We start from the raw sequence: 144,179 nt of genomic DNA, 5'->3' as shown, positions 1-144,179 counted from the left end.
GGCAGTTTGTGATCGTTAAATGCAGCGTAATTTGATTTTCCAGCCCACTCATCCAGACTGTTTGTCGAATTTTGCTGTGGCAGTTTGTGATAGTTAAATGCAGCGTAATTTGATTTTCCAGCCCATTCATCCAGACTGTTTGTCGAATTTTGCTGTGGCAGTTTGTGATAGTCAAATGCAGCGTAATTTGATTTTCCAGCCCACTCATCCAGACTGTTTGTCGAATTTTGCTGTGGCAGTTTGTGATAGTCAAATGCAGCGTAATTTGATTTTCCAGCCCACTCATCCAGACTATTTTCCAGCCCACTCGTCCAGACTGTTTGTCGAAGTTTGCTGTGGCAGTTTGTGATAGTTAAATGCAGCGTAATTTGATTTTCCAGCCCATTCATCCAGACTGTTTGTCGAAGTTTGCTGTGGCAGTTTGTGATAGTCAAATGCAGCGTAATTTGATTTTCCAGCCCACTCATCCAGACTGTTTGTCGAATTTTGCTGTGGCAGTTTGTGATAGTCAAATGCAGCGTAATTTGATTTTCCAGCCCACTCATCCAGACTGTTTGTCGAATTTTGCTGTGGCAGTTTGTGATAGTTAAATGCAGCGTAATTTGATTTTCCAGCCCACTCATCCAGACTGTTTGTCGAAGTTTGCTGTGGCAGTTTGTGATAGTCAAATGCAGCGTAATTTGATTTTCCAGCCCACTCATCCAGACTGTTTGTCGAATTTTGCTGTGGCAGTTTGTGATAGTTACATGCAGCGTAATTTGATTTTCCAGCCCACTCATCCAGACTGTTTGTCGAATTTTGCTGTGGCAGTTTGTGATAGTTAAATGCAGCGTAATTTGATTTTCCAGCCCACTCATCCAGACTGTTTGTCGAATTTTGCTGTGGCAGTTTGTGATAGTTAAATGCAGCGTAATTTGATTTTCCAGCCCATTCATCCAGACTGTTTGTCGAAGTTTGCTGTGGCAGTTTGTGATAGTCAAATGCAGCGTAATTTGATTTTCCAGCCCACTCATCCAGACTGTTTGTCGAATTTTGTTGTGGCAGTTTGTGATAGTTAAATGCAGCGTAATTTGATTTTCCAGCCCATTCATCCAGACTGTTTGTCGAAGTTTGCTGTGGCAGTTTGTGATAGTCAAATGCAGCGTAATTTGATTTTCCAGCCCACTCATCCAGACTGTTTGTCGAATTTTGTTGTGGCAGTTTGTGATAGTTAAATGCAGCGTAATTTGATTTTCCAGCCCACTCATCCAGACTGTTTGTCGAATTTTGCTGTGGCAGTTTGTGATAGTTAAATGCAGCGTAATTTGATTTTCCAGCCCACTCATCCAGACTGTTTGTCGAATTTTGTTGTGGCAGTTTGTGATAGGTGAATGCAGCGTAATTTGATTTTCCAGCCCACTCATCCAGACTGTTTGTCGAATTTTGCTGTGGCAGTTTGTGATAGTTAAAGGTAGCGTAATTTGATTTTCCAGCCCACTCATCCAGACTGTTTGTCGAATTTTGCTGTGGCAGTTTGTGATAGTTAAATGCAGCGTAATTTGATTTTCCAGCCCACTCATCCAGACTGTTTGTCGAATTTTGTTGTGGCAGTTTGTGACTGAGGATCATAAATTTTATAAATCTTGAAATTGTCGGAAAATCTGAGTACTACAAATTCTGCTTCGTCCTATGAAGTTTCCATACCATGTGATCTCTGAAAAGTCTAGCGTGTCACAGCTGTGTCGTGAAACACCTGTTTTCCTAGCATGTGTCATAAGAAGTAATACATTTTTATAAAAAATTCGACCGATAAAGACGAATTTCAGACATTAAGTTCTATTTTTGGCAGAAAACTCACTTCCATTTTACATCATTATTATGTCAGAAACGGAATGAAACTCGATTTGAAATTGTTGTTTCATCTTAAAGACTTCAAATCGTCTTTGGGTAGCGCCCAAACTTTCTTGTCTTCTGTTCTCCCGGTTATTGGATCAGCAGAGATCCCTGGAATTCGAGCTACTACTACTACGTTGATTCTTCTGACTACCAGCTTTGGAGATCATATGGTACTGTGCCTAACAGGCCAGACGCTAGATTCGTCATTGTGTAATGCTGTATCTCACCGCGGTGATAAGTAATTTGTAGCAGTATCATTCGTACATGATTTCTTACACCACTGTGTTCCACCACAGCTGGCATAAGAAGTGTGAATCGTTTGCTCTGAGAAGACCCTCCGTTGATGGAAGGATCTGTTTCGGTAAAGCTAGTGTCGCTCGATGCTTACTGTGAAGTGATGTCAGAATGACGTGTCTTCCATAAAACTCAGTTCGAACCTGAAACACAACAGCATTCTACAAATAAAGAACTTTGGAGACTCTATATTGGATTTCGTCGTATTTCTTTGTCTTGTGTTATAACTTGCATGTCATGTCAGTATGCCATTTCAAGACAACGCCACATTGAATAGTTATCACAAACATGACTCTCTTACTACGATTTGTTATAATTAAATGTCAGATAATGATACGACGGCGGCGAAAACGTTCAGGAGACCATAACATGGAAAAATACTGTTGTTAAAAGTTGTATGTGTGTAATAGTCAGAGATGTGGAGCTACAGAGTCACTAGGAGTCTGTTCATCTCCTGTTATAGTCAAACATTTTATTATACATCTTTGCATTTGTAAAAGAGTCTCGGGCTTTCTAATCAATGTAAAAGAAGTATTTTCTACAATTTTCTATGTTATTTACACATAAGAGCATTCTCTCTCAGGAGTGAGTTTGTTCGACTTTGTGGCTTCGACATTTATAATCTAGTTTATCATAAATATTTAGCTGTTTATTTCCGAATATGTCGCCCTTTCCCGTGAATGTGGTTAAGCAGGAACCTAAGAGCGCAGCAATGCTATTTAGGAACCTAAACGCACAGCTTAAATTGCTGCAAGTAAAACAAACAGTAATGACAATTATATTCTTACTTGTCACAAATATCAAGCGCTTTTTTAAGAGTATGTTCCGATTTCAGAGGATCTACTCGCACGTCTCACTTTCGTAAAATCCATGTGGCCACGATATTCGAAAGCAGTCAAATGTTCAAATGTGTGTGAATTCCTAAGGGACCAAACTGACATGGCGCCTCTAACCACGCGCCTCGAAAGCAGCCGAAATAATTGCTGGACAAGCACAAGTCGTTTTGAAGTTAGTTTCCAGTAAGCTTCGAGAGAAACTAGCTTCTCCTGTGTATGACTTCAGACCCATGTTCAATTGTTTCTGATAGCTACCAATCTTGCCGCCCAATATTTTGTGCAGAGAATACTTTCATTGAACGTATCAATAAATGTAAACCATTTCAAACTCAGTTACATATAACAATTCTGTGATCCATTCAAAATTCAATTACATATAATAGTTCTGTGATCTTTAATACTGCGTGCTGTGTGTGCTTTCATTGAAGAGTAATAGGCACACTGAATACATTGTCTGCTAGCTACAGTTAACTAAATGTTTCGCATATATTTACGTCAGAATGTATTCGAAAACCAATTTTGATTCTTTAAAATATAGGGAAAGACTTCACTTTGCCTGTGTTTACTAACTTTTTCATTTTAATTTTTCCTTGTTCCTTGTTTCTTTTTTCTCGTTTTTTTCTTTCGGGCAAGTCCTCAGTTGCCCCGCCCTAATTATGCGTCTGGAACACACATATCTTTGTTCCAGATACAAGCTACCAGAATAAAGTACAACAGGGATTCTGTAGGATATCACATTACACAGCGCGCAGCAATGTTCCACTTGACAAAAAAAATCGCTCTCTCTCTCTCTCTCTCTCTCTCTCTCTAACAAACACAACAGTGCTGTCACCCTAATCGAGTCCTCATTTCAACTTGCCTAACTGTTACGATCAGCATACTTTTGTTCTAGACATTCGTGTGAAAATCCATGTGCAGAGGCTACTAGAGCACACAGTAAGATTGGTTACATACATGTAGAGTTAGCTTCCTCTCTATGTATTTGGCACCTGTGTGGCGTCACGAACTCAGCTGCATGACTTTTTGCATTATATCTGATCACATTTATTATTTTATACTTTACCATTTTGAGAGCTGTCGTTCTTACTGCTTCTTCTAATCTTACTCATTTTCCCTCACTTTCTATTCTGTTTCTTGCAATTACCAAATCATTCATAAAGGCTGCATGTTGAGAAAAGGAAGGAAATAGGCAGTGTCTTTTCAAAGGAACCATCGTGGCAGTCACTTTATCCAACAGAGGAAATTAAGAAAAAACTGAATCAAAATTGCGAAACGTAGATATGGATACCACCCCTCCCAACTGCGATTACTTCATGCTAATCACTGCGTCATCTCGTTTGGTATAAAAAATGGTTCAAATGGCTCTGAGCACTATGGGACTTAACATCTCAGGTCATCAGTCCCCTAGAACTTAGAACTACTTAAGCCTAACTAAGAACATCACACACATCCATGCCCGAGGCAGGATTCGAACCTGCGATCGTAGCGGTCGCGCGGTTCCAGACTGAAGCGTCTAGAACCGCTCAGCCACCAGCGGCCGGCTCGTTTGGTATATTCAAGGAGATTTGAATAAGGGAAGATCGCACTACCTATGCCGAGCACAGCCATCAACTGAAGCCAGGTCACCGTGCTGCTGAGACCATGAAGTGAGTCTCGGTTAAAGTAGGCTTCTGTGAAACACTTAGCCTCATAGCTTTCATACGTCTAATTGGCAGTCATTTTTGTGCATGTATTTTGATTCTGTATGAAGTATCATTGCAGTGTAGTAATGAATACACACCTACAACCAAAAGTTATGAACACACCAATATGGCGGCAGTGGCTTCACTTCTTCGACTTAAGGGCATATTCCCTTATTCTAACCTCCACTGGTACATTAAATTTGGAGAAGACAATAGAGTATACTTTATGGAGATGACACAGTGGTATGCAATGAGACTGCATTGTTCGAAAAGTAATGTGGTATGCTCGAAAACCAGCATATGATCAACACTAAACATAAAGATGGGCAACAGACCATCAAATTACTCAGATACCAGTACAGCTCGTAGTAAAAGGCTCTAAGACAGATCGGCCCAAAAAAAAGTACGGTACTGAAATATATTTTTCAGTAATGTATTACACAATTTAAATTATCAGAAAGCATTACAAATATTATCCACACTGATTTAAATACCGATAGTTAATTTTTTTAGAACTGTTGTTATCAAGCAATGTTTTTGAAACAGTCGGACTTAAAACTGCGCCTTTAACGTCCAGTTTGGAGGCGTAAGGCTATGGAGCACAGTAGAGGTGGGCCAAACGGTTATTCTGGAGTAACCGTTATCACAGTTCCAGTTATTCTTTGATAACCGTTATCGTTAACCGTTATTAATAACTGCCAAGTTATTTTTCGCTAGCGAATACCGATAACTCCGACAGTTAAATAACGACATAGTTGGAATCCATCAGTTTAGTTATCAGTATAACTGCGAGTAGTGTGAAATAGCAGGAATGTCGTATGAATCGTGTCATAACCTTAGCTTATTAACTCTGGGTAAATTTTAGTTGATGTTAGAACGATTATTAGTGTTTCATATTATATGTTTGTAGGTTATCGGTCGCTATTAGAAATATTATCTTCGCAGCTGCGACAGAAAGTACGCGGAACTTCGCCAAAGCACTGTTTAAGTAAAATGTTAACAACGTGAATTTTTAAGTATGAAGTAATATGTAGACTGAGTACTGTAGGTTAAATTCGAAGCTTAATTTCTTGTGCTGCTCACATAATAGAATAAAGTGTACAGCCTTATAATACAACAAAAAATATACGTAATGTGACAGATTCGTTTACTTCTGTGCTGTAAAAGCTAGTCCTATTGGGGAAAGTGTGAGTACGCTAATCCAAGTTTTATGTCAGATTTGCAAACTGCTCGATTTCTCCAGCGACAGCATGTTTATAACATATGAAGAAATGCAGATCGAAAAGGTTGACAGTGTTACATTTCTGGGACTACAACTCGATAATAAATTCAGTTGGGAAGGGCGTACCACATTTTTTCATTCTGTTATTTCATAAGGGAGCATATTCTGTGGGAACTTATCAAACGTAGCAAAAGTTTTCGCATGTAAAAGTGTGTAATAAAAATCGTTTGTGGTATCAATTCAAGAACATCATGTAGGAACCTGTTCAAGGAACTTTGTACTCTAACCACTGCTTCCTAATATATTTATTCCTTTATGAAATTTGTTACAAGTATTTCCAACCAATAGCTTAATACATAATATCAGTACTAGAAATGGGAACAGCAATCTACATAAAGACCTAAAATTACTTACCTTGGTCCAAAAGGGGTCCAATATTCAGGAACATGCATTTTCAATAAACTGCCAGCAAGTCAGCAACCATTAAAAACTTGGTTTCAGATAAGGCACGGTTTACAGTGTGTTTGAAAGACTATTTGATACAGAAGTGTCTGATTCCACCCGTCATCAATATGCCGGAAATGGCTATTTTAAGTGTGTCTATGACGTCACTACATACACATGGCAACAAACACGAAGATACATATAAATAATACAATAACATTTCCCACCAAAAATACAATCAAACCAATGGGACAACTGCGGGAAGTTGGGGGTTTTAGGGTGAGGACAAGCTAGTAAAAAAAACACACCATGATCCCAAAACACAAAATGAAGAACAAAAAGAAAAAAAAATTACAGCATTCTGCTACACCAACAAAAATCTGCAGGAATCGGACACTTCCCTTGAACAATATAGGTCAACTATAGGTGAACACACCAATACCCACAACTAAAAGCATGAAAATTGGAATCAGACATTTCCTTTGACCTATATAGGTCAACCTCAGATGACGATACTAAAACATCAACACACACAACTATGAAAATGGGAATCGGTCATTTCCGGTGACCTATATAGGTCCACCACAGCTACTGATGCCAAAAAAACCAACACCTACAACTGTGAAAAATAAAACCACAATCCCAAAAGTCCACAAATCAATCATCCCTACATAAATTAAATCACATTCAATACATCATAAATACACAAAACATCACAGCTAGAAAAAAAAAATTTAATTACCACCAGCAAATTCCGGCACTGCAACCTAGATCGACAGCCCCCCCCCCCCCTCCCGCCACACACACACACACACACAAACCAACTCATAAACACCGTGCCGTAATGACATTCACACACCACAACACCTTTACGTCGAAGCAGACGGGTGGAATCAGACACTTCCATCGACCCCTCCTTCTACTCTGTAGATGAATATCGTAACAGAGACTGATAGACCAGCTTAGGTAAAAATTCTGCTATATTTCAGTTTTGACAGCACTTGGTTGCAACAGTCAAGATCGGGTATTCTGTGTACGATAAATTTATTAAAAGTACGTAACTGTGTTTTATTCTGTCAGTGTATCAATTCTGTAAATATTAGCAGTTACTGTGATATATTCACATATTTTGACAATCTCCTGACAAATGATGAGGATAATAATTATTATATTCCACTGTATTATGTTATACTTTCTGACATGTTATTTGTCATTCGCGATGGCCAGCGGCTATTTCCGTAGCAGTACGAAAATATTTGTTCGCTCCAGTTACTATCCTCTCTGGAAATATCACCTGGAACTACGACCTTTAACTGGAGTCACTGAGTCAGGAACGTCTAGACACACAGTTATTCCGTTACCAGCTTCCAGGTTATCTGTGGTGGTAGCCCGATAACTACCAGAGAACTAGAACTACGAGTCAATAACGATAACTGCCAGAGGAGAATACCGGTCTCTGACAGTTATTTCCATAGTCGCTCGAATTCCTAAGTAACTTTCCTTCTACTACCCGTCCAAGCTAAATTAACACGTAAGGCGGTGGCTTAAGGGAACGACCGTACTTGTTAATGCCTGTACTGCAGCTCCTATCAGCCACGGCTCGGACATTAACTTTATTTAATTGTTTATGCTAAAAGTAACGAAGGCCCACGAAATAGTACACAGTTCTTATCAACAGATGGCGCGCAGTCTCACAGTTATTCCCATGGTCTATAGAACGCCTTCCAAATGCGCAGTACGATCTTCGGTCAACAGATGGCGCGAGGCACTGTTGACACTAAACAGTTATTGAAATAACTGCCAGAATCAGAGGAACGGTTATCGCAGTAACCGTTACTTCTCAGTAACCGGTTATTTCTATCAGTTACGTTATTTTTTGCCACCTCTAGAGCACAGCTAGTTGAGCCTGTAGTGTAGACATAGATAGAGATACTCCGGATGGAATGAAGCAGACTGTAAATATCAAATATTTACACTATATATTGTGTAAATTCACAGTATTAATACAACAGGTTAAGTTAATGTATTTAATGTATTTATGCCACTCCAAGAACTGACAGAATATCCCATAAACTCTTTTTGTTCCTACCATTGGTAGTTCTATCTTCTGTACTGCAGGCATGCTAAGTTTGTAAATGCCTCGCTGGACTGTAATAGAACGCCGTAAGATATGTATTGGCATCTAGCATGAGCTACACAGACATTAGATGAAACCTCAAAGTGACAAATGTGTTGTTACATCCAGGCTTGCCAGCGGCACTACCTTGATAAAGTGTTAGTTGTAAGTTTTTTTTTTTTTTTTTACCGTATGTGTATTCTGAAGGTTTTGTAATGTATGCGTTGGACAGAACTGCTAAAAACACATATTTTGTGATATACAGCAACTGAAAGGGACAAAAGACATCAAACACTGGATTCGTTCACAACTGTTAAATATTCAAGATTATCCACGAGGGACAGTTTAAGATGAAACAGCCTAGCATCACGGGATACATACACCGAACTGAAGTTCATTGACAGAGATATACGATGTCCATTTCGTCCACAAAGGGTATCGCCTGCAAAACTATTGTGCAACTCATTACTGAGCGTTGTTCAGGTTGCTTAACAACTTTCATTAACGGAAGAAATAGGGGAAATTTGTGGGATAAATGCGCATTTCGTCACTAGTGTGCTTAGTCAGCGCCAGAGAATCATGTAAATGGTGAACAATATACAGCTGTAAGACATTGTGCACTCGTTAAGGGCTTGCTATTACGAGAGGTACTCATAAAGTTTTAATTACCATCTCGAAAAAATAGAGCTACATCATTTATTTTTGTTTGTTTCAGGTAGGGAATATACCTTCATTTCTGGTGCATAATGAAATCCTTCCGCCTCGGTATCATGGTGCGCTCCTACAGGAGCCAAAAATTGTCAACCCATTAGACTAGATTAGATCACATTAGATTCAGTTTTCGTTCCATAGACTCAAAAATGAGGTGATTCTCGTGGGTGTGTAACATGTCAGAAGGTATAACATAAAACATTGGAATATAATACTTACCAACCTGTTCATTCGTCAGGAGAACATCAAAATAGGTGTGTGGAGCCTCTGTCGTGAAGCGCCATGTCTTTAAACTGATGTTCTTTGACTTTACTTTTAGTTCACTTTCTCTGTCTTGCTGCACACCTCATTTGACAACTTCTCTTGTATTCTATTTGTTCAGTGTTAAAATAAATGTTCATTTGACTGCAAAAGTGTGTTATTGCGGTTCTGCACCACATAATACCCACAGTGGTGACCCCGGTATCGTCATGGTGTGTTCGAGAATAATTTTGTACTTCTTTTCATCATTAACGAACTTCCTGGGCCAGTCAACATTATCCTTGGAACAATGATTCCACCATTGTCGTTTTGTGCCATGGTCTCGCACCCTATTAACTATGCTTGCATTTTTACTAGTGTTCCCAATGTACATTTGGTTAAAAGTGAACAATTTCCTGGCCCCGGGCATGCCAGTGGCCACTTAACCATTACCAGCCCAACATGGCCACTGTCAAATGCTACTAGGCAGCAACGTCTACACTGCTCACACAGATCTTCGCCTCCCTGTACTGCATAAACAGGTGTTACGCGGCAGATTTTCTAAGATGGCTGCGTTTCAAAATGACAACCCTAAGACTTGGTTCACATTGGTGGATCATTTACTGGATATTCTCAGGATTTCTGATGACGACACACGTTTTGTCTGCCTGGTGAGCCACCTCCATGCTCATCCAGTCCTCATTAGTGATCTGCTCCTCTCACCAACCACCTCGCCCAAGTATTTAACGGCAAAAACATTACTCACTGAACGCCTTTCTCGCTCTCCAGCAGAGGGTATCCACCACATCATTCATGACGAACACCTCGATGACCATTCAACTACGCAGCTTTGGCGGCGCCTTTATGCATTAATTGATGACCAAGCTCTACCAGATGCCATGCTGTGGGCCTTGCAGATGGTCAACCTACAACTTCACCTACTATCTCACGTAGCAGACCCTTTCAATGTTCATCTACGCATGGCCGATCAGGCCCATGGAATCATTCGTCACTGACACTGTCTGTCATGGACAACATTGCCTAACCTTTGGTTCCATGCCCTGCCATTAGGGGTCAGCGCGTGCACCTCAGCAGCTCGGCGACCTGCCAGGATCTGCCTCCTGGCGGCCTACAGGAGGTACTGCCTGCGAGCTCCTGACAGCAGTTGACCTCGCCTGAGCAGCAGCCTGAGCGGTCTCAGTCAATGATACAGTCAGCTACATCCCCCGCCCTCTCTGCACCACCTTGCCTCCAGACTCACCCGCTATGCTGGTACGATGCAACATACGGGGACACCGCTCACAACTGTCTCACGCCCTATGCATACCCAAACGATTCCGGAGGGTGCGTTTAGGCGCCACGTCCTGCCATGATCGTTGACGGCACCTACCTTCCGATGCCGCACTGCTTGCTCCAGTGGCGTGATGCCTCTACATCATGGACCTATCATCGGTCATGTGCTTTCTCATCGATGCCAGCGCCAATGTCAGCGTTATCCCAGCCAAGTGGTAAACATGCTTTCTCCTGCTAACCTTGCTTTGATAGCCACAAATCACTCTCCTATCGCAGTGCTTGGCTCCATCAAGATGTCGCCTCACCTGTCACCAGTTGCTACCTTTCCTTGGAACTTCCATGTCGCCAACCTTAGTGATCCTTTGATTGGGTTGGACTTTCTACACCACTACAAACTTTTGCCAGACCTGCAGGCCGCATCGCTCAGCCACGTGTCTTGTTCTACCGTTCTGTGCTCGAATGAATGCACAACTCCGCTCTCTGCCTCCTTGGCTACGCTTTCCACTTGTCCATCTGAGCTTGAAGGTATTACTGCACGCCTCTTCGACTTGGCAGAAGTCCACATGCAGATCGATGGGCTCCACACACATAACGAGGAGTTGTGCACTTGCATTACTGCTACCACGGCTGATTTGGTTCACATATGAAGTACTATTCACTGTCTGTCTACAGAGCCAATTCTTTAGGATTTGTCATCCACTTCTACTGCATCTTCATTCTGCATCACTCCTAGGTCGAGCTCACCTTCCCCTGCTGCCTGTTCCACACTGTCGCAGTTGAATCTACAGGATGTGCATGTTCCCACTCTGTGGGATCCCTCACATTGCGTGGTTGCTGCGTCATGCCCTCCATCATTCTCTGCCTCCATCGCCCGGCCCACGTCACTCCAGCCCAGCATCGACGCACATGTTCTCACTTCGTGGGATCCCTTGCATCACGTGGCTGCTGCACCACACCCTCAGTCATCTTCCGCCACCAATGCTCCGCCTGGCAAGGTGAGTGAACTGCCATCATTCATCCCCCCTCCTGACTCCTTCCCCCTCCCCCACCTGCCTCCCTTCACTGGTTTCAGCAATCAGCAACGGCACTCACCACAGAATCCGCACCACCTGTACATCATAATGCTCACTGTCTTAATGCTTGCAAATTGCTGCGAGTGAAAGAAACTGTTAAGGTTTATTGACTTTGCGTGTGATCCAACCATCAGACAGCAACTGGTCCTCACTTATCCACCTTGTACCTAAGAAGGACGGCTCACTACACATGTGCGGGGACTACAGGTCCCTTAATACTAGGACAATAATCCATAACTATCCCATCCCTCATACCCAGGATTTCACTCAGTTATTGCATGGCTTGTAGTTCTTCTCTGTCTTCAAAGGCATACCATCAAATTCCCATGCACACAACTGATATTCCAAAGATGGCCATCATCACACCCTCCAATCTATTTCATTACTCTTACATGCCTTATGGCTTGAAAAATGCTGTGGAGACCTGGCAACACTTCATTGATTCAATTTTCCTACCTCTGCCTTTCGCTTTTCCCTGTTTGGACGATATATTTATTCCTTCCTCATCTGCCGAGGAACACAAATTTCATCTTGACGCAGTTTGTACGACTCTTGTGACCAACAGTGTGATTATCAATGACGACAATTCCCAACTCTGCTTGGCATCAGTTACATTCCTTGGTCATACGGTCTCAGCCAACAGCCTCCGACCAAAGGATTCTCATGTCGAAACCATTCTCGCACTGCCTCTTCCTGAGGATTACACGCAACTCTGGCACTTTTTGGTTATGGTAAGCTCTTATCGACGCCATATCCCCCGGGCTGCCTCTGTCCTGTAGCCCCTTACCAACGCCCTCTCCAGTAAAAATACCAAGGAGAATCAAAAGTTGGACTAGTCTCAGCACATGCTCGATGCTTTCTATAATCTGAAATCGGCCTTCGTGAAAGCAGTCACACTCGCTCATCTCGACCCCCGGGCCAGTATTTCTATCACTACCAATGCTAGAGAGTCAGCTGTGGGTGCTGTCATGCAACAGCACACTGTTGACTCCAAGCAGCCACACCGTTTCCTTTCGAAAAAACAACCAGCAGTCAGTCTAAATGGTCGGCCTTAAACTGCGAGCTTCTTGCGGTTTATGAGGCAGACAACCACCTCAGGAGCGACATGGAGGTGCATCCTTTCACTGTCTATTCGGACCATAAACCCCTCATTGATGCAATACGCAACCTGGCGAAGGATCTACCACTGCGCTTCTTCCGACACATGGACTTGCCAACATTCTTCGGACGCTTGTTACATCCACGGTGCGGGAAATGTTGTAGCTGACTATCTGTCTCGTATCTCGGTGATCTCTGCACCCTTGAACCTAGATGAACTGGCGCGACTTCAGACTGAGGACGTGGACATCCAGCAACTGGTTTCAGACGAGTCTTCGCTCACAATCAATCCTCTTACCCTGCATGGGTCGTCGACCTCTGTCTTCTGCGACGTCTCTACTGGCTCCCCCAACCCCTTGGTGCCATCTGCTGTTTGGCGAGGGATCTTTGACGCTTTACACAATCGGACCCACCCCGCGACGTGGGCAATGACAAGACTAATGACTGAACGTTTCATCGGGCCAGGTGTGCGCCATGATTGCCGCTCCTGGGGACATGTGTGTGTTCCTTGCAGATCTAGTAAAGTGGGTAGACATGCGCAACCTCCTTTACGACAGTTCAACATCCTCAAGGGCTGCCTGCAGCATGAGCGCATTGACGTGGTTGGTCCTCTTCCCCCTCCCAAGGGGTACAAATAGATTTTGTCTGTGATCGACTGCATTTCAAGTGGTTCCTCTGGTTGCCATTACTGCAGAGACTATAGCTCGCGCTTTCTTATCAGCGTGGGTGGCGAGATTTGACCCCTTTCACTTACTACGGACCAGGGAAGACAATTCGAGTCCTTGCTTTTCACTCGACTGTGCAAGCTGTGCAGAGTAGCAAAATTTCACATGACGGCCTATGATCTGCAGGCAGCTTGGTTGAGCAATGGCACAGAACCCTTAAAGCTGCACTCGTGTGCCATGGTGGGCTTTGATCTGAAGCTCTTCCTTGGGTCTTACTTGGCATCCGCTCAGCCCACAAGGAAGACCTGAATGCTTTGATGGCAGAGGTTTAACATGGAGAACCTCTTGTCTTGCCAGCTGCAGCTGAATTTGTCGAGGACACCACCAACTGACGCAACTGACCTTTCGGCCCTCATAGAATGAGTGCGTGCACATGTCGCTCACCTTCGCCCACCCCTGCCTCGCACTCATTCCACGCCACCAGTGTTTATACACAAAGACCTGGCATCATGTGAATTCATCATACTACGAGACGACTGTGTACGGGTGGCCCTGCAACCACCATACTCCGGTCCACACTGCATCTTACGTCACCATGTTAATACCTTCATGATACCACTCAATGGACGATGGACTATGGTAGCAGTGCACCAATTAAAACTTGTGTGGTCCATTTCTGAGGCGCATTCCACCATCCCCAGCTCGCCTACCTTTGCCAGCACCTCGCCCACTGACGCTGCCGATGCTGCCTCCAATGACTCCACACCACCTGCGCAGCTGTCCAATGTAGCTTCTGAGGTGCCCACTTCAAGCACGAGACGCCACCTTCATCCACCGCACTGGCTCGAGGATTTTGTTTTGACATGAGCTACCTTTGCCCCATGTTCTGCACTGCTGCAGGAGGAGGGGGAGGGGGGAGGGGGAGGCCATGACGCCTCTGGCGTGAATGGTCATGTCTTTGAACCAATGTTCTTTTACTTTACTTTTAGTTCACTTTGTCTCTGTCTTGCTGTGTGCCACGTTTGACAGCTTCTCTTGTATTCGCTTTGTTCAATGTTAAAATAAATGTTCATTCGACTGCCAAAGTGTGTTATTAGAGTTCTATGCTATGTAATACCCACAGGTGAATACATTACAATTAACTGGAACTGCTAATATTTTCAGAATTAGTACACTGTCAGAATGAAGCATAGTTATGTACTTTCAATAAATTTATCATACACAAAATACGTATTCTTGACTGTTGCGACCATTTGCTGTCAAAACTGAAATCTAACAGACATTTTTACTTTAGCTGGTCTAACAGTCCCTGTAAAGATATTGATCTATAGAGCAGAAGGATTGCCTATCAAAATGTCTTACAAACTCTGTTTAAACTGTGCTTTATCTGAAACCAAGTTTTTAATAATTGCTGGCAATTTGTTAAAAATGTGTGTTCCTGAAAATTGAACCCCTTTTTGGGACCAAGGTAACTGGTTTTAGGTCTTTATGTAGACTGTTCTTATTCCTAGTATTGATACTATATATTGAGCTATTGACTGGAAACAGATATGTTACTTTCAACAAACTTCATTAAGGAATAATTATACTGAGAAGCAGTGGTTAGAATGCAAAGTTACTTCAACAGGTTTCTCTATGATGTTCTTGAATTTACACTATAAATCATTCTCAGTACATGCTTTTGCATGTTAAAATCTTTCGTTTGCATTGATGAGCTACCCCAGAATATGATCCCATATGACACAGTAGAATGAAAGCAAGCAATGTATGCAAGTTTTTTTATATTTATATCTCCTACATCTGACACCATTCTCACTACAAGTGCAGATTGTTTAGATGATTCAGCAATTCTGTGGTATGCCCTTAACAACTGAATTCAATATGGAGTTGTAATCGCAGAAATTTAACACTGTCATCCTCTTTGATCTGAATGTCTTCATAGGTTATACACATAATGGAAGGAAATCTCTTACAGGTTCTGAACTGCATATAGTGTGTCTTTTCAAGGTTTAATGATAGTGAATTAGCTTTAATCCATTAATTAGTGTCAGTGAAAATTTGATTAGCAGCCATTTCTAAATCTATACTCACTGCAGTGGAGTAACACATTTAACATTAACATATTAATAAAAGGAAAACCTGGGTGCATCCTAGGTGGGATTGATGGAGGACATCAAAAAAGTGCAAAGAAGGGCAGCTCATTTCGTGCTATCGTGCAATAGGGGTGAGAGTGTCACTGATGTGACATGCAAGCTGGGGTGGTAGTTACAGAAACAAAGGCAGTTTTCTTTGTGGCGAGATCTATTTGCGAAGTTTCAGTCACCAACTTTTTCTTCTGAATGCAAAAATATTTTGTTGACACCCACCTACGTACGGAGAAATGATCATCATAATAAAATAAGAGAAGTCAGAGCTTGAATGGAAAGATTTAGGTGTTCCTTTTTCCCACGTGCCATTTGAGACTGAAATGACAGAGAAGTAGTATGAAAATGGTTCGATGAACCCTCTGCCAGGCACTTAAGTGTGAATTGCAGAGTAACCATGTAGATGTAGATGTAGATGTAGATGTGTAGAACTAGAGAGTCTAAAGAATAAACTACTGCTGTTAAAAGGCCTAAGCAAAGTTAATAATTTTGATGAAAGTAAGATGCTGCAAAAAATTACCAAAAAACTGCACTAGAAAAAGTTATAGTTGGCTAAAGAAAGATCCAACACTAATTTCATAAAAACCAGTTAAAACCAATGCAGAGGAGGCTGGTCAGTAATTAATAATATTAAAGATGTAGTCAAAAATAGTGATAACACAGTTCCAATAACAGCAGATACACTCAACCAATGCTTTGGAAGCTGTGCAGAGGATATCAAAAAGTTAATAATAAAATCTAATGAAAGATGGATGGATTATCTTAAGAACACAAAACTAAATCATGATCAGGATGTGCTTTCATTAGGCAGTTTTAGGGAGATAAACTAAATGGAAGTTGAAATTTTTAAAGATTTGGAAAATTCATATAGTACAGGTATTTTTTTATGTCAAGTAATGTACTGAAAGAAATAATGTATTACATTGTAGCTCTATTAACATACTTAACAAGCTTATGTCTTACAGAGGGTGTTTTCCTGATCCCCCCAAATTACCAAGGTGACTCCAGTCTTTACGGAAGGAACCTGCGAACTACAAGCCAGTTTCACTAATCCCAGTATTAGTTAAAGTTCTTGAATGGATCATTATAAACAAATGTATGATTACCTAGAACTGAACAAGATGAGATGTATGTCACAGTTTGGTTACAGGAAAGAAAGATCAAGTATGTAAACTTTGGAACTATTACTTAGAGATATTTTATAAGCATTTGAGGACCATGCTCATATAAAGATAACCTTCTGTGATCTGAATAAGGTCTTTGGTTGTGTTGACCAGCATGTTTTGCTCTCCAAACTAGAATGCTACAGAACTTGTGGCAGAAGCCTAAAACTAAAGAAGTCATACTTCAATAAAAGAAAGCAGATGGTGGCTTCAGCAGGTCAGTTATCAAATAAACTTAAGGTTCAATGTGGAGTGCCACAGGAATCAAAATTAAGACCTTTTCTATTCCTGGTACAAATAAATGACTTACTGGATAATAAAAATGTAAAAACATATATGTATGCAGATGATATTACTTTTTGTCTGTAAATTATGTATTCGAAGACCTTTCCAAGCAATTAATTTGGTGAAAGGAAGTGCGGCATCCTGGTTCAGTGCAAATTGTTTACTATTAAATGTAAATAAGACACAGAATGTGTGTTTCAGTCAATCAAGGACTGCAAAAATAAAAAATAAATGTAAAATTTTCAAGCAGTATACTTGACTACAAACTAACATGGAGCACCTGTGTAGAAGAAGTACCAGTAGCAGGTTATCAAGACTAATATAATTGCTGAAAAGACTGATGTCATGTGTCACCTTTGAATATATAAGGACAGTGAATTTCACTTTTTTCAGTCTGTTTTCGGATACAGATACAGATTAATACTATGGGTAAATAGCAAAATATAAATGAAATTCTTGTAAATCATAAGAAATTAAGAGCAGGTAGCACAACTCTTTGCAAGCCTTTGTTCACTAAGTATAAGATTTTAACTGTAATTAATTTATATATTCTATAAAGTGTTCTATAAAGTGTTAATTAGATACTCACTTAATGACCAAATTTAAGTGTAACAAATCAAAGACATGATTATGATACAAGAATGAGTATTACTCTGCTCTTACCAAAAAAACAGAATAGCAAAAACAAAAAATAGTCATACATGCATGGCAGTCAAAATATATAACACACTGTGTAAACAAGTAACAAGCATACTAATCAAATCACTAAAGGAAGAACTGCACAGTTGGAAAACCCATTCAGTCTTTAGAAGAATTTTTAGAAATGCCAAATACAACAATGAAATAATGTCAAAATGCATTTTGTAATATTAATAAGTAAATGTGCTGGGGTCATTTTCTGCATGTACAAATGCTGAATGACTAATAAAGAATCTGAATCTGTATCAAGCAGTAACTCATTTTCTGTATTTAAATGGGAACAATGATGTTACAATACACTCTGAATTGGTGGAAGTGCACACCAATAATGAACCATTATCTGACACTGATTGAAGAACCAGGAATCACAAGAGAAGTGGAACCCTTGGTATTGAAACACTGGTATATCACAATCAACATGAAGTAATAATATGAAAATAAGTTATGGATCAATCACAAACTTGTTACATGACTTTTGGACATGATACTGTTCATATGCATTCAAAAAGTGTGCCGAATTGAGATATCAGCAAAAATGTTCCAGGCCAATCCAGATGACTTCTATAGCTGCCTAATCACCATGGACAGGTGCTACATGTGTCACTATAACCCCAAGACAGAGTAGCAAAGCAAGCTGTGGAAACATACAGAGTGATCACTGCTGAAAATGGTGAAGACCAAAATGTTATTGAACAAGGTTATGAGTATTTTTTTGGGCTGGGATGGTGTGGTACTAACAAATTATACCCAGAAGGGCCAAAGTACCAGAGTAGTGTAGTATGACAGTCTGCCAATTAGGTTCTGGAGGGGACTATCAAAATGTAGCATCAGGGGATTTAATAGAATGGGGTGTTTTTGTGCTATGGCAACACAGTACTTCATTCTCCACAGGACAGACTCACACATTTTGCTTCTTTGAGCTGCTAAATTTGGCAAATCCCCTCAAACTGCCCTGACATGGTACCCAGTGACGTCATCCTTTTCCCTGATAGAGAAACTATTCATAACAAGAATTTCCAGGATGACAACGTGGGCTCCTGAACATCTAAAATATAGACTTCAATAATCAAAGTTTTTTTTTCAAGTCATCTATCATTTGGAAAAATGGGATGAACTGAAGCCTACAATAGTGCTTCATCTGCTCCTAAAGTGCCTATTACCTTTCCACCTAACCTAGGCCTTGGGCTATGTTGAACATCAGTATGTCTCCACAGTTAAGATTTTATAATCACAGTATTTGGCTTCACCAACTGACAACAAACTTGTCACCATTCAACATAACCTATACCTTGGGGTATGCTACAGATAAATCTGTCACCACAACCTACATTCCAAATAAAAGTGAAGACAGAAAAAATAATTGCCCATGTTCTGATCTTCTCCTGCTTGTACATGCATGATGTCACAGGCCACAAAATTATTATGTCACTAGATGAAGCTGACATATGGCATGTGTAGGTTCAGATCAGTCCACCAATCGTCACTATTAACAAGTTTGAGTTGCTGGCTTCCACTGAATCTATAATAGAATCAGTGCAAAAAAATTACCTGTTGAGGAACTTAATGTTTCCCATGTAAGGGTGAAATCAAGTACAGAAGAGTAAGCATCTGTTCACTGTTTGAATGTCTGATATAGATTTGAGAACTATAGTTTCCCTCTAAACAGCTCAAGAGTGCACTACACATCAGAGTAGCTACCCATGGAGCTGAATGTACATGGGATGCATACAAGGGTCATTTTTTGATAAGGTGACTCTCCAGTCAGTCCAGATAATTAAGCCCTTGAAGAGTTCAAAGTATTAGTATAAGATCCAAAGAAATGCTACCAGATCATAGCAATCAATTGGTGAAGTATTCACAACTAAGTGCTAAAATTTAAGCATTTCTCACAATCCATTGAGCTTACTCAATGTGAAGTAAAGAAAGCTGGCTAAAAACCAAAGATGGTAGTAATGAAATTTTTTGGGGTGAACCAAAAAGTACATCAAAAGTATATGCTGATGATAATTGGAGATAATATATTCATCAGATTATGACAAGAAACTCAAATCCACTGAGGCAGATACTGAACGTTGAATGCCAGATCATTTGGGAAACCTTCATTATCAAGTGGGTAAGGGGGGAGGGGGGGGGAGGAGGGGAGAGGAAATGAATTTTACAACCGGGTTCTTCTATTGGCCATCAAACACACCTTCAAATGTAACTTCAAATTTAAGTAGAAATCTCAGCTCACTAACACATTTGTTACCCAACTGTGCTGTCAGCATTGGAGGAGACTTAAACCATTCAACAATTAATTGGGATAGTTCTAGTTCTGTAAGTGGTAGGAGTGAGAAAACCTGTAAAATAGTATTCATTGCTTTCTCTGAAAATTACTTAGACCAGATAATTTGTAAGCCCGCTCTTTATGGAAAGATGTTAGAACTAATGTTAACAAATACACTTAACCTCTTTGATTAATTCCACAATGAAACTGGTGTCAGTGATCATTAGGCAGGCATGATTACCAAAGTACAAAGGGCAGCTAAAACAAGTAGCAAGATTTACATGTGATGGTAGTGTCTTATCTCTTAGAGGAATTCAAAATACTTAGAGCTGAGCAGGAGTATTTAGAGAGACTGTGGCTTAAGTGCAGGAGAATAGTTGACCAATCACTGGATAGATATGTGCTTAGTATAACAGTTCATGATGGATGAACTCTCCATAGTGTATAGCTTCTGTAAAGAAAGTTCTAAGGAAAGAGTGACTATTGTACAATAAATGTACAACAAAGCATAGCACTATAAATATAGATACATTAAATTAAATGTGTCTGATTATCAAAAGTGTAATGCACGCAGCCTTCAACAACCGCCATAGAATAAACTTACAGAAAGATCTCTGAAGAAATTCTGTCCATGTGCACATGCGATCAGTGGCACCAAAGCTAAAATTCAGACACTTGTGGACAACACAGACTGTTGCCACTGATACCATAGCAAAAACAGAATGGTTGAAACAACTTTCTAGTCATCATTTACTGTGGAAGATCGAGAACTGGCATACTTTCTTTCCCTCATCACTGCAAAAAGAGCGATATATGCTATCAGATCAAAAGTATCCAGACACTTATTAGTGCACATTAATATGGGGTGTTACATCCTTCTACTTTACATCAGCTTGAACTCAGTTGGGGTCAATTTCAATGTTGTGTCTGAATGTTTGTGGAAGAACAGTAGCTCATGCTTCTTCAACAGTTGAAACCAGGGACAGTAGTGATGTTGGGCAGTGGGATCTGGAGTGAAGTTGATGTTATAACTCATCCCCAAGCTGCTCCACTGGTTTCAGTCAGAACTCTCATCAGGGAGTCCATATAAGGAATGTTATTGTCCACAAACCATTGCCTCAAAGATGCTACTTTATGGCATAGTGATTTGTCATGCTGATACAGTGATCACCTCCAAACCGTTTCTCCACTGTATGCAGTACACAGTTCTGTAAAATGTGTTTTTTTCTTTCCAAATTTAGGGTATTATTAAGTGCAATAACCATAACAATATCCCCATACCATTACATTACCTCCTTTGTACTTCCTTATTGGTACTAAAGCTGATGGCAGATAGCATTCTCCAGATATGCACCAAACACAAACCTTTCCATCGGATTGCCACAGGGTATAATGTGATTCATCACTACAAAAAAACCTGTTTCCAGTCATCCACTGTCTAATGGTGTTGTTCTTCATACCACCTCAAGCTCACTTAACACTGACTACAGAAATGTGTGGCTCATGAGGAGCTGCTCAATCATTTTACCCCATTCTTTTTACCTTCCTACACACAGTCATTGTGCTAGCTGGGTTGCTGATAGCTCTTTGGTACTAGTAAGTGATTCCTTCTGCTGATTTCATGTGATTTTTTTACAAGCTCCCTCCATAATGCTCGACAGTCTCTGTTCATCAGTACAAAGAAAGCATGTGTGCCTCCATATGTGTGCTGGGGTTCTCATCCATATTGTGGAGGAGGCCCTGCTTGTGGCTCTCATGCAAGCAGGATGCAGTCATCTGCAAGTTGTGGCTCGCATTGGCACCACTGATGTCTGTCACGTGTTCATCCTCAGTTATCACAGGAGGTGGCTGGTGGAAGTGACGAAGACCGCTGGCTTCACACGTGGGATGCAAGCAGAGCATACAGTTTGCAGCATCATTCCTAGAACTTATTGAGGTCCGTAGATTTGGAAATGAGTGGTTGGTTCAATCTGAGGCTTCATCAATTCTGTGATGCTCTTGGCTGCAGATTTCTAGACCTGTATTGTGGGGTCAAGTATTGCAGCACTCCCCTTGATAGGTCAGGCATGCACCACACCAAGGAAGCAGCTACTTGGGTAACAGAGTACTTGTGGAGTGCACACAGCTGTTTTTCAGGCTAGGCCATAGTTTGAGGGCCTCTGATGAACACTTACCAGTCAATATGCAGAGAGAGAGAAAGCAGATCATGTACAAAATAGAAATACTTTGACTGTCAAAATGTTAGCACTAAACTGTCAAAGTATTTGTAACAAAGTTCTTCAACTTACTGCCATCCAGAAAAGTTGTCACCCTCAAATTATTCTCAAAACAGAGAGCTGGCTGAAATCTGTAGCAGAAAGCTCCGAAATATTTAGTGAAGCATAGAACATACCTCAAAAATTAAGGTGTGACATAAAGTCACATAGGAGGCTAGTGACCATTGTAGTAAATATGCATAGATGTAGTTAAACTGGCTAGGTCACATAAAAAGTCATGCAGCAGATGAAGAATGACTTCATTGATCAGAAAATATGCATGATGTGTTTTGGAATTATTTCCATCTTCACAAACCCAAGTATGAAAGTATATCAAAAAGACAGATTAGGCACCAAAAGAGAGGCAGTTTCATTGCTGTCGACACAAATATTGAGCCTATCAAGATCGGAACTGAGCCTGACTTTGATGTTATCTGGCCACCAGTAGCAGGCATAGATGAACTCAAGTTAATTATTGGATGTTTTTACCAGTTACCTGATTCAATCATAACAGTTGTAGAACCTATCGATAAAAGTCTACTCTCACTACAGTGGAAATATCCAGATTATGCAATATTAGTTGGAGGCAACTTTAATCTATCAAGAATAGACTGGGACATCTATGGATTCACTAGAGGTGGTACAGACAAACAGCACTATGAAGAAATCTAAGAGGTAAAGCAAACAAACAGCTTTTAGCATCCCACTCAGACATGAATGGACATCATTTGGTTCCAATACCACAGACATAGAGGAACTATGTGGCCTCCCACATGACATCCTGAATACCTTCAAAAAAGACAGTCAGTGGACACATTTCTGTCTTCCAGAAAGTGTTTGACTCAGTACCACAACAATGCTGATTAACAAAAGTAAGGTTAAATTTGGTATCAAATAAAATTTAAAACCTGATTAAGAATTTATTGGTTAGGATCATTTGTCTTGAATGGAGGGTCAGCGACTGGTAAACAGCAACTTCAGTCTAACCCCTGGTGAAAATTTAATATTTGTGTAATATATTAATGACCTGGCAGACTGCAGTAACCTAAGACATTTTACAAATGATACAGTTATCTATAATGGAAAATCCAAGATATTGTTACAGTTATCTATAATGAAGCTATACCTAAAACAAGCTGCACAAATATTGTCATATCACGAGAAAATTTCAGAATGGTTCAGATATTGGTAACATACTTTAAATGATCAGAAATATAAAATTTTGCACGCCACAAAATGCACTTTGTGTCATATGATAAGAATATCAGTGAGTCACAACCATAACCGGTCATCTCACACAGAGTGTAACAATTTGAGGGGTGTGAAATTTCATTTTCACATAGGCTTGACCATATGCAGAGCTGATGGCTGACTTCCATTCATTGATAGGATACTGGGAGAATGCAATCAGTCTACGAAGGAAACTGTTCACAAATGACTCAAGTTACTGATCCTAGAATATTGCTAAAGCATGTGGGATCATACAAAACAGGACTAAAATAGAATAGACATGTAAAAAGCAGGGAAACACAAAAAGTCAAAGGTATGTGTGGTTTGCAGGAGAGTATTATGGAATGCTGGAAAACTGGAATTGCCAAACACTTGTAGATAGGAGTCAACAATCACACCAGAACCTGCTTACAGAGTTTCAAGAATAGTGTTAGCCCAGGAATTTAGGAATATACTAAAGCCTCCCACCCTACTCACAAATACACATATTCTCATAGCAACTAATTCCAGAACACACATACCCGCATAGCAACTAATTCCAGAACACACACAGGTAGTTAGGCAGTCATTCTTCCTGCATTCTGTTAGTGAATGAATTGGGCAAAACCCTGATATGTGATACATTAAGAAATACCTTGAGTGGTTTCTAAATTATATAGATGTAGATGCAGCAATGAGTATTAAACTTTAACATAGACAACTTACACCTTACAGCAACGGCTGAAATTCATAGAAACTGTTAAAAATATTGATTGACAATCTCAGTGCATACTTTACAGCAGGAACCTCTTGTCTCATTGTTGCACCCATTGTTTCCACTTACAGCAGTTATGGCATCTGACTGAATGTGTGGCAATCATCACAAACAACTTCTATAAGTATGCAGTAAACAGGGCTGCTCTTATTACAGCGATGTCAATGTCTACCAAAAGAAAATATTCAGAAGAGTGTATATTACAACCTATTATGAAGTACCAGTCTTATCTCTTTGTATTAGAAGGATATTGAAAACTGCATAGGGCAGCCACAATTAAACATTATCTACTTCACAGAGAATGCATTTTATTAAGGTGATATTGTGGCGCGAGTCCTGCAGTAAAGATGACACTAACCTCGCAGTTGCACCTAATGTTCTCCAAAGCACCCATGCTATAGTGGACACCTAGTGACAAAGTATGTCTTTCCCCCAATCACAGTCTGCCTATTGTGGCTTCAACCTGGAATTCCCATCCACTTGTGAGACAAGCATTCTTCAGCATGCACTAGTGCTGAACAGTCAATGCAGCATCAGTTTGATACTCCTCTTTTTGTTTGTGAACCAGAACTTTTGCTTGTGAAGATGTGCTTTCATTTGCAAACAAACGCTTTCAGTTATGTTCCCCAAAGAACTCATGTCATAGTAGGCTCTCCTTACAGGAGTGTCTTTCCCCCCACTACTGTAATCTTCCTACCCTGTCTTTCATCCATAAGTGCTGTCAATGTGTGAGGGAAGCATTCTTCAGTGTCAACAGTCATTGTAGCATGTGCAAAAGTGCTCCTCTTTTCATTTGTGAACCAGACCTTTTGTTTTTGCACCAGTGCTTTCTGCTGAGTCAGCTTCGTGCATAGGGCAGATAGCTTGCAAGCATCATAGCTTCCTGAGCAAGACCACTCACAGTTCAGTAGTTTAGGCTCATCCACTGCATGCTCTTTAACTTTACTGAGTTACTTTGAAGATTTGTCTTCCAATTTCTGAAGACTATTAGTTCCAGATGCAGCAATGCACATAAACAACATGTACATTACACTGTTTTGTTCCAGTGCCGGTCATCCACATGGACTATCCCATTCAGTTTTCAGACAGTTTTGGATATTCTTTCATTTGTGATATGCATTGTGTAGTGAAACACTTAAAAGTGCTACCAGCATTACCACAATATCATTTTCAGTAACATGAAGAAGAACAAGTTTAAAGTCTGTTTAAAGGTTCCTTTGAGTTGTAAACTCAGATTTTGTGAATTATTTCCCTGCTTGTCAGAGATTGATCAAATTAGCTCATTTAGTTTTTTACATGGTCATTCCTTCATGAAAAACTTATTGCAACCTACAAAAAGTAAATCCTTGATCTTAGACATACGGCAAAATGTTTCATAAGAGAGTGTATGATACCTGAGACTATTTAAATGACAGTTTTGGTATTATGACATTGTTCTACCTAAATCCTAGACATTGGAGTTAAAAGCTTGGTGTTCAAGATATACATTGTATAAGGAGAAGTTATAGCTCTCCCATGAGATAAAGCTCTGTTGGTGAAACTGCACAACTTTATCACACATTTAATTTAGTACTTATCAAGAAAGGTTGATAGTGAATAATCTTCCTTCACTTTTGCTCAAAATTGAATGAATTGGGACTGACAAAACTGTAACAGTCTTATTCCACAGTGAACATGTAATCAGAATAACTTTGACTGCTCGAGGTAGGGACATTTTCAAAACTTCGATTTTATGAATACTAGCAGGTACCGTATTTACTCGAATCTAAGCCGCACTTTTTTCTGGTTTTTGTAATCCAAAAAACCGCCTGCGGCTTAGAATCGAGTGTAAAGCAAGCGGAAATTCTGAAAAAAGTTGGTGGGTGCCGCCACAACTTACTTCTGCCGTCGAATATATGTAGCGCTACACGGGCATGCTTTGTTGGCACAAAGATAAATACTGGCGCCAAAACCTCTGCGTCAGTAAATAAATTAAAAAAAAAAGGTGGAAGACGAGCTATTTTCTCCGCTCCCGAGTTTCGGCCACTACATTTTCATACATTATCCGACGAAGTAAATATAAATTCCGTATTGTTCATCTTCGAATGTAGCAGCATTTCAGTGTACTACGAAAATCCGACTGGCAAGAATGTTTAGTATGTTTGTCAATATGGCCAACTCTAAGGTCCTGAATTGTTTCCTATCTGTGAAAAGAGATGGTTGCTAAGAGGAACTTTTATAAATTGTAAATCACATGCAGTATTCTCGTCACCATAAGAATAATACGCATATAAACATTTTGCCATGTATTGTTTCATGTTTGCTGCTATTTCATTTAAATCCTGTCTGCCTAATAAACTACGAAACTAGAACAGCAAACGCGGATGAATATACGTATCATGTCATGTTTATATTCGTATTATTCTTATGCCTAATAGTGATACAGTCAGAAATGAAGCACGGCAATTGACAAGATTTTGAAATCTAAGATGACTCTAATTTCTGTGTAGAATGTAATGTATTAAAGAGGCGCCTGCAAACGGAGAAAAATTTTCGCTAAACTCTCGTTCAGAATATCTTCTATCTATTATTTGGTTCTTGTTGATCATTATCAAAGAAAGCAGCAGTGTAAGTAACAACAAAAAGCAGTTTCTTGCCATTGTTTCGCTAATGAGACGATTCCTCTCTCTCTCTCTCTCTCTATTTTTTTTTTTTTTTTAAAGCGGCGGAAGCGCGCTGAGACGATTCCTCATATATATATATATATATATATATATATATATATATATTTTTTTTTTTTTTTTTTTTTTTTTTTTTTTTTTTTTTTTTTTTTGAAGCGGCGGAAGCGCGCACAAAAGCAAGCCACGCCGCAAGCGGAGACAGGCCGTAAACACGCACTATCAGAATGCGACAAACAATACATGACGCAGTACAGTAATGCATTTTCAGCTTAGAGTGACGTAAACACCTATAACAAAGAAAACTGCGCAATCAATTCAAATCAGACGAAGCACGTGGAAAAGGAAGGGTGCCAGTATAAATACGGACGGAACGCCTGACGCATAACAATGGCTACCTGGTAAAGCTTAACTGCAAAGCTTACGACTCGAACCAAACTACTGTAGCTGTATCGTCATTCATTCGACCCAAATTGTGTCTCATATTACAATGGACCAACTTTGTTTCGATTTGGAGATGCGGCCTATAATTTTTCTCTCCCCTTGAATTTCGAGTCTCAAATTTCAGGTGCGGCTTAGATTCGGGAAATTTTTTTTTCCTTTATTTCGAGTCTCATTTTTAAGGTGCGGCTTAGATTTGAGTGCGGCTTAGATTCGAGTAAATACGGTATATAGGCAAGGCAGTATCCACATCTGGTGTACTTTTCTGAACTTTTAGCTGCTATGTAAACTGAACTGCACACTGAGCCCTTTGTGTTGTGATTCATCCATTTTATATGAGAATATCCATAACTAACGCATCCAGAGTGAAAATCGTTGCGCACTGTTCTTCTGTTACCTAACAAAAGTCTGGCATGCCACCCACTGAACAAGTCTGGAATTTTGTTTTTTAGTTGCAGGAGCTTAGTGGCTAAGTGATAAAATGTCAGACTGTGGATCTAAAGATATCAGGTTTGATCCAGACTTAAGTTTTGTGTCTCACTTATCCCTTCTTTCACCTCTTTCAATATGTATTGATGTGAAACATGACAAGTTGTACTGTAGTACAGAGTCAACATTAAACTGTAAGTACACTATAGTTGTCTAGGTATGTCTGTTCAAAGATCAGAGGAAGGCAACAACATATCATTTACAGCTGGACCATGCCTAGTAAAGTATTGCACATGATGTTCAAACCAGTCTCTGGATTGATGACAAGTTTACTTGAGTGGCTAACTTCAAGTCTCACCCAACAGCACACACAGCTAAATTTGAGACTCAAAATATGTCACATGAGAATTATCCTTCCTCAGAAACACATTCTTATTTTTGATGTGGTGAAATGATTTGCAGATAGGCCCTAGTCTTACTAAACCATAAGGTGATTTCATTAGATATTTATTTATAGTATATAATTGGTTTACTGCTCTGTAAATTCATTCATTCCTTTTTATTAGTTTAGCTTTCATATTATTGTCACTCAGTCCATTGCATTTGGTTCTTCCATAGTGCTGAAAATTTCTCAGTGTCATACTTACAAAATGACAATGAATTAGTTTCATTCTGTGTGAGGGTGTGAGAGTATGTGTGTGTAGGTGTGGCAGCGAGGAGGGGGGGAGGGAGGGGGAGAAGGCAGGCATACACTCATATGTGTCTTCCTAGCCACCACTCAACATCTACTCTGCATGATGATGGGTTGTCTTTGCTCATTCCATCCTGTGTAACCAGAAGTTTTTCATTGTCTCACTAAAGAGGTAAATATAACCACATTATAATCTTTATTACAAAATACCATAGAAGACTCCTTACATATGTGGAATTGATCATTGACACACTAACAAATATTCACATAATATATGAAAAAAAGTATTTATAAAAATATCACAGTTAGGCAGCATAAGGGGCCTGGTAAATGAAGACAAAAAAATAAGTCTGTAATGCTGTAGAATTTGTTTGAAACGAAGAGTTAAGACTTTCTTCATTATTTTATTAGCTCTTTCTTCTCCATCAGAATTCATCATGGAAAGGATAATATTTTGAATGTTTTGCCCTGCAGGAGAAAGAAATTGTCATGAGTTAATAACCACTTACTGCTTAGTGTACATCATCATAATCCAGTTGCACTAATGCAGAGGGGTCAGCATGGAATCATATGGTAAAACTAAATTTTTACAGTAATCCCTTGCTGTTGGTACAGCTATTAGAAAAACCAGAAAACAAGGAATAGCCACATCATGTAGTAGAATGTTTTCTTTTTTCTTTAAGGAAAATTGTGTATTGGTAGGAAGAGAAAGTGCTGGTGCCAGTCATAGATTAGAACAGTGCTATCATATGACGTAAAATGAGTGACAACACTTGTATTGTTGGTTGCTCAGGAATGTGAGGTTACATATGAAAAATAATATTCATTCTGAAAGGAATGACAGTCAAAATTTTATAGGTCTGAAAGTGTTAAAGTTACTTGTTTACACTGTTGAGCATGAAGCAAGTCATCCAAAATGTTGTCCATCCAAGAAACGTAAGTGGTTGTAATGGTCGTAAATAAAAGCAATTCTGTATGAGTTGTGTTATTCCCTCATATATCAAAAGGAGTAACTAGTCATGTGCATATGGTGCTTGGTACATAATTTTTCATATTATAGTTAAAATATGAAGATAGGTCACTCACAAAATTTATATCTCCTACATACCAGATATTCTCCAAATATCTGAACAGCAAGACTATTCCGCAATAGTTTTCCTCAGATGTAGAAAACACCTCATGCATCATATCAGCTCCTACTTTCAAAGTTTCCACTGAAAAGAATAAGAGAGAAAAATCTTTCCCTCAAGGGGAACATCCAGCACACATTCTAGAAGAATGTCTGTCCCTGAAGCCTTTCCTGGTTTCAGGTTGTGAAGGATGTTATACTTGAATAGTATGCTGCAAAGAAAGCTTCCACAGTGGAGGAGCTACATTTCACTACATTTTAGCAGAGTTTAGTTATCTCAAGATGAGTTGGCTGTCAGTGAGTAGGATTGCATTGTCTCGGGTTTGCAGGTTCCCTCTTAACTCCTGACACTGGCACATGTTCAAGCTGTGTGGAGCCCTTACACAGTAATGAAGGAGTTACATGGGTAATCAGTTCCCTGGCTCATTGCTGATACCACTTGTCCTTAATTTCCCTTATTACAGTGTGACATTTGCTCTTCAGGTCTTGGAAATGTTCCTTATAACTTCAGAGGATGGGTTTTGGGTGAGGTACAGATAGACATCACTTATAGGCAGTGATAAGGCTTAAAATTTCTTCATTATTTTTATCAAACCAGTCCTGTCATTTTCTCTTTGTGGAATGAATGGTTTCTTCCTTGTGGCTATTCAATGATGTTTTGCATTGTGACCCACTATAGCTTTAATTCTCTTGTGATGACTGGGTGATGAGTCAAATTGTCTCAAATATTGGTCTGATTTTCTGTCACAATGACTGCATTTCAAAGCTGTTATGTGTCATATTTCTTTCTACAGATGTTTATTAAATGGTCAAAAGGTATTTGGTCAATGTAAACCTAAGTCAACTGAAAAGAAGTTTGCAATCTGTCCAACAATCATCAAAGTTTGTTATTGTATTTGTGATGAGGACATAGCTTACTGTGTTGTTTACATGATAGCACAACCAATAAAATGACAGTGTCTGCAGCATGGTAGCATCCATGTAGTCTTGAAGTATTCTGATAAATGGAATCACTGTTAGTGTTGAGCAGCTCAAACTCTACTCACACTCAAAAATAGCAATCTGTTGTCATAGCAGTTTCCCACTTCCTGTTTGTCTACGATATTCTCTCACATCTGATCTTCTTTCCCCATTCTAATATTAAAATCACAAAGTAATAAGAATTTATCTCCAAAGAGCATCTTGTTGAAAACAAGTAGGTGTACACACAATTTTTCGGATGTCCACCACAATTTAACATGGGGGCATATGAGGAAATGAGTGTGTGGCATATCAGAAAGATGATGATTTAAGTTGTTACGCTGGACTTAAATTTGACTTCTGATTATTAGTCTACATTTTCTAAGTTGTTTTCCATGTGGGGTGGGCAAGCAGTGCTCCTAAAGAGGCTAGCCAGTATCCAAATGCAGGACTGAAACCCTTGACCTTCAAGAGGATGTACTTATTTGTTTTTGCACATCCAGGCATGTGGGGTATTAGCACCCCACCTTCTACAATAATTTATAATTTCTTTAGGAATCAGTTACATATTTATATATTTATGTTTATATGATTCATTACAGATATACATCTTTTATGGCTAATTGTGTCCCCCTCAGGATATATATATATTTAGACACACACACACACACACACACACACACACACACACACACACACACACACACACAGGCTGGTTTTTTATGCCATTTGGAAAGATTCTCTTTTCCTAAGAAAACCTCAGTTTCTGAATTTCTTGCTTCCTCACTCCCACTTTCGTCTTCCCTTTCAGAGTTAGTAGATAAAGTGAAAATGGCACACCTATTCAAAATTGTAAAGGAAATGGGAGGGAAAAGGAAGGTCCAGCAAACAAACACCTAGAGCTGCCATACCGTAGAGCTCTGCGGTGCGCTACAGCACTACAAAATTCTGCAATGCGGTCCCAAATACCCCAGTACACCCACTCAAAGATTAATAGCCATGGGTCTAAAGGAGACAACAATTACATATATGCCACCAAAACCCCAGGCCAAAAACTGAAACTTTCTGTTTCACTCAGCACATATCTCTGTCACCCTTGTACCATTTCCATTGAAATGCCAAGAAAAAGAAAAAAAAAATGAAGCGAAGGAAGACAGAAAGAAACAGAAGAAGAAAGTGACATAGATTTGACTCTTTTTTAAGGTGATCACAACTCTCAGGAAATGACACACACTGTGATATTGGAACTATTTACTGCACCCCAAGTAGCATGGAATAGCCAGTATCAAGTGCCAAAACAGCAATTGACTGCCATAGACTTGAGAATACTTTTGTTATTCCTTCATTGCCAGTTCATCTGACAGGGCCTTGCCATTGGTAACCAAGTAAAGCTAGTGTTTTCTCCTCCATTTACATGACAACTGGACACTTGGAAATGACTTTGCCTCAGTTGATCCACAACTGCTTATTTGGCTCAGTCTGATTTGCAGTTCTCCTGAATATCTACACGATGTCACCTATTAGGCACTTGGAAAAACCTCAGTAGAGTTGAAGTCACCACCAGAGTGTCTCACATAGATTTATGCCTAGCATTTACTTAATTCAGAACTGCATCCCCAAGCAAACTAACTGGGCATGCAGGCTGTTATATGCAAGAACAGCTCAAAATCGAAATCCTGAGGAGTGTAATATGCAACTGTGAGTGGTATGCTGCTGCAGTGATCAATGACAAAGTAGATGAAAGTATAAGACTGCAAGGAAATAGAATGTGAGTTGTGAGGAATAATTCAATCAGAAGCCTGATGATTCAATACCTAATCTTTAAAATAAAATTTTATACATTCTGTTCCAATTTCTCAAATGTCAACATCTCTTCTTATCTGGAAATTATGTGATGGGTTATCAACAGTTAGTTGAACCTGTTGAAAGCCATTAATGACTTATACACATGCAAATGTTTGCCACATTTTAGTCTAGATGTAATCACTTGGATTTCACTTAAGAAAAATTATTTTTTTGTTTGAAATAAAATGTTAGCATTCTCCACAAAGTGCAGAATGTAGTAATTATAGACATATAGTTCATTTCTAATTAACCTGAATTCATGGGGCAGACTTACTGAGCATGTGGGAAAACCCTGTAGTTTTTGTTCAGTTTACTGATGTCTGTTACATCATCATTACTGAGCTCAAAGTCAAAGATATGGATATTTTCCTCAATCCTCTTCCTGGTGAAGGACTTTGGAATTGGTACAGTTCCTAGCTGAAACTGCAAAAAAATACAGAATTAAATATTTACCAACCTATTTTATGGTACTATGAACTAGTATTAAATTCAATTAGTGTTACATTATTCCTACTGTAGAGACCAAGAAATATTGATTGGAAGCTCGTATGCACCAGAGATGAAAAAAGATCACAGTATGTTATTTCTCACACTATTATCAACTAATTTCCTTCTACTTTTATTCCATAACAGCTCAAATAAAGAGCACATTAGTTAAGTTCACTTACTACCCTTCATCTGTTCACCTTTTATTTCATCTCCATTGACTTGTTTGTAAAATATTGATAATGTCATTACAGATTTGATTAACATAAATATGTAAATGCCAATCATAGACATTAGTTGATGCTATTAAAAGAAACAGCAAAGAGAAAATAACTGAAGAGAAATTCATGTTTGGCACTCAGAAAACAACAGAAGAAAATTAGAAGACATTTTGGCACAGTGCACTTAGTCAGCAATATGTGTGATGCAGCTGTAAAATTACATTAGCTGTTTAGGCTTTAATATTTCTTTTACAGAATGGTCTATCAGTACTTGGAGGAACACAGACATGTTAGAAACTGAAATACACAGTACTAATGTTCCACAATAATATTCGTTTTATAGTTTGTTGTGAACTAGCATCCAGCTTCCTGGGCCGTCATAAGACAAGACTAAATGGGTAAATCATAAATTATCAGTGAAAATTTATAACTGTTCAAAGATTGTTTTTTCCAAAGATATGTGACCTTTTGTAACTTTATATTGGTAAATGAACTGCTATCAGACTGAAATTCACAAATAAATTATAAAAAGTAATTCTTAGATTATTTTATACTCAAATATTAAAAAATATAATAATGTACAGGCCAAAAATAGTACACATATGAGTACTGGCACAGACTGGTATGTTATATGTACAAAATAAGTGGTGAATGTGATGAACAGACAAAAATAGATGGATAGATTTTGGAAGAGGGGGGGAGGGGGGGGGGGAGTCAGTGGAATGTGAGTGGGGAACATTCATACTATTTATGATAAGGATATTGCCTTAGAGTGAGAAACACATTAACTGGCTGCTGCTGCTTTAGCAAGGATGAATAATGGGACTGTAATTGGCCATTAAGGATTAAATTAAAAGAAATAACCAAATAAATTGTGTAAAGTAATGGTTATAGTCCTATCCCAATTGATAACATACTTGTTAGAGGGAAGGGAGAGAAGATAATAGTACTTCTGTGCACTCTTCAGAGGGCACTAAATCATTCTTACAACAAATAGGGCCCCATGTTAAATGTACATAAGACATCACACATACTTGCCAGCAAACTAAAATCTAGGAAATATAATCAGTTTTTTATATTAGTAACACTGTTGCCAACATTCAACAGTCAAAGTAAGATTACACCTTCAGAGTAGACTGGAATTTATAAAATTTGCTATAATTTTTGTGGCAAATTATATGTTGCTCAGCAAGGGAGTGCTATACAGGGTGATTCAAAAAGAAAGAACAGATGTCAATTGTTTCTTACTTACAAGCTATAAAAGATAGAAACACATTGCTCATGTCACTTGTTAGAGGAAGGTTCAAAGTTTTGACACAGCTGTGTTGTTGTTTGTTTGTAGCAACATAGATTGAAAGAGGTGGACAACAAGATCTTGTCCATTGCTTTTGGCCTCCCAGATCATCAGACCTCACACATAGTGATTTTTCTTTATCCCAGCTATGGCAGCTACTCTTCAAGGGCTGAGAAATTGAATTGTTGAAGCTGTTGATTAGATAACAGGAACCTGTTGATTCAAGAGTGGAATGAAATGGACTGCTATTTCAATGTTTCTCAAGCTATGAATGGTGCTCATGCTGAGTACATGGAGTAGAGTCTGCGTGAATGTAAAACTTTGAATCTCCTTCTTTCCAGTGACATATGTAACATGTTTCTATTTTTCATAGTTTGCCTGGAATAAACAACTGAAATTTGTTCTTTCTTTTCAATAATTCTGTAACTATGAGGCTAACTGAACATGAAAAGAGTTGGAGACTGAAAAAGAAAAATTCCATGTTTGCTGAACATGCTCTGAATGAACAGCATTCTTCTGATATTAAATGTAATGTTTCCATAGAGGAACTTTTATTTATTTATTTATTTTATTTTGATCCAACATCAACTGATTACAAAAAGAAAGGTTTTCTTGTTCCAGTCTTCTGGATAAGTCAGAGCCTTACTTATTAGAGTTACATATTATTGGCTGGCACTTTTATCTACACAACTTTTTCTAAATTTATTTGAGAGAACAGAGTTGCATATATGGACTGTACATGAAAAAAATTTGTTATTGCCATACTTAAAATTAAGGAATCTACAGTTTGTGACACAGTATTCATATCTGACATTCAAATATTTACAGTTTGTAACACAGTCTAAGATCTGAGATTACATATATTTTTAGATAGATGGTCTTCCATCTTACGAGTGTACTAAATCTAAAAACTCATCTATTGAATATACAGGATTGTTTAGGAGCCACAATTTTAATTTCATTTTTAGTTTTGTAATGGGCAATATGGAGATATTAGGATGGAAGCAATTCAGTAGTTTTATGCCTGCATAGTGAGGGCTTTTCTCATAAAGTGTTGTTCTATGAGAGATGATGTGGGGTCTCTCTCTACCTCTAGTGCTGTGATCGTGTATTTCTTTATTAAGTGTTTTGTTACTGTTTACTGCCATAATGATTAAATACTGACATCTGGCTATCAGTGAACACCAGTCACAGAATCCTGGCTAAATCCATAATAATTAAATTCACTTCCATCATTCACACTCACAGCACAGATCACAGCAGCAGCCAGTTAATGTTTTTCTCACCATACAATAATGTGCTTGATGTAAATATTATAACTGTCCTCCAACCACATTTTGTTGAGTGATTTCTCTCTCTCTCTCCCAAACTCCCACCCTGCCTTTGTTGCCTGTTTAGCATGATCACCATTTATTTTGTCCATATAACATAGTAGTAGATCAGAGATTAGACTAGATTAGTACTTGTTCCATAGATCATGAGTATGACACTTCGTAATGATGTGGAACGTGTCAGGTTAATAAAAGGTGTCTATACAAGATATTACATAACTTTTTTTTGGAAGGGGTTGGGGAAATTACCCACTTACTATATTAAAAAATTCATCCAATGACTAGGAGTAGCCATTAAGAAATTCTTTTAATTTCCTCTTAAATGCAATATGGCTATCTGTCAGACTTTTGATGCTAGTAGGTAAGTGACTAAAGACTTTTGTGGCTGCATAATTTACCCCATTCTGAGCCAAAGTTAGATTTAACCTTGAGTAATGAAGATCATCCTTTCTCGTAGTGTTGTAGCCCTGTACACTGCTATTACTTTTGAATTCGTTTGGATTGTTAATAACAAATTTCATAAGTGAATATATATATTGTGAGGCTACAGTAAAGATCTCTAGCTCTTAAAATAAATGTGTGCAGGATGATCTTGGATGAGCTCCACCAATTATTCTGATTACACGCTTTTGTGCAATGAGCACTCTTTTACTCAGTCATGAGTTACCCCAGAATATGATGCTATAAGAAAGCAGAGAATGAAAATAGGTGTGGTAAGCTAATTTATTGAGATGTATATTGCCAAAATTTGCAATGACCCTAATAGCATAAGTAGCTGAACTCAAACGTTTCAGCAAATCCTCAGTGTGTTTGTTCCAGTTCAACCCCTCATCATTGCACACACCTATAAATTTCAAATATTCTACATTAGCTAACGATTTCTGATCGAAGTCTATATTTATTAATGGTGTCATTCCATTTGCTGTGTGGAAATGTATATACTGTGTTTTGTCAAAGTTTAATGAGAGCCCATTTGCAGAGAACCACTTAATGATTTTCTGAAAAACATCATTTACAATTTCACCAGTTAATTCTTGTCTGTTGGGTGTGATAGCTGTGCCAGTACTTACTTGAGTACCATTTTTGGCTTGTACATTCTTGTACTTTTAATCTTTGAGCGTAAAGTAGTTTAATATTTATTTGTGCAGGATTTCTTTGTAAATTTCATTACACATGTGTTTTTTTATATAAACATACAGTCATAATATGTAACACAGCTTTGGAGAAACAACCTTTGTTCAGCTTCAAAATCTCACTATTGTTTGGACTACCATTTTTTAGTCTTCTGTTATCTGATGATGGACCAGAAAGCCAAAAACCAGTTAACAAACAATAAAATAAATATTATTTCAGAAAATAAATACTATGTAACTTAGTTTTCAACTTTCATATTTTCTCACATCAAGATAAGAGTGAGACATACGTTATAAACAATCTTTGATGTCTCATTACCAAAGTCCCCAAATGGTTCCCTATCATAGTGCTTGGACATGAAGGGAATATTACCTACCAGTCCACCCTGTAAAGTAATGATACATGTAACTGCCACATACGACTCATCAATAGTGTTACATATTTAATAAATTTTCTTGACTTTCTTATATTCTTTTACTCCGTCTTCCTATTTTAACTTTACTTGATGAAATTCTCCTCACACATTTCACCAAATACTTGAGGTGTAGAGTCACTGAAAGGCAGGTAAACAAAACAGATAACTTTGACAAACATCTGTATGACTCCAGTGTCCCAGCTGACTATGTTGTGGTAGCATTGCAGCTCGAATGGGGGAATGGGTGAGGGGAGAGAGAAGGTGGGACCTGGGAGGGGGTTTCATGAAGGGTGGCTAACAGCTGGGAGGGAGAGATGGCAAGTGCAGTGAATAGGATTGGTGCACTGGTAAGCTTGTTCTGGCTGCCAGCAGTGGAAATTAGGTGCAGCAGATGATGACATGAAAAAGTGGATTGCTAGGAAGAAATAGAATAGAGGAAGATGGGGACTGTAGAGCTATTGGTGTGAGTGCAGGGTGAGTGTAATTAAGGTCATGGGACAAGAGTGGAAGCATGTGTGGGGCAGGAGTTAGCAGAGATTGCGGCCAGGAGCATTATGAGACTGATGGATGTTTTGTAGCGACAGTTCCTATTCAAAGAAGTTGGTGTGGCAGACAGAGATTCAAAAGACTAAAGTCATGAAGCAGCTATTGAAGTCGAATGTGTTCTACTCAGCAATGTGTTCTACCACTGGATGATCCACTTTGCTCTTGGGCACAGTTTGACACTGGACAGTCATTTGGGCAGGCTGCTACTTGGTGATCATTGCCACGTTAAATGCTGTGGACTAAGACTGATATATGACAGAAGTAAGATGGCAGGTAGTATGAAAATTAGGCATGTGGCTCCACAAAGAAATGTATTTTAGCATTGAAAGATACAGTGTGCTAATCGTAAACACACAATTCCAAATCTGAATGAACATATGTCCAGTTTACAGTTTATTATCAGTGTACTAAAGATGGATATCACAAAACTGCAAAAAGAAATTAGTGAACTGAACTCTTCAAAACTGTGTCATGATAATTTGACTCTGACAGAGTAGTGGATGGAAGTAAAGTTAAAAAGATGCAAACAGAAAATTGAAAATCTAAAAAACTGTGAAAGGAAGATAAAGATCCTTCAAAGTCAGAGTGTGATAGTGTTGTGACCAAATCAAGTGAAACAGGTGTAAACACTAAAACAATTGCAAAGTGTGAAGTGAAGAATTCTGCTCAATGGAAAACTGTAGACACAGACAAGATGTCACAACGATATGGTAAACCTACAGAAATGGCTATTCATCTGGACAGTCATGCATGCAATCTTGCAGAAATCTTACAAATTGATTTCAATGTGAAAGCATGTGAATATGTTAAACCTGATGTCCACATGCATGAAGTTACGAAAAACATCAAGCAGGACAGTTCAGATAGCAAAAATGGAAATATTGTTTTGTTTAGGGGTGCAAATGATATTTACAGAAATGAACTGTTGATTGCAATCCATAATCTAAAGCAGTTTCCGCACTATGCAAGTAATAAAATCGTTATTGTAGCAAGAATACCACACAGACATGATCTCATGTCTATTTCCTGTGTTAATTCTGAAATTAAAAAGGCAAACAGGCTGTTTCACAAGATCTGTAACATGTGCACAAATGCCCATTTTCTTAGGGTGGACTTTCTGCGAAGGTGTAATAATACTAAACATGGATTGCATGTGAAAAGAAGTGGCAAAAAATTACTCAGCGAAAAAATCAGCCAACCATTAGAAAAATACAGCTGGCAAGAAAACAGTCTGTACAAACCTGCCATCCCAGTAAGGTAACCAAAGAGCAATGGTATAGAAAAAGCAACCTTAGGTGAAGTGATCACAGAAACAAAAACAGCAGAAGCAGTAATTCCAAATGAAACGGTGAAGCCTACACAAACTGTAATAACAGAAGAAACATCTGCCTCAGTCTCAACAGAAACAGCTGAACTGCCATCAATATCAGAAACATCAGAGCAGACCCCAACAATAACTACAAAAGCTATAGTTTCAACAACATCTAAAGCAACACCAGCAAAAGGAGAGAAGGTGCACAGAACAGAAGAAACAGGGTAAAATACGGTGCACAGGTGGATAACAGTACCACCTACCCATTCAAATGATTTTTTAGTCAGAGGCAGATAGAAGGGAAAGCAAACAAGATAAATAGTCATGGCACCTCCTGTGATCTGAAAAGGAACAATGGAGAAGCTAAATCACCACACTGTGTAACAAGTAAATTTCAAATCCCAAAATTATTTGGAAATTTCTTGATGCTTCAACAAAATGTGCAGTCACTGACAAATAAAGTGACTGAACTTTTGGTTCTTCTAGAGACTGAACTAAAATTTGTTACTGTACTTTGCATAACATAGCATTGACTTGAAGAAAAAAAACTAAAAGTGTTAAGTCTGCAAAATCTTGTTTTAGGTAGCTATTTCTGTAGAACTATTCATATCCACGGTGGAAGCTGTATGTATATAAAAAGTGGTATAAAATTTGCACCTATTCATTTCCTGAAAGATATACCTAAAGAAAGAATTTTTAGAGATATCTGGAGTTGAATTAGTAGCTGAAAATGTAGCTATTATTTGCTTGTATAGGGCTCCAACGGGCAACATGTTACCTTTTCAGCAAGTTTGGAGTCATACCTCCACATCTTAACAAAAAGGACAAAAATGCCATTATATATGGAGATTTTAATATTAACTTTCTGAAAGAATCAAAACAAAAAATTGATCTTTTGAACCTTCTTTTAACTTTTAATCTAAAACCTAAAATGGAAGCAGCAACACCATTAATAGCAACAACAGTGTCAACAATTGAAACAATTGATGCAATATTTCCAAATATGCCAAGTAAATACAACACACCAACTTTCAATGCAGGTGTTGGGGATCACAACACTCGAATAATTTCTGTAGAGCTAAAAAATCATTGTCAACTTTCAAAACAGTCTGTTTCAGCTGTTGTTAAGAGCTACAGTGAACAAAATGTGAACTCCTTTCAGTACTTCCTAACCAGGGAAAAATGGGAAGACGTTTACAACATCGCAGACACAAATGAAAAGTTTGATGCTTTCAGTAACATATTCTGCTATTACTTTGAACTATGTCCCCCCTCCCCCCCCCCCCCCCAAAGAAAAAAAAGAATGAAGATACTACAGAAAAAAAAACAAATAAAAAAACACCTGATTTTGATGCTTATTTTAGGAGATATAAGCATATCCTAGATAAAGACATTAAAATGTCTAAGGAACTGACAAATGAGAATCCTGTGAAATGTGCCCCAAACAAAACGAAGACTGTATGGGACATAGTAAGAAAAGAAACAGGAAAACAATGTGATGAACACTACAATATTGACCTACTGGAAAAATCAACCAAAATATCAGACCCAAAACAATGCAAACAAAATGTAACTCTTACTTTACACAAGTAGAAGAAAATGTTATCAAAACTCATCCACCAAATGGTAGGACAGTCTTTTATTTATATCCATCAGATGAAAAAGAAGTATCAAATGTCATTAGAGGACTAAAATCAATATTCTCATCTGGCATCGATAACATCCATGATTGTATTTTAAAGAAATGTTCAGCAGTAATAGCAAACCGCTTTGCAGGTGTGTGTAATTCCTCACTGGGTTCTAGGTTTCTGAAAAGTTAAAAATAGTGAAAGTGAGGCATCTGTTTGGAAAGGGCCACAGAACAGAGGTAAAAAATTACAGACCAATCTCTGTAGCATCTGGCTATTCTTAAATACAGTGTGTCCCAAAAAGAATGACCTTATTTTAACTTGTAATAATATTGAGACAAATGTCACTAGGTAACTGAAACAGTGCTAGATGTAATTGGCATGGTCTAGAGTTTCAGAAAAAGTCTGCTAGGTGTCATTACGAGCACTAATGTGGAATGTGCAGCCAGTCTCGCGCAATATGGTGTCCACACAGCAGAAGGCATATTGTGTTATCAAATTTAGTCGTACGCAATTAGTGATCACAGTTCAGTGGACATTTCATATTCAATTTTGAGTTAAACCACTATCACCAAAGAACATTCGACGGTGGTGTAAACAGTTTGAAGAAACAGGGTGCCTCTGTAAAGGCAAAAGTCCTGGCTGGCCATGCATTCCTGAACAAACAGTGGAACAAATCCGACAAGCATTTGAGCGGAGTCCCTGCAAGTCTACATGTTGTGACTGACAATTTCATCTATCAGCAAGATGGAGCATCACCACAGTGGCACAACAACAGTTTCCTCAATGCTAACATGCCGCAATGTTGGATAGGGCGTGCAGGACTGCGTGACCACTCCTTGCCTCTTAGGCACACGGACTTAACACCATGTGATTTCTTCCTGTGGGGATATGTTAAACAATGTGTTTACATTCCTCCCTTATCTTGTGACATTGATGAACTAAAAACCAGAATATCAGCTGCTGTAGCTTCAGTGACAGAAGACACCTTATGTTCAGTTGGGGATGAATTCGGCTATTGGCTAGATGTCGTCCGTGCACCCAATGGCGGACATATTGAACATTGATAGTTAAATTGAAACCCTTACCTGCTGAAAAATGTTGTTGATATACATCAATGGGGACAGCTGAAAATGTGTGCCTCGACTGGGACTTGAACCTGGGATCTCCTGCTTACATGGCAGACACTCTATCCACCTGAGCCACCGAGACAGAAGTTTATAAAAATCCATCATAAATGTTCAATATATGAAGATGGTATCTGTTACCAAAAGAACAGATACCATTGGTGGCCATGCAGCTCCTCTAGAATGAAATGATAATTAAATCGAAACCCTTAGCTGCCAACAGATGTTGTTGATATACATCAATGGGGACAGCTGAAAATGTTTGTCCCTGCAGTTGTACTATCCTCTGTGCCCTCAGTGGTTCAGATGGATAGAGCATCTGCCATGTAAGCAGGAGATCCCGGGTTCAAGTCCCAGACAGGGCACACATTTTCAGCTGTCCCTATTGATGTATATCAACAACGTCTGTTGGCAGCTAAGGTTTTCAATTTAATTATCATTTCATTTTAGAGAAGCTGCATGGTCATCAAAGGTACCTGTTCTTTTGGGAACAGATACCATCTTCATTTATGATGGATTTTTATAAACTTCTGTCTTTTCAGAGTAATTTAGTATGCAATTTGTTAGTGTTAAGCCCTCCTTCCTAATAAATAATTCTATTTAAAATCGGGTCATTCTTTTTGGGACACCCTGTACTAGAAAAATATATTTTATGAGAGGCTGATTCATTTTATAGATGATAATAACTTCTCAAAATCACAGCACGGTTTCTATAAATGTAGGTTCACAGAAACCATCTTTGATATTATAAATGATGTAGAGTCAACAAACTCTTCCCAGACACATATAAAATTTGCAAATGACATCAACATCTGAAAAAGGGAAGACTGTAGATGAATTGGAGAATGAAATCAAAGTACCCATGTTACACATAACTGATAGGTTCTCCAGAAACAGTCTTACCATAAACGCAGAAAAGGCAGTGACTGTGCATTTACATACAACACAAGGAATAAACTTCTCAAGCCCTGTCATAATGTTATCTGGTAAAAAATTAGTAAATGTAAGCAGTACTAAATTTCTTGGAATATGGATCCAAGAAAACCTAAAGTCGAGCAAACATGTAAGCTTCATCAATAAGAAATTAAGTACCATGAAAATTCTTTCTGGCTGCATGACACAACAAAGATAAAAAAATATACATTACACACAGGTGTTGAGTTATGGCATAATTTTTTGGGGGCAACTCACCTGCCAGCAGAAATTGCTTTATTGTCCAAAAAAGAATTATAAGGACCATAGGAAATGCAGCTACTAGAAGATCATGCAGGACACTATTTAAGAAACTACAAATTCTTCCACTACCTTGCTTATACACTTTGGAAGTTACATGTTTCATTAAAAAAATAATGGTCACTGAAGACCAACTAGTACAAAAAATGAAACTTCATAAGTACAATGCATGACAGAAAATGGAACTGCACAGTGAATATCCAAAAAACAAAACTTAGACAGGATGGGTCCCTACTAGCAGAGCAAAAAGTTTACAATAAGTTACCACACCACATTGAGATACACAAAACTTTAAGGAATTTTAAAATGGTTCTAAAAATGTATTTTTTAAATAATCATATTATAGTGTTGATGAATATGTACAGTCTTATACTATATAGCAGCTAGCTGCTTTCTAAAATCTGGATGAGTTCCTGTAGAATACTTCAGTAACATAATCAGTGTTGGTGAATGTCATATAAATTGTAAATATTTTCTAATCTTTAAATCTGTACCATTTGTACAAGTGCAAAAGCTGTAAACAAATCATGAACACCCCACAAAAACTGAAAGTATTACTCCACTTTTACGATTATTTAGAGTAATTGTTATTAATTCATAAGAAAAGTGTCATGATTTAATGTAAATTTGTTCCCTTTTACAAGAAAATTGTAAGCTATAATCAACACAATGATGTAAAAATCCTGTTGCTTTTTTAATCAGAAAACTGATACAAGTTCTTGGGAAGAGCATGAAGACATTAACCTGTATGTATACATTTGCTCACAGTTTTATGTATGTAAACTTATTCATGTTTAAGTGGATATAGAATTCATAATCTTCACATAAATTCACGTTTCTCAACTGATCATTTCACAAAAATTGATTTGTCCAATATCACTTTATAACTATGTACAAAAATGATGAAACAGACCAATAAATAAATAAATAAATAAATAAAATATGTCATGTTTGAGATTTGCCTGTGGCTGGACAGGAGAAAAATCTGCTAGGTGGGTTTATCAGACCTAGGTCTTCCACCATGATATGACCCATGTAGTATGGGGTTAAGAGTAAGTGTGGCACAATGATGGACTAGGCCATGCATAGACTGGATGAATGGTGGAATATCACTTTGGCATGCAAAAAAATGGTTCAAATGGCTCTGAGCACTATGGGACTTGACTTCTGAGGTCATCAGTCCCCTAGAACTTAGAATTATACCTAAATAACCTAAGGACATCACACACATCCATGCCCGAGGCAGGATTCGAACCTGCAACCGTAGTGGTCGCGTGGTTACAGACTGTAGCGCCTAGAGCTGCTTGGCCACCTCGGCCGGGTTTGGCATGCACAGAACAACCCTATTATGTAACACCTGTATTCTGTCCAAATCTACTGTTCTATCCAGTAATTTGTAAATGGGAAAATTATTACATAGTATATTGGTTTCAGTGATGTATTAGACATGATTCTGGACAGCTGCCTAAGCAAGAATAATTTATTGCTTATTTTTCTACACATAACATTTTCCCATCAAAGATTTACATCAATTAGTTTTTTATCTGTACACAAAATTCCACATACATTATTTATAGACCTGAACTATGACTTTCTTGCTTTGAATGGTTTTAAAATATTATAGTCACAGCTTAGCACCATGTACTGAAACATGTGTTACCTCCTCATTGTCACCATAAAAAAACAGGGATGTGTAATTTGTATAAGTAATTACATAGGCATTACAATGTTATGTGTAAGGTTAAAAGAAAATCTCAGTATTGAGTCTTGCATTATATATATAATTTTCTTTTTTAAGAAAAGATAAGGTAGGACAGAAACTCAAGCAATGTGTGTCCAATAGTGCATGCTTTCAGTTTGTCTGAGAGCAGTGCATGATTGGCCAGGTCAAATGCCTATGTGAGGTATTAAAATATGCCCACTCTATTCCACCCTTCATCTACATAGAAATAAACTTTGTGTAAGAATTCTATAACAATTGTGTTTTTGCAATATTTTGAATTAAATGTTGTGTTATGCTAGAAGATTGTTTCTTGTCAAGAAGGTACTACACTGGGCCAGCACCACTGACTCAAAGATCTTAGTAAATGTGGAAATAAGTGATTTTTCTCTCTAGTTTCATAGTTACTCCTTGGTTTTACTTTATGTACTAGCCTCACTAGATCCTTGTCACTGCCCTAAGAAACAGAACAGTTGATGTGATATGTCATAATTGGACCACTATATTTATGCACTTTAATCACTGTTATGGAAAGACTACCCCACCTCTTGAATGTTTGTTTCTTATGATTTATGTATGTAAATGATTAACATACAGTTACAATGTCTCTTTTACATTTGTATCATTTTCCTATTTTTGCATAACCACAAACTGTGCTTGTAGCCATGAGAATTATCTCATCTGTGTGATTTTACTACAGTTAATAATACTTTTCCACCTATTTCAGTCCAAAGTTTAAGTGAAATGGTGATCAATGAAATGTGAGGAATAAGTTGATACTTGCATGTAGGACTGATAGCTTCTTGGGAATAAACAATCAAATTGTTGGCATGCTAATAATAAACACATATAAGATATGGGGAACCTCTCTTTCCACAGACAAAATGAATATTGAATAGATGATGTTGGCATTTCAATTATTTGATTTTGAATGTAAATGGCAGCAACAAAATATAGATGATGTTTGTGAATTCTTATTCTTATATTTAATTCCTTCTGCAGATATTATTTCTTACCACATATCTAAGAACAACTTGGGCTACTGTCTTCTTGTATTTGGCTGCAAGAAGTTTCAGCTTTGGATTTTGTAAGAGAGGTAACCCCCCTCCTGGCATTGTCATAGATGGATTTGCAAGAGGACTGTAGGCTGTTACTACTATATCCCTTTGTTTGCAAAACTCTATCAACTTCTTCTGGTTCAGATAAGGATGGCACTCAATCTGTAACAATGAAAGTAGAATTTGATGTTTTATTTGATTATAGACATTTCAAGTACTCAATATTTCAATGTCAAATTTTAATGAACCAAGATTTTTAAACAAAATGACTTTTTGAGACAATTCTTTCTTGAGCAGAATTAGTTTGAAAATATGCCATACATTGTTTTTGGAGAAGAACTAAATACAATAAAGTACTTTAAAGCTACTGCAGTTTCTATCAGTTCTTGTTTTTTATCTTTTTAAGAATAATGTTTTTACATTAAAATTTGAAAAACATGAAATCCCAGGAAAATAGTAATCCTGACAATCTGCTATAGTAAAAATAAACCAGAACAGATATGATTTTCAAAAGCACCATAATTTGCCATCTTGTAAATCACTCAAATAATAACTAAGTGTGAAACTCGGCTATGTAATGATAGTGAATGGTAGATGACACTGTGATGTGGAGTTCACATCACACTTTATTTAATAGAAACTCGATACATACAGGGATACATGACATAACACACTCGAGTTACAGAGCAAACTGATCTGCTACTGCCAAGGGTCACAGATAAACTACAAGTCATTTTCTCTGGCAGTGCTAACATTCCCACAGTGCCCCACCATCCCCAGTAGCATGGTGTGTAGGTGATGACCAAGTGGGAGGCCAAAATGTTGGAAAGGCTGGTGCAGGGTGTAGATATGATAGTCACAGAAACTGGCAGTTGCTTGAATGGTGTGGACCACATGGGTGAGCTTGGGAAGGGGAGGTGGGGAAGACATATCTGCTGCTGTGTGTATGTGTGTCAGGTTGGTCCTTGAGGAGCTCTCTATTCGGAGAGGGAGGGCGGAAGTGGTGATGGCCCAGCAGCCGTTATTGGTGAAATGAGCTGCAGAGTTGTAGGGTTGACATTATCAGGTACAGTGAAAACTTTTAGTACTTTCAACATTGCAGCCCAGTCAGCAATCGTGATAATCTAATATATAAGAAACTATCAGCCTTGATTGCAGCTGATAGTTTCTTATATAAAAGTGAGAACTTCCCGGAAATGATGTACTGTGATCTCAGGTGAGTCCATGCTATCAGCAGGGATTCCTGTAACTACCAGCTCCTTGTCTGTAACCATGAGGCTAAGTTTCTCCAGCCAGAAGCAGGAGACATTGAGTAGAGCCTGGAAAGGATGGAGTTGCAAGGGGAAGAGGGTCAGGGGTAGTGAGGGGGGCAGGAGGGGGGGGGACCACCATGAGGGTGGAGTCTGTATAAGGTGGCTTGTCAATGAGATATTGGTCAGTTAATGGAGACTGTGACTGGCTTGTCATTAAGGAGACTGTAATAAGTGTTGGGGTCATGTTGGAGAACTGTACATGGGTCCGAGAATGTGGGCTGGTGTGCCGTGTGGACAGCATTGTCACACAGCAAAATGTTATCAAGGGAGGGCGGAGGATGGGGGACATGAAGGTTGGCAATGTGATGCCAGATGCTGTTAACCAAAGCAGAAAGCAAGGTGGGTGGTCAGAAGAGACAAAATTACAGGGGGGAGATAGTGACTCACCATATAAAATCACAGCTAGTGAGGCACTGACGTCTTGTTTATGCACTGTGCAGATACTGAGCAGCAACCATGAGAGTGCGTCAGACCAGCCCCCCCCCCCCCCCCCCCCATGGCACATAGTTTACAGAGTTCAGCAAACAGCAAGGAGTCTGTTTGCCTACCTTGCCCCTGGTTATTGAGGTAGGGTAGCCAAAATACATGATTCAGGTATACACAAGAGCTTTGGAAACTGTTTCAGCACTATGTCTTGGATGGGGTAGCCTCTCCCCAGTGTGTTACCCTGTCAACAATGGAGAGGAGGTAGCGGTAGTTGTCAGATGCTCCAAAGGAGCCAACCAGGTCCACATGAATGTGTTGGAAGCAATCCTTTGGTATCTGTAAGGTACCTAGTGGAGCGTGAGTGTGCCGGTTGGTTTTACATCACTGACGCAGTACACAAGCCCTGTCCACAACTAGTAGTCTCACTTAATATGGGGCTAAACATATTGCTGAGTTATAAGGTGAGTAGTAGGTTTGAAACCAGGATTGACAAGGTTGAAAATAATTCTGCAGAATTCTTGTTGGGCAAGTGGGCATGTGGATCCCTGCGATGTGTTGCAGAGGACACGGCTAGTTGAACTGGGGATAAACTTTGGCTCAATGATAAAGGTGAAGGAGGCATCATTCAGGAAGTTCTGAAGCTGAGGGTCATTCTGCTGAGCCTGTGTGAGCTTGTGAAAATCAATCATGGCCAAGATGATGCCAATGTGCGACTAGTAGTCAGTGAGTACATCACCTGCACCCCTCACATGATGGACATCCATTGTGAATTGCACAATGTATTTGAGGTGATAGTAATGGCAGAGGCATTCATCCTTAGGTGGGCAATGAAAGGCATTAGCTAGGGGCTGTGGTCACTTTGAATGATAATGGGTGCTCTTCAATATCTTCTATGAAATACTGCCTCATAAAGGGGCTTAGCTCTTGGTTGTAAGCCAACCATGTGCACTGTGCCTTGGTCAGCTTATGGGAGAAGAACCACAAGGGTTGACTGGAGCCATTGACCTCTTGTTGAAGAACAGCTCCTATTGCTAAATCTCTAGTGTCAACAGTGGTGGACATGGGAGATCCTGGAATTGGGTGAGCTAAATTAGTTGCCCGAACCAGACTGTCCATGATCACTTGAGAGACACATTGCATGTCCGTGATCCATGTGAGCTTCCTGTGACTGTTTGTATCTTTGCCTTGACGGTCTGTGTTAAGGTTACATGCATGGTGGTGACATGGAGAAAGTGATGGTGATAGAAACTAACTGTCCTGAGGAAACAGTGCAGTTCATGGTAGTCAGATGTTGGTGGTAGGTCATAAATCAGCCCTGTGCACTCTGGAACTGGGTGGATGCCAGAAGCATTAACAATGTGGACCATGAAGATGACATGCATCTGATGGAGTTGACATTTGTCAGTGTTGATCACTACACTGTTAGTTTTGAGAGAGCTAAGAACTTGTTTGAGGTGGGCAGAGTGTGAGGCCATGTTTGATGAAAAAATGAGAATATCGTCCAGATATGCATAATAAAAAGAAATTTTAAAAATCAGGCTATCTATAAAGCATTGCCAGGTTTGTGCAGCATTTTTTAGTCTGTAAGGCACAAAAAGGAACTCAAACAATTTAAGATGTTGTTATGGCAGTCTTGTGAATGTCATCTTTGTATAGGACTGAACACTTTAGGACTGGCGAGGTAGTGTGTGGAGTCTTGGATATTACAGACTGGTTAGTTGTCCATGATGATGCAAGCATTCAAGGCACAATAGCCCCACAAAGACTGGCCGAGCCGTTCTTCTTAGGGAGGAGGCAGATGGGTGAGGGCCAGTTGCTATCTGATAGACAAACAATGCCTGCTAGTAACAACTCATCCACCACTTCCTTCGCCATCTGGGGGTGGTCAGGGTGTAGATGTCTGGGGTGCTGACTAACCATTGGGCTGAGTGTATTGTTAATGTGGTGCACCAATCCATTGTTGATGGCTGACAAGATAAAAAGATCATACAGGGTAGAGCCATTGATTGAGAGCTTGTCAGCATGGACTGCATGGAGGTGGGAGTCCCAAGCAGCAGAAATAATGTCAGACTTCAGCTGTTGGCTGGAGCCAGGTTGCCCAAGCAAGACTTGTGTGAGCATGATGTGATCAGTGAGCTGCAGAGGTTCAGGCATGGTGTATCAGACAGCACCACATGCAGGTACTGGCTCAGCCCAAAAGGGGGCGACATCAGATGGTAGCTGCAGACTGGAGCTGGACTGCCCAAGCAAGGCCAGTGCATGTGCATGTGCAGCACAGTCAATGAGCTGAGGAGGTTCTGTCACAGCATGGCAGGCAGTGCTGGATGCATCTGGGCAGTGGCGTACTGCACAGGCATGGACTCAGTGTGGATGAGGCTGTTCTGCCAGGTGCAGAGAGGTGGGTGGATGCTGCACAGGCATGGATGCAGCACAGCAAGCATCCTCTGGTACAGGCACGGGGGTGGGGAAGGTGAGTAGTGGCAGTGTGAGCACACTGTGGATGACAGCAGACAAGAAGGAGTGGGGATGGCATAAGTGGCAGACAATGTACTGACTTGGGTAAACAGTGAGGTGGGTACCACCGCGTCAGGAAACTTGAGGTATCAGGTAGCATTGGCACATTTGGGTAGTGAGGCAGCCAGGATGCATGTGCTGTCAGCAGTCCAGTCAGGAGGCATGTAGGTGAGCTTGTTTGCATGCTGTAAGGGGACAAGGTGAAAGGCCTCAGGACCACTTCCATAACATCAGTGATGATGAATGACAATGTGAAGGGTGTAGCAAAGCCAATGTCTGGAGTCTATATCTGGATATCCCTAACAGCGATAGTAGAACCATTAGCAGCTATCGAGAAAAGGTGCGAAGCTGCCGACATAGCCATGTGAGGTGCTGTGCTGACCTGCAATCTGGTGCCAACCAGGAAATATAATCCTCTAATGTGTTCAAGGATCTACAGACTGTTGTTCAGAGTGACATAAGAAGCTGGTTGGCAGGTGGTGACTTTGTGTGTGTCAAGGCAGCATACACATTGTCCACAGCTTCGGGAGACTCCTGCAGGCCATGAGGCCAGATTGGATAATCACTAGGTTGATGACAGAGATGTGCCAAAGCAGCCATTGTACCAACAGAGGCAAGACTGCATGTGCGTGGCTGCTGATGTATCAAGAGTGACATCTGGAGCTAAATTTGTTTTGTAAACACAGGAGGTGATGGCTGCTGTGATGTCAGAGTTGGTGGGGCCGGGAGTGCTCGGTGACTGTTGGTGGTAGCAAGAGGTCACACACATGGCAGTGGAGCATGCATGTGTATACCACTGTTAGGAGCTTTGTAGATGCTGTACCTATATCAAGAAATTGTGAAAATGTGGTTAGCCATGGAAAGGCAGGCATAAGGAGACTGGTTACTAGTGGCAAGTAAAGTCATCTGCACCTGGGATGGGAGCATGATGATCCACATCATCCACAGTGCCTTATCAGGCTTGATGCACAGGTCTAATTTACTGTGAAGAACACTACCACAGTTTGAGGAGGTCCCCTCCTGTAAATGTTGGTTGTAAAGTATCTGATGTAGCTGCTCATCAGGAATACAGCAGAGGCCTCACTACAGCGTTGATTTGGTGGTCCCATACTTGTCCATACACAGTGACGTAGTTCATGTTGTCTGGTGTTGGTGGTGAATATGCTTTCAATGATTGCAAACCACAGGTGTTGGTTATCTCTCAAACGATGGTAGATTGAACCATGAAGCAGTCAACTGTTTCGTTTGATATTGTGGTTGGAATATGGCCACACATCACAGGTAGAACTGCAAGTGGATGGTGGCTGGTAATGCAGGCAGCTGCATGGATTAGAGAGCGGATGTCATGTCGGGGGCAGGGACGAGACAGAATGCGTATCGGGCAGACACATGTCTGGTACATGCAATAACAGCTGTGACGTGGTCAGTATGGCTCAATAGTCCAGGTCATGAAAATTTTGAGAGACTGCAGGGGTAAATATTACGCTGGTAGAGTTCGTAACAAAGTCAAGAGGCAGATTGTCAATTGCATTGTGTTGTTGTGCACCTGCAATTTGCAATGAGGCTGCAATGTGAAGAAGTGTCATTCTCCCTTTTAATCACTTGGGCAACATACGGAGCCCTGTTCATGTCTTTTAATAGTGAGAGATGCAAGAGAGCGATGAAATTTCATTGTCTGCATAACACAATCAATGTGTGAGGGCCACATTGTCGAGAAATTTGCACTAGTTTAGCATTCACTCAAAGTTCAGGGTTACCAGTGTGGAACTCCAGTACTTAGTGATAGTAAATGATAGAAGATACAGTAATACAGAGCACACAACACTCTTTATTTTACAGCAAGTTGAAACGTATGAGGATACATGACATAACACACTCGAGTCACAGAGTGAACTGAACTGGTACCATCAACCATCGGAGATAAAACTGCAATGCTAACAGCCTCACATAACAATACCACATGCAAGGCAGAAATTTGGTTCCTAATTTACATTCCACAGAGGCACATGGGTTTCTATTTCAGCTGTGCAAAATACAGATTGCAGTTTACATTTTGGTCTTTGTAAGCAGTTTCTAAATCAGTTGTTTTGTATGGATGTCTTTGGTTAAGTAAGTCCCAGAAACCCACATGGGATAGTCCTATGGAGCTAGTCACACAGTTCAGTTCTCATACAGTACTATGTTGTGCAGATAAGTTATTATATTTCTTTATCTTCACAAGCAGGTTATTTGTTCTTGGTTTTTCTAAAAAATGCATGTGAGTTACTACTCTCTTGTAGCAGCTTATGTTGAGTCAATTGGGACGTATCATGGTGTGATGGTTAGATCCTGTATGATGGAAAAATATGTAGTCACTTTGAAGGTAACCTAGTTAATATGAAAATATACAACTAATGGTGAATGTGACATGGAGACAATACATGAAAGGATGTGCTTATACATTTCATCTTAATTGTGTTCTTTTCTAAAAAAATCAGCTTGATGTACCCTCTAGGCAACAATCAAGATTTCAAGATCGATATACAAACAGATGAGAAATTTTTAAATACATTGATCTATCATTCTCACCCATGCATTCTAGTTGCACTAGATTATCAATCTGTGCAACAAAAATTAAAAACAAATTTCCTACATTTTTGTATCTATGAATTATTGGGGAGAGTGTGGTTACAAAATGACAAAAATTATTACGTTACAGGTGGAATTTAAAGGCAAATATCCGTATTACATTCAGGCCAAATGTGCTATTTTTATGTCAGGTATTAAATTTATTTACAGTTTGGCCAGTTTCCAAGAAATGTTCTGTAACTTTGTTTTATAACTCTCAAACAAATCACAATAATTAATTGAAAACTTCTCACAGAATAAGATGACATGTTCTGTCCCAATATGCATCGTATTCAAACTGGTAACTTCTTGGTTACTATTACTGATATTACTTATAGTTGAATTTGGGAAACTTCTGCCATTATTATAACATCTTTTCCCATGACAGCAAATTTGATTACTGGTATTCCTTATCTGTCATAAATAACAAAAGAAACTTTACACATACATACATTATATCTAGCCCTGGGGGATAGATTTAATTATTGCATTGCTGTAGTATCAGCAACAATAGTATCAAAGCTGAAGCTGATGTATTTTGAAAGCTAAGAAACCATCAATTTGCTAAGAAACCATCAATTTGCATTATCATGCAAATGTTATTTCATTTGTTCCTTCAACAAGTATCAGGCTGCAGCAGAGTATGCATTCTATTAACACATGAATGAATTCAATGCATAAGCCTGGAAGCCAAATCTTATTTACTTTTCAGAAAATTCTATATTGTGTTGAGTAGTAACATATTCTCCACAGTGGCCTAAAGTAAAAAAAAAATGTGTAAATAGTATAAATAATCATTTATTATATTTTTTCACAGCTTTATCCATTCCTGCAATGTTAGCAAAAGTATTATTTGCAGTCATGGACTGCTCAACATCATGAAGAATTATTGTCTAAGAGGACAAGTTCTGTAAACAAGCAATATATATTTTTCTGTATGGAACTGTGCAGAAGATGCAAGAGATGCTATAATACTATTACCTGATTTATAACAGGCTTGATAGTAGCTGCTTCAAGTAATCTGCTGAGTTGTTTGCTATTGAAGTTGGATACACCAATGCTTTTCGCCAGACCTAAGTTGACACACTCTTCCATTTGTTTCCACGTATCCAAATAATCAATATCAGTAGTAATTGCAATGCCATTCTCTGCAGGATAAAATTCATCCCCTTCCTGTTAAATCAGTAGCATTTGGTTATGAAAGTTAAATGGCAAGGCATATTATATTTGGTTTGAATAACTCATTTTTTAACATATGCCTGTCCGCCATACACCACACACAGACAAAACAAAAAGATGAAAGAAAGAAACAGTGCCACAATATGCAATGAGTATATATCATCTGTTATGAAATTTATGAAACAACTCAATTAATCACAAAAGTGGGTTATATATTAAATACATACAGATGAAAACTACAGCCATGGGGAATCCGTGTGGCTTTTTCCTTTATTATGATTTTTGTATAATGGTTTGTTAGAGCAGTCTGTCATGTAAATAAGTCATTGTTGAACCCAGTTCTGACAATAGGTACATTGATGAATTTTTTTCCATGTTTAATCACAGGAAAGAAAACAAATGTATTTCCTGGAACAGAGAGTCCCTTTCCTTATCATTGATTTGTTAATTACTCTCTCTAAATCTTTAATATCCAGGGTTACCACAGGTTCTGGAAATCAGGTAATATTCAGGGAATTTCAAACATATCAGGGAAATCATGGAAATTTGGGAAAAACACTGGAAAAATCTCATTTTGTCTCAGGAAATGAAATGGTTTGTTTATCAAGGTGTCATACATCATCACTGGCTGGTTGCAGCTGAATACATGCACTGCTTCCCAACTCCCTCATTCCTGTTGCTTCTCCCCTTCATACCACTCCCCCCAGCTTGCAGTCAGTGCTGCCACCAATTCTTGCAGCTAGCCTAACACCTGCCAACAAGAGGCAGGAAGGCATGAGAGGTCATTTGTTTGGATCTGATTCTCAGAGACTGTAGACACAGTGGCTGGAGACAGTGGTCATACTTGCATGAGTTGTGTCTGAGTGATTATTTGTGTGCTTTTGTTTTCTGACAAAAGCTATGGCTGAAAATTTAGTTGTGAGAGTGTGATTGACTTTTCTACATGCTTGTCTGTGGTTCAACAATCATGTTTATGGTGAGTTGCTACCTACCCTCAGTATTATTGATTCTCAGAGTATCAAGTTTTCTGTTGTATGGACTGATCACCATGCTCTCATTTCATCAACATGCTGTCTATGGCTCATGAATAGCTGGCCACATTAGTGGATTTCCCCAACAGGTCAAAACCGGAGGCCATTTCTGAGTGTATATGTATTGAGTCAGGCCTGCCAATCTGAAGCCATTCAGCTCCCACTACGTGCAGGCCCTGCCCGTTGGACTAGTCTCACCAACCTGCCCACAGGCCAGGTCTGTTTATGTGTGGCATAATACACTGGATTTGCATGGTTTATCCACACAGTGCTCCTCAGCAATCCACAGACCATCAGCATTGGATTTCAGGAATTACGACTGTCTCACCATAAGTACGTTATACAGTGTGGCGTTTTATAGACATTTTATTTGTTCTAAAAAAATTTTGGCAGTTTAAAAGTAGTTTCTATGTTAGAAAGTATGGACAATAAGAAGAAGAAAATTTTGTCAGTTGCTGGGAGTTTGTATGCTATGTATCACATATTTAAAAAAAAAGAAAAACCACACAACACCTGTAAAATAGTAGATATAACACAGTGGGTAATAACCAAAAACAACAAACATAGTAGAACCAACATATTGGCTGTCATCTACAGTGTTGATGTACACAATTCTTCCCTGTCTTACACACTTCTTTCAAGAGGCCTACTTTTTTCTGAAGATATTTCTTAAATCAGTGAAGGGATTTTAAATCTGTCTTGGAATTCCAAGGAAATGAATATTTTTGTCAGCAAATGTCTTTCGTTTATTGAAATAACATAATATCAGTGGTCTTAATGAAACGCATATCCCATCATACAATGGAAAATTCAGAATGGAATGTAACAATTTTGTGAAAAGTAAAGTTGCTGCTCACCATATAGTGGAGATGCTGAGTCGCAGATAGGCACAACAAAAAGATTGTCACAAATAAAGCTTTCCACACTGCAGTGTGTTGCCTGAGACTGCAGTTGTGTGTGTGTTGTCCATTGTTAATGCAGACCTTACTGGCTGAAAGCCTTATCTGTGACAGTCTTTTTGTTGTGCCTATCTGTGACTCAGCATCTCCGCTATATAGTGAGTAGCAACTTCCCTTTTCATAATATTGTCACAAATCCAATCAGGCTTGCTTTCTCCATCTAAAAACAGTTCATTACAAAAGATGTTGATGTAAGTATTAAGGTCATTGCTCACATCAGGAAATGCCATATACTTGCAAGTTATTTTAGATATTTCCTTGTTTACACTATTGTTTCTTGTATCACAGGTGCTAAGATAGATATATTGTCAACTTAGATCTTAACTTACCCTTGAGATCTCAAAATATGTCAGGGAAAAATGCTAAAACTTGTCTGGAAATCATGGAAATATCAGAGAATTACACTTAGGAAAACATGTGGCAACCCTGATATCTCAAGTTTTCTAAAATGTTATGCTGGCATTTAACTGCTGATCTCCATTTACTGTGCTGTCATACAGTTATGTCCATGTTAGTCCTGGTCCTGGGTGACTTCCCTACTTAATTTCATTCCTAATTAGCCCTTTTCTCTAAAGCATATTGAGTTCATTTACACCTTTAATTTCCTGTGGCAGCCTTTTGTACAGTTTTAGGTCTTCGTATAGCATACTATTCTAGTGTTTCTGACTTGTTTTTCCTGTTCAGGTATATGTAGTGGCTGGATCTAGTTTCATATTATGCATTTAATTGTTTTTAGTATACAAATGAAGACTTCTTCTTATGTACATTGTAGTGAGGAGGGTGTATTCACTTGAGACAGTCAGAATTTCTAGCCTCTTGAATAAATTAGTACAAACAGGCCCTATTGCTACCATTTGTTATTCTTCATACATGCCTTGTCTGTCCCTTTAAGACAGTTTGTATGTTACCAGCACTTGTTCCCCAAATGTCATCCCAAAACTGAGGACTAAATGCATATATGAAAAATAGCTCACTTTGAGGCATGAAATATTGCACACTGGTGCAAGGATCTGCAGAGCATAACATACTATGGATAATGTTTGCCAAAACCCTCACATGTTCTGTCCATTTCTACTTACACTCAACCCCAAGAATTTGATATTACTCATTCTGATACATTATCTTTAATTTTAAATATAGGATCACTGTGTTTTTTATTCAATGAGAAGTATATACAGTTATTTTAGTTGATTCAACTGTGGTTTCTTGGTGAAATGTTGTACATTGTATTAACTGAATTAAACACTTTTTTCACCTTGTTTCACAAACTTCATTATTACTGTATGATCTAGGTTTCAGACAATTTTCTACTACATAACTGATCACAGAGACAAGTGTCTAACAAAGATGAGCTTGTTATTCAGGAGACAACTCACCCAAAGGCAGAAGTGCTGTGTCATCGATAGGTATGCAAACAAAAGGTACAGAGCTGGGCTATCTTTTGGAACGGACTTCCTTTCTCAATTTTATCAGAAAAACATGCACACAAACACACACACACTCACTCACTCACATTCCCCACACAATAGTGTATGTGTGTATGTGTGTGTGTGTGTGTGTGTGTGTGTGTGTGTGTGTGTGTGTGTGTGTGTGTGTGTGTGTGCGCGCGCGCGCACACATGTGCACATAATTCCCTGCTCCAGTATGCCCATCCAATTTGTGTCCCCACATCAGCTAGTTGTGTGCTGTTATCTCACGTCCTAGTCTATGAACTCACATTCCCTCCCATCTGTTTGCCACCTGCCGCCTCTAACTGCACTCCCAGCTAAATTGCTCCCCATGAGCCACTAGACACTTCCTCCCAACCCCTCACTGGCTCTCGCCTCTCTTCATCTCTCACCCCAGCCCACCCCACACCCCCACCTCATCCCAGTACACTCACTATAAGCCAGGAAAGAGCTGGCAGTTGACTAAGCACAACGTAAGGAAACAAGCATATACATGTGAGTGAGTGTGTTCACGTTTTTCCCAAAAGCTGGAAAAACTTTTTAGCCGTTGACTGAGCACAATGTAGGGAAACAGACCTGTACATGTGAGTGAGTTTGTGTGTGTTTGTGTGCATGTTTTTTCTACAAGCTTGAATGAGGAAGTGCATTCCAAAAGCTATCCAAGCTCTGTACCTTTTGTTTGTATACCTAATGACAATGCAACACTTCTGCCTTTCAGTAAGCCATCTCCTTTATTCCTAAAAAATTCGTAATTCTCAAGCAGAAATTCCTGTCCAATAATGAAGATGAGTATTTCAACCTTTTAATCTATCAAGTGTTGATTTAAACTGTAGAAGTTACATCTGTTTAACATTTTGACAAATAAAAAATTCATTACAGTAACATTTACAGTTACTATGACTAAACATATGCTTGAAATAGAGCTATGCACAGGAATGGAATTTTTTGTTACATGTACGAGGTCACCAAGGTTCTTGTTCTATGTAGGCGTTGAATTTGTCTGAAAGGGGTGAATGTGTGTTCTTTCAGTAATAAATGTGGGCATACACACAACTGTTCCTTAATTTCTAAAATTTCTAACTGAGTGAACTTTGCACCTTCTCCCTCTATGTGCAGGACTTCTACATCTATTATGTATTTGTGGTTTTCATTGGGCAATGTTCAGCAAAGGATGGATCTGGCTTCTTTAATCTCCAAATTATATGGTTTTCTCTAAGCCTAGTGCAGATTGATCTCCCAGTTTGTCTAATGTAGGGAAACTGGCACTGTCGACTAACGACATTTTTCTAGATTGTAGAACTAAATGGAAGTTGACACATGCCTTCTACAATGGGTTTGCATTTGGTTAAGCCTTCTGAAACTATTTTCGTAGAACTTCCTGCTGTTGAATGTAATGTTTCTGGGCTGTATTCAGTGAGCAACATGCTAAGTCATTGAGAAATAGGAAAGTTAAGCTAACAATGTGAGGTAAACAGCAACTATTTAAAGACTAAGAAGACAGCTACTTTATTCAGAGTAATATCACTCCCTTGTTTAATTTGTATTGGTCAATCACAAATAGTTTCCAGCAGTTTCAAAATAGTTAATTATTACTACAGTTTATAACTGTTCACTGTATTAATGTGTAACTTCTACATCCCTAAAGTCTGTCCTCCTTGACAGGATCTACACCACATTATGAATGAGCCAATGGATACAATATGAACAGAGGTAGCCCTATTTTTTTAATCACAATGTAGAAATTACCAATTTTAGTCACTTTCACATATAAGAATTAATGCCAAAAAAATTTGCTCATTTACATAAAAGAAATTTTTATTTCATACTTTGACGAAGTTGTCATGACTTTGCTTCCAACTGACAACAGTTATATATATATATATATATATATATATATATATATATATATATATATATATATATATATATATATATATATATATATATATTTAAAAAGAAAGATGATGAGAGTTACCAAACAAAAGCGCTGGCAGGTCGATAGACACACAGACAAACACAAACATACACACAAAATCTAGCTTTCGCAACCAATGGTTGCCTCGTCAGGAAAGAGGGAAGGAGAGGGAAAGACGAAAGGATTTGGGTTTTAAGGCAGAGGGTAAGGAGTCATTCCAATCCCGGGAGGGGAAAGACTTACGCCCGGGATTGGAATGACTACTTACCCTCTCCCTTAAAACCCACATCCTTTCATCTTTCCCTCTCCTTCCCTCTTTCCCGATGAAGCAACCTTGGGTTGTGAAAGCTTGAAATTTGTGTGTGTCTGTGTGTTTTCTATTGTGTCTATCTACCAGTGCTTTCTCGTTTGGTAAGTCACAGCATCTTTGTCAGTGTTATTAATTACAATATTTGGTTAGGTATTGCATCAATAGTTGACTCACCTTATATGCAAATGGCCAATGAACAAGATAGAGGTCAACATAATCCAGTTTAAGATCTGCTAGTGTCTTCTTGCATGTTGGCACAACCAGTTCCGGTCTATGACAAGTGTTCCACAACTGGAACAATAATATTAGTTTCTATGTATTTCTGCTGCAGAAAGCAGTCACCTATGTGGCATTTTCCAGATGTTTAGGAAACTAGTCAACAAATTTTCTGAACATTCACTTTGTGCATTATGACTATGTCAGGTAAATTGCGATAGTCAAGGCTGCATCAGAAAACAAATCCACAATAATTTTAAAAAGGACTAACATTAAAACCTGGAAGTAAAGATCATGTTTCATAAGTAAAAGAATATTTCCACATTGAAAACAATATAAAAACTCATGTAATATTAATCAGACAATGGAAACTCCAGGTATGAGTATCAACAACGTAATATTGATGACTGAAATGTATTTCAAACACTCAAATACTGGAACTTCCTGACAGATTAAAATTGCGTGCCATCCTGGATCTTCAGTGTGGGGACTTCACCTTTCACAGGCAATTCGTCTACCAACTGAGCTACCTAAGCATAACCCATGACCCATTACTTATACCAATAGCCCCTCTCCTACCTTCCAAACTCCACAAATGTTCTCCTGGATGTGTTTGTTACAGGAGTTTTTGTCCCATAAGGTACGCAGGAGAACTTATGTAAAGTTTGGAAGGTAGGAGATGAGGTACTGGGGACATCTTCCAGGAGCCTCTTTAAGGATCTTGGAATTCTTACACTCGCATCCATTACATTTACTCCTGAATGGTTTTTATTGCTGATAGAAAATCATTTTCAGTTAAAATGTGATTTACTCAGTCACAAAACAAGATACAAAAATAATTTTCATGTAGTCTTTGTTTCTTTGTACAGAGTTCCTATTGAAGTTCTGTAGTTGGGTGAGGTGACATTCAAGTCTCTTCTTACATAAAGCAAGAATCACAGAATACCGATGAATTCAAAAGAAAGTCAGAAATATGCCTCATTAGCAACTCTTTCTAAAAATTATCAGGATACCTGGATCCAAGTATTGAAAAGTTGCAGTGTTTGTTATAAAGTTGCCAGATAAAGAGTTACTCAGTTAAATTTAAATCACATAAGAATGAATAGCATTAACCAGTATAGAGATAGTTTATTGTTAATCCAGTAAAAAGATAATTTTATTTAATTTCCTTGTCTTTGACTCGTTCCATATCCCTGAAGATTCTTCATCTTTATGGGATCTACAGAACATGGTGAATGAAGAGTCAATATCATTAAAGTCATATACAGAATAAGGAGAATATCTATCTCTACAGTTAAAAACATAATATTCAAAAAATAAAGTTTAGCCTTTGAAAAACTAAAAGAAAAAACACATTCACAGGAAAGACAAAAGCTATTTCATTGGACTGCAGAGAATTAAGGGCAGAAAGGTTTACACAGGCATTTCTCTACTGGCAAATATCTGATTTTAGGAATTCCAGAAATTATCTTACTAATCTGTCATGTAAATATCTTGCACAGATATGCAAAATGAGTTTTCTTACCCACTGTTTTGACTCTCATGATCTCACAGGAAGCACCCTATAACTGTTCAGTGGCACTACACTTTGTGCCAGACAAAATTCACAATGAGATTTTAACTCTGCAGTGGAGTGTGCGCTGATATGAAACTTCCTGGCAGATTAAAACTGTGTGCCCGATCGAGACTCGAACTCGGGACCTTTGCCTTTCGCGGGCATATGCTTTACCATCTGAGCTACCGAAGCACGACTCATGCCCGGTCCTCACAGCGGAGATACTGGCAGAAGAAAAGCTGAGAGGTACGGGCGTGAGTCATGCTTTGGTAGCTCAGATGGTAGAGCATATGCTCGCAAAAGGCAAAGGTCCCGAGTTCAATTCTCGGTCGGGCACACAGTTTTAATCTGCCAGGAAGTTTCAAAATTCACAATACAGGAAATTCTCTTTGAGCCCTTCTGTAACAGCACACCTACTGTTGCCCTTTTCAAAGGTTGTACACATACTGCTAACAGTGGGTTGGACCTCTTTCTGACACTTTAAATGTTCACACATATATTTCCACTCATCTGTGATATGTTAAAAATGTAACTTGTCTTCATTCTTCCTGAGGTATGATCACTGGATGTAGCTGGATCTATTATCAAAGTACTAGCACAGATACTCCAATTAATCTCAAAGATGTTTGGTTAAGTCAAGCTTTCATTGGAAAGTTACATTTGGCATATGTACTTTCTTGATGCTTCCAGTTCACATTAAAAATGTTAATAGTGAACATGGACACATTTATTTCTGTGAAATTCCTGACTGGATGTTCAGACTTAGGACTTGTGGATCCCTTCAGTTGGTTGGTTTGTTGATTTAGGGAGGGAACCAAACAGTGAGGTCATTGGTCCCATTGGATTAGGCAAGGAAGTTGGCCATGCGCTTTCAGAGACACCATCCCGGTATTTGCCTCAAGCTATTTAGAGAAATCATGGAAAACCTAAATCTGAATGGCTGGACATGGGTTTGAACTCTCTCTGTCCTCTCCCTTGATTCATTCTGATGGACAATATTATAATGTTGATGCACTGTGCTTGCAGTTTCATACTCTAGGATGTACAGTCGGTCACTCACTAACATTCATTTTTTTAATTACATGATCTTGTTGCATTTCACTATTTTACTTTATTTCTTAATAACTGCATTTTTCCCTTTGAGCCATCCTCAAGAGGTAATGAAATGTTTTGGTACATGTCAAAATAAATGGCCATTTTGATATTAGCTGACATACTTCATTACCACTTAACAATGACTGGAAAGCAAAAATTGCAGTTGTGAATAAATAAAACAGTACAGTCATAGCTGACAACATTTCAAAAATTCTATATGACTGTGTACTCAAAATAAGAGATGGTACCCAATCAACTGTGGTTTCTGATGACTTTTGGTTATATCTGGTATTTGGTAATTGTGAGCCTTATGTTGTAGCAATCATAACAGAATTTTATATAACAGTGATGGATACTCTCATCACATTTAGGAAGAACAATTTCATATTTATGTATGAAAAGCAAACAAATTGCATTAATATTTGTTGCACTAAGATTTGCTTACTACTGACTCAACCCAGTATTTAACTTATAAGGCCATTGTCAGGTAATAACTCACTAGAATCCACATAAGACTACTGTGTAGGAAACCAAACACTCAATTTCAAGTTTCTCCTAGCGGAAATGATGATGCATACTTGGTGTGTAGACCTCAATGTTGAGATTGGTTTCAGCCTATCATGTAAACTCTACAAGGGGATACCCAAGAAAACTAAACTAATTTTTTGATGGGCAGAGTTTTTTTAGTAGTGCATTCTGTCACTAGGAGCACATAAAATGAACATTCCAGAATCAGTTGGCTAAGTGTCTTTACTGAAGAAGGTCAGGACTAGTTTAACAGGGATTATAGTGACAACTATTTCATGTGATTGTTGTTTTTGCAATGGCTAATTTGTATCAACAGCATGAGATGGTAAAATTCTGATTTTTGATCAGAAAAAGTGGAACAGAAACTCTTGAAATGTTAAAACTGAAGTGCAAGGATGAGACTGTTGGGAAAATTCAACTGTCTGAATTGTATTCCCATTCCAAAAATTGTGGAATGTGAATTGATGGCAAACCTCATACTAGTCATCCTTCCATAGCCCAAACACATGAAAATGTTGAAAACATTCATGCAGTCATCTGTGAAGATCAACAACAGACACTGAAGAAATTTTAGATCTGTCAGGAGTGACTTGGAGCTCACTACAGCAAACTGTGACAGAGTATTTGGGAATGAAAAGGGTGGTTGTCAAATTCATGCAATGACTGCTGAATGCTGAACAAAAACAAGGTCTCATGGAAGCATACTGTGCTTTGAAACAAGAATCCCAAAATAATCCAAACTTTTTTTCAAAAATTATCATTGGCCACAAAACTTGGTGCTGTGCTTACAACCCAGAACCTCAGCAACAGCAAAGCCAATGGAAGACTTCAAGTTCACCTCACCCCAAGAAAGCTCGTCAGGTGAATCAAACATTAAGATTCATTTTTTAGATGTGACAGGAATCGTCTATTCAGAGTTTGTTCCACAGACTCAGACAGTTAACCAGGCTTTCTAATTGGAAGTTTTGAAAAGATAAGCAACAATGTGTGGCAGAAGGGGCCTGATTTGTGGTTGTTGGGTGAGTGATTTTTCCACCATAACAATATCACTGCTCATACAGCCCTATCTGTACAATCATTCTTTACCAAAAATGGTATGACACCTGTTCCTCACCAACCCATATTCATCTGGCCTTGCCCCGTGTGACATTTTTGTTTCATAGAATGGAAAGAGACGTGAAAGGAGTATGTTTTGCTGATACTGCTGAGATGAAGAAAAAAGTAATGGAGGCTCTGTCAAGCATCACAAAAGCTGAATTTAAATAATCTTTTGCAAAATGAAATAAAATATTAGAGGTGCAAGTGTATTAGTGCAAGTGGAGCTTGAAGGGCTGTGCCTGAAATGTAAATAAAAAGGTTTAAAAATATAAGTTTGGTTTCATTTTTGATACAGCCTCATAGAGGCTGCATGTAGCATGTATAAGACTGCAATGAGTGTTTGTGAAGTGGAGTGTTGTAACTGTAATATTAAAATAATCTCATACATGAAAGGGAAGTTAAAGTGATAATTCTCCATGGAACTTAATGTCTCCATCCTACTAATACTCAATATACATGTGGAAAGATAAAAATACTGTTATATTAATAACAGGTTGAAAGTTGGAATAAGCATGGAAAACCAAACTTTGACACCGAATGATGTATCTTCAATTCTGTATTAAGAACGAAAAATTTGTTTTTACTGCCAGGAAGAGCTAAATTCTGATTTTATTCACAAGGCTGCAGTTCACTTTTTAAGCTGGAAAAATATGACAGTTGATGGCTTCAATGAGAAAGGTACACTGATGCCCAGGATTATTCTGTAATGATGTTACAAACATTGTGTTTAACAGAGAAGGGTAAATGCATCAATTTGAGGTATTGGATCCTAGTCCTAAAGCAAATGAGTTGAAATGTGCAAGTAAAAATTGTTCGTATACCTCTCACTGTGAACCTCTTCTACTGCAGGCTCCTTGCATTCCATATTTTGGGAAGGCATAGCATAGATGAAAACAAGAAAAATATGTTCAGTAAACATGGGCTCTAAAGTGAGCACTTGTTTATCTTTACTACACTGAAACACATCTCTTCTACTGAAAAAAATTCTCATAGGTCTTAAGGACTTTAGAGCCCGCGTTTCCTGAATATTTGTTTCCTTATTGTGGCACAACTTGACAAGAAGAAGGGATTGGTTGGTAGGACATGCTCTGAGGCATCAAGGGATCACCAATTTAGTATTGGAGGGCAGCATGGAGAGTAAAAATCGTAGAGGGAGACCAAGAGAATACACTAAACAGATTCAGAAGGATGTAGGCTGCAGTACATATTGGGAGATGAAGAAGCTTGCACAGGATAGAGTAGCATGGAGAGCTGCATCAAACCAGTCTCACGACTGAAGACCACAACAACAACATTTTGGTCTATACTACCTCCTTCCAAAATGTGAAAAGGAAGGAGATTGCAGTAGAACCAATCCACTGTCATAGGGAGTCGCAACAGTTTTCATTTATAACCTTTACCCCATCATTTCCAGACAAGGGTCCCTTACCTCAAATTGATATATTTACCATTGTCATGGAATCACAGTGTATAATATTTCCATTCAAAGCATGGATGTTACGAAAATGAAGTTTCTAGTTGCAAAAACCTTGTATAAAACACTCAAAGTGTTCTTCCTCATCAGATAGAGTAAAGACTTGAATTTATGACAGTCATTTTGATTGTCTTTTTCAGGACAAACTGGCTGTCATTGGCACTGTTATGTTGATGTTTTATAGCCCATATACAGCTCGTGATTGGTTGATGTATATGATCATCACATCATGCTGCCAAAGATTTTGTGAATGCCTGCACTAGTGGTGCCACTGCTCTAAAAGGAGCAATTTGAAGAATTTGTTTGTTTCTTTTCAGAGTCAAGAGCTCCCTGCCATGCACCACTAAGAGTATTGCCACTGTGCTGGCTGAAATTATTCTCACTTATTCTGATTTCTGCAGCCTCTTAATAACAGAATCTCAGTATGAATAGGCTGGGACAATATTTTATTTTCGTCAAACATTATTCTGTGTTTACTTGTGAAACTGTGCTCGCCAACTGTCATTATCTCAAATTAATGATTGTTAATGTGACATTGGTGGTCTGCACAATTACCCTGAGACTGAGTCTTTCATTAACTGGGTATAGCAGTTCTATTATCTTCTTAGGTGACTGGAAAACAGGTGTTATGCCTAGTATTCCAAAAAGCCTACATATTTTGGTAGATGTAATGTTGCAGAGAGAAAGAAGCACAATAGGTGATGATCCGTGCTGACCAATCACAAGCCATCTATGAGCTTAAAAAGGCCCCCATAACACAACCACAACAGTCTGTTGTTTCTGATGAAACACTAGGAGGTAAATGTGAAAGCTGGAGTTTTCATTCTGATCTCATATGGCTTGAAAGCTGAGAATGATTTAAACACCTTAGGTGCTATAGTAATTTTACCGCTGTCTGAATCATCACAAATTATTGTAATTGCAACCAGTAATTACTACTACTATTAAATCTATGGGATTACTGGTTTATCTCAAAATAATGATAGCTTAGTCTTTTCTTCAATAAGAGTTCCAGTACAACACAATCTGCATTTTCTAGTCTTTAATTGCTGGCCTCATGTTCTTCTTTCTCCTTTCCTTTCCTCCTTCATCTCTAATCATTTTCTGTCTTCAGTCTCTTCTTAAGTCTTCACTTTCTGTCACAGACATTATAGTATACAGAGTACACAAAATAAAACTGGTCCATAAAATATTCACTATAAGACTGATACAAAATGGCTCTGAGCACTATGGGACTTAACTTCTGAGGTCATCAGTCCCCTAGAACTTAGAACTACTTAAACCTAACTAACCTAAGGACATCACACACATCCATGCCCGAGGCAGGATTCAAACCTGCGACCAAAGCGGTCGCGCGGTTCCAGACTGTAGCGCCTAGAACCGCTCGGCCATCCCGGCCAGCAAAAGACTGATACAGGATTGGCCTTTGTTAATGAACATCAGACAAGATGCTTGACTGGTCCTCTCTGACATCAATGCTGTGCACAATTTCACAAACTGCGAGATGGGTTTTCAATGTTCAGCTGCAGCTTTTCCAGTGTGTAAGTATTATTTGAATATACCTAACATTTCAATATGCCTCACAGGCCAAAATCACAGAGAGAGAGAGATCAGTTGATAAAAGTGGTCAGGAGACTGCATAGCCTTTGTTGATTGTCGGGTCCTCTCCAAACACATCATGCACTCATGATAAGGTTTTGACAACCTTGTCATGTCCTCATCAGAAACGACAGACTGTAGTGTGTGCCTTGCTGAAAATGCCGATACAGTCACTAATTTTTTGAGAGTTGAGTAACATAGAGTTAAAGAGTTCCTGGATATAATAGTTAACATTACCAGTCAAATGGGAGAATAGTGTTATGATGAGAGCACAAAATGCTGCATGCCAAACACCAATTTTTGAAATACTGCTAGGATTTTTCTGATGCGTAATGGCACGTGTTCTGTGAATTTGTATATCCTGACAGGCTGAATGAGAAAGAAGAAATGAAAACTGAGGATCCAGAAATCTAGATTCCCCTTCACTCACAAACCACTGGCAGAACTCAACATGCAAACATTCAGCTGAGTGCTTTAACCCATGCATAGCAGTAAATTATTAAGGATACAGATGAAATACTTTTCTTTATATTTCAACATGACTCTAAAATTGATCAGCAAACAACAAGAAGTTGAGTAAAGCAGGAGAGAAAGGTAAAGAGCTCCACAATAAGCAAAAACTAGCAGAAAGACTTACCCCAGAAAGTAGAAGGAGGTGACTGCAAGAAACAGGATTCCCTCATTTGCATGATTGTGTAGCATTAGCTTCCAGCCCTGTGTTCGCAACTAAGTGAAATGCTGATGATGGTGAATGCATCCTTTGACTTTATACTGGCTAAATTTCGATGCTTTCAAAGTAGTGAGAGTTTCTTGTTATTGTGTCTCTTAAATCAATTGTGTGGCACAATTCTGCATTTTATTGTATTAAAATTTCTTGGAAGATATGCTAAAGTGACATAGAACTATAGAACTCGTGCATTATTACTTGGCCTGAGCACAGAAATGCATTTTTGTCCTCAGTGTAATGTGAGGTCCACCCCTCCCTCTTTTTCTGGGGGGGGGGGGGGGGGGGGGGGTGTTGAGCTGCGTGTGTCTGTTGCCTGTCACCTACTGAACTCTGGATTACTTTCACTTATAAATGAAACATTCTCTTCCCATCTTGGCTACACTGCAGGAATAGAGATGTGCACATGCCGGCTGCACAGCAACCTTTCTCAAACGACAGTAAAAAAAATGATTTTCACATCTCATAGCCTGGTTTGTCAGCTTCATGATGAACTACTTATCACTTCATTAATGATTATGACTAGTTATTATGATATTTTTATATTAAGTAAGATACTGTGTGAAATTTGAATAGTTTGCAATGAAAAATAGAGGTGTTTGATACATGTTAGATTATATATTTCTGTACACGAGAAAGCGCTAAGATATTCAATTTTTCTTTAAACTTGAGACGAGATCTACACTGAAGTGACAAAAGTTCTTTAACCCAGTGTACTGCAGCAGCTTAACATAGCACGGACTCAACAAGTCGTTAGAGGTCCCCTGCAGAAATACTGAGCCTTATCGCCTGTGTAACTATCCATAATTACGAAAGTGTTTCAGCTCAGGATTTTACGCACAAACTGACTCCTTGATAATGCTCTGGAAATGTTCGATGTTTGGTGATCTAGGTGGCCAAACCCTTCACTCAAATTATCCAGAATGTTCCTCAAACCAATCACGAACAACTGTGGCTTTTGATATGGTGTATTATCATCCATAAAAATTCCATCATTGTTTGGGAGGATGACATCCGTGAACGGCTGTAAATGGTCTCCAAGTAGCCAAACATCCAGAAGAACAAGTCCATTCCAGGTAAACACAGCCCCCACCATTATGGAGCTACCAGCACCTTGCACAGTGCCTCTTTGGCTGCTTGGGTTTATGGCTTCACGGGGTCTGTACCACGCTGTTCTTACCAATTGAAATTGGGACTCATGTGACCAGGCCACTGTTTCCCAGTTGTCTAGGGTCCAACTGATATGGTCACAATACCAGGAGATGTGCTGCAGGCGATGTCGTGCTTTTACCAAAGGCACTTTCGTCGGTCGTCTGCTGTCGTAGTCCATGAACGCCAAATTTCGGCACACTGTCCTAACGGATACAATCCGCGTATGTCCCACATCGATTTCTGCTGTTTTTTCACGCAATTTTGCTTCCCTGTTAGTATTGACAATTCTATCCAAACTCCGCTATTCTCCGTCATTAAGTGAAGGCCGTCGGGCACTGTGTTGTCCGTTGTGAGAAGTAATGCCTGAAATGTGATGTTCCCATCACACTCTTGACACACTGGATCTCGGAATACTGGGTTCCCTAACGATTTTCGAACTGGAATGTCCCATACGTCTAGCTCCAACTACCATTCCGCGTTCCAAATCTGTTAATACCTGTCGTGCGGCCATAATCACGCGGGAAACTTTTTCACAAGAATCACCCGAATACAAATGACAGCTCTGTCAATGCACTGCTCTTTTATACCTCGTGCACGCGGTACGACCGCTGTCTTTACATGTGCATCTCGCTATCCCATCACTTTTGTCACATCGGTACTTATCTATCTCCAATCTCAAGAAAATAGACTGTATGTAATGCATTCACTTTCGATCGTGTGGCAAACGGTAGAGTAGAAGTGAGATATTCCTAACATCTCTCGCATCTCATAAACAGTCCGAGATAACGAAAGGAATTTTTGGAAAATGACAGAGTTCAAAATGGAGAATATTTTTTCATACAGCTAACCTGCGAAACTTCCTTATCTACTGCGATAGACAAGTGATTACAGATTTTTTCAAGGAAAATATGTAATTATGTTAAGGGCTACAGATAGCTGATGAAATGAGCGTTAGTATACGTTCGCAACAACCTAAGTGAAGGAATCACAGTCTCATTTTTACCACAGAACGATCTTTTCATAAGCTGTTGACCGTACTTGTCGTCAGTTGTTTGATAAATAGTAGACTGTTTCTAGATTCTGTCGCAGTTGCAGCTGCATTAGCATGTTAGTGAGATGAAACATTGGAAACTCCTCTGTGTTTTGGGATACCGATAGCTGGTGAAATTAGCATTATTATAGGTTTGTAACAACCTAAGTGAAGGAATCACAGTCTCATTTTTACCACAGAACGATCTTTTCATAAGCTGTTGACCGTACTTGTCGTCAGTTGTTTGTTTAATAGTAGACTGTTTCTAGATTCTGTCGCAGTTGCAGCTGCATTAGCATGTTAGTGAGGTGAAATAGTGTAAACTGCGCTGTGTTTTGGGAAAATAAAATAATTTTAACATGGCAACAAGAGAAAGAAGAAAGGTGTACAGAACAGGCGAAAATAAATCGTTCCCTGTGTTGCAATTTCAGTGTAATCGTGTACCCACTGTGTTTTTAATAATAAACGGTGGACTTCTCAAATAATTGGTCATACTGGCATAACCAGTTAATATGATCGTTTGCAGACTCGCTAGCGGTGGCTTGTAAGTTGTGCTTTGATAGGCGTCTGTGTGAAGGCTTAAGCGAAGGATGTCCAATCCGTGGGCAGCGGGCCGCATGCGAGCCGAAGCAAGAATCAGTACCGTCCAAGAAACAAGCGACTGTCACACGATCAGAAAAAAAATACTGTTTATGTAAAGCTATGATAAACTGAATATTTTCAATTTGAAACTCCCGCGGCACGATGATGTGAGTTAATTATATACACCTCCAACTGTCTTTTTTACAAGATGTACAACTTTGTTTCCGCCGTTTTTTTCCCCCAACATTTGAGGCTTTAATGAAACAAATTGATTACACATGTACCATTCAAAGTATTTTCCATCGCTGGCCACTACTTTTTCCCATCTTTTGGGCAGTGTACGAATCCGGCGTCGAAAAAATTGTTCACCGTTTGAAGTGATTCACGAATCGGTCCAATTTGTGACTTCTTCATGAGATCGGAAGTGTTGGTCAGCCAGGCCATGCGCCATTGATCCAGACAGGTGATGGTCAGTGGGAGCAATGTCTGGAGAATACGGTGGGTGGGGTAGGACTTCTCATTTTAACGTTTCCAAGCACGTTTTGACCTCTTTTGCAACGTGGGGTCGAGTGTTGTCGTGCTGCAATGTTTCACTTGATTTTAACACCTCATAGTGCATGACACCAAGCTGGTCCCACCAAATGCTGAGCATGATCTTGGAGCCGTGAATATTCGGTTTGGCTGTCGACGTGGAAGCATGGCCGGGATATTCCCATGATTTTTTGCGTTTAGGGTTATTGTAATGAGCCCATTTGTCATCCCCGGTCACAATGCGATGGAGAAATCCCTTCCTTTTTTGCCTCAACTGTTCACAAAGACACAAACGCCGTTCATTGTCTCTTGGTTCCAGCTCACACGGGACGTTAAGTTCCTTTTTTCTGAATCATGCCCATAGCCTTGAGACGTTTTGAAATGGCTTGCTGTATCACTCCCACTAATCGTGCCAATTCTTCTTGAGTTTGACGCGAGTCTTCGCTCGGTAATGTCTCCAATTCTGCATCTTCGAAAACATTCTCTCTTCCACCATTATGCCGGTCTACGACGTTAAAATCACCGTTCTTGAAGCGTTGAAACCACTCACGACACGTTCTTTCACTAATAGCGTCCTTACCATACGTACTTGAGAGCGTTCGATGTTACTCAGCCGCTGTTTTCTTCATATTGAAAGAAAACAGCAACAACTCCTGCAAATGACGAGAATTAGGCTCGTAAACTGGCATTTTCAATCAATAACAGCTTTATGATGCAGACACAAATCGACTAATATTTGAATGACGTTATGTTGACCGAGGTCCAATCTAACTCCCTTTGATGCAGACACAAATCGACTAATGTTTGAATGACGTTATGTTGACCGAGGTCCAATCTAACTGCGTGACGCCTGCGATCTGTTTCTTTCGACCGCTACTTTCTGCTGTCGCCACCTATCGGCAAACAGCGGAAGCATAGTTGTACACATATTTTCTTTTTTTTCCCCTTTTATTTTCCTCAGCATTTATGTTTAGTTTTAAGTGCAGTATGGGCGCCCAAAAATACTAGTCTTCTTCCTTATGTGGCCCAGGTAAGCTAAAGGTTGGACACGCCTGGCCTAAGCTGTAGAACTACACCACTCCTAGACGCTGTCCCTTCTGCTAAGGAGCTTCCGCCATTAGCGTTGCTCCCTCCCTTATCGCGCCCTGACGGCAGCTATGGGCTAAGTAATATTGTACTCACTCTGCTAAGTTTTAATGTAAACAAATTATTATTTATGTAAACAAATTATTACTGTATGAAAATATTTTACCTGATTTATTGTATTCGATATTTGTAACACATTAAAAGTGCTGACAGCTAGATTCTTTTTGAGGGGAGTGGGGGGGGGGGGGGAGGCTGTAATGAACTGTGTACCCCCCGCCACCGCAATATCGAATTCTAGATCCATGCCTGCATCTCACATTATATATATATATATATATATATATATATATATATATATATATATATATTCTGTGGAAGTACTTACCTTGCTGGTGACAAACATCTCTTCCCGCTTGACTGCCCCTTCCTTAAATTTCTCCTGCAGTGCTTCGCCCACTTCTGACTCGTTGCGGTACACAGCAGCGGTGTCGATATGGCGATAACCGGCATCAATTGCGTGTTTAACTGCCTCCCTGACTTCTCCTGGAGTTGCCTGTAACATAAAAAAATTGTAACGTTCACCTGTTAACTATGATATGAGTCACTTTTTACTACTCTCCCACATTCGACTTGGGCCCATACTCAAATGCCTACAACTTGGGTTTTTCCCAAAGAGCAGTATCAGCTTCGGATCTTTGCTCCTCATTAGATGTTTCTGTAGGAGGGACAGGTACGAGAGATCAGAAGCTGTGTTTCTCGACGTGCAGACACGTTCAGTACAATGTGGCGTCTATCTTGTTGTACGAGGTTGAGTCAAATGAAAATCTTAAATATTTTTTAAATATTATATATTGTGCAGAAGTGGTACAAAGCTGTATCACTTTTCAACATAATCTCCCCCACGCTCAATGCAAGTCCGCCAGCGCATACAAAGTGCATAAATTCCTTTATAAAAAAATCCTTTTGGTAGTCCACGCAACCACTCATGTACCGCGTGGCGTACCTCTTCATCAGAATGGAACTTCTTTCCTCCCATTGCGTCTTTGAGTGGTCCAAACATATGGAAATCACTTGGGGCAAGGTCTGGTGAGTGTGGTGGATGATGAAGACACTCAGAATGCAGGTCTGTGTTTGTTGCAACTGTTGTACAGGCAGTGTGGGGCCTTGCATTGTCGTGTTGCAAAAGGACACCTGCTGACAGAAATCCACGTCGCTTTGATTTGATTGCAGGCCACAGATGATGTTTTAGGAGATCTGTGTATGATGCACTGGTGACAGTGGTCCCTCTAGGTATGTAATGCTCCAAAATGACGCCTTTTTCGTCCCAAAAGAGAGTCAGCATAACCTTCCTTGCTGATGGTTCGATTCAAAACTTCTTTGGTTTTGGTGTTTAGGAATGCTCACTCTCTTCGTTTCCGGTTGGTGGAAGTGAAACCAAGTTTCGTCCCCAGGTAACGATCCTTGCAAGGAAGCCATCACCTTCTCGTTCAAAGCGCTGAAGAAGTTCTTCACAAGCATCAACACGTCATTCTCTCATTTCAGGAGTCAGCTGCCGTAGCACCCATCTCGCAGACACTTTGTGAAACTGCAGCACATCTTGCACAATGTGGTGTGCTGACCCATGACTAATCTGTAAACATGCTGCAATGTCATTCAGTGTCACTCTGCGTTTTTCTTTCACTATGGTTTCAACTGCTGCAGTGTTCTGTGGAGTCACAAATCGTTGTGCCTGACCTGGACTAGGAGCATCTTCCACTGAAGTCACACCATTTGCGAACTTCCTACTCCATTCGTAGACTTGCTGCTGTGACACATGTATCACCGTACTGAACCTTCATTCGTCGAATTTCAATAGGTTTCACACCTTCACTACGCAAAAACCGAATAACAGAACGCTGTTCTTCCCTGGTGCAAGTCGTAAGTGGGGAGGCCATCTTCATACTGATACTGCGACGGTGTGTGTGCATCTGTACTATGCTGCCACCTACAGGCCATTCTGCACGCTGTTTGTAGCACGCTTACCAACTTACAGGATAACGGCGCGAAATTTCGATTTGTTATTACAAATTTAAGTTTTCATTTGACTCACCCTCGAATAAACTACTTAACTCCGACTTTTCTTTGAACAAAATTCTCCCTTTAAACACACTGCCGACAAGGAACCAATTCTCTGTAGGAAAAAGGCTCCTGCTGCTGCTGATATATTCCCACAAACCTCGATTTCATTAATTTCAGGACTAAAAAGATACACTCCAAAAAAACCAGCACACCATGAAGTAATTATCAGAATGGGACGGAAATCAGTAGATGTGATGTACATGATGTGGATATGTAAAGGCAAATAAATGATTATAATTTCAGAATAATTGGATGATATATTCAAGATAAAGAGGTTCACCAATTGATTTAGTCAATAACGCAATGGCTCACCTCTGCCCCTTCACAGTTGGTTCTTCGGTTTGGCTCTGATTGATGCAGTTGCTTGATGTCCTTCTGAGGAATATCGTGCAAAATGCTGTCCAACTGGCGCGTTAGATCGTTAAAACCCGTAGTTGCTTGGGGGGCCCTGCTCATAACGCTCCAAACATTCTCAATTGAGGAGAGATCCCGCTACGTTGCTGGCCAAGATAGGGTTGGCAAGCACGAAGAGAAGCTGTAGAAACTTTCATCCTATGCAGACTGGCATTATCTTTCTGAAGTGTAAGCCAGGATGGCTTACCGTCAAGGGAAACAAAACGGGGCGCAGAATATCGTTGACACATTGCTGTGAAGTAAGGTGCTTCCAACGATAACCAAATGGTTCCTGCTAGAATAAAAATGGCTTCCCAGACCATCATTCCCAGTTTTCGGGTAGTGTGGTACGTGGCATTCAGGTTGGTATCTCGCTGGTGTCCAAGTCGTATCCAGATATCTTCGCTGTTCATCAGGACTCAGTTGGAAGCAGCACATAACTGAAAATAACTCTACTCCAGTCGACGACATTACAGGTAGAACACGTGTCTGATCTCTGGAGACCCTCTGGGCAGTGGTGGGATATCAACCTGTCTGTCGCCCTCCGTACAGCCCGACAACCAGCATTTATCGTTTGCTTCACATTTCTATTCATAGCAGGACCCCTTTCGTAGCCATCCGCGGCAGTCTTATACCGCAGCAGCACGTCGACGATATTCTACCGTGGGCGTTTGAAAAGTCTATGCAAAAATAAAAACTACTTATGTGTTTGGGGTAAACCTTTTTTATTTTTCGACATAGTCTCCTTTTAGACTTATACACTTCGTCCAACGCTGTTCTAATTTGTTGATCCCTTCCGAATAATAGAAATTGTCCAAGTCCGCAAAATAGCTATTAGTTGCTGCAGTCACCTCCTCCTTTGAATAAAATCTTTGTCCCGCCAGCCATTTCTTCAAGTTGGGGAATAAATAGTGGTCTGAGAGGGCAAGTCTGGAGAATAGGGGGCATATGAAACGAGTTAATATCCTATTTCCATTAATTTTGCGACCACAACTGCTGAGGTGTGGGCTGGTGCATTGTCGTGATGGAAAAGGACTTTTTTGCGGTCCAATCGCCGGCGTTTTTCTTGCAGCTCGGTTTTCAAGCGGTCCAATAACGATGAATAATATGTACCTGTAATAGTTTTACCATTTTCCAGATAGTCGATGAGGATTATCCCTTGCGAATCCCAAAAGACAATCGCCATAACCTTTCCGGCCGAAGGACTAGTCTCCGCCTTTTTTTGGTGCAGATTTTCCCTTGGTAAACCGTTGTTTAGATTGTTGTTTGATCTCAGTTGTATAGTAACGTATCCATGTTTCATCCACAGTGACGAAACGGTGCTTAAAGTCCTGCGGATTCTTCCTGAACAGATGCAAACCATCCTTGCAACACTTCACACGATTCCGTTTTTGGTCAAGCGTGAGCAACCGCGGAACCCATCTTGCGGATAGCTTTCTCGTGTCCAAACGTTTATGCAAAATATTATGTACCCGTTCATTCGAGATGCCCACAGCACTAGCAATTTCACGCACCTTAACTCTTCTGTCATCCATCACCATATCATGGATTATATCGATGATTTCTGAAGTAGTATCCTCCACAGGGCGTCCAGAACGTTCAGCATCACTTGTGCCTATATGGCCACTCCGAAAATTTTGAAACCACTTATAAACTGTTCAGAGTCACCGTAATGTTTATCAAGCATCTCTTCAGTCTCCCGAGGCGTTTTGCCTTTCATAAAGTAATGTTTAATCACCACACGAAATTCTTCTTCATCGATTTTTTGACAACCCTATTTGTTCTACACAGATACCACATGTTATCCCTCTTGCGTTCCGTTTTGGAAGTTTTGACTCTTGAATTTCTTCGTTGTAACATAGTTCACACCCGTTTTTTTCTTGTTTTCGTTTCTGTGGGGGTCTATGTGGCATCTCGCCTGCTCTCGCTATTCATCACATTTACTTGCACAGCGACTGGGGATGTCGCGATAGTCTTACCAGAATAACGAAAGACAAACTTAACCTTTTCCTTCACGAAATTGAACGGTGCCAACTTTTGAAGGACAAGTATGTGAAGCGACGATATTGTTTTGGAATTTTGATGCCCGAGGCTTCTGAAAATGGAACAGTCGATACGGGTTGTATCTGGTTTAGTGATGAAGCACATTTCCATCTCTATGGGTACGTCAACAAACAGTATTGGCACCACTGGACTATTGAGAATGTTCTAGCTGCGCTCCACCTTATCAAGCAAAAGTCACTGTTTGGTGCACAATACATTATTGGGCCCATTTTTGTTGAGGGAGCTGTCACAACAGGCAAATAGACAGGTACTGAGTCATGAATTTGCACCAAGTGGCCGAATATTCCGAAATTGCTGGTTCATACACTATGGAACACGTTCACATCAGACTGCCGACGTCTTCGATTTCTTACACGAGACGTCCAGAGATCAAATCGTTGCACTGGGCACCTCAACATTCGCTGCAAGTCGTGTGGAATGGTCACCTTAAAGTCCCGATCTCAAACCGTGTGGTTATTTCTTATGGGGTTATCTGCAGGACATAGTCTTGAAACATGCATCTACAACACTCCAGGATGTTGGTACTGAAAGTTCCAGAGAGATCCGTGCAGTCTAAAATGGTGTTCTTCAGAAAGCCGTCACGGGATTAAGTTCAAGGCTCTACACACTCATTGCTCCAGAAGGAAAGCACTTTGAAAGCCATCTGCATTAAATTTTAACTTGTATACTATAGCAACTATATGTTAGCAAGAATCTATCACCCGATATTATGTCGTAGTAGACAAAAACTTTCTCACACCTATTTTTTGCCACTCTGTGCTAAGGGGAAACTATCAATCATTTGAGATACAGCAAAAGTTTCTTATTTCGTCTCAAATTTAGTTCCTGAGGGACTACGTATTTTTCAAACGAAGAGCATCGATTATATCAAAAGTAACATTTTTATAATCTTGCGAACGGCCATGTGCTAGCCTTTCCACTGTAATACACTCCTGGAAATGGAAAAAAGAACACATTGACACCGGTGTGTCAGACCCACCATACTTGCTCCGGACACTGCGAGAGGGCTGTACAAGCAATGATCACACGCACGGCACAGCGGACACACCAGGAACCGCGGTGTTGGCCGTCGAATGGCGCTAGCTGCGCAGCATTTGTGCACCGCCGCCGTCAGTGTCAGCCAGTTTGCCGTGGCATACGGAGCTCCATCGCAGTCTTTAACACTGGTAGCATGCCGCGACAGCGTGGACGTGAACCGTATGTGCAGTTGACGGACTTTGAGCGAGGGCGTATAGTGGCCATGCGGGAGGCCGGGTGGACGTACCGTCGAATTGCTCAACACGTGGGGCGTGAGGTCTCCACAGTACATCGATGTTGTTGCCAGTGGTCGGCGGAAGGTGCACGTGCCCGTCGACCTGGGACCGGACCGCAGCGACGCACGGATGCACGCCAAGACCGTAGGATCCTACGCAGTGCCGTAGGGGACCGCACCGCCACTTCCCAGCAAATTAGGGACACTGTTGCTCCTGGGGTATCGGCGAGGACCATTCGCAACCGTCTCCATGAAGCTGGGCTACGGTCCCGCACACCGTTAGGCCGTCTTCCGCTCACGCCCCAACATCGTGCAGCCCGCCTCCAGTGGTGTCGCGACAGGCGTGAATGGAGGGACGAATGGAGACGTGTCGTCTTCAGCGATGAGAGTCGCTTCTGCCTTGGTGCCAATGATGGTCGTATGCGTGTTTGGCGCCGTGCAGGTGAGCGCCACAATCAGGACTGCATACGACCGAGGCACACAGGGCCAACACCTGGCATCATGGTGTGGGGAGCGATCTCCTACACTGGCCGTACACCACTGGTGATCGTCGAGGGGACACTGAATAGTGCATGGTACATCCAAACTGTCATCGAACCCATCGTTCTACCATTCCTAGACCGGCAAGGGAACGTGCTGTTCCAACAGGACAATGCACGTCCGCATGTATCCCGTGCCACCCAACGTGCTCTAGAAGGTGTAAGTCAACTACCCTGGCCAGCAAGATCTCCGGATCTGTCCCCCATTGAGCATGTTTGGGACTGGATGAAGCGTCGTCTCACGCGGTCTGCACGTCCAGCACGAACGCTGGTCCAACTGAGGCGCCAGGTGGAAATGGCATGGCAAGCCGTTCCACAGGACTACATCCAGCATCTCTACGATCGTCTCCATGGGAGAATAGCAGCCTGCATTGCTGCGAAAGGTGGATATACACTGTACTAGTGCCGACATTGTGCATGCTCTGTTGCCTGTGTCTATGTGCCTGTGGTTCTGTCAGTGTGATCATGTGATGTATCTGACCCCAGGAATGTGTCAATAAAGTTTCCCCTTCCTGGGACAATGAATTCACGGTGTTCTTATTTCAATTTCCAGGAGTGTAGTTGCGCTTATAGTTCCACAACTATGGTGAAGGAGCACCTCATCCGGCACTATCGCATACAGAATTAGAACAATTAAGAACTGCATTTCTCATTAAAGTGCTCAAGAATTTCCTAGGTAATTGAAACATAGTCAAACTTGCCAAATCAGGCGAAGGATCCAAGAGATGCTGCAAGTGTTCCAGCTTTAGTGTCGGCGTTTCCAATACCTTCACTTTTCTGGAGGCTATCGATGATAGTGTGAAGACAATCCATGGAGTAGGGAACACCCTGACAAAACAGCAAAAAAATATAAGTGTGGGCTTGTAACAGTGAGAGGGTTAAAAAGATCAAGAAGGTCCTTCTGCTAGAGAACTGTCATGGGAGGGGACTGTCTGAACTAATACAGGGTAGTGAATACTGGGTAACTATGAGAGTCATACCAAAAATTCTACACACTGTAAAGTTATAATTCAATTATCTTCTAATTTCACACAAGGACTTTATTCAGGTCTTCAAGGTAACCTCCATTCTCCTCAATAACAGTGGCCCAGCGTATCAATTGTAACTCAAAATCTGGAATTCATGTTTCATCCACAACAACAATTCCTGTTTATAATCTGAGCTTCCTCTGTTTCGTAGCATTGAAGCAACTGTTGTGCGATTCTCTTGCGAACTGCTTTTCGTTCTCAACTTGGATGATTACAAATCCATTTTGCAGTGACTCTTCTGTTCTGTAATTTCTCTGTTATGATTCTGAAGATCGAAGAGGCAGTGACGTCACTTCATCTGCAATTTCTTCGTACGTTTTGCGTCGATCGTCTTCCAAAATGCTGTGAATAATGACAGCGGAAGTGTAGTCTGATGCACAGACTGCCCACTCCTTGGGTGTTCTGTGGAAGCGCACCGTGGCAGTGTGTTACGAACCGGTACATTAATCTCGCAAACTTCAATTAGAGTATTGTGAATTTCGTTAATATTTTTCCCCGCAAATTTTTAATTTTGCTGTTAGATTGCTGTGCACTGCGTGAGATTTGACTTGAGTCATTTCCCCCTCCATTTCAGATCAGAATATCTCACTTAAAAGAAAATTATCATAACACTGAAAACACCTGATGATAGCTGAAAGTACGGTTCACAACTTCCACTTCGCGCGGCGGTCGTTCCACTGTTACGGACGCACATGCGCTCTGTGCAGAACCTTTGGAATGGTCCTCGTAGTAGACTTAATCCAAGATCAGCGTTCTGCGACGTAACTGTCATTTAATCTCTCTGAGGATCCTGGTAAAGATCACGTGATCATTATCGGGAGGAAAGGGAGGGTGGGGGACAGTTTAGACGGTAACGACAACTACAAAGGTGAGGAAGACGTAAGGCACTTTGCTGGAAATGATCGTTAACACGCATGTGAAAATTATGTCACCGAGCGATCGAGAAGCCGTGAATGAATGCAGAGCTTCATGAGTCGATCAAATGAGTAGAGCCATCACACAAGGCGGATGTGGCTCATATGTCGCCTCTCTCAGGGCCGCAACGTACTTGGCGCGATGTGCATCTGAATATTTCTAGTAAAAGTTTACTTGCGTAACTAATTTCTAAAAGCATTCATTGTAACTACGGCACCGAGTGTCCAGTGCCTGTGATTTCGAATTTTTTCAACAGGGTATATTTTCAAAACACAGAGCAGGGGGAAACTATAGACACGGTTCGAATCTTAAGTGGAATGGTACAAAGGGTAACAATCGTAATACATTTTAACTCTTGCATAAAAATATAAGACGTCTTTGTAGAATAATGGAACTCGTATATTAAGGCTTTTTTGTAGACTAATATTCTCATCTGTAGGAAGTGAAGGACGATAAGGATTTAACCAGATTTATATGTAGGATCTATAGACTCACTGGCTGAATCCGCCTCTACCAAAGCAAGTTTTGTGATAATTAATAGGCAAAAAAAGCATTTTAAGTAGTTTTTGAGACAACGCAGCGTTTGAGGTTTTTTATTAAATTCCAAAAATTTTTACTGTACAATTTATTACTCAGTGAACTGATGAGATTAAAGAAAGGAAAACAATTTCTATTTGGCTCCTCTGCTTTTAAATTCCTCTTTTTTATGGCTATTAATTTGTACTTTATGGCTATCAGTAATTATATACACTGCCTGGCAAAAAAAAGGAAACACCCAGATAGCAAAAAGGAAACAAAATGAAACTTCGAAAGGGTGTATGACTTCATATAGCGACCACAAAATCGAGCTAAATCTACAAAGAACTTGGCGGTATGAGCCCACTTGTCAGTATGAGGCTGCACCCCTCTGACGTGGGTGTGTACACTGATCTGGTTGGGAAGGCTGTCTAAAATCGTTGTGTCCTCTTCTGAGGCAAGCTGACCCACAACAGTAGTAACTGGTCCTTGATATCTCGGATATTGGCAGTGGAATGGAGTTGACATCTGCATTGGTCCCACACGTGTCCTATCGAGGGCAGTTTTCAGCATCTTGCTGGCCACAGGAATACTATAACATCACACAGAAACAAGAGACACGTGTCGACGAGCATTGTCCTTTTGAAAACTGGCACCATGATAGGATCGTATGAGGGGTAACACATGAGAACTCAGGATATCCGTGATCTACCGCTACATCGTCAGAGTTCCCTCCGTCATTACCAGCCTTGACGTGAAGTCGTACCCGGTGGTCTCCCACACCATCACGCGAGATATTATCACCGCTGTGCCTCTCCAAAACGTTGAAGATTGGGATCTTTCCCCAGGCAGCTGCCATACTCGCCAACAATGGTCATCCATGGTAGCGCAGAACGACGATTTATCATTGTGCATAATGCGACACCATTCATCAGCAGACCATGTTCCCACTTGCCGTACCACTCCACAAGCATCCGTTTGTGTTGTGGTGTTAACGGCAGCCTATGCATGGTACGGTAATTATCTAGTTCGGCTGCTCTGTTCTCCAGCCAGTGGTGCAGGATGATACAGAATGTTGCAGGAAGTCCATTACGTGTTCTCTGATGTCAGACACACAAGTGAGGTGGTTACTGTGTGTGCTTGGTGCACAATACGGCAGTCCTCCCTTCTGGTGGTCACACGTGGCCGACTGGAATCTTGACAATAACTATGCCTGCCCTCGCGTTCCACACAATCCAACGTGGGGCCACTGTCACATCTGAACGCCTCACAAATCTGGATATTACGTGATTCCACTAACCGGCCAAATGGAGACCAAAATGAGGCTCTTTCGAACCAGGTGCTGATAATGCTATTAACACGAGTATATGGCATCTCAGTGTCCTTCATGGTGATCACTCAACATCTGATGTTGTTCATGTTCCTTATGTACCTTATCAGAACTGATAACAAAACTATTGTGTGTGTTTTGAACTGGGGAACTAGAAACGATGTCGTACCAGACGAGTGTAATCCCAAATGTTTCCGTGGTAATTATGGTGTACGCGTACGTGGAGACAGTGTTTGCGCAGCAAACGCCAATGTAGTGTAACTGAGGCGGAATAAGGGGAACCAGCCCGCATTCACCGAGGCAGATGGAAAACCGCCTTCAAAATCATCCGCTGGCTGGCCGGCACACCAGACCTCGACACAAATCAGCCTGGAGGGTTCGTGCCGGGGACCGGCACGCCTTCCCGCTCGGGAAGCTGCGCGCTAGACCGCGTGGCTAGCTGGGTGGGCAACAAAACTATACACAAACAACAGTAATACACTCCGCTCATCATTGCGCCACAGAGAATTGCAACTCTGATCATTTACATACCCGTTGATGGGTGTATTTGTATGTAGTTACATTTGCAGTCGACCATGTCTTCTGCATGCTTCAACATATTGTCAGGCAATGTATTATACAGGTAAAAAAGAAAAAGAAAAAAAAATCTGTAATGGCTCTAATTTGCTTTCACAGTGCCATTCACTTACAATGAAGGTATAGCTGAGGGCTTTTCTCTGTATTGTGTTGCTACCATCATAGAGTCGTAATATGGACGTTTAAAAATTTTTGATGTTGTTTCTAACTGTCAGCAGTACAATTAGCACCTCAAAATTTTTCTATAAAAATACAGGATCATACAGGATGAGTACTAGGGTATCAGAAGGACAGAACTTGGAAACATATTGGCAAATTTATTGAAACAAGCATTGGAAACAAAGAAAAATATTTGTCATTACATATCACAAATGCCCTTTACATAGTTTTTCAATGTAACACCATACAGTACGTTGTTTCGAACCTGCGAGTCGGCTGCTAAAAGTACCAGGAGCGCAAGGCGAAGGTTAGTCTGGTATCTTTGACTTGTTTGTTATTTTCTGTGCGACCTGCAGTTTGTTTGGATCAAGTGCACACAATCATGCTGCAGAGAACAATCTGACATTGTTACCGCCAGGGCACGTTTGGCAGTAGAACGGTGAGGAGTTCGGATGAGTGATACACGCCCTCCATTCACTTTCTGTGCAGTCCTTTGTGTCCTTCGTCGGCCTGGATTTTTCTTCTTTGCACAAGATCCAGTAGTCCTGAATTGATGTACACACAGTACTATCGTCCGATGACCCCAGACTTTATCGTGTCGTTTCGTCTCGAAATGGCGACGAAAGAGTCGCTGAAATGTGGTGGGAGACTCGATATTGTTGAAATACCCTTCGACGGCGAATGCTCGATGCTCCGAATTCCACAAGGCCATAATTACAAATGGCAGTCCTTCCTCAATGCAGAGCGCACATACTCCGCACAGACGCAACCGTAATACGGCACTCGAATCCTACTACTTATTCTGCCAGACCCTGTACATTAAACTTATTTGTTTACTTCACATTTGAATTTTCCTCTGAAGTGCTCATAGATGCCACGTGACCTTGATATGACGTCACGAGTCACTAAGCATCTGTCGGACGCTATGGGTCGTAGGACACCTTGCACGTTTCACACAATAACTCTAAAACAAAGTTATCTCAAAATAGTTTCCCCAGCTTAAAGAGCTCAAGAATCCGTGTGCGGTGACAGTAACTAAACATTTTTATTTGTCCTGGTTTGGATGAAATGAAGCACAGAAGAAATCCTATTTTCGCAAAATCGAACTAACTACAAACCGCCAGTATTCCATTAACCATTTCTTTAAACGTCTTATTGGTTTTTGCCAATTCGAGTGCCACGTATCTGAACGGAAGCCATTTCGAATTTAACGCGACGTTTGAGAGGTGAATGCTGGCTTAACTTATACCAGCTGTCCAATGAGACAGCCGAAATAGTCCACACAAAATTATTACGTCTATGCCATTTGTGATTATAAGAAGTCTCCCGCACCACTGTATTAAAACAAAAACATATTCTGTTAAATGTTTGTGGTGCGCAACAGCAACCAGTCAACAGTGAAATCGTTTGAGACAGCCCACAGGCTAGCACAGGAGAACGATGTGGAAGGATATTAGTCATGTCATTTTTAAAGGAACTAACCCGGCGCTCACATTTAGCATTTTAAGGAAACGCCGGAAAACTTAGATCTCAATGGATGGTGATATGTACTACACCCTTTGTGAAAGCAATTCTGCTTTCTTAACCTTTGCGCAGCCTTGCTTCGTATGTATTCTAGAAATAAACACAATTTCAATAAGCACTGGTATTTTCCAAATCACTTTGGTCTGTTTATCTGTGGGATGCAGAAGGCAGCAGATAATAGTCTCCCTGTTGACGCTATGTTCCTTGATTTCCAGAAGGGTTCCGACAGAATTCCGCACTGTTACCCGCTGAACAAAATACGTTATGTGGGTAGCAGCAGACCAGATTGACCCTAATAGTCGGAAGTGAATGTTTAGCTTTTTTCATTGATGTAACTTCAACTTTTAGCAATAGCCAAGTCCAAGCCACAGCCTGAGTGCGTGCATTACAACATAATTTCAAATGAAACACATGTTTACTGTTACCTGTCAGTGATTGCTTATTTCCACAAGGAGTTTGAAAGATTTAAGCCTCCATCGCCCTTGGCTTTATGTGGGTTAATATGGCATGCAAGTATTGTGTTACAACTTTGGAGTAACCTGTGACACTGTCTAATAGAGAAAAGCGAAACATTGTTTCAAAACATTCTTCATAGTTTTGTCGAGGTCTTTCACTAAAGTATGAGCGAAAATGTTAATGTGAAGGCAAAATAACTGAAATAAGAAACCTCCGGTGGTCAGAAGTTCTTTCTTCTGTCTTGATACATCACGTAGTCCATCACCGTTTGTAAACATTGACGGAACAAAGACGGCGTGTAGAAATGAATAAGTGCAAAGAACATATAACAAAACAAACGTACTATTTTGGGCACTGAGGTGTAGTAAGGGGATTCATGAGGTTACACAAGTGAAGCAATGTCTACCATGTTACTTACCCTAAAAATCAGCTTCTGGTGGAAGTGTTTTTATTGTAAATATCAGCTTGCACCTTTTACAGGTGTACGTATCTTTCTGATTCTAGTTTAAAGCATAAAAGAATCATTCGTAAGTGGACTCGTTCAGGTGATATTTTATTTTTTATATACATAAATTATAGTTGTGCTGTTTACTTTTATTGTAATAGTTCTATTTCTTTAATTTGTGTTTAAATTTCCTATCAGTCCAACTTGAAAATCTCTCTGGGTACACGCTGTAAGAAGGGAAGTTTGGAAACCTACAAAGCATAGCAAAATATGTTCTCAGCATTATTGGGATGAGGACATGGACTAAACATCAGTTTCGCCAGTCTATATTAAGGAAAATGCTGGATTACAAAAGCAGTCTTTTTATATCAAGTACTGCTCTTCTTGGTTATTCGAAACGAATGACGAAAAGAAAGGTACATTAACGAGGAGAAACGCGTCGCATTACCGGATCAGTAAACACTTAACACCAGAAAAAGTTTGGAAATGCCTTTCTAACACTGTATTATTCACGAAAGCACTGTAACATTTTCTATTTAAAACAATTGTTACATGCACATTACAGAAATTAAGAACAAAATTCACTTGTAAACAGCTGATTACTAATGTTCTGAGGCATCTAAAACGCTTCAAAGCAACGTAGAGAGCAGCGCCTTCTGCCCTTATTATACCTTCCATGATTTACTGGTTTATGCAAACGACATCGCAGTTCTAGCAGAATCAGAGGAAGAGATGGCAGAAACTGTAGAGGGCCTACTGCAAAACGCGAGTAAGATCGGGTTACGGATTAATGCGGAAAAGACCGAGGTAATTGAGGTATCAAGAGAAGCCCGTAATGACATCCCATTACAGGTAGGGATATGGAAATTTGCTGAATGGAAAATTTTAAATACGTTGGCACATGGTTCAACATGCAAAATAATTTAAAACAGGAAATAAACGAACGTATTGTGAACGGGTCTAAAACTTATTTCAGTCTAATGCAAATAATGTCATCCAAGAACCTGTCAATTAAGACTAAACTTAGAGCATACAATGCCGTGATAGTGCCAGTATTGTTGTATGGGACAGAAACCCTGAGCACAACAAAGAAGGATGAAGAAGACTTGTCGGTCTTCGAAAGAAAACTTATGAGAAGGACCGTTGGACCTGTCCAGGATGAGAGATCGTGGAGACGTAGAAAAAACCAAGAATTGTATGAGCTGATGAGGCAACCGAACATCGTTCAAAAACTGAAAGCGCGGAGAATAAGCTTGGCAGGCCACATTGCTAGGAGACCAGATACCTTTCGAGCAAAAGCCGTACTTATGGGAAGACCTGATGGTACCTGTCCAATCGGAAGACCCAGGAAGCGATGGGAGGATGAGCTACAGAAAGACCACTGCCAACTAGGAGTCCGTGACAACTACATCCAAAGTGCACAAGAACGCCGTCTATGGACGATCACTGCGAGGTCGTCGCATGATCTACAGGGTCCTCAATCGCCCGATTTGATTGATAGATTGACGTTGTGGAGATCTTTGGTTGCTCGGGTGAATATAATGCAAGTGTAAATATCCCCAGAGTTTTTTCTGTCAAGTGTACATACCTTAATAGTTTGTATACATTTATGTAATGAGCGTGATACGTTAGAAACATTAACTGTATTAGTTATGTTGGCAAAAGTGGCAAAATTTGTAAGTCAACAACACTGCACTTATTATTACTATGTTACATTGGCTGTCTGTGTATGCTTGTGTGCCTGTGCGTGCATGTTTTTCTTTGTGTGTGTGTGTGTGTGTGTGTGTGTGTGTGTGTGTGTGTGTGTGAATAAGGATGGGATTCAGAGGGTGAAAGTAGTGACAGAACGAGAGCAAAGGCTTCTTTATGCCAGAGCTTTGGATTGTTAAAATTACATCTGTTATACATCGTAATTAATTAAAGGTAGAAGTACCACATTGATTTTGCTTTAAAATAATATATGCAGCTAAGATATACTCTTAATAACACGAAGAGATAAATATTTCCTTAAGATAAGTGGGGGTACAAACTGCTGGGAAGTCAGTCGATCTGTTAGGTTTTATTAAGTCAGGGCAGCCAATTGTTCATTCAGAAAATATCAGGGAAACATGAAAGTAACTAATTCATGGTAAATACGAAGGGTGGGATTGAAGCAATATTGTATAAGTTTGTGTGTCCAAATTTAATAATGGAGACTTCTGTTAGAAACAGAAACTCTTTTGCAAATGTCATTTTTGTCATTCAGAGTGGAATCTATTTATTTTCTTTGGTGTTTGTTTATTTGTAGTGTTTCAATTACCTCTAGTTTTTTGTCTTTAGGTTATTTAAACATTCTGTTTAGCTTCATGTGAGAGGGTAGTTATTGTTGATGGGTGGTACTGTTTGTTTCTTAGTGTGTCTATGAGTTCCTTGAATCTAATCTTAAATAACCTACCTGCCTGAACTATGTAGGAACAATCGCAGTCAAAACATTCAATTCTGTATACACCTGCATTGTGAAGTGGCTTTCTTGTGTTGCTGTTATGAGAGAATATCCTCCCAGCCTTGTTGTTATTGGTGAAAGATATATTTATGGATTTTCATTTGAAGACATTGGCAATCTGATATTGAATACTACCCAGAAAGAGAATTGTGCAGATGACCTTATTTTCTGAGTGTTTTTTCAGGATGTGATTGTTGTGCTGCTATTGACTGTTTCAGTGTGCCTACTGTGGAGCTCCTGTAGTCATTTATAATAGGTTTGCATTTAACTTCAGAGTGTGACAGTTGAACTGCTCTGTTGACCACATGCCAGAATACCACCATTTTCTGGGTTGTTGGGTGACAAGAAATGTTGTGGATGGTAGAGAGTCATGTTGTGGGTTTCTGATAAATTTCGGATTGATGTATATTATTCATTATTCTAATGGTCAGGTCTAAAAAGTTTCTATCATTTACTTGATGAACTTTACATTGTCATTAAAGCTGTTGGACAATTGGTTTAAACCACTGATATCCTCTTCCGTGTCACTGATGAAAATGATGGCATCATGTACAGATCAGTAGTAGCAAAAATGTTTTTGAGGTTGTGGTAGTTGAAATTCAGTCTCTTGTCCTTTAAGTTGGTTATAAAAATTGCAGCTAGCAATCCAGATAGGTTTGACCTCATTGTGAAGTCATTTGTTTGCTTGTAGAGTTCGTTGCTGAATCTGAAATAGGTGTGTGACAGTGTAAATTGCAGTAGGCTTATTAGTTCAGTAACGTGAGTGGAACGGATTTCTCAGTGTTTTTGTATGTTGGCATTAACTGCCTGCAATGTGATATCTGCCGATACGGGGAAATAAAATTATTGAATGACAAATGAAGCAAGTGTGGGTGTATCAGGAATTTTATGTTTTTGACATGTTGTGTAAGCTCTGCTGTGTTTCTAAGTGTTCTTTTACTACTGAGTGTATATGTTCTTTAAGAATTTTAAGGACCTTTTTGTTGAGTTCGAATGTAGAACTTTTCTTACAGTTCACCAGTTCATTACAGTTCTGATCAGGATTCCATTTTTCTGTATTTTTTTTTTTATAACATTGAGGCAAGGTGCGTGGGGGCTTATCGCTACGACGTGTCTTGCTTTCTCAGTTGTTGGTGACGTAGTGGAGTGGGCGGTTGGGAAGAAGAGAAACTGTGTTAGTTTCGCGGTGGATGACGAAATGGATTTTAGATTTCACATCAAATGGCTGCGGGTACGCTTGCTGGTTGTCAACGTCCATTACATGTTTTCAATTTCTTCGGAGTGTTAATGTCTGACCGGGCAGAATGCAAGTTCAGTTAGAAAAGATTTTTTTTTCTAATTAGGGTGGTGTGGGAGGAGGGAGGGGTGGGGGGGGGGGGGTGAGGGGTGCCCGTCCCCGAATACGCCTTTGTTTATTTTTATAATTAGAATGTTGAGATTTCCGAACGTTATTGTTTCAACATTGTACTAACAGAACACTGTCGTGTACCTAGCTCATTACAGGCCCTCTACTCAGCGACACTGTACTGTTCGTTTGCTCTTGTGATGCTTACTTTTGGGAATGAAATTTGTTATATTGTTGCACGCTACCAGTTAACTGTTCCTACAGGCTCTCCTTCTCGTGACACTTTTCGGTATCTTTATCAGGCAATAACATTCTCCCTACGAGCATTCTCCGACAGTGAGATACGTTATCAGCGAGTGGAATCTTATCGAAACGAGAAGTAATGTCAAATTCGACATTAAAGATATCAGGAAGTTCAAATGGTAAAGTAAGTGACATTTCAGTGACATGTGATAACTAAATTACTCTGCGATCGGCCTTTGAAAGCAAGGCGATGCCGACCATCTTATCCTGTGGCAACGGCATCATTCTGATGCAGTAGAACGGATTGTGGTCACAATACCGCCCTCCCGACCGACGCTCAGTGACGTGCCGGAATTCTGATCCTCGAAATAAGCGGTGCTGAGGTGACAAAAGTCGTAAGATAACTTCTAATATCGCGTCAGACTTCCTTCTGCATGGCGAGTGCAGCAACTCGAGGTGGTACTGATTCAACATACCGTTGGAAGTCCCCTGCAGAAATATTGAGCCACGCTGCTTCTATTGCTGTCAATACTTGTGAAGTGTCGCAAGTGCAGGATTTTGTGCAGTAACTGACCACTCGTTTATGCCCCATAGATGTTCGATGGGATTCATCTCGGGTGATCTGGATGGCCAAATCGTTCTCTCGAGTTGTCCAGAACGTTCTTCAAACCAGTAGCAAGCAACTGTGGCCCAGTGACATAGCACATTGTCATCCACAAAAATTCCGTCTTTGTTTGGGAACATGAAGTGCATGAATGGCGGCAGATGGTCTCCAAGTAACCGAACATAACCATTTACAGTCAACGATCGGTTCAGTTGGACCAGAGGATCCAGTCCATTCAATGTAAACACAGATCACACCATTATGGAAGCACTACCAGCTCGCACAGTGCCTTGTTGACAACTTGAGACCAAGGCTTTGCGAGGTCTGCGCCACAATCTAACCCTACCATCAGCTCCTACCAATTGAACTCGGGGCTCGTCTGACCGGGCCACGTCACCTAGGGTCCAGTCGATGTGGTTAGGAGCCGGCCTTTGTGGCCCAGTGGTTCTAGGCGTTTCAGTCCGGAACCGCGCTGCTGCTACGGTCGCAGATTGGAATCCTGCCTCGGGCATGGATGTGTGTGATCTCCTTAGGTTAGTTAGGTTTAAGTAGTTCTAAGTCTAGGATACTGATGACCTAAGGTGTCAAGTGCCACAGTGCTCAGAGCCATTTGAACCATTCGATCGCTGCAGGCGATGTCGCGCTATTAGGAAAGGTACTTTGCATCGGTCGTCTGCTGCCAAGACTGCTGACATCAAATTACCTCGCACTGTTCTAACCGATACGTTCGTCGAACGTCCGGCACTGATTTCTGCGAGTATTTAACGCTGTGTTGCTTGTGTGTTAGCACTGAAAACTCTATGCAAACGCTACTCTATTACGAGATGCTTTCAAGTTCTAAGGCCTCCGATTTTTTTTTCTAGTTAACTACTCACTCGAAATCGGTGAAACGGGCGTTACTTCTCGACGTAATCACCCTGCAGACGTACACATTTTTCACAACGCTGACGCCATGATTCCATGGCAGCGGCGAAGGCTTCAAAAATGGTTCAAATGGCTCTGAGCACTATGGGACTCAACATCTTAGGTCATAAGTCCCCTAGAACTTAGAACGACTTAAACCTAACTAACCTAAGGACATCTCACACACACCCATGCCCGAGGCAGGATTCGAACCTGCGACCGTAGCAGTCCCGCGGTTCCGGACCGCAGCGCCAGGAAGGCTTCTTTAGGAGTCTGTTTTGACCACTGGAAAATCGCTGAGGCAATAGCAGCACGGCTGGTGAATTTGCGGCCACGGAGAGTGTCTTTCATCGTTGGAAAAACCCAAAAGTCACTAGGAGCCAGGTCAGGTGAGTAGGGAGCATGAGGAATCACTTCAAAGTTGTTATCACGAAGAAACTGTTGCGTAACGTTAGCTCGATGTGCGGGTGCGTTGTCTTGGTGAAACAGCACACACGCAGCCCTTCCCGGACGTTTTTGTTGCAGTGCAGGAAGGAATTTGTTCTTCAAAACATTTTCGTAGGATGCACCTGCTACCGTAGTGACCTTTGGAACGCAATGGCTAAGGATTACGCCCTCGCTGTCCCAGAACATGGACACCATCATTTTTTCAGCACTGGCGGTTACCCAAAATTTTTTTGGTGGCGGTGAATCTGTGTGCTTCCATTGAGCTGACTGGCGCTTTGTTTCTGGATTGAAAAATGGCATCCACGTCTCATCCATTGTCACAACCAACGAAAAGAAAGTCCCATTCATGCTGTCGTTGCACGTCAACATTGCTTCGCAACATGCCACACGGGCAGCCGTGTGTCCGTCCGTCAGCATTCGTGGCACCCACCTGGATGACACTTTTCGCATTTTCAGGTCGTCTTGCAGGATTGTGTGCACAGAACCCACAGAAATGCCAACTCTGGAGGCGATCTGTTCAACAGTCATTCGGCGATCCCCGAAACAATTCTCTCCACTTTCTCGATCATGTCGTCAGACCAGCTTGTGTGAGCCCGAGGTTGTTTCAGTTTGTTGTCAAACGACGTTCTGCCATCATTAAACTGTCGCACCCACGAACGCACTTTCGACACATCCATAACTCCATCACCACATGTCTCCTTCAACTGTCGATGAATTTCACTTGGTTTCACACCACGCAAATTCAGAAAACGAATGATTGCACGCTGTTCAAGTAAGGAAAACGTCGCCATTTTAAGTATTTAAAACAGTTCTCACTGTCGCCGCTGGTGGTAAAATTCCATCTGCCGTACAGTGCTGCAATCTCTGGGACGTATTGACGATGAACGCGGCCTCATTTTAAAACAATGCGCATGTTTCTATCTCTTTCCAGTCCGGAGAAAAAAAATTGGAGGCCTTAGAACTTGAATGCACCTCGTAGTAGTTAAGTGAAGACCATCGGCCACTGCATTCTCCGTGACAAGAGGAAATGCCGGAAATTTAGTTTCCTCGGCGCTATCGTGACAATGTGAATCTCTAAATTTTGAAGTCCGTAACGATTTCCAGCTCCTACCACTAATCTGCGTTCAAAGTCTGTCAATTTCCGCCGTGCGGCCATAACCAGGTCGGAAACTATTTCTCATGAATCACCGAAGTACAAATGATAGCTCCCCCAATGCATTGCCCTATTATTACTCGTGTTCGCATAGCACAGCTGTGACTTTTGTCACTTCAGTGTATAATGTAAGCTGCTTTCACCGAAACTGGAAGCAGAGGAATCGGGATACCACAACGAAGATAAAAACACGTTTGATAAGAAAGTTGCTGGGAAGGGCTAAAGACTAAGCTAAAGTTTATGTCGCAATTCATGTAGCACAGAACAGTGTTCAAAGCGAGTAATTAAAAAACAGATAAAGCAGAAGAGTTTTTTTCATGTTAACAAAACCGAAGAAAATCACACACCTAGAAACAGTTATTCTGAGATACACTGATTAAAAGTACTCGGACACTGCTGTGTAATGTGGAATTGATCACTAGATGTCATGAGAGAGGTGGACACGCCAGTATAGAAGGAGGCAGAGTTAGAGCCAGTAGAGAAGCAGTAACTGCGTTTAGGAGAGCTGAGTGGTTCAAAATGGTTCAAATGGCTCTGAGCACTATGGGACTTAACATCTGGGGTCATCAATCTCCTAGAACTTAGAACCACTTAAACCTAACTAACCTAAGGACATCACACACATTCGAACCTGCGACCGTAGCAGTCTCGCGGTTCCGGACTGAAGCGCCTAGAACCGCTCGGCCACCACCGCCGGCAGAGATGAGTGACTTCGAACGTGGACTAGTCGTTAGATGTCATCTGAGTAACAAATCCATCAGGGATATTTCAACCATTCTAAAGCTGCCCAAGTCTATGGTTGATATAACTGTGAAATGGAAACGCGAGGGAACAACCACCACTAAACAGAGACCAGGCAGACATCTAGTGCTGACGGAAGTGGACCTTCGAGAACTGCAGAGAGTAGCCGACCGTTGTGACCGAGCGGTTCTAGGCGCTTCAGTCCGAAACCGCGCTGCTGCTACGGTAGCAGGTTCGAATCCTGCCTCGGGCATGGATGTGTGTGATGTCCTTAGGTTAGTTAGGTTTAAGCAGTTCTAAATCTATGGGACTGAGGACCTCAGACGTTAAGTCCCATAGTGCTTGGAGCCATTTGAACCATTTTGGAGAGAGTGGTTGTAGAAAAGAGAGTGAAATCTTTCGGTATGCTGACGTTTTTCATGATTAGGCTGTGGTCTTTTCATTGCGCTTAACGAAACGCTAAATGCGTAAGAATATGAACACCTTTTAGAGTGCTGTGTATTACGGTAGAGGAGCAGTTCGGAGACTATGTTGTTGTTGTTGTGGTACTCAGTCCGAAGATTGGCTTGATACAGCTCTCCATGCAATTCTATCCTGGCCGAACCTATTAATCTCCGGGTAACTACTGCATCCTACTGAATCTGCTTACTGTATTCATCTCTTGGTCTTCCTCCACCATATTTTTACCCCCCTCCCCCCCCCCGCACACTTCCCTACAGTGTCACTGGTTTCATATCTCACCAGTTCTGTTCAGTACCTCCTCATTAGTTACGTGATCTACCCATCTAAGGTGGCCGGGGTGGCCGAGCGGTTCTAGGCGCTACAGTTTGTAACCGCGCGACCGCTACGGTCGCAGGTTCGAATCCTGCCTCGGGCATGGATGTGTGTGATGTCTTTAGGTTAGTTAGGTTTAAGTAGTTCTAAGTTCTAGGGGACTGTTGACCTCAGATGTTAAGTCCCATAGTGCTCAGTGCCATACCCATCTAATCTTCAACATACTTCTGTAGCACCACATTTCGAAAGCTTCTATTCCCTTTCTGTATAAACTGTTTGACGTCCATGTTTCACTCCCATACAAGGCTACTTTCCACACAAATACTTTCAGAAAAGACTTCCTGACACTTAAATGTACACTCGATGTTAACAAATTTCTATTCTTCGGAAGAGCTTTTCTTGCCATTGCCTTGCTGTACATTTTATATCCTCCATACTTCGGCCATCATGAGTTATTTTTCTGCCCAAATGTCAAAACTCATCTACTACTTTCAGTGTATCGTTTCATCATCTAATTCCTTTATCATCACCTGATCTAATTCGACTACATCCCATTATCCTTGTTTTGCTTTTGCTGATGTTCATCTTATATCATCCTTTCAAGAAGATGTCCATTCCATTCAACTGCTCTTCCAAGTCCTTTGTTGTCCCTGTCAGAATTACAATGTCATCGGCAAGCCTTTAAGTTTTTGTTTCTTTTCCTTGAACTTTAGTTTCCACTCCAAATTTTTCTTTGGTGTCCTTTACTGCTTGTTCAATACACAGGTTGAATAACATCGGGGACAGTCTAAAACCCTGTCTCACTCCCTTCTCAACCACTGTTCCCTTTCATTCCCTAGACCCCTGTAACTGCCATCTTGTTTCCGGACAAGTTGTAAACAGCCTTTCACTCCCTGTATTTTGCCCCTTCTGCCTTCAGAATGTCAAATAAAGTATTCTATAATATTGCCTTCAAAATTATTGTATAGACCATATACTCCCTTATATACTCCTTCCACCTTTCAGCTTTCCTTTCTTTGTTTAGGACTGGTTTTCCATCTGAGCTCTTGATATTTAAACAGCTGCTTCTCTTTTCCCCAAAGGCCTCTTTAATTTTCATGTAGGCGGTATTCATCTTTCCCCTTGTGAAATACGCTTCTAAATCCTTTCATTTGTGCTCTAGCCATTCCTGCTTAGCCCGTTTGCTCTTCCTGTCAATCTCATTTTTAAAAAGTTTGTATACCCTTTCGCCTGCGAAATTTGCTGCATTTTTATATTTTCTCCTTTCATAGATTAAATTCAATATTTCATGTTATCTAAGGACTTCTACCAGGTCTTGTCTTCATACCTACTGATCTTCTACTGCCTCCTAAAGCTACCAGTTTGTCTACTACTGTAATCCTTTCCTCTACTGCCTTCAGTATTTCATCTCTTAAAGCTGCCCATTCATCTTCTACTGTAATCTTTTCCCCTGTTCTAGTCAACCGCTGCCCAATTGGCGCCTAATGCTCTCTCTGAAACTCTCAACCACCTCTCGTTCTTTCAAAATATCCAGGTCACGTCTCCTTAATTTCCTACCTTTTTCCAGTTTCGGAGACGATAACTAATAGTATGTGAATAACAATGCTCCGTGTCATAACTAAGTACATGTGAGGCAATGGTTTGTAGATAATAACAGCCCTGAAATGGACTAACCTGCCCAGAGTCCCGACATAGACCAAATGGAACACATTTGGGATGAATTGGAACGTCTACTTCGCTCCAGACCCTAGTGTCCGTCATTACAACCTTCTCTGGGTTCGATTCTTGAGGAAGTATGGGCTGCCATTTCTCAACAGACATTCAGATACCTCACTAAATAGGTTCACAGCAGAGTTAAAGCCGTCATAAAGGTGAAGGGTGGATGCACCACCATCAATGTCCACTAATAAGTGTCATACTTTTGATCAAACAGTGTATGTGATTACTCCTTGAAGTTACATATGGTTCGTTGTGAGCAGGAGGGCACTTCGTGTGGCTGTAAAGTCATATCTATTTCTACATTTATAATCGGAAAGCCACCTCAAAGCGTGTGACGGAGAATACTTCTGCTAGAACTATCATTTTCCCCTTTCTATTAACAGTCGCAAATGTTGAGTGGGAACAATGTCTGTCAGTAGGCCAGGATGAGAGCTCTAATATGTCTGACATTCACGTCGTGATCATTTCGCGAAACCTATGCAGGTGGGTGTAGTATGTTACCCGACTCTTCTTGGAACATACGCTCTAGTAATCTCTACATTAAGCCTCCCCGTGGTACGAAACAGCTCTCTTGTAGGTTCTTCCAATGGATTTTGCTGAAAAACTCCGTTACGTTCTGACGCGTCCTAAACGATCCCGTAACGAAACGTGCCGCTGTTCGTTGGCTCTTTTCTCTCCCTCTGTCCGCCTTTTTATTAGTTCAACATGGTACGGGTTCCAGACTGATAAGCTGTACACAAGAATCGTTCGAGCGAGTTTTTTTGCCAGCCACTTATTTCGTGGAAGAATTACATTTCCCTAACCCTCGAGTGGAACCGCTGGGGCAAATATGCTACCAGTTTTTTAAGTGCTCATTGTTGTCACAATAAGGGAGGTATATTTCCACTGTAGATATTCCTCTGTTTAGCTTTGACGTAGTTATCAGTGAAGTTTCTGACTTTCTAGCGTATATCTATGTCCATGTAAACAAAGTTTTATTAGAAAGAGCATTATTGGTGCAGATTTTCACCACGCTGTCCGTCATGTAAGTAGAGTCAAACAGACGTGATATAAAACTATCACGTCTAGTTTCCCTTGAAAATCAATTTTATTGCTCTATTTAGTGATTCCTCATACTACAAAAATTTAATTGTAGGATGGTCCAAAAATTAACTTTATTTCGTAAAGATGAGTCTAACTCTCGCTAAGTTTCTTACACAATGTGCAAATGAATATTACTCTGCTATTTAATTTCCTCTTCAGGTCTCATAGAAATGGTACAGGTCTAACAGATGAGTAAATAGAAAAACTGCTTCCGACAACTAATGAAGATCTTGGTGAAATTTGTCTAGACTCCTAATCAGATGACGAAGAGGAAATTATAATTCAAGGTGACGTAATTGATAATTCTGATTCTGAGCAGGATTTCAGTGGAAATGAATCTGATATAGAAGACCATGCCAATCTTTATTTGGGAAAAGATCGCACTACTGTGAAGTAAAACTCCAGACAAGCATCAGTCCAATCTACTAAAAAAGAATAACATAAAAATCTTCCTTGGTGCAGAATGTAACGCAAGGGGTGTGAGGTCAGAGACGCAAGCTCTCTTATTCAGGACAGATGATAATATGATTGATGAAGTAATTACATGTACTAACTTATATACAGGGTGGGTCACCTAAAGGTTGCACCGCAAATATTGCGGAAATCAAAAGTGCTGTTGGTGTGCGGGTTTCACAGAATGGATGGTAGTCAGGGGCTCGTATTGTTAGCCAATAAATAATACTTATAAAGTGTATTTTTTGTGTGGAAATTCAAGAGACAGTGCGGAGAGGTTGAAGTTTAACATAGCTCATTGACGCAATGACTGGTGATCAGAAACTTTCAAATGGAACAACGCAGTAGTTAACAAACTAAAAGTACGGTAAATTACAATGTCAATGGTGTTAGAAGCAGGATTCCAGTGTGAGTCATTTACGAAATATCGTATTTTGAAAAGTTCCCGCACGCCCACTTGTAAAATACCTGTGGTAGCACACGGACAACACAAGTACGCACACTATTTATGTGGATTCTGACCAGTAACGAGGCAACTGACCATCACAGATGGTGTTCAAAATGACCCCTCGCAGTGGCGATATACGCTTCCACTCTGTTTTGGGACGACTGTTGCAGTAATATGCCGTTGCATATCATTGGGTGTAGTTGGTGTGTGTTTGTAGACAACGTCTTTCAGATTTCCCCACAGAAAAATATCTACAGGCGTCAAATCCGGGATATGGGCCGGCCAAGGTATAGGTCCTCTGCGACTAATCCAAAGATTTTGAAACAATTCGTGAAGACACGCTGTAGTACTTAGTGCACTATGGGCCATCATGTTGGTACCACAGGTTCCTCCTAGTCTCCAGAGGCACGTCTTCCAGAATCTGTGGAAGATGATCTGTTAGGAGGCTGTGATACTTGTCTGCGTTCAGTGTCCCGTCTGTGAAACAAGGGTCTATGAGCTGACGGTTCACTATGCCACACTACACATTTACACTACATGGATGCCGAAGTTCCACTTGACGAAGCCAAAGGGCATTGTAAACAGATCGATAGCGCATGTTTCGGCCGTTTACGTGGCCATGATTGCTAAATGTGGTTACGTCACTAAGCAAGACACATAATACATTTGGAGTATCCTGTCCTAATGCTCATGTACAGAATTTAAAACGATTCTCATAATCGTTCCCAAGCAGATGGAGAGGTATGTGGTTGGTATGAACCTATGTCAATGGAGAATGCGTAGGACACTTGCCTGACTCATGCCACTTCCTCGTGCTATTGCGCGGGCGCTAACGTGAGAATCAGTTGCAATAGCAGCAACAACATTAATTTCCCCCTCTTCCATCGTCAGTTGTTTCCTTCTGTTACGTTGTCTAGGTATTACACTACCATTTTCACGTAACTGGTTGAAGAGGTTGATAACTAATTGCCGAGATGGGATATCTTGCCGCATACACTGTACAAATACAAACTGCCTTCTTCCTACACTTCCCATACACCGTGAGCATTTGTGCATTGGTAAATCCCATCGTCCACTCACGACCAACTGCTTGGATTATCACACACTAAATGACTAGCAAGTCGCAGTGCATTCAAGGAACACACAAGCACAATGTAAGCAAACAAAACAACATCGTATCTTGCAACTATGCAGGTTGAATGGCACAAGCATGTGTAGGAGTGGAAACGGTATCTCGTAAACGACTCGTACTAGAATCCTGCACCCAACACTACTGATATTCTAATTTACCCAACTTTTAGTCTGTTAATGTCAATTGGTACGGTTCTATTTAAAAATATGTATATTTGCACAAAAAATACACTTTCTAAGTATTATTACAGTGTGTTTATTGGCTAACAATGCGCGCACCTGACTACCAATCTATTCTGTGGAAACCGCACATCAATAGCACTTTCCATTTCCGCAATACTTCAGGAGCAAGTTTTAGGCGATTCACCCTGTACAACACAGAAGAAAGCTGACACTAATTATTGAAGAGGTAGGAAGTATAGAGAAGAAACGAAATAGGAAATGATAGCACTGCTGGGTTTACTCTGTTTGGCAGGAACGAAGAAATGAAATCATACAAATGTGCAGGAAATGTGGACCTCAGATGGGATGGGAATACAGATTTTACAAGCGTATTTGAACTATGGAAGATTCTTACAAATTTTGAGATCCGTAAAGTTCGATGATAAAAAAGAGCTAGCACCCATAAGAAAAATCCTTGATTTATTTACACAAAATTGTGGAAGGTGCTAGAACCCTAGCAAATACGTAGGTAGCAATTAATGAAAAGCTAGAACCATTTCGATGCAGACGCAGCTTCAATAAACCTGCTAATTATGGCATGAAAATTTATACTCTATGCTAAAATTTTCTTTACTTCCAGTTTAGAAGTTTACTGTGGGAAACAACCAGATGGGCCTTCCCGCCTATCAAATAAGCCTACTGATGTCGTAAACAGACTGATAGAGCCCAGTTCAGTGTCGAACAGAAATCTGACTATTGATAACTGGTACATCGATTACCCATTAGCATTATCTCTGCTACAAAAAGGCGTCACTACTATAGGTACACCACGTAAAAATAAAAATGAAGTGCCGGCCGGTGTGGCCGTGCGGTTCTAGGCGCTTCAGTCTGGAACCGCGTGACCGCTACGGTCGCAAGTTCGAATCCTGCCTCGGGCATGGGTGTGTGTGACGTCCTTAGGTTAGTTAGGTTTAAGTAGTTCTAAGTTCTAGGGGACTGATGACCACAGCAGTTAAGTCCCATAGTGCTCAGAGCCATTTGAACCATTTGAAAAATGAAGTGCCTGTACAATTTGTACCTCACAAAGAACATCCGGACGCGTCTAACATTTTAATTTCAAAGAGCCATAACTCTTGTCTCGTACGTTCCTGAAAAGAACAAATCTCTGTTCATACTTTCAACAATGCATGATGATGGAGCTGTGGATTAAGAGACCTGGAAGCCGACGATGATTTTAGAATATAATATGACGAAAGGGGGAGTAGACCCAGTAGACCAGTTATGTGGCACATGCAGCGTTTCCCAAGTGACAAGAAGACAGCCATTGGCTTTGTTTTATGCATTACACATCATAGCAGCAATAAACGCTTTCACAATTTACAAAGCCAGTCATCAAAATGAACCAGTCAATAGAAGAACATTTTTGAAGAATTTGGCTCTTCTGATGATGAAACCATACCTAATTACTAGATTAACTATTGTGTCTCTGCCACTAGAGGTGAAGGCATTTTTGATGAGGTTAAGCTGCAAGACAAAGAACTACAAGAAACTTCGTCAACAAGGAAGAGAGGAAGATGTGCGATCTGTGGAAGAGCTAAGTACAAATTTAAACCTATAAATTGTAATATTTGTCATTGTTTCCGGCGTGCAAATCAACTTTAGCACCACAACTCTATGTCAAAATTGTGAAGATGGCACTGATACCTTGTGTGGTGTGCATACTGTAAGACCTTCGGTACACACCCCATCAGATTATTTGACTTGTCGCTCTAACGAAGTAGGCGAGTGTCAGCAATATGTCTCGTGGTCTTATTGTGGCGTGTTTATCTTCTGCCGTTACGTCAGACGATAGAAATGCCACTTGCACGCTTAGAGTAGCAGATTTACGGTGACCAACTTGAAACAGAACTTGATTAATTTTCACACACATTTATTAAAATAATAAAAAGCATAGAAATTACTTAACTTGATTCTGGATGCTGTTTACAATTGACAATCTGAAGTTCCTTTGGTCTTGGTACGTTAATCTTATTCTCACATATCTCTGATACTTGACAAAGTGTCTATACATTTCTCTTCATGGCTATGTGCAGGAATATGATAATCTTATTAGGCGCAGACTGAAACTGGACTATAGACTGGTGCAGACTAATGCAGACTAATGCAGACTGACTAATCGGAGGTATGTACACTCGTTATAATACCTCGCGCGTTGAGGTACCACTGCGCGAGTGTGATCCGCGAGGAGAAAAGGTTCTACGTTAGCAGAAATCTAATTGGCTGCGTTACATATTAATACACGGATCGGCGGAAGCAGAATTTGGTCCGTCTCTATGACAGCGCAATCTCGTAGTGCGGAGACGGACGAGCGCTGCGCCTGCGCTGTTGTGCTTAGTGGGGCGCGCTCTAGTGGGAAAGTTGTGTACGCGCTGACTATACGGAACTATGTACACAACATCTTGATTCTGAATAAAATCACTGTACGTGATAAAATATGTAACAAGTAGATGAAATAACTCTGTTCTCTTCATGGACAAGATGATTTTCCTCCCACATATTAGACTAATGAAAATTATAGTAATTCTGTTTTTCTTATTAGTAAATGTTACATCGTTATGTATTAGTGTAGTTTTCCACTGTCTTTAGGAAACTCCCGTCGCTCTGCTATCTTTGTTTCCCTTGATCTCCAGAACGCCTATGACCGTGTCTGGCATCCCGGGCTCCTCTTTAAACTCCAGACCTATGCTCTCCCCATCAACTTCGTCCATCTCGTTGCTTCCTTCCTCTCCCATCGTCCCTCCTATGTGACTATCCACAATTCCAACTCCCATACTTTCTACCCCTCTGCTGGCGTACCCCAAGGTTCTGTCCTTTCCCCTCTCCTCTATCTCCTGTACACTGCTGATATGCCCAAACCTCCCCCTCCTGTTCATCTTCTCCAGTTCACTGATGACACCGGCTTCCTAGCCCTTTATCCTACCCTTCAACGGTCCCAACGTACCCTCCAAACCCACCTTGACCAATTCACCACTTGGTGCAACCAGTGGTTCCTCCGTGTTAATCCCTCCAAGACCCAGGCGATCATCATAGTCCGCACCACCCGCTCATTCTGCCTCCATGATTTCTACCTCACCATTTATGGCCATCCTATCCACCTCACATCTACCCTCAAATACCTTGGCCTCACAGTCAACTGCCACCTTAACTGGACTCCCAATCTCCTTACCATCCAAAACAAAGCTCACAACTGCCTCCGCCTGCTGAAACTCCTGTCCGGCCGGACGTGGGGTCTGCATCCTCCCATCATCCTTCACACCTACAAATCCTTGATCCGCCCAATCCATTGTTATGCCAGCGTCGCTTGAATTTCTACCCCTCCCCGGTTCTATAAAGCCCTCCAAATCCTCAAACGCCATGCGTTCCGCCTCGCCAGCCGCATCCGCCTTCTGTCCCCCACGCGCATCCTCTACGACCTCATCCCCTTCCCCCACCTTCTCCTTTTCATTGAACACATCCGCACGCTATATATTGTCTGCCACCTCGATCCCCCTCACCCCCTGGTGTCTCCCTTCCTCTCCACCCCAAACCAGTTGCCACGCCTTTACCGTTGTGTCCCACCCTCTCTCCATCTCCACACCCTCGGTATCCTTTCCCAACACAACTTCCACCGTCTACCCCTCCCGGATGATGAACTTCATCCTGACATCTACCCTTCCTACCAACTCTAACCCCATCTTCCTGCCTCCTCCTCAGGGCTCCCTCTCCTCCCCCTCCCTCCTCCTGAGCGGCTTCCCCCTCCTACTCCCCCTCCATCTCTTGTGCCTCCTTTCAGTGTCTCTGCGCTCCCTCCTGCCCTGTGTTCCCTCTTCCTCTCCCACCCCACATGTCTCCTGCCTCTTCGTGAACCCACTGATGCCCCTCCTCTCTTCATCCCGCCGCTTCCCCACCTGCCCCATGCTCTCCCCTCCTTTTCCATCCTCTCCGACCTTTCCCTCGGCAGGTCCCACCTGGAAATTTTATTCTTCGTCATGTGTGCTCCACGTGGATTTTACGTGTGTTGTTCCGAAGTGTTTTTAATACTATGGCTGACCTTTAACCTGTGCATACGCATTCAATGTCTTCTCTGTGTTTTAAGAATCGCCAACTGTGTTTTTTAACTTTCTGGTGACTTTTTTAACTGTTTCCCATGAACGTCTCCATGTCCGTGTATTTTTACCTCCATTTTCTCCCCTTACTCTGTTTTATGTTCCCCTTTTGTATCTCCTTATGTATGTATCATTTTATTCTTGTTTTAGTTGTCATGTCACTCGGCTGAAGAGCGGTGGATTGTGCCGCTGACAGCCCTCCCCTGCCCATATGGGGCAGGGGAATGAAATCACAATAAAGAAAAAAAAATGTCTTTAGGATGAATAGAGACTGGAATTGCTGTGTGCAGATGCGAGCTGGGTGATACTTTGCTCTTAGCTCCAGGCTGTGTTGGCTTCGTTTGCACAGCTTGAGTTTGCAGCGGGTGAGCGTCACTGTTGTGGGCCGGCCTTGGGGCTGAAACGGATGTCCAGTATGACATACGAGTCCACTGATCAGTCTGCACTGGTGACCAGCCTAGTTACTGCTTGCACTGAGCTTGTTCCCTAACCCGTGGTCGAGTGGGAAGCCGTTCCAAGGTGTGGCCGGCAGCGAAAGACTTCCTGGGGCACCAAACATAAGGCCTCCCTGATTAGTCTGCCATACAGGTCCCAAGTGCTGTATGTGGCTTAGACTGTCCATCAGCCAGGTGCAGTTTCTTGTCCAGTTTTGGAGGAAACCTCCCAGCCTGCAAGATCCGGGCAGTCACAGAGGGTGGGATTATTGGTAGTTTGGAGTTTCACTGTTAGGCGCATTATGCGGCCCTTGAGGGATATGGCTGCCAATGAGGGGCATAATGTCATTGTATACTCCATGTGCGTATTGGATGCAGTCATTCCAGGCATGGAATGGGTCCTTCCAGATGGCATAAAGAGCACAGAGTGCAGCCAACTGTGGGTGCTAGCTTATGTCAGTACCAATGATGTGTGTCACTCTGCATCAGAAATTCTCTCTGGTTTTGAGCGGCTATCAAAAGTGGTAAAGGCTGCTAGTCTCGCTAATGAGATGAAAGCAGAGCTCACCATTTGCAGCGTAGTCGACAGGATCAACTGTAGAGCCCTGGTATGGAGCCACGTTGAGAGTCTGAATCAGAAGCTCAAAGAGTGCTGTGTCTGTGTAGGCTGCAGACTCCTCTACTTGCGCCTTAGGGTGGGGGGTGGGGGTATCCGTGTTGCACTAAAAAGGTGAGGAGTCCATTACACGCAGGAGGCGACTACACAGGTCTGTCTGGCATGGACTGGGCAGTTTTTTAGGATGGACAGTCTCAGGAAAACAAACAAGGGCTACAGTCTCAAATGGTGCAGGTCGAACACAGGAAGAACGTAGAGCTAGGAACTATCTGTATAACTGTTGTAAACTGTCGTAGCTGTGTTGGAAAAATACCAGAGCTTCAAACACTGATGCGCAAATCGTTATGGGCACTGAGAGCTGTCTAAAGCCAGAGATAAGTCTAGCTGAAATTTTTGCGAAGGACCAAACGGTGTTCAGATAGGCTAGGCTAAATGTAGTTGGTGGTAAGAAGTGTGTTGCTATTAGAGGTAGTTTGCCTTGTAGCGATATTGAAGTACACTACTGGCCATTAAAATTGCTACACCACGAAGATGACGTCCTACTGACACGAAATTTAACCCACAGGAATAAGATGCTGTGATATGCAAATGATAAGCTTTTCAGAGCATTCACACAAGGTTGGCGCCGGTGGCTACATCTACAACGTGCTGACAAGAGGAAAGTTTCCAACCAATTTCTCATACACAAACAGCAGTTGACCGGCGTTGCCTGGTGAAACATTGTTGTGATGCCTCGTGTAAGGAGGAGAAATTTGTACCATCACGTATCCGGCTTTGATAAAGGTCGGATTGTAGCCTTTCGCGATTGCGGTTTATCGTATCGCGACATTGCTGCTCGCGTTGGTTGAGATCCAATGACTGTTAGCAGAATATGGAATCGGTGGGTTCAGGAGGGTAATACGAAATGCAGTGCTGGATCCCAACGGCCTCGTATCACTAGCAGTCGAGATGACAGGCACCTTATCCGCATGGCTGTAACGGATCGTGCAGCCACATCTTGATCCCTGAGTCAAGAGATGGGGACGTTTGCAAGACAACAACCATCTGCACGAACAGTTCGACGACGTTTGCAGCAGCATGGACTATCAGCTCGGAGACCATGGCTGCGGCTACACTTGACGTTGCATCACAGACAGGAGCGTCTGCGAAGGTGTAGTCAACGATGAACCTGGGTGTACGAATGGCAGAACGTCATTTTTTCGGATGAATCCCGGTTCTGTTTACAGCATCATGATGGTCGCATTCATGTTTGGCGACATCGCGGTGAACGCACATTGGAAGCGTGTAAAATGTTAAAATGTGTGTGAAATCTTATGGGACTTAACTGCTAAAGTCATCAGTCCCTAAGCTTACACACTACTTAACATAAATTATCTTAAGGGCAAACACACACACCCATGCCCGAGGGAGGACTCGAACCTCTGCCAGGACCAGCCGCATAGGCCATGACTGCAGCGCCTTAGACCACTCGGCTAATCCCACGTCGCAGAAGCGTGTATTTGTCATCATCAAACTGGCATATCACCCGGCGTGATGGCATGGGGCCGGCCGAAGTGGCCATGCGGTTAAAGGCGCTGCAGTCTGGAACCACAAGACCGCTACGGTCGCAGGTTCGAATCCTGCCTCGGGCATGGATGTTTGTGATGTCCTTAGGTTAGTTAGGTTTAACTAGTTCTAAGTTCTAGGGGACTAATGACCTCAGCAGTTGAGTCCCATAGTGCTCAGAGCCATTTGAACCATTTGATGGCATGGGGTGCCATTGATTACACGTCTTGGTCACCTCTTGTTCACATTGACGGCACTTTGAACAGTGGACGTTACATTTCAGATGTGTTACGACCCGTGGCTCTCCCCTTCATTCGATCCCTGCGAAACCCTACATTTCAGCATGATAATGCATGACCGCATGTTGCACGTCCTGTACGGGCCTTTTTGGATACAGAAAATGTTCAACTGCTGCCCTGGCCAGCACATTCTCCAGATCTGTCACCCATTGAAAACGTCTGGCCAATGGTGGCCTAGCAATTGGCTCGTCACAATATGCCAGTCACTACTCTTGATGAACTGTGGTATCGTGTTGACGCTGCATGGGCAACTGTACCTGTACATGCCATCCAAGCTCTGTTTGACTTAATGCCCAGGCATATCAAGGCCGTTATTAAGGTCAGGGGTGGTTGTTCTGGGTACTGATATCTCAGGATCTATGCACCCAAATTGGGTGAAAATGTATTCACATGTCAGTTCTAATTAGGGTTGCCATAATCTCGGAATCCAAAACCAGGACAAAACTTACAGTCACCGTAGCTGATCGAAGGAAATAAGAGGAATAAGAAGTCCTCCTGCCCATAAGCTGAGGGAAATTTGGATTTAATTAATGATACAGAGTTTAGGAAGGCTTGCTTCATTAAGAAAGCATTTATTATAAAAAATAAGAATATGCATTACATTATTCAGTACACGAAGTTCTATTGTCATCATTTGAGCTTTTCTTATACCAATCGTATTTCTCAGAACCTTGAATAGATGAAAGGAACTTAATCTGGTTCTCAATCAGTTTATGAAATTCACTGCAACTTATATTTTTCATATTGTACTGTATTTCCATCATTGCATTAACTGATTTTACTGTTAACCCATTCCTTTCTTCTGTCCACTCAGAATTCATGAGAGAAGATACTCTCTCTACATTGGAGTTATGATTGGGAATGGAGAAATAAAATCCCACAATTTTCAGCAACTCTGAATGCTGCTCACTAGAAATACAATTATGAATGAAGAACACCCATTTCTTATGTGACATCATATTCTTAAAACTTTCATCTTTGACCTCCCCCAAAACACACTTTAATTTCAGTACTTGGTCAAAGAGAAGGGACTCATTCAATTTACAGCTTGTGTTTTCATGCACCCACTTGAATGTCTTTTCAACATTTTCCCATGAAGGTACAGTCTTTAGCAAAATCCAGTCAAAATGATTAATATCAGACAAGGGCTTACTCCATTTTATCGAGTAATCAATAACAGTTTGATAGAAAAGAGAGACTTCCCCTAGAAATGTAGACTGCTGATATTGTGTGAGGTCAGACATTAATTCTTTAACTTTAGACGTAACAAAAATACACTGTTTTCTCCCTCCTAAAATTTGCAGTATATTTTCTAGCTCCAGTCGTACCTCATTCACTGATATATCTTCCCTCTCAATGCTGCTAACTGCCCTCTGGAAAGGATTCATTTGTGCATACAAGAAGAGCAGATACATTTGCCCAACAGAATCAGAAAATAATTTCTTGAGAAGGGAAGGACATGTATCAAGTGAAAGAAAGTAAGACTTAAGTGCCTTAAACATGTGGATGAACCTCTCTATAGCACGAAACATGGTGAGCCAGCTGGTTGTTACATGTCTAAGTAGGTCCTTATGTGTCACATCAACAAATTCTGAAAATTCTTTTAGTGATGCTACACGAACAGAATATATGGGGAAATAATTAAAAACCTTCATGATAATGCTCTCAATATCATAAGAGAGGACATCTGCAGCAGTATGAATTGCATTATGCAAAATATGAGGTTGACAACCTACTCCTAAAATTTCCCTATTCAGTTTCTTGTACACATTGTTTTCTCCTTTTCTCGCAACACCCCCAAAGTTAGTATTTGTGTTATCTCCACCAAAAGCAGATACCTTATCACTAAGCCCATGTTGTAAAATGGCACTGTATACACACTCAGTTATTGTACTAGAATCTTCACTGTCACATTCATTTAAAGTTAACAATCTACTTTGGAGACCTTCGTCATAATCAAAATACTGCACAAGAACAGGAAATATTTTCAAATACTTGTGGTTGCTAGCATCAGTGCTAATACTAACATAATTGGCCTTCGATAGACTGTTCCTTGTTCTGTCTTCAATGAACGGTGATATCACTTTATTAACGATGGCTTCTGTTTTAGTTTTGCCGTTGGAGAAGTTTACTGCAACTTTCGAGTCACTAAAAACGTGAGAGATAATTTTTGATGTGCAAGAACTTGAGTTGTATGAATGATGGTGCTTGACACAGTGAAATGCAAATGCAGCTTCTGCTGCAGCTACTTTATTACCATCTGTCTGTGTTTTGAAAAAGCTGCTGTTTGGAAGATGATGAACCCACTGCCATCTTATGCTTTTTCGATTGCACGTTGTCGTTAATATCACGTCTACCTCCATTACTGATTGAAATGTAGGAACTGTGAAGAGGAAAAACGTATAATAGAATAATTTTTCTAGGAAAACAACGATTTCAATGGGTCTGTGTATAATCGTAATGTTACTCACCCGCAAATTTTGCAGAAAGCTTCGTATTCAGTTCTTCTTCGCTTTATACTTGGAAACTGTTCAGTATATTCCTCCCTGTACTTAACCTTCCATCTAGCCGACATTATTAAACCACCAGGCAAATAATAACAACTATTTAATACAATATAACACAACGAAATCGCAAGCACAACAAACCATGCGAACATTCAACAAGCTAATCAAAGAGGATAATACTCTTCATTGCCAGAGATGACTGACCGCCCACTGTATCGACAACTCGCAATCTCACAAATCGAAGAGGATGTACCGTACACCTGACCCTGACTGCCCATTGTTTCCATATCTCGAAAGCTGTTCTGTTCTGTTTGGATTTTACATAATGTGAAGGCAAAGAGATAACGTATTGATGCTTCTTTGACAGCAATTTTTGAAATTACCGAAAGTTGACTTCAAATCCAGCAAATATCGCGGACATTTGCCTTTTCGGTCTGGACGTTTTCATTCATCCCCCAAAATCGAGGACTGTCCGTGAAATCCGTTGCGTATGGCAACCCTAGTTCTAATATAATATATTTGTCCAATGTATACCCGTTTATCATCTGCGTTTCTACTTGGTGTAGCAATTTTAATGGCGAGTAGTGTAAATGCTTTCTGTGAGTTAGTATGAGTAGAGGTTATTCTTGGCAAGCGGAATTAAATAATAACTGGATCCTTTTAACGACCTTCCAACTCAAATAATACAATTGCCGAAATATTCTAAGAAAACGTGAGTCTAATTACAAACACGTGCCCGATTCATACTATTGTAGTTGATGGTGACTTCAATTTACCTTCGCCGGCCGCAGTGGTCGAGCGGTTCTAGAACCGAGCGACGGCTACGGCCGCAGGCTCGAATCCTTTCCCATAGTGTCCCATAGCGCTCAGAGTCATTTGAAACATTTCAATTTACCCTCAATATGTTGACGAAAATACACTTTTAAATCCGGAGGTATGCATAAACCATCATCAGAAATTGTGTTAATTGTAGTATTGAGACTGAATACCGAAACTCGCAAATCCATTAAAAACCATCGGAAAATACACTCCTGGAAATTGAAATAAGAACACCGTGAATTCATTGTCCCAGGAAGGGGAAACTTTATTGACACATTCCTGGGGTCAGATACATCACATGATCACACTGACAGAACCACAGGCACATAGACACAGGCAACAGAGCATGCACAATGTCGGCACTAGTACAGTGTATATCCACCTTTCGCAGCAATGCAGGCTGCTATTCTCCCATGGAGACGATCGTAGAGATGCTGGATGTAGTCCTGTGGAACGGCTTGCCATGCCATTTCCACCTGGCGCCTCAGTTGGACCAGCGTTCGTGCTGGACGTGCAGACCGCGTGAGACGACGCTTCATCCAGTCCCAAACATGCTCAATGGGGGACAGATCCGGAGATCTTGCTGGCCAGGGTAGTTGACTTACACCTTCTAGAGCACGTTGGGTGGCACGGGATACATGCGGACGTGCATTGTCCTGTTGGAACAGCACGTTCCCTTGCCGGTCTAGGAATGGTAGAACGATGGGTTCGATGACAGTTTGGATGTACCATGCACTATTCAGTGTCCCCTCGACGATCACCAGTGGTGTACGGCCAGTGTAGGAGATCGCTCCCCACACCATGATGCCAGGTGTTGGCCCTGTGTGCCTCGGTCGTATGCAGTCCTGATTGTGGCGCTCACCTGCACGGCGCCAAACACGCATACGACCATCATTGGCACCAAGGCAGAAGCGACTCTCATCGCTGAAGACGACACGTTTCCATTCGTCCCTCCATTTACGCCTGTCGCGACACCACTGGAGGCGGGCTGCACGATGTTGGGGCGTGAGCGGAAGACGGCCTAACGGTGTGCGGGACCGTAGCCCAGCTTCATGGAGACGGTTGCGAATGGTCCTCGCCGATACCCCAGGAGCAACAGTGTCCCTAATTTGCTGGGAAGTGGCGGTGCGGTCCCCTACGGCACTGCGTAGGATCCTACGGTCTTGGCGTGCATCCGTGCGTCGCTGCGGTCCGGTCCCAGGTCGACGGGCACGTGCACCTTCCGCCGACCACTGGCGACAACATCGATGTACTGTGGAGACCTCACGCCCCACGTGTTGAGCAATTCGGCGGTACGTCCACCCGGCCTCCCGCATGCCCACTATACGCCCTCGCTCAAAGTCCGTCAACTGCACATACGGTTCACGTCCACGCTGTCGCGGCATGCTACCAGTGTTAAAGACTGCGATGGAGCTCCGTATGCCACGGCAAACTGGCTGACACTGACGGCGGCGGTGCACAAATGCTGCGCAGCTAGCGCCATTCGACGGCCAACACCGCGGTTCCTGGTGTGTCCGCTGTGCCGTGCGTGTGATCATTGCTTGTACAGCCCTCTCGCAGTGTCCGGAGCAAGTATGGTGGGTCTGACACACCGGTGTCAATGTGTTCTTTTTTCCATTTCCAGGAGTGTACATATATTCGTAAAAGCAGATAACAATTCGGTTAACGCCTTCCTGAGATACAGTCTACTAACCAATTAGCAATGTAAATATATAGCAGATGTGACTTGACTACAGAGATGTAGTATCGATAGCAACTGAGAGATTTACACCAAATATATTAACAAACGACGGAGCTGGTACCCCGTGGTACACAAATCAGGTCAGAACATTGTTGCAGAAAAAACGAACAAAGCGAATTTAAGTACGCTAGCGGCAAGGTACAGTCAATGCCTTCTCTGGACTATAGCTATGGAAATACTGTCGACAAGATCGCTGCTAGAGTCGAGTTACTATACACCGTCTTCCGAAAATCCTTCCCTAAAGAAAACGAAGTAAATGTTTCAGAATTTGAATCGAGAACAGCTGCCAACATGAGTAACTTAGAAGTAGATATCCTCGGAATAGTGAAGCAACTTAAATCGCTTAATAAAAGCAAGTCTTCCAATCCAGATTGTATACCAATTAGGTTCCTTTAAGAGTATGCTGATGCAGTAAATCCATACATAACAATCATATCAGCCACTCGCACGACGAAAGATCCATACCCAAAGACTGGAAAGTTGCACAGGTCACATCAATATTCAAGAAAGGCAATAGAGGTAATCCATTAAATTACTGGTACATATCGTTAGCTGATAAGCAGCAGGATTTTGGAGCATATATTGTGTTAGAAAATTATGAACTGCCTCGAAGAGAACGGTCCATTGACACATAGTCAACATGCTTTTCGAAAACATCATTCTTGTGAAACACAACTACCTCTCACTCACACGAAGTGTTGAGTGCTTTCGGCAAGGGATTTCAAATTAATTTCGTATTTCTAGATTTTCGAAGGCTTTTGACACCCTTCCTCACAAGCAGCTTTTAACCAAATTGCGTGCTTATTGAATATCGTCTCAGTTACGAAACTGGATTCGTAATTTCCTGTCGGAAAGGTCACAGTTCGTAGTAAGTGACGGAAAGTCGTCGAGTGAAACAGCAGTGATTTTTGGCGTTCTCCAAGGTCCCTTATCTGAATAAACGGTTTACTAGGCAATCTGAGCATCCGTCTTAGGCTGTCTGCAGATGATACTGTCATTTATCGTCTAGTAAAGTCATCAGAAGATCAAAAGCAATTGCAAAACGTTTTAGAAAAGATATCTGTATGGTGCGAAAATGGGAAACTGACCCTAAATAATGAAAAGTATGAGATCATCCATATGAGTGCTAAAAGGAATCCGTTAGATTTCCGTTACACGATAACCAAACAAAGCTAAAGGTCGTAAATTCAACTACGTACCTAGGAATTGCAATTGCGAACAACTTATATTGGAAAGAACACATAGAAAATGTTGTGGGAAAGGCGAACAAAAGACTGCGTTTTATTGGCAGAACGCTTAGAAGATCTATTAGCTCTACTAAAGAGACTGCCAGCACTACGATTGTCTGTCCTCAGTGCAGTGTGGGATCCTCACCAGATAGGGTTAACAGAGTACATTGTGAAATTACAAAGAAGGGTAGCACCATTTGTATTATATAGAAATAGGTAAGAGACTGTCACGGACACGATACAGGATCTGGGATGACGTACATAGGGAAAAACGACCATCACATAAAATAAGGGGAATCAGATCTCGCACATAAAGATAAAGATGTTCGTTCTGGTTGGCTCTGAGCACTATGGGACTCAACTGCTGTGGTCATAAGTCCCCTAGAACTTAGAACTACTTAAACCTAACTAACCTAAGGACAGCACACAACACCCAGCCATCACGAGGCAGAGAAAATCCCTGACCCCGGCGGGAATCGAACCCGGGAACCCGGGCGTGGGAAGCGAGAACGCTACTGCACGACCACGAGATGCGGGCGATGTTCGTTCTTTCTGCGGCCTGTTCGAAAGGGGAATAATAGAGAATTATTGTAAAGGTGGTTCGACGAACCCACTACCAGGCACTTAAGTGTGATTTACAGAGTACCCGTGTAGAAGTAGATGTGTGACCTTCAATTATTTTCTGCTTTATTGTGTTTTTAAATTCGCTTAAATACCTTATACATACACATCAAAAAAAGTTTTTGCATCACCTCGGTTCCGAAAGTTCCGGAACCTGTACAGGAAACTGGAATAGAGATCAATATAAACATTAATTCAGCCGGCCGCAGTGGCCGAGCGGTTCTAGGCACTTCAGTCTGGAACCGAGCGACCGCAACGGTCGCATGTTCGAATCCTGCCTCAGGCATGGATGTGTGTGATGTCCTTAGGTTAGTTAGGTTTAAGTAGTTCTAAGTTCTAAGGGACTGATGACCTCAGATGTTAAGTCCCATAGTGCTCAGAGCCATTTGAACCATTTGAAACATCACTTCCGCCCTTTGTATTGCTCATGAAAACCACCCTACAGCGAGACCTTCAGAGGTGGTGGTCCAGATTGATGTACACACCGGTACCTCTAATACCCAGTAGCACGTCCTCTTGCATTGATGCATGCCTGTATTCGTCGTGGCATACTATCCACAAGTCCATCGAGGCACTGTTGGTCCAGATTGTCCCACTCCACAACGGCGATTCGGCATAGATCCCCCAGAGTGGGTGGTGGATCACATCGTCCATAAACAGCTCTTTTCCATATATCCCATGCATGTTCGATAGGGTTCATGTCTAGGGAACATGATGGCCACTCTAGTCGAGCGATGTCGTTATCCTGAAGGATATCATTCACAAGATGTGCACGATAGGGGCGCGAATTGTCGTCCATGAAGACGAATGCCTCGTCAATACGCTGCCGATATGGTTGCACTGTCTGTCGCAGGATGGCATTCAGGTATCGTACAGCCGTTACGGCGCCTTCCATGACCACCAGCGGCGTATGTCGGCCCCACATAATACAACCCCAAAACAGGAGGGAACCTCCACCTTGCTGCACTCGCTGGACAGTGAGCCTAAGGCGTTCAGCCTCACTGGGTTGCCTCCTAACACGTCTCCGACGGTTGTCTGGTTGAAACCATATGCGACACTCATCGGTGAAGAGAACGTGACGTCAACCAAAAAAAAAATGGTTCACATGGCTCTGAGCACTATGGTACTTAACATCTGTGGTCATCAGTCCCCTAGAAGTTAGAACTACTTAAACCTAACTAACCTAAGGACATCACACACATCCATGCCCGAGGGAGGACTCGAGCCTCTGCCGGGACCAGCACAGTGACGTCAACTCTGAACGGTCCATTCGGCATGTTGTTGGGCCCATCTGTACCGCGCTGCATGGTGTCGTGGTTGCAAAGACGGACCTCGCCATGGACGTCGGGAGTGAAGTTGTGCATCATGTAGCCTACTGCGCACAGTTTGACTCGAGATACATGTCCGCCGCTCGTGGTCTCGCGGTGGCGTTCTCGCTTCCCGAGCACGGGGTCCCGGGTTCGATTCCCAGCGGGGTCAGGGATTTTCACCTGCCTCGAGATGACTGGGTGTTTGTGTTGTCCTCATCATTTCATCATCATCCAGGAAAGTGGCGAAATTGGACTGAGCAAAGATTGGATAATTGTACGGGCGCTGATAACCACGCAGTTGAGCGCCCCACAAACCAAACATCATCATCATCATCATCATCATCATCGAGATACATGACGTCCTTTGGCTGTACGAAAAGCATTATTCAACATGGTGGCATTGCTGTCAGAGTTCCTCCGAGCCATAATCCGTAGTAGTGGCCATCCACTGCAGTAGTAGCCCTCGGGCGGCCTGAGCGAGGCATGTCATCGACATGTATCTCCTCCATATGCCAACGACATCGCTTTGGTTCACTCCGAGACGCCCGGACACTTCGCTTATTGAGAGCCCTTCCTCGCACAAAATAACAATGCGGACGGAATAGAACCGCGGTATTGGCCGTCTAGGCGTGGTTGAAGTACAGACAACACGAGCCGTGTGCGTTCTTAGTGGTGAAATGACTGTCGGATCCCCTGCGTCTAATAGGAGCTGATCATGCATAGTGCATAGTTGTTTACATCTTTGGGCGGGTTTAGTGACATCTCTGAACAGTCATACCGTACATTTCTATTATTTAAAGGCCTGTGATACAATATCCACAGTCAACGTCCATCTTCAGGAGTCCTGGGAACTGGGCTTATACAAAACTTTTTTTGATGTGTGTTTAAAGACTATTGTCCAATTTCGAAATAACGGTACATTTCTGTTATTTAAGGGCCTAAAATAATTTTTGTATCAATTCAGAGACTACTAAATGTTATAGGTCAATCTTTATATGAAACTGTTTTTATGATCACTTTCGCTTTATAGGTGTAGCCTAGGTTTGTACCTAGCGAAACAAAGTAGTAGCAAATCTGCAACGCACTGCTCTGAAGTGATAATAATTGGAGCTGCTGCGCGGGGATTAAGATTGTTGTAAAGTAATATTCCTTTCATGTGATTTTCGTGACAACGTATTACATGTGGTCATTTCGTTTTAGATCGCTCCTTGTGGTTAATCCCGGGTATGTTGCATTTGTTTCCAGTAATTTATCAGTAAAGGTGTAATCGAACAGTTATGGATCTCTTCGCCTATTTATGAGCAATACCTTACATTAATTCACATTCAAGGTTACCTGTCATTGCCTGCACCAGTCGTGCTTCTCTGCAAGTCTTCCCCTGTTATACCGTTCCTCCAGAGAAGAACATTGTCTGCGTCACATATTGACCATTAAATCATTTATGCAATAGGACTACTAGACTGAAGGAAAAAAATCGCAACACCGAGAAGGAATTATGCGGCGTAAAAGAAAGTTGGTAGGAGTGTTACTGCATCTGAGAGATGATGTTTATTCCAATTTCGCGCATGTCGCATAAGGGTAGCGCCACTATGAGGATTTAAATCAGGTGCGATTTAAATACACGTTCTAACAGTCGTGAGCGTTAGTTGCCTTTAAGGTGACACGACGCCATTAACAACACAACGGTATGGAAGGGTCGTGTAATAAGGTTGCGAGAAGCTGGATGTTCCTTCTGTGATAGTGCATAAAGACCTGTCAGGAATATAGGCACTGTAAATGATTACTAGCAGTGATGGTAACGATAATGTGCGTTCGCAAGAAGATGGGCCTCCAGGCGGCCACGTGGCGCTATTGAAAGGAAAGACCACCATTTTGGTGTATGTCTCTGTCGCATCGTACTGCACCTGCAGTAGCAATTTGAGCAGCAGCTGGCGCCACAGTGACACAACGAACTGTTACAAATCGGTTACTCCAAGAATAGCTCCGAGCCGAGCCAGAAGTTCTGTAGCGTGAGTTCCACTATCTCCAAACCACCACCATTTGCGGCTTCAGTGGAGTCAAGCGAGAGCTCATTGGAGGGCATGGTGGAGATCTGTTGTTTTTTCTTATGAAAGCTGGTTCTGCTTCGGTGCCAGTGATGGCCGGGTCTTGGTTCAAAGGGACCAGCTGAGGTCCTCCAACCTACCTGTGTGTTTGCTAGACACACTGTACCTATATCTGGAGTGATCGTCTGGGATGAGATTTTGTGTGACAGCAGGAGCTTTCTCATGGTTATCCCATGCACCCTGACTGCAATTTTGCATGTCAGTCTGATGATTCGAGCTGTTGTGCTGCGATTCATGAATAGCATTCCATGGGATGTTTTCCAACAAGATAACGCTTGTGCACATACCGGTGTTCTAATCCAAAAGGCTCTAGAGAGTGTCGACATGTTGCTTTGGCCTGCTCGATCACCAGATCTGTTTCCAGGCGAGCACAATGGGACGGATGGCAATTCCAGCGTCATCTACAAACAGCATTAACTATCTCTGTACTGACCGACCAGTGCAACAGGCAGTCATCTGACACCCGTATAAACAATGCGTGCTTATAATTAACATTCTGGTGGTTACACCAGTTATTAATGTACCAGCATTTCACATATGCAACGGCGTATCTCGCGCTTACATTAACCTGTGATCTTGCAATGTTATTCACTTAAATATGTTACCTAGACAAATGTATTCCCGAAATTTCGTTACTCTACACTAATACATTAATTTTTTTTAGTGTTGCCTTTTTTCCGCCTGTGTATAAATTATTCATTCGTTTTCAGAGCTTTGTGGTTTTCAAATTGTTTCTTGTACAAATATGATTGATGGATTAATAGAATCGTAAACTCACCAAATTTGTATAGTGCACTTTGCAAATGTTACATGAGCGCACATTTGGTCATTCGACGGTAGTGAACGTCGTTCCAAGTCTTACGCGGCAACATTCTGTTAGTGATCATCACAGTAGCTCTGACGAGTTTTCTGAGCTGTTCCAGTGTTCCTTTTGCACCCCTAAAAGGAAAAGTCACAAGGCGTTGGGTCAGGCGACCTGGGGGTCTATGGGAACACACATCCTCACCACTACGGACAATCCAGCGATGTGGAAGTTTGTCTTTTAGGTAGGACGGACAAAGATGCTCCAACACGGACGTTCCCTGTGTTGTTGGAAGACGAAGTTTTCGGAACCAGCAGTGAAGTTGTGAAAATAACCACGAAATATCGAGGTAAGAGGTAGCCGCCACAGCCTTCTCAAAGAAGGGAAACGGCCCATACAGCTTCGTCTGTGACACTACACAGAAAACATTAACCTTCGGCGAATCTCGTTCATACGCCACAATTTTATGAGGATGTTCGGTTCCCCACACTTTCGTGTTGTGGCTATTGCCCTTTCCAGATAAATGGAAGATTTCGTCATCACTTACTATCAGCTTGGAGGCAAAATGTTCATCCTCAAGTGCTTCTGCATTGTTATGCAAAATTGAATGCGCCGGCCATAATACTGCGGTTTTAATTGTTGCACGAGCTGCAAACAGTACGGTTGGAAATGTAGCCGCCGTCGCAAAATCTCCCACACAGAACGCTGCGGTATTCCAAGTTCGTGGCTTGCGCTGCCAGTTGATTTGTTTAGACTGCGTACGTCCTCGGGCTTTCCACGATTGCATTCGCACACTTGGTCAATCGGTACCTTTCTGTTTACACAGAGACAACCATTGACCCTAAACTGTCGATACCAATGCACAATCCTGTGTTTGCTTGACAGTTCTTTTCCGTAATTCCCTCTGAATGCAGGCTACACTGGTCTAACAGATAAGCATCTCGCATATTCCAACGCCCAAAAACTCTTTTCTTTTGTTGTCACCGTTTTATCAAGGCACTACACTCGTAACGTCAAGTGGTAGACTCAATAAAATTTCGGCGATTTTACAGCTCTATTCATGCATCAATTATATTTATACATGAACTACTTCAGAAAATATAGAACTCTGAAAACGAACAAGTCATTTACACTAGCCTTGTACTATAAACAGTAGTGGACATGCAACAGACTCTTGAGGTCCCCTGCGCCTGTCTATTTCGTACCTTTACCAGGTGTAGAAGTATGAAACCGGAATTTGGTTGCAATAATTACACGTCTGTGGTTTGAAACTGATAAACAATATTTTATTCAAAATAATCTCAATTGCTGTTTAGCCATTCCTCCCACCTCTCCGACAGGCTATGAATGCCACGCCAAAAAAGCAGTTCTTCTTTTGAAGCGAACCAGTCAGCGAGCCATTTTCGTACATTTTCATTCGAACTGAAGCGCTGTTAAGCGAGAGCGTGTCACAGTGATGCAAACAGATGATACTCGGAAGAATAAGCCGCATAGCCTAGTATTCCCAACTGAACGTGTCGATCGTTTCCCTGACCCGTTTTGCTGTGTGTGATGGGGCGTTATCGTGGAGAAATATGACTTTATGTTGCCTTTTTCACTATTCCGGTCGTTTTTCACGTAATGCTTGATGTTAAGTCGATCATTTGTTGTTGGTACCGATCAGTGTTAACGGTTTCACCATGTTTTAGCAGCTCATAATAGATGACACCCTTCTGATCCCACCAAACACAGAACATTGTCTTCTTTCCACAGTGGTTTGGTCTTGCAGGGGATGTCGATGGTTTGCCTGAATTCACCCATGATTTACGACGCTTAGGAGTCTCAAAATATATCCATTTTTCGTCACCTGTTACTATTTGATGGAGAAACGACCTCCTTTTGTATCTGGCGAGCAGCATTTCACAAGTAGTTTTTCGATATGCTTGCTGTCTTTCATTCAGTGCATGCGGAACCCATTTTCCCACTTTCTGCACCTTTCCCATAGCTTTCAGCCGAAGAGAAACGGCTTTCTGCGTTACATTCACAATCAGTTGTTGTTCCGCGAGTTCCTGTTGAGTTTGAGTATCATCTTCATCCAACAAGGCCTGCAATTTGTTGTCTTCGAACTTTTTCGGTGGTTTCCCGCGCTCATCGTTTCTCACGTCAAAATAATCAATTTTGAATTTCTAGAACCACTCGAAACACTGTGTTTTCCCAAGAGCATATTCGCCGAAAGGTACGACAAGCATTAAATGCCATTCTGCAACAGTTTCCTTCAAATGATAACAGAAAACCAATGCTGTTCCCAAATCGTAGCTCGTACTCACAAAACTGGACATGTTTACTGGTTTGAAACAAAGGCCGATGTATGGAACTTGGGTTACTGTGTACTGACATTCGTCGTCAGCCGTCACAGGAAGCAGAGAGCGCTGCAGACGCGGTCTCCAAGGGCTCTACACTGACGGCTAGCGCCATCTATAGGAAAATTCCGGTTTCATACTTCTACATCTGGTAAGAATGACGTGTTTTCCATCTCCAAGTAAGCCCTGAAACCAGTCACAAACCTCTCTCGATACTCGATAAACTCGTATTTTGTTCACTAAGCGAAAGCACGGAACAGCATCGAATGGCCTTTGAGAGTCAAGGAACAAAGCATCAACCTGGGTGTCGTCATCCATGGTGGTTTGCCTGTCATGGACGAACAGAGCGAACTAAGTTCCGGAATATCGCAGTCAGCAGAATCCTTGTTGATTTTCATAGATGAGATGTTCATATTGGCATAGCCCATTTCTGAGGAGAGCTGTGCAGAGTTCATCTCCCAGTGAATCTCAGACATTGGCGGTAGGTTACGTCTAATGACGTTTTAATATTTTATTGTTTTTTTTTTTTTTTTGACAAATCGCTTTTGGAGACTCCCGTTTTGTCCAACGGATTGTGCATGCATAGTATGAACATCCGATGAATTTTCTTGGTTGTATTTATCAAGCTGGAGAGTTTTTATCTTTTTTCGCCTCTCTTTTTTTCTGTGTTTATTTTGATACTGATGCCGTGTACAAAGATATTGTGCATAGCACACAAACTTATTGAACTTCCTTGATATAAAAAAAAAACTGTTCATGCCCACAAGAAAAGCTAATATTATTTCGCGGTAATGTGTTTTGTGTCGTAAAAATGGTTCAAATGGCACTGAGCACTATGGGACTTAACATTTGAGGTCATCAGTCCCCTAGACTTAGAACTACTTAAACCTAACTAACCTAAAGACATCACAAACATCCATGCTCGAGGCAGGATTCGAACCTACAACTGTAGCGGTCGCGCGGTTCCAGACTATAGCGCCACCCCGGCCGGCCTACAGTAGGTGCTGGAAATGTTTTCCTCTTTCTACATGTTTACATTCATTTGCGAACACCTACAGTCTGGAGCCGCGCGACCGCTACGGTCGCAGGTTCGAATCCTGCCTCGGGTATGGATGTGTGTGATGTCCTTAGGTTAGTTAGGTTTAAGTAGTTCTAAGTTCTAGGGGACTGATGACCTCAGCAGTTAAGTCCCATAGTGATCAGAGCCATTTGAACCAGACTTAGGCGCCTAGAACCGCTCGGCCACAGCGGCCAGCATTATGTCGTCCACTGCTTTTCTGTGAGCCATTTTATCCACTCTTGATTAGCAAGTGGAATGCACGAGCATTGCCTGCTCACTAAAACATTTGTTTTATTTACGAGCCAAACATCTGAAATGTCATGAACAGAGTTATACCGTACAGTAGTGTGGGATTCCTGATGTAGCATATATGTTACTATGTCTTTTTAGACTATGCTTCCTGCATATCACTGTTCCAACAATTGATACTTTGTATTTACGGTTGTTGTGTTGATGACGTGTGGCAGTGATGCTGTGGTGTCCAATGTCGTTTTTACCCCATTTTTCTGTTTTGGTTGTGGTTTATTGCGAGCTCTCGTCTGGCAAACGTGTTGCATGAGCGCATTGTCCACTTTTGATAGTGTTTTCACCAGCGAGCTGTAACTCTTTCTGTAATTAAATTGTTTCGATTTTGTACATGGACCATGTAATCTTCTAACATAGGTGTTTGTTTGAAAAAAGCCTCCTTTCCCTTCAATTTATTATACGCACAATCATTTCCGTTGTATCTTCTACATTTCCCAATGTGAAGTAGGCTTTTATATACTTCTTTGAAATGTACTTCTTTGAAATCATGTGAACTGATGTGGAGCGGAGACATCTAATTGGCTGGGATGGAGGCATGGTTAGGTTAGTGTTGTTTAACGTCCCATCGACAACGAGGTCATTAGAGACGGAGCGCAAGCTCGGGTTAGGGAAGGATGGGGAAGGAAATTGGCCGTGCCCTTTCAAAGGAACCATCCCGGCATTTGCCTGAAACGATTTAGGGAAATCACGGAAAACCTAAATCAGGATGGCTGGAGACGGGATTGAACCGTCGTCTTCCCGAATGCGAGTCCAGTGTGCTAACCACTGCGGGATGGAGGCATGTTTCTTGCCACTGTAGGGTAGTAAAACTAAGTCTCTCTTTATGTGCAGTATGCACGCTTCAATGGTGCTTTTTACAAAGGCTTATCATAATTTTATTTGTTTGACGAAGCCGAAATGGCTAGTGATTTTGACTGCACCGTCGCATGCAACGCAACACGTTTTAACGCAGGAGTGGATATGTTTTCCAATTGTTTTATTGTTGTTTTCTCCTCTACATTTGTATAGTTTGGAGTATTTTGGAAATCAGGCTACCTCTAGGTGATTATATGTTCTATGTCTCAAGATGGTCATTACCGACCGAAATTAAAAAAGTGAGATTTTGATCCAAATCTGGATATATACTAAAGTAAATAGCCGACAGGATTCATATCCCACTGGCCGGTCCATGAAGTGGGTATCTGCAACTGTGAAATTGTGACATTTCGGTCACACGTAACTATGCGATATCAGTTCATTTCGTGGCGAGCATTTTATTCCACGATTGCGTTGGGTTGTGTGTGGGGAGAGAAAAGCTTCGTGTCCAGCCGGCATTCACAGGGTGGCTGGAATCTCGTTGTAGTGACAGAAGGTTAATCAGTAAATCTCACTGCGTCATCCACACCCCCTCTCCGTGTGATCCATCCTTGGTTTCAGTCTGAAAACCTCACGCTACTACCTTGTGTGTTGCGAGAGGGGAAGGTGGGCTGTGGCATCGCTTTGGCCTCGTCACCCGCTGTAGTCATCTAACATTAAATGCGGTGAATAACCGAACGCCACCCATTGGGATATTTTGTGATCTCTCAAAGGCTTTTGGTTGTGTAATCATGAAATTCTTCTAAATAAGCTTAAGTATTGCGTGGGACAGTGCACAAATGATTTAATTCATACTTAACTGGAAGAATGAAGAAGGTTGAAATTAGCAGTACAGATAGTCAGCAGAATCCTCTAACTGGGGAAGTATCAAGAATGGTGTCCCACAGGGTTCAGTCTTGAGCCCCTTTTGTTCTTAATATATATTAACAACTTACCACTCTATATACATAAAGTTGCAAAGCTAGTTCTTTTTGCTGATGATACAAGTATAGTAATCACACCAAAGAGGGAATAATCAGCTGATGAAATCGTAAATAATGTCTCTCAGAAAATTATTAAGTGGTTCTCTGCAAATGGATTCTCGCTAAATTTTGAGAAAACACAGTTTATACAATTCTGTACAGTAAATGGCATAACACCATTGATAAACATAGACTATGAACGGAAGTCTGTTACTAAGGCAGAATACTCAATATTTCTAGGTGTGTGCATTGACGAGAAATTGAATTGGAAGAAACACATCGATGATCTGTTAAAACGGTTAAGTTCAGCTACTTATGCTATTAAGGTTATTGCAAATTTTTGTGATAAACATATCAGCAAATTAGCCTTCTATGCCTATTTACATTCACTGCTTTCATATGGCATCATATTTTGGGGCAAATCGTCATTAAGAGAGAAAGTATTCATTGCACAAAAGTGTGTAATCAGAATAATAGCTGGAGCCCACCCAAGATTACCTTACAGACATTTAATCAAAGAAATCTGGATATTCACAATACGTTCGCAATATATATATATATATATATATATATATATATATATATATATATATATATATTCACTTATGAAATTTGTCATTAATAACCCATCCCAATTCAAAAATAACAGTGAAGTGCAGAGCTACAACACTAGAAGAAAGGGTGATACACACTATTCTGGATTAAATCTCACTTTGGCTTAGAACAGGGTGAATTACGCTGCCACAAAAATCTTTGGTCTTTTGCCAAATAGTATTAAAAGTCTGACAGAGAGCGAACCAATATTTGAAAGCAAATTAAAAGAATTTCTGAATGACAGCTCCTTCTACTCAATAGATGAATTCTTAGATATGAAGTAGTAACTGTAAAAAAATTAATTAATTAATTATTTTGTGCAAAGGAAACTTATGTTAAAGTGAAACGTTCCACATCAGTACGAAATATCGTATTCATTATCTGTGGAACAAGGATTTATGTAAGCATGTGCGATAATATGGCGACTGTGTGTGCTCTACTTACGACTCGACACTTCGGCGCCAGAACTTGTTTTGGAGTGCAGTCTCTGTTGTCGCTCCAAAAATTTATTCAGTCAATGAGTTTATGTTCGATTCTCATAAATTCTGGATGTGCAACCTAAACTGATGACTTAACTCCAATTTATATTTGATTTCTTTGATCTTGTTCAGCGAGGTGTACAGATAAGGATTTCTTGGTGCTATAGCCTCCATCCAATCACCCGCCCATGATGTTCCTCCAACAGTGTTAGTCTCACCCTATTTTGGTAACCTAATTCGTGCTCCAACTACTTTTATTTCACTGCTGACTTTTTCCTAATACGAGGGGCGTTCAGTGAGTAATACAAGTCTTTATTCTCGGCCAATTTCGGTTGAAAAATGCGGACTTTGTTGTGAGACATAGTGGAATATTCCTTCTTGAGCTCCTATAGTTTCATAAAGTTCCGATAGGTGGTGGCGCTGTACGTAGCCTTTAAAATGGCGTCTGTAACGAAGGTCCGTTCCAAGCAGAGACCTATCGTTGAATTTCTTTTGGCGAAAAACCGGAGCATCGCAGATACTCATAGGTGCTTGCAGAATGTCTACGGAAAACTGCCAGTGAATAAAAGCACGGTGAGCAGTCGAGCGTGGCATCTGTCATCACTGCTACAAGGCCGCGCATACGCGTCTGGTTTTTCCGAGTGCCGACGGACTGCACGCAGCTTGACTCCTGCAATGTTGGAACGCACAGACACTCTCATAAGAGGTGATGGACATATCACAATGAAACACCTCGCTGCACAAATGAATATCTCTGTTGGTAGTGCTGTCACTCGTCCACCAGTTGGGGTACTCAAAGGTTAGTACCCGCTAGCTTCCTCGCCATCTAACAAAAGATCATAAAGAGCAACGAAAGACCAACTGTGCGGTATCCTTGCGCGCTACCAAGCTGACCCTGACAACTTTCTGTCGAGCTTCGTCACAGGCGATGAAACATGGGTTTATCACTTGGAACCAGTAACAAAACGGCGATCTGTTGAATGGCGCCACACCACCTCTCCTCCGAAGAAAAAGTTCAAAGGCGCACCGCCAGCCAACAAATTCATTGCGACGGTCTTCCGGGACTCTGAAGGTGATATTCTGTTTGATGTCCTTCCTCATGGTGGCACGATCAACTCTGTTGTATTGTGCTACGCTATTAACGACTTCAGCGCATTCGTCAGCACAAATTGTGCAAGCTGACTTCTTTTCCATGACTACGCAAGGCCTCACACAAGTCTACGCACCCGAGAAAGCTCACAGAGCTTAATTGGACTGTTCTTCCTCATTCACGCTACACCCCGGATCTCGTGCCTTTAAACTGGCTGTGTTGTTCTCAAGGATCACTTTATAGCGCGGAGCAATGCTCCAGATCAACATTTAATATGACAGCCGTGATAATAAACACACGAAACATACCCGACTTATGTGCTTGCTTACATGTGGTATAATAGGTCAGGGGGGTGTCAAAGCCAGCCGCTGTGGCAAAGCGGTTCTAGGCGCTTCAGTCCGGAGCCGCGCTGCTGCTACGGTCGCAGGTTCGAATCCTACCTCGGGCATGGATGTGTGTGATGTCCTTAGGTTAGTTAGGTTTAAGTAGTTCTAAGCGTAGGGGACTGATGACCTCAGATGTTAAGTACCATAGTGCTTAGAGCCCTTTGAACCATCTGAATTTGGTGTGTCGAACCTCTTCTTCTAACAGCGGGACAGTGGTTTGCGGCACTGTTATCTCGATAGTATTTGATCAGATGCCATTCATGACATGTCGCTGTCGTTCTCTTAGAAGCTTGCTTCAAATGCAACAGAAAAAGTATATAGTTCCATTAGAAAGAAAAAGGTTGGTGTAGTAATTTGGTGACTATAAACGATAAAAATTACTTACGACCGTACGATATACGTTTATTCATTCCTCCATATTTTAAATCATTCTGGATACATTTATGGTTGGCCTGTCTTAGCTGTTTCATCCTGTATACACAGGGCATCCCAGAAATGTTGCGACAAACTTCGCAGGGATGCAGAAGGTGTCCTGAGAAACAAAAAGAGGATAGGAACCGGTGTCCAGAAACGTCATCCATCGACGCTACAGAGCGTCGACGCTATAGGCGCCAGAGCCTGCCACGTGGCCACCACCCCCTCAGCACCAAACGTACCTTCGTACAGTGACGGACCGTAAGCGGAACGCCTCGCAATTTTCTATTCTATCGCTTGAGTCTTGTCCCACACTTACGCAGGGTCAACCTAATCGGATTTGGCATGTTAATGTTTAAGGGGTGGCTGGATGCCCTTCCTGCCACCACCCCATACCCACCAGGACGGAATTAGTGTACCCCAATTGTCTGCGTCGAGTGTAATCCATGAAATAGTGCGAAAGTGTTCAGATGTCCGCGAGCCGTGTAACTGAATCGGAAAATGGGGACGAACCCGGTATTCACCTAGCGGGATGTGGAAAACCGCCTAAAAACGACATCCGGGCTGGCTGGCACGTTGGCCCTCGTCGTTAATCCGCCAGGCGGATTCGATCCGGGGCCGGCGCGCCTACCCGAGTCTAGGAAGCAGCGCGTTAGCGCTCTCGGCTACCATGGTGGGTTAAGCGGAACGCCTCGCAATGTTGTTTTGTTATTCAGCGATCTTGACTGACAGCTGCGATCGCCAGTGGAGAAGATGGAGCTAGTTGCTGTGTAGACAGGACTTGTCCCCCGTGAACTCATTGCTCTGTTGCCTTGGTGGATGACGATTTAGGACACAGGTTTCCATCAGCAGTTTCTCTTGTATACCGAAAAACGTTGGAGATTTTAGAAGGTTCCAGGAGAAAAATAAACAGTGGATGGACGCCTATGTCCGAAACCATTATCCACCGAGGCAATGGAGCGTCGCATTCATAGGAGACAAGGCTTGTCTATTATGCAGCAGCTAGCTCTTCTTCACTGACGATCGTGGCGGTGATCGCTGAATAGAGACGTTCGGCATACGTTGGTCAGTGTACAATGTCACGTTAGCTGCCGAAGAGGTGGCCTTGTAGTAGACTCCAGCGCCTATATCTTTGACGCTCTGTAGTCATGGAATGACATCTGTAGACACAGGTTCCTATCCTCGATTTGTTCCTGACGTCGCAACATTTCTGGGTACCCAGTGTTGACGGAAACCGAGTGTTTTCCGTTACAGACAAAATGATTTTTTAATACGAAATTATAGGTGTCCATTTAACAGAGCTCGAAAAGTAGTCTCCTGTGAAATACGTTTTTATCGGTATCTGTTAAGAGGGACAGCAAAACACGAGGAATACCTGGTATTCCAGCAGCGACTCGCCATACAGCAGTGCTGCTCAGTCGTTCTTCGAGTTTTGCTGTCCCTCTTAATAGATACCGATAAAAACGTACATTGCACAATACTAATTTGAGACGGCTCTACGGAATGGGCACGTAAAATTCCAGTTCAAAAAACATTTTGCTTGTAGCGGGAAAGAAATCGACGGTTTTCGCCAACACTTGGCGTCACATGAAAGACGCTATGAGCAGTATTTTTTGGGGGCTGACTCCAGCTACACATTGCAAAAACTAAATTGTAGATATCTGACGAAACAGCAGAGAAAATGTGCGGGATGCCCGGTATATTGTCAGGCTAGGAGAATTGTTCACAGGTACGTCTGAAAACGAAATCGATCATGTTGAAATAAATTCATTTAACTGCTGTCTGAAGCAAATTTGCTCTTACTCTCTATTTATCATACGACTGCGTTCCCACGGCTCTGTCAAAAATGGAAAGCTTATTTAGAGAGTGGAACCGTACAGCCGTCTTTACATGTACAGGAACTGCTCGTGGGATGGTCACATAGTGACAATGACAGTACGTCACTCTCGCACTAGTTATTAACAAATATTGTCTGTTTTGTACAGTGCGTCCGCGAAGTCTCTCCGCAGCGGCGAACGCCACGTGCCTCGACTTGCGTGGCGCGTAAGGTTGGCAGCACATTCATGTCAATGTATAAACTGGGGACCGGGACTGGCTGCTGTTGTGTGACGATGGATGATGACGACGTTGGTTTGTGGGGCGCTCAACATTGTAGTCATCAGCGCCTGTACAAGGTCCAATCTTTCCATTTCCATTCCCGCCACTGCCCGAGTGATTATGAGATGATAAGGACAACACAAGCACCCAGTCTGCGGGCAGAGAAAATCCCTGACCCGGCCGGGAATCGGACCCCGTCATCCAGAGGCAGCAACTGCTGTTGGCTGCAATTATGTTGGGAGATGGTACTCAACATTCTCACAATTAAAACAATGAAATTCATTAATTATATTAATTACAATTAAATAGGGTGTACTCACCAATATTACAGTAGGTGCTGGAAATGTTTTCCTCTTTCTACATGTTTACATTCATTTGCGAACAAATTTACCAATGTTTCAAGTGTAATCGAATGCTGATAATCAATTGTTCAAATGGTTCAAATGGCTCTGAGCAGTATGGGACTTAACATCTGACGTCATCAGTCCCCTAGAACCTAACTAACCTAAGGACATCACACACATCCATGCCCGAGGCAGGATTCGAACCTGCGTCCGTAGCGGGTACGCGGTTCCGGACTGAAGCGCCTAGAACCGCTCGGCCATACTGGCCGGCTAATCGATTGTCTGTTGTTCATCTACTGTCTTTGGGTTTCTTTGATACGCAGATGTTTTAGCCGTACCCCAAAGGAAATAGTCGGGCAAAGACAGATCCGGTGTCGCAGTAATTACTCTGTCTTCAAAGATTTCACTTAAAAGTGGTGAGAACTGGTGTGTTGTATGAGCAGTAGGGTTGTCTTGTTGGGAAAATGAATGACAGACCTCACTTTCATTTAACAGGGTAATAAATGACTAAATTATCTGATAACAATAGACATCGGAAGTGACAGTAGTATCCTAAAAGCCGGCCAGTGTGGCCGAGCGGTTCTAGGCTCTTCAGTCTGATACAGCGCGACCGCTACGGTCGCAAGTTCGAATCCTGCCTCGGGCTTGGTTGTGTGTGATGTCCTTAGGTTAGTTAGGTTTAAGTAGTTCTAAGTTATAGGGGACTGATAACCTCAGATGTTAAGTCCCATAGTGCTCAGAGCGATTTGAACCATTTTTTGAGTATCCTAAAAGATCGCACCAATAATTCGCGCTCGCGTTAAGGCAATCCACAATCCGATTCTTGCTGCGTGCAATGGCGCTTCTCTGAAAGCATGTGGATTTTCCAATGACCAAATTCGTGAATTTTGGGAATTAGCGTAGCCATATAGGAGAAACCAAGCTTCATCAATAAAAAAGGTTCGATCTCAAACACATACACCATGTCTGTTAACAAATCTCTGAAACCATTCTCAACAGGCTATTCGTTTCGCATGATCCGTACAATGCAATTGTTGCACAGCAGTATTTTTATATGGATACATCCCCAGATGTTTGGTTACGGCCTTAAGTGCTGTCGTACGAGAGTCTTTGGCCTCTCGCGATAATCTCCTCACTAATTTTGTTTGACTCCGCAACATGATGTCCCAAAAGTCTCCAAGATTCCGTTCTGTTAAAATTGTGGGCCTACCATTTCGTGATGCATTATGAACTAAACCTGTCGTCTGGAATTTGCGAATTAAATCACGTATAGTGTCACGATGTGTGCACCTCGAGCAGGAAAACGCACTTTAAACTGCTGCCTCTCATGCTCCGTAAGGATTCCCACATGGAAAACCTCTTCCACTAAAAACGCTCTCTCTGCAATAGTTAGCATTCCCACTACACTCGGCCTACACAGGAACTACACAATAACACAAATAATAGCCGCAACGCCTACGCAACTCTACTATCCCCACCCTAGCACTGCAGGTCCGTGGAACACACGCAGGCGAAACTTGAATTGTTCTGCCAAACCTACCTGCCCCGCAAGCCGAGACACGGGAGGCTGGCCGCTGCGGAGTGACTTGGCGGACGCACGGTACATCAGGCTGATACAGCAACCTCCAATTATTGGAATCTGCCTTTGTCACTCACTGCTGGAAACATGATTTTGCATCCTGCTGTGCTGTCACAGTCAAGATTTATGTTTCAGTTAAGTACTGGGTGGCGCACGCAATGTGTTACCAATTGTTTCTTTCGCAATTTACGACGCACATTAGATATCCCGCTGGGATCTCTACAGCAGTACCAGCAGAGCTTGGAAAAACAAATGAGTTACGAAATGACGTGTAATTCACGATGCTGCAGCTAGGAGACTAGTAAGCAGCAATGGCTGACAATGGAAGACTAGCGACACAGCAACGATCGGCAATTGTGTTACTTTTTCATGAAACGAAAAGTCTTGTTGTGTCTCAGAGGCGTTTTCGACAACAGTTTAACACGCGATGGGTCCCTTGCAAGAAGACCATCCACAGATTGTACGATAAATTTGTACAGGAAGGAACAATATCGGAAACGAAGCGACCTCGGCCTAAGCCTGTTTGTTCGCCGGAGAATATTGAAGCGGTACGAGTTGCTGTACAGAGAAGTCCCGGGAAATCGTGTAGAAAGGCAGCAGTGCAACTGGGAATATCCAGACGCTCCGTTCAACGCATTCTTAAAAGTGACCTCCATATGTATCCATACAAGATGACCTGTGCACAGAAGCTCACTGAAGAACACAAGCAGCAGAGACTACTGTTTGATCAGTGGGCGGAGGATAGGGAAGAAACTCTCAACAACGTTTGGTTTTCAGACGAGGCGCATTTTCATTCAGACGGTGTGGTTAACAAACAAAATGTACGCTTTTGGGCCACTGAAAACCCACAAGTGCTTCATGAACGACAACATTATGCTCCGAGGATTACAGCCTGGGCAGCAATTTCCAGTCACGGACTTATTGGACCCTTTTTCTTTGAAGAAACTGCGAACAGCGAGCGTTATTTGAGCATGCTTCGCAATTGTTTCATTCCACAGCTTCTTGCTACTGCCTTGCCATTCAACACGCAGTGGTTCATCCAAGATGGAGAAAGGCCACATACTGAAAACACTGTGTTGGAGTTTTTACACGAGCATTTCGACATGCGGATCATTTCACTGAGGTTTCCAGGTCACTTCAATGGCGGAAAAAATTGGTCCCCCAGTAGTCCAGACCTCAATCCATGTGACTTTTTTCTTTGGGGGTACCTAAAGGAAAAAATTTTCCCGAAACGTCCACGTCATTTAATGGAGCTCAAGATACTTATTCTTCAAGCTTGCAGTGAAATTACGGAAGACATGTGCCGTAGGGTAATCACTAACTTCAGTGTTCGTCCCAAGGAAGTGGAGGCCATATTGAGCATGTGCTGAGTTAGAACAAATCTCCATGGACGGCTCTTCATTGTAGTATATGTTCCTTTCAGATTGTATTGACAATAAAGTTTATATTCAAAAACAAAATGGTAACACATTTCATGCGCCACCCTGTGTAACACCAGCCTTGAAGCTTGAACTTTGCAACTTGTTTACAAGCAGAACAAAATAATTTTTTTTTACATCTCTAATGGGGTACAGAGTAGCAGTACATAATTGAAAAGTCTCGAAAAACACATAAAGGAATATGCTTGACGAGTCTTAGGAGGAACACCTAGCTATATAGCAAACACATTTACGAGTTTTCTGATACTGGCAGAACACTTTCCCGTATATGTTTACCTGCCATGTGCCGAGACCGAGGGCCGGTATGTCCCTCCCGTTGTTGAGCTTCACAGTCGGTGCGAGCGGAGGCATGGCTGGCTGCGGCGGAACTGCTGACTCGTAACTGACCAAGAACAGCTGATAGCTGCGAGACTGTGCCCTCCACTTGTAGCGGATTCGAGAGATGTGAAAGGAGCAGGGAGGGAACAAGATAGGAACAGATAAGTTCAGTACACGCTCATCACAAGGAGAGAGTTTAGATTAGAAATCGTTCAGTCATCTTTACGTGCTGCACTTGATGTAGTCGTCGTCGTCGGCTGATACTCGTATCCGAGTTTTCATTTCTCTCCTGAGATTTCCTTTGTCACGGTTCAGGCGTGGAAGTGTCGTTGATGGCTTAGCAATCCAATCCTAGCGTGGAACAGGCGGCCACAGACGTTACAGCTGATGGAAGGTGGAAGGCGTGGCTGAGCCTGGAGGAGTTTACGTCTCCGGCATTTGTCATTCTCCATTCTTCGACGTTCCAGCTCAAAGTTTTGAAGAGCATTTGAGGTAACTGAGCGCCAGCGACTTCGATCTTCTGCTATTGTGTACCAGTTACGGATCGATGTTCAAGTTCTTCAGATTTTTCTTGTACTGATCCTTATAACGTTTGAGAGGGGCACCTCGTGGCCTTTTAACTGTGCTCACTTCGCTGTACAGCATTTGGGGTGGAAGTCTGTCATTTTTCATCCGCTGGACATGTCAGACCCATCTGAGTTGATACCCAATGATAAGAGTTTCCATGCTATACATTTTTGATTTCTCAAGAACAGCCATGTTGGATATGAAGTCATTCCATTTCAGGATCACGATATATCTTAGCTTCTGTTGGTTGAAGCGTTCTAGTTTCTTCAGATCACAGCACTATAACGTCCAGGTTTCGCAACCATATAGCAGGGTGGAAATGACTACAGCTTTGTACACCATCAGTTTGGTGTACAGTATTAGGTTCAAATGGTTCAAATGGCTCTGAGCACTATGGGACTTAACATCTATGGTCATCAGTCCCCTAGAACTTAGAACTACTTAAACCTAACTAACCTAAGGACATCACACACATCCATGCCCGAGGCAGGATTCGAACCTGCGACTGTAGCAGTCGCGCGGCTCCGGACTGAGCGCCGAGAACCGCTAGACCACCGCGGCCGGCACAGTATTAGGTCTTTATTCAGGAAGACACACTTTGTAAGACGTCCAAACGCTACATAGGCAACACGTAATCTATTATCCACATCTTTTCCAGATGAGCAGTTCCTTCCTAGCTTCCTAAGTAGAGGAAATGGTCCACTTGTTCCAAGGGTGTATCATAAATGGATATGCTGAAATCAGGAACGGAGGAGCCAGGAGATGGCTGCGCCATCACCTTTGTCTTTGGAATATTGATGGAGAGACCAAATCGTTTGTACGCCCTGCTGAAGGAATCAACTGACAGCTGCAACTCTGCTGGTGAATGAGCTGGAGAAGCATTGTCATCAGCATACTGCAGCTCTGTCACACGAGTGGTACTGGTGAACCTTTTTGAATGGAGTCCGGACTGGTTGAATAATCCTCCATCTAACCTGTACTTTAGTTCTATTCCTGCATTGTTTACGGATGTCTGGTAAAGCATAGCTGCCAGATACAATGCAAATAATGTTGGTGCAAGAACGCGTCCTTGTTTAAGTCCACTTGTTATTGGGAATTCACCAGTTGTTTCATTCTGGCAGAGGCAAAAGCCTTTACTACTTGTTTTCTACGATCTAGAAAAGGCCTTTGATGCAGTTCCTAGAGAAGTCATGTGGATGGTCTTAAAACACTTCGGCTGCCCTGAACATTTTGTTGACTTGATTGAAGCTTTCCACGATGATATGACTGGACTTGATGTAGTATCGAGTAACAAATACCAGCGGATAAATGCTCCTACCGAAGCACAAAAATGCGATTATGTTCCTGTCTGACTGAAAAGTGAGATACCAGCTGCCTCATTTTACATTCCTTAGGACCTTTAAAAACATTCCCAAAAAATTTGGCATGCCAACATATTCGCCCTTTTTTAAATGTACAATTCACCTCAAACTCCCACAAGTTGCCCTAAGTGCAACTCACTCACACCTAATAGTCTAGTTCGTAACTGTATGTCGTTCATACCCATGCACTCCCAATTTCCCTTTCTTATTTTGTTTTATTTTTATTTCGTTTACACGTCTAGTTCCGTAGGACCAAAATAAGGTGCAAATCTCCAGGGTCATGGAAAGTGTCAGTACATGAAATTACAACATAAAAGTAATAACAGATAAAACGAAATGTTTATGAACCCAAAAAAGTCAAGCCATACGTTTCAGTAAACACAATCGACAATCTAACAAGGGAATCAGCTTAATTTTTCAAGGAACTCCTCAACGGAATAGAAGAAGTGACTCATGAGGAAACTCTTCAGATTCGATTTGAAAGCGCGTGGATCATTGCTAAGATTTTTGAATTCGAGTGATAGCTTATTGAAAAGGGATGCAGCAGTACACTGCACACCTTTTTGTACAAGAGTTAAGGAAATTCTATCCAAATGCAGATTGGATTTCTGCCTAATATTAACTGAGTGAAAGCTGCTAACTCTTGGAAATAAGCTGATATTATTAATAAGAAACGACAGTTAATAATATATATATATATATATATATATATATATATATATATATATATATATATATATATATATATATATATTGAGAGCCCAGTGTCAGAATAGCCAGACTAGTGAACACCATCGTATCCATGAGAGTCCTTAGTCTTCAATGATTTAATTATTTACTCAATCTCTCCCTTCTCAGTATCACAGAGGAGTATTTCAGACATCAATCTCGGAAAGGCATTTTCCAAGAGATTTATATGATTCCCTGTAGAACCTAAGTTTTTATTTAATTCACGACCAACGCTCAGAAAAATTGTTAAATACTGTACATCAGTAACAGAAATATTTTTACTACGAATTGACTTCATATTGTCGAACTTGTGCAGCTAATCAGACACTTTCTTCACAAATGACCATATGGTTTTGATTTTATCCTGTGAATTATCTATTCTTTTTTGCGTACCACATACTCTTTGCCTTCCTAATAACATTTTTAAACACCTTACAAAACTGTTTGTAATGGGCTACTGTAACTTGCTAGTGACTGCTTCTAACATTTTGATGTAATTCCCGCTATGTTCTACACGATATCCTTATCCCACTAGTCAGCCACCCAGGCTGCCTTTTACTGCTAGTACCCCGTTTAGAACGTTCTAATGGGAAGCAACTTTGAAAGAGCATGAGAAATATGTTAAGGAAAGCATTATATTTGTCATCTATGTTATCGGCACTATAAACATCATTCATTCTTGTTCCTTAACGAGGTTTAAAAAACTCCCTATTGCCGTTGGATTAGCTTTCCTACATAGTTTGTAATTATATGTGACATTTGTTCCAGTAAAAAGCCTTTTAGTGTTAAAATCATGGTCTTAAAGGCCATTTACCCTGTTACTAATAGAATGCCCATCTCGTAATGAGGAATGAATAAAAATATTGTGTATGGCGCACTCACTCATTCAGCCCAACTCGTTGTCATCATCTCTCTGCGTCTCTCTGCCACTGTATCTTGTCACAGCCACAGTCCTCTTCGTTCTACACTACTACTACAGTCTCCTCTCGCTGTCTAACCCTCTTGCTCTCTCTTACTGCTAATAACTCAATTCTTCCTTCCAACTGCAGCTGTCTCTTCTCTCTGTCCCTACCTCTCCCTTCCTCATTGTCATTGTCCTATACTCTGTTCCTCATTATCACTGGCTCTCACCCACTTTCGCTTTCTCCTTCTCTTCATTCCTGCCTGATGGCACTGTCTCCTCTCTTTTCACAGCGCTCATCTGTCACTGTCAATTATTTTCCCCTGCCACTCTGTCCCTCTCTTTCTCTCACACTGCCACTGTCTCCTTCACTCTTTCAATACCACAACCAAAGTCTACTATCTTCAGTGCTTATTACTTTTCCATCTCTTTGCCACTGCCACGTTCTACTTATCTCTCAGCATAAGAAAGCGCTAATACACTCCTGGAAATTGAAATAAGAACACCGTGAATTCATTGTCCCAGGAAGGGGAAACTTTATTGACACATTCCTGGGGTCAGATACATCACATGATCACACTGACAGAACCACAGGCACATAGACACAGGCAACAGAGCATGCACAATGTCGGCACTAGTACAGTGTATATCCACCTTTCGCAGCAATGCAGGCTGCTATTCTCCCATGGAGACGATCGTAGAGATGCTGGATGTAGTCCTGTGGAACGGCTTGCCATGCCATTTCCACCTGGCGCCTCAGTTGGACCAGCGTTCGTGCTTGTCGTGCAGACCGCGTGAGACGACGCTTCATCCAGTCCCAAACATGCTCAATGGGGGACAGATCCGGAGATCTTGCTGGCCAGGGTATTTGACTTACACCTTCTAGAGCACGTTCGGTGGCACGGGATACATGCGGACGTGCATTGTCCTGTTGGAACAGCAAGTTCCCTTGCCGGTCTAGGAATGGTAGAACGATGGGTTCGATGACGGTTTGGATGTACCGTGCACTATTCAGTGTCCCCTCGACGATCACCAGTGGTGTACGGCCAGTGTAGGAGATCGCTCCCCACACCATGATGCCGGGTGTTGGCCCTGTATGCCTCGGTCGTATGCAGTCCTGATTGTGGCGCTCACCTGCACGGCGCCAAACACGCATACGACCATCATTGGCACCAAGGCAGAAGCGACTCTCATCGCTGAAGACGACACGTCTCCATTCGTCCCTCCATTCACGCCTGTCGCGACACCACTGGAGGCGGGCTGCACGATGTTGGGGCGTGAGCGGAAGACGGCCTAACGGTGTGCGGGACCGTAGCCCAGCTTCATGGAGACGGTTGCGAATGGTCCTCGCCGATACCCCAGGAGCAACAGTGTCCCTAATTTGCTGGTAAGTGGCGGTGCGGTCCCCTACGGCACTGCGTAGGATCCTACGGTCTTGGCGTGCATCCGTGCGTCGCTACGGTCCGGTCCCAGATCGACGGGCACGTGCACCTTCCGCCGACCACTGGCGACAACATCGATGTACTGTGGAGACCTCACGCCCCACGTGTTGAGCAATTCGGCGGTACGTCCACCCGGCCTCCCGCATGCCCACTATACGCCCTTGCTCAAAGTCCGTCAACTGCACATACGGTTCACGTCCACGCTGTCGCGGCATGCTACCAGTGTTAAAGACTGCGATGGAGCTCCGTATGCCACGGCAAACTGGCTGACACTGACGGCGGCGGTGCACAAATGCTGCGCAGCTAGCGCCATTCGACGGCCAACACCGCGGTTCCTGGTGTGTCCGCTGTGCCGTGCGTGTGATCATTGCTTGTACAGCCCTCTCGCAGTGTCCGGAGCAAGTATGGTGGGTCTGACACACCGGTGTCAATGTGTTCTTTTCTCCATTTCCAGGAGTGTATGTTCGCATGCCAAAATGTTTGGAAAATTTTTTTAAAGTGCTGAGGAAGATATGAGGAGCTGGAACCCTACTTTTCAGTCAGAGTCTTTTAAATAAAAAAGAACATATTCGCATTTTCTGTGCTCTGATAGGGGAATTTTTACGCTGGTTCCCTTCTTTTCCCTGTTACAGCAGGACATCTAACACACATGAAAAGATATGTATTGGTTAGTAAAATCTAGGTAGTTTGCTTATGTGAAACTGGAATAACGCAAAACTATTTTACTCCTCAGACCGAACTTCACGTGCAAAACTTTTTGCTTGTACTTCACTACTACAACATGGAATTCCCAGATGTTAAGGGAGGCACTTTACAACATATTTCTCCGTGCTGCATCACTTTATAAACAACGTTTTCACCTCACACCGGATTTTACGTGTACAAGTGGGTTAATTTCAACCTCTGAATCTCGGAAACTCATAAAGATATGAAGAAAATTTCCACGGCTGTTCGAGATCGAGTCTTAGGAATATACGGTAAAAATGTCAGCCATTTGCTATCCACAGCCGTCTTGCAAAGCTCGATTGGGCTTTGGTCCGCTGGTGACGGCGAAAATATAGTAAAAAAAAAACTTTTTTGCTGTTTTCCGAGGAACTGCCCTTGAACTAATGGTGCCGCCATAACTTTCATCAAACCCACAGTAGACCACATAAAATGCAAATAGAACTAACCGATTTCCTCCATTTGCCTGAGCAGGAGCAAGTGACTAATATTCATACTTTGACCCTGTGCTGTAGATAGAGGCACTAAGACGATCCTTCTATTGGGTGTACAAATGGCTCCTAGCCGAAGAGCTATCCAAAACACTTAACCTTGTATTTTTATCATCAATAGAACCCCCGGTATGAGCACGGGAAAACCCGTTCTTATCCGCGGCGTACCGATTAGTTCGCAACCAGCGCACTATGTCGACATTTTTTGACATTTGCCTCTGTTGTGTAGCAGTTACACTACAAATACCAGCTCATGAGGGCGCACTTGGTCAGCCTTGGAGAAAGCAAGTAAGAAGGCGAAAACCAACCACTGCTATTTAAGATGTCGTCCCAAGCTTTTCCGGAATTAGATAAGTAAGTTGAGGCCTTGAAGAAACGCGTACAGCGTCTGGAGGTACACTGCCTCACGCCATCAGATACACTACGTGATCAAAAGTATCCGGATACCCCCAAAAACATACGTTTTCCATACTAGGTGCATTGTGCTTCCATCTACCGCCAGGTACTCCATATCAGCGACCTCAGTACTCATTTGACATCGTTAGAGAGCAGAATGTTGCGCTACGCGGAACTCACGGACTTCGAACGTGGTCAAGTGATTGGATGTCACTTGTGTCATACGTCTGTACGCGAGATTTCCACACTCCTAAATATCCCTAGGTCTACTGTTTACGGTGTGATAGTGAAGTGGATACATGAAGGGACACGTTCAGCACAATAGCGTACAGGCCGACCTCTTCTTTTGACTGACAGAAACCGCCGACAGTTGAAGAGGGTTGTAATGTGTAACAGGCAGACATCTATCCAGACCATCACACAGGAACTCCAAACTGCATCATGATCTACTGCAAGTACTATGACAGTTAGGCGGGAGGTGAGAAAACTTGGATTTCATGCTCGAGCGTCTGCTCATAAGCCACACACCACACCGGTAAGTGCCAAACGACGCCACGCTTGGCATAAGGAGCGTAAACATTGGACGATTGAACAGAGGTAAAACGTTGTGTGGAGTGACGAATAACGATACACAATATGGCGATCCGATGGCAGGATGTGGGTATGGCAAATGCCCGGGGAACGTCATCTGCCAGCGTGTGCAGTGCCAACAGTAAAATTCGGAGGCGATGGTGTTATGGTGTGGTCATGTTTTTCATGGAGGGGGCTTGTACCCCTTGTTTTGCGTGGTACTATCACAGCACAGACTTACATTGATGTTTTAAGCACCTTCTTGCTTTCCACTATTGAAGTGCAATTAGGAGATGGCTATTGCATCTTTCAACACGATCGAGCACCTGTTCATAATGCACGGCCTGTGGCGGAGTGGTTACACGACAATAACATCCTTGTAATGGGCTGGCCTGCACAGAGTCGTGACCTGAATCCTATAGAACACCTTTGGGATGTTTTGGAACGCCGACTTCGTGCCAGGCCTCATCGACCGTCATCGATACCGTTCCTCAGTGCAGCACTCCGTGAAGAATTCACCAAGAAACCTTCCTGCACCTGACTGAACGTATGCCAGCGAGAGTGGAAGCTGCTATCAAAGCTAAGGGTGGGCCAACACCATACTGAATTCCAGCATTACCGATGGATGGTGCCACGAACTTGTAAGTCATCTTCATCCAGGTGTGCGGATACTTTAGATCATGTTGTGTATCAGGTGATGTGGAACGAAAATCCTTTTTACGAGTACGTTCAGGCTCCACTGTATTTCAGCTTCTTTATAAATTAACACCTACCTGTGACACTGTGACGCTCTCGTTTTCTGGCATTAAACAAAAATGCTTGAGAAATATTTTGAGCCGCAAGTCCGTGTTGCTGCTGCCAAACACAGATTTCTTTCAGTGTTTCAAGAAGCGGAATCGGAGCTATACAGCTTGGATACTCAAGTACAGGACCTGAGTAGCGAACGCGGATTTGATTTTGATAATGGTCAATGCAAGAAATCTCTTGCAGATTCGCTAATTTGCGAGAAGCTTATCATGAACTCCCCCGACGATACATTAAAGAAGGACCTGCTTAGTCTGAAAAACCCGTCTTCACAAGACCTTTTGCCATTGATCTGGGCATAGGAACTAACAACACGTGTTTTTACAGAAGCAACATATTCCGAAAACTCTGACGTATTCACTGCGCGACCAAATCGGACAGAATCGAAAAACTCAAACCGTGCATGCTACCCTTCGGTAACAGTCAGTCAAGAAGCTTAAAAATGTTAAATTACAATCTTGTTCACGCTGTGACATAAACCACAAATGAAACAGTAGTTTCTATAGAAACTCACGTTATACGAGGGTGAGTCAAATGAAAACCTTAAATTTGTAACAATAAATCGAAATTTCACGCCGTTATCCTGAAAGTTGGTAGGCGTGCCACAAACAGCGTGCAGAATGGCCTGTAGGTGGCAGAATAGTGCAGATGCACACATACCGTCGTAGAATCAGTATAAAGATGGCCGCCCACTTGCGACTTGCACCAGGGAAGAACAGGATTCGGTTAGTCAGTTTTTACGTAGTGAAGCTGTGAAACCTATTGAAATTCATCTACGAATGAAGGTTCAGTACGGAGATGCATGTTTGTCACAGCAGTAAGTCTACGAATGGAGTATGAAGTTCGCAAATGGTGTGACTTCAGTGGAAGATGCTCCTCGTCCAGGTCAGGCACAACGAGTTGTGACTCCACAGAACATTGTAGCAGTTGAAGCCATAGTCAAGGAATACCGCGGAGTGACACTGAATGACATTGCAGCATGTTTACAGATTAGTCATGGGTCAGCACACCACATTTTGCATGATGTGCTCCAGTTTCACGAAGTGCCTGCAAGATGGGTGCCACGGCAGCTGACTCCTGAAATGAGAGAACGACGTGTTGATGCTTGTGAAGAATTTCTTCGGCTCTTTGAATGAGAAGGTGATGGCTTCCTTGCAAGAATCGTTACTGGGGACGAAACCTGGGTTCACTTCCACCAACCGGAAATGAAGAGAGCAAGCAAGGAATGACGCCATTGCTCATCGCCAAAACCAAGGAAGTTTTGAACAGAACCATCAGCAGGGAAGGTTATGCTGACTCTCCTTTGAGGCGAATAAGGCGTCATTTTGAAGCATTACATGCCTAGAGGGACCACTGTCACCAGTGCATCATACGCATATCTCCTAAAACATCATCTGCAGCCTGCAATCAAATCAAAGCGACGTGGATTGCTGTCAGCAGGTGTCCTTTTGCAACATGACAATGCAAGGCCCCACACTGCCCGTACAACAGTTGCAACAAACACAGACCTCCATTTTGAGTGTCTTCCTCAACCACTATACTCACCAGATCTTGCCCCAAGTGATTTCCATACGTTTGGACCACTCAAAGACGCAATGCGAGGAGAGAAGTTCCGTTCTGATGAAGAGGTACGCCACGTGGTGCATCAGGGGTTGCGAGGTCTACCAAAACAATTTTTTTCTAAAGGAATTTACGCACTTTGTAAGCGCTGGAGGACTTGCATTGAGCGTGGGGGGGATTATGTTGAAAAGTGATACAGCTTTGTACCACTTCTGCACAATGAATAATATTTTAAAAAAATGTAAGTTTTCATTTGACTCACTCTCGTAAATACTGTGAAAAGAATGGACGTAGGACTGAGATGTGTGAAAAGAGGCACAACTGACAAAAAAGTCAGACACTCAAGCATACAGCAGTGGTTAATTATAAAATTACAAGTAATGTTCATTACGAACATGTGAAAATTCAAAAACTTTCACGGACAAAACTTAACGTTAGTGCCACCTTTTTTGTCAATAAAAAATCGTTGTCTGTGACTCTTCGTGTTAGGAAAATATTGATCACTTTTCAAGGAGTCGCCTATTTCAATCGTTAACCTAGAGGCATACCAAAAATTAGAATCACCAAAGTTAACAGGCTTTAAATGTTCGCTGATCACTTACAGCGATCAGGAGATTCTAGTAACGGGACAGATCTCAACAGATGTTGATTATAAACAATTTACGAAAAATTCGTAGTTCTAATGCCAAATAAAGCAATAATTGGATCTCTTCAATTATTTAGGCTTCGCCGTTCACGGGATGGTGAGTCAAATTCAAACTGACATCCCGACGGAAAGTTAAAAAAGCTGTTGCAGATACACTTTAAGAAAAAAAAAGATGCACCGCGAAGAAATTATCCGAATGGGACAGAAATCGGTAGATGTGATGTACATGTATAGACAAAACAAAGATTATAATTTCAGTAAAACGCATGATTTGTTCAAGCGAAAGAGCTTTGCAAACTAACATTGCATCGTAGTTAGGAATAAAACAGACAGTGCAATATCATGTTTATCCGCCGTCACCAGGCAAGCGCCTTTCAAGTAAAATGTCTCCCCTATATGGAAACACACATAATGTATGTACGAGTACAGGTTGTAGACACATGGTTGACGAAGTCTGGGTCTGGATAGCCAAACCGTAAGGCAGCCGCTGGTGATAAACGGGAAATCCGGGTTTGAGTTCAAGTTCGGCACAAATTTTCGTTCTCGTCATTCCAATATACAGCTGATGGTTGTCCGTATTCGTAACTGTGAACACATTTCATGAACGAATGGTTGTCCCGCCGTAGGGCGGCTGAGACTGAGGTTGTTATTCCACTGCTGTTTGAGGCGTCTTCAAACATGTCTTCGTTGCTCACCGGGGATCAGTTCGAAGTGGGACTCAGCTGAAGCCAATTCTGCTCCCATCAATGTGAACCCCGGTCGAAGACGTGTCTGGAGACACTCCGGACAGCGGCGGGATACCAACCTGACAGTATCCCGTGGGTATCTCGCCATACGGCCAGACAGCCAGGATTAGTGGTCTGGGCTTCCGTTTCTTTTCATAGCAGGACCCTTTTGGTTGTCATCTGCGGCACCCTTACAGAACAGCGGTGAGTCGGCGATATTCTACACGCCGTTTCGTTGCGCTTCATGACAACCCATCTTGGGCTTACATTTCAGCAAGATACTGCCCGCCTGCACACGGTGAGAGTTTCTACTGCTTGTTCTCGTGCTTGGCCAATAAGGTCGCCGGATTTTGTGATCTAAAACGCAAATTGGACAGAATTTGGCACGATATTCCTCAGAACGACGTCCAGCAACTGCATCAATCAATGCTAAGGAGAAGAACCGCTTGCATAAGAGGCAGAGGTGGACCATTGCCGAGCCGTGCTGCAGCTTGCATTGGTGCTGTTGCTAGATTGGCAACATTTAGTTGGTATAGTTGCGGTTGTCGTCCTCATCTTGTGTTCATTGGTGCCACTCCGTTTGCAAGCGCTGTCTGTCCGCTAGTGGCAGTAGCGGCGGTTATCGATATCTAGTAACGGTGGTACTATATTTGGGGTGACGTTGTGGTGTTTCCGTGTCATGTGAGTTGGCAGTTCGGTTGGGGATGGATGAGCAACCAGGTCTGCACAGTGTGAGGACACGCTGGTACCACTGGCGACATGCATGCACTGCCGGATGGAAGGGCTGTAGTCGCGAGGGATACAACCTCGTTGTCAACAGGACCCAGGACATTTAAGTTGAGTGGGCCTTAATTCAAGTAGTGAAGTTAATGTTTTAATACAGTTAATACAGTACGCATAATACTTTCAGTCAAAAAGTATGTAAATAGCGGGTTTTAATTGGATCTTACACCCCAAAAATATTTAAGTATTTGAAAATAACTAATGCAGTAATATAGTAATACAGTACTAAACTATTACTAATATTTGTAAACTGAAAATTTAATATTATTCATGTATTTAATCCTCTATTTTATAAAGATTTTTAATATTGCTCTAAATGCCATTATTAGGGCTAGAGTGTCTTTATAAAGGTGCAAATGTTGACCGTCTGGCTGTATTACCGAATATGAAGTTGTTGATGACTGGTCGGATATCCAATTCATCCAAAACATCATGGTGGGCATGAAGAACAGCCAAGTTGTTCAATCACTTCTGTCCCATTGTTGATCGGAGATATGACTTCAAGCATCTAAGGGCGCTAAATTACCGTTCTGCTGTTGCTGTCGTGATTGGAACTACTTGGAGAAGCTTAATGCACTTCACTACTTCACATAACATTTCTCCAGCTGCAGGCTCTTGTGTAATGTACTTTTTCACATCACGTATGTTTTTCAAGACCTATTGTCTTTT

General features: G+C 41.6%; 1 protein-coding gene across 1 annotated transcript; it reads right to left on the bottom strand.

Moving 5' to 3' along the window:
• Positions 1-28,829: 28,829 nt before the first annotated feature.
• On the bottom strand, positions 28,830-131,864 carry LOC126100141 (aldo-keto reductase family 1 member B1-like). Its single transcript, XM_049910681.1, has 7 exons — positions 131,771-131,864; positions 72,760-72,927; positions 59,879-59,995; positions 53,844-54,035; positions 45,961-46,164; positions 32,772-32,920; positions 28,830-29,031 (listed from the first exon to the last, which is right to left on the bottom strand). The coding sequence occupies exons 1-7, from the start codon at positions 131,843-131,845 to the stop codon at positions 28,989-28,991; spliced, it is 948 nt and encodes a 315-aa protein (XP_049766638.1). The 5' UTR covers positions 131,846-131,864; the 3' UTR covers positions 28,830-28,988.
• Positions 131,865-144,179: the final 12,315 nt, after the last annotated feature.

Source organism: Schistocerca cancellata, chromosome 9, assembly GCF_023864275.1.
Source record: "Schistocerca cancellata isolate TAMUIC-IGC-003103 chromosome 9, iqSchCanc2.1, whole genome shotgun sequence".
NCBI classification, from domain to species: Eukaryota; Metazoa; Arthropoda; class Insecta; order Orthoptera; family Acrididae; genus Schistocerca; species Schistocerca cancellata.
This window is presented reverse-complemented; position numbering and strand designations above follow the sequence as displayed.

What these genes read in the sequence shown, in the direction of transcription:
- LOC126100141 (XM_049910681.1), bottom strand. Translation starts at nt 131,845, where the DNA reads ATGCCTCCGCTCGCACCGACTGTGAAGCTCAACAACGGGAGGGACATA. An exon ending in ATTGGCCATTTGCATATAAG is followed by an intron (nt 54,036 to 59,878) that starts GTGAGTCAACTA and finishes CTGATTTAACAG; the next exon opens with GAAGGGGATGAATTTTATCC. An exon ending in AGGGTTTTCCCACATGCTCA is followed by an intron (nt 29,032 to 32,771) that starts GTAAGTCTGCCC and finishes TTTCTCCTGCAG; the next exon opens with GGCAAAACATTCAAAATATT.